Genomic DNA, 144,179 nt, shown 5'->3' with positions numbered 1-144,179 from the left:
ATTTAAGTCACACGTCACCACCCCTCTTAGCACAGCGCTACTATTTTTAGGCGATGCATTTCTCGTCCGACTACGTTAGACTCGAACTAGTTTTAAGACGTCATACTGTCGAAAAGGTGAAATTTACAGAGCGCATTTGTACAGAGACACCCTATATTCACCTTCGCCAGCTTTAAACGTTCGGGGCAATGCTACCCAGAATTTTTTTTTTTGACGGCCCGGAGGGGGGGAGGAGGGTGCAGCAGAATGACTAACTTCGGAAATTGGTAGTTGCTGTAATCTGCATGTAAATATTTTAGAATACCCTGAAAAGTTAAATTATGAAAACATTTCGTGACATAGGGGGTTCAGATTGCCTTCATTTCCCCTCTTATGGCTTCCAGGTTCTGCGTGCGTTTCACGCGGTATTTTTTTTAATCTCACAGCTTTCTGAGCACAGCTAACTTCCAATAAATCGGCTCACCTACTCTGATTATTGTAGACGCCTCACAAACGTCGAAAGAGTAAAGACAGAAGAAATTAGTATGAGACACGCCCTTTCTGAATTATTTTCAATCTCTCACAAGGGCTGATATGCAGCTCAAGTTCAGTAGATTGGCGTGTCATATTTCAAGGGATATGGCATCATGTGCTAGACATGAAGTATTGACAGGTACGAAGAAATCTGCATCAAGAAAGCGCGACGGAGGAGCCGAAGTACATAGCAGTGCCTGCACGCGGTGCGTGGCTCTTTTAGTACTATTTGAGTGCAGTGCCGCCGCTACAGACAACGCGGAAGGGATCAGGCGGCGAGACACGGTCACGCCATTCAACACTTCTAGTACACTCTACTTCGGCCTACGCAACCATGCCGCATCATGGATGGCAAGTTCATACGATTGGATAGAGTAATAACTCTTCGCATTTCGGCTCATCTCAAACTCTCTGAGAAAGACCCACTAGCGGAGTTCACGGGTCGCTATTTAAGCCATAGCAACCAGCTCGCAGTTGACGCGGCTGAATCGGAGGTGGGCATCGCCCTTCTCGCGATAGCGTCTCTGCCGATCTGAGGAAAGGAAGTACCCTTTCTAGCATACGAAGCGGTTAATCGCAATCAAATCAGAGGCGTCATTCTCAATGCCGGAGATCTGAATTCTGAGGAGCTAATGAACTCATTACGTTGCCGCAAGTGCAAAATTCTGCAGGCACGCCCACTTGGTGACAAAGACACTGCCGTAATGACATTTGAAGGTGACCGCTTACCCTATAAGGTCGGCTTGTAGTAATTTACGATCCATGCTTTTCCGTATCGTGCACCAGTAGCCGTATGTGAGGTATGCAACAAAATAGGGCATCACAAGGAGCAATACCCCAATATTTCGGCAGCTAGATGCTTGACATGCGGTCTGCGGCAACACGAAGAGGGTACGCAATGTCCCAACACAGAACAGAAGTGCCACAGCCGTGGTGGTCTTCACCTGGCTACATCCACGAACTGTCCGAAAAGACGAGAAGTAAACAAGAAAATTGAATAAAAACGCAAGCCTGGTCCAAAAGGCAACGCAAGAAAGGGACCACGCAGAAGCATAAGCGCTGCTTCACTGCGACACAAGGTTTTCCGAACACGCCAGGGTTTTTTACACCAGGCCGCCAACACCCCCAGCTGCACAGTCAGAAGGCGCCGGGGGCACCACCTTCGCGGATGTAGTTCGACGAGCGAACGTGCCGATAACTGCTTCTATAATAGTATATTACATCCATCAAGCTCAACACTGACGTCCTATGCACCACAGCCTGCCTCGAGTGGAGGGGCGCAGCATCCTCGAGGGGGCGTAGGTCAGTCAACGAGGCTTTCGCTTACCAGCGACCATTGACACCCTCCCACCCCAACAACACTCCAAGAATTTGAGCGGCGACTAGAACATAGTATGGCTAAAATAGAGAAGTCCATTTATGAAAGTGTTGAACAGCTTATTACTCTGGTCATTGAAAAATGCGTCCAAACCACCATGCAGCGCATCATGCTTTCCGGCATGCTCCCTCTTGGCACAACTTAGACGACAACTGCAGAAGCACCTGTGATGCGTACAGCCTTACCGTCAAACTCCACAACTCCTCATACAGCAAGGCCTCACCATGGCTAGTTTTTCAAAATCAACGCCATGTACAACTGTCTAGCAGTGGAATTGCCATTCGCTTCATCACAAGACGGCTGAAATGACCACTTGGCTTTTCAGCAAGACAGACGACATCAGTCCATTGGCCATTGCCCTTCAAGAAGTCAACGGCATTGTGCTGAAAATAATGGCTATGACGGCCACAACCCGACTGAAGAACAAGCTACTTCCACGAAGACAGCATTGTATGTGCGACGAAGAACTACGCATGTGAAGTTAGATACGTAACCGTGGTGCAGCTGTACTCTTAGTGTCGTTGGCTGGAAGTCTCACCGCAGTGTACAATTCTTGTCTTCTGCGTTTACGTGGTTCCTGAAAGCACCAGGAATAAAGCCAATAAGAGGCCGCTTGATCTCAACATAGTCCCTCAAAAAAGTATTGAGGGACTATGATCTCAGCTTCATATCGCACTTGTCGAAGATTTATCCACACAAGATGTCATATTGCTGTGCGGAGACTTTAACTCTCATCATGTCGCCTCCGGGGATACAACAAATGCAGCCCGCGTGGCAGGCGTATCGTGCAGGTCGCCTCGGAGTACGGGCTGACGCTTCTGAATACGCCCCAAACACTCACGAGGCTGGGACGACTGTTAACCAAGCAGACACATCACCAGATTTTAGCTGGAGCACCCACCCACAGCTGTTTCAGTGGGAAGTGCTGGATTATTGAATGGGAAGCGACCACTTCCCCGTACTCATGCGATTTTGCCCTGGGTGACGCCAATACCAAGATAAAATTGCGTGCCAGTACACGGTTGAGCCACATCACATACTGGGACAAATACCGCGATTTACTACAGCAACAGCCTCCAGCCAACAACATTGACCATCTGTTATCTCAGCTATGCGCATCTCAGCTATGTCGCGACCTTTTGGCCCCGACAATGTACGGATTCCATGCGGGCCAATCAACTCAAGATGTACTTTTCACCTAAAACAAGACGCCCTCGACTCTAACTCAGTGCACCCACGGGCTGTTGTAGCAGTGGACATACGCAAGGCATTCGATGGCGTACCACACAGTACCATCATGGCGGAAGCACGTGCCCTTGTGATTAAAGTAAAAATGAATAACTTCATACCAGGCTTCCTGGAAGGGCGAAGCTACTAAGTCAAAAGTGGCCAAGCCACCAGTACTGTATGAACCAACCACATAGGCGTTCCGCAGGACTCAATGATCTCACCCTCCCTCTTTAACATAGCCATGTACCAGCTACCAAGACGTCTTGTGGACGTACTGGGCCTGAAACACGTGGTATATGCTGAGGATGTAACCGAGTGGACGCATCAAGGCTCCGTCGGTGAGCAGGAAAGCCTTACAAAGAGCCCTCAACTTTATTCACGACTACGCAATGGAAGCAGGTTTACACACCACTCCGGACAAAACAGAGTTTGTCGTCATTCATGGTAGCCGAACCACACTCATCAAGCAGAAAGAAAAGCGCTGTTTTAAACTTCACTTAGGCAACCGAGCTATAACAAGGAAATTCACTATCTGAATACTAGGTATCCACCTAAACGATAAATGCACAGCGAGCAGTTGGTTTCAACGCGTTACGAAGACTAGCAAACAAATCCTTCATGCTTTACACAGAGGCACTCGCTGGATTTCGTGCCGACCAGTTGTGCTCTCGCGATCTCCGACGACAGCGCAGCTCTGGCCGACTGAGCTGACCCTACGCCTCCTCCTGACGCCGATCTCCGACGACAGCGTAGCTCTCGCCGACTCGGCTCGCCCTACGCCATCTCCTGACGCCGACAAGAGCTCTCGCCAGTGGTGCCCCGTCCTCGAACTCCTGCGACCGTCTCCATCTTTCCTACCTTCTCCTTACTTCTGTCATTCACCGTCCCTGCACCTCGCTCTCTCCTTCTTCCCTCTCTATCTCTTTACCTTTCAATCCTATCCTTTTAATCCCTCCTTAACCCCCACCCCTCGTAAGCTACTGTTGAGGTGTCCTCCCCCTGAGAGACAGTTGTATGGGGCTCACTTTTCTCTTCTTTTCATTTAAAATCACTCCACCCTCCTCCCTACACAGAATCTCTAACCGCACACGTGGAGTAAACGAACGTGAAATGCGGCAGTTTGTTCAAGCTTTTCTCGTCTCGCGTATCATGTATGAACTGCCGTATCATGCGGTCAACCGTACGCAGATAATCAAGCTCGACCTGCTACTTAACAAGGCCAAACGCATGGTTACCAGACTTCCAAGGTACGCACGTCTGGATGCGCTTAAGAGTTGCAGCAAGCTCAATAACCTGACCGAGCTCGTCGACATGTGTGTGTACAGCCACACACAGGAGACGAGGCTTCGCACAACGAATGCCGGGCGATACACGCTCATGCTTCTCAGGTATGATATTGTAACGAACAAATACAATGCCGGAAGCTAAAACAACTATTTATTTATGGCGAACTTGTGCCCGTCAACTAAATACACAAAGGTTGTCCTGAGCTCGCTAGTGAGAAACCTCATTAACGTCTTCTTAATGCGTTTCGCCGCGTGCCGCTCGTTCGAAAAACCGCCAGCCTTCTTTTTCCAGGGCGTGGTGTCGTGGCACGTGCAGCCAGCGTTGCATGGCGCGTTTAGCATGGCGCGTTTAGCTTGGCGCGTTTAGCTTGGCGCGTTTAGCTTGGCGCGTTGGCTTGTCAGTTGGTGTGGCAGAATTCATGAGAGCAGGAAGCGGCGCAAGATTTCGGTAGGTGCCTAACGACATGCGGCATTAGTCTTCCTCCCGAAACGCATCGTCCCGATGCGTACGCTGTCGTCGAGCAGTTTTATAATAGAGTATTGATCGTATGCTTGAGCACATTTAGCAGTTGTCTCGTTCAGTGCCTTTCGTAGTACGGTCTCATTTGTACTACACGTACGACTTCTGGGCGATTCCTGCGTCGAGTTGAGCACACTTGACCTTCAGGAATTACTTCGTAGTTTAGCGTGCCTAACCGGCGAAGTACTTTGTAAGGGCCGAAATAGCGCCGCATCAGTTTTTCAGATAGGCCAGGTGCGCGTACAGGCGTCCACACGCACACTTAGTCTCCGGGGTTGTACTCTACGTCTCTCCGCTTCAGATTATAGCGACTTGCGTCGGAGTCTTGTGGTAAAATGATACGATATGTCTTGCCGATTGCCGTGCCTCTTCTGCCTTTTCTATGTAGTCGCTGATGTCCGGGTCACTCTCATTTGAATCGTTCACAGGTAACATTGCGTCTAAGGTCGTTGTGACCGTCCGACCATAAAGAAGTTGAAACGGCGTGAAGTGGGTCGTTTCTTGTACTGCGGTATTGTACGCAAATGTTGCATAGGGCAAAATACTGTCCCATGTCTGGTGCTCAACGTCCACATACATCGAGAACATGTCAGGGAGGGTTCTGTTGAGTCTTTCGGTTAATCCGTTTGTTTGTGGATGGTATGCTGTAGTCCTTCTATGGTCGGTGTGCGTGAGCTTCATAACAGACTGCATCAAACGGGCATTAAATGCTGTTTCTTAGTCTGTTATGACAACCTGCGCTGCGGCATGTCGTAGTACAATCTGAGTGACGAAAAACTGGGCTACTTCATTCGCCGTTCCTTTTGCGAGAGGTGATGTCTCCGCATATCGAGTCATGTAGTCTGTTGCTACAACAATCCAGCGCTTTCCCGATGAAGAAAGAGGAAATGTACCAAGCAAATTCATTCCCACTTGCTGAAATAGTCCTTTTGGTGGCTCTATCGGTTGCAACAGACCCGCTGGTTTCGATGATGGCATTTTGCGTCTTTGGCAATCCCGGCATGACTTGACATAATGGTGCACCAAATCCCTTAATTTCGGCCAATAATACTTCCGGTGGATTGTGGCCAAAGTGCGACTACTACCCATGTGGCCAGCCGATGGGTTGTCATGAGACGCTTCTAAGATTTCTGCTCGCAGTGATGATGGTGTAAGAAGCAGAAACGTCTCACCGCTGTTTCCGGAGTTGCGCTTGCATAGGATGTCGTTCCGGATGACATAGGATGTCAATCCGTGGACGAAAACTCGTGGTACCTTAATTTGATGACCCTCCAAGTATTGGATAAACGGGCGTAGTTCCGGGTTCATTCGCTGAAGACGAGCCATCTCCGACACGGTCAGAACTCCAAAAAATGGGATGTCTAGTTCTTGGTCAGATGACGGAGACTCCACAGGTGCGTGAGACAGGCAATCCGCGTGATTGTGCTTGAGACCGGACTTGTAGACCACAGCGATGTCATGTTCCTGCAGACGCAGGCTCCATCTAGCAAGTCTTCCTGAAGGGTCCTTGATATTTGCCAGCCAACACAATGAATGATGATCCCTGATTGCTCGAAACGGTCTCCCGTAGAGGTATGGGCGAAACTTGCTGATGGCCCATATAACTGCGAGACACTCTTTCTCAGTCGCTGAGTAATTGGACTCAGCATTCCATAGAGTGCGGCTCGCGTAAGCGATGACCTTTTCTTCTCCATTCTGCCACTGAACGAGGATGGCACCGAGGCCATCGTTACTCGCGTTGGTATGTATGTCTGTATCGGCCTCTTCATCAAAATGGGCTAGTATTGGAAGAGACTGTAGACGGCGTCGCAACTCTGAGAAAGCTGCTTCTTGTTCTTCCCACCAAGAGAATGGTACTTTCTTTCGTTAGCCGTGTCAAAGGCTCCACGACCTTAGCAAAGTTTTCAACAAAGCGTCTGTAGTAGGCACATAGTCCCAGGAATCGTCTGACGGCCTTTTTGTCTTGCGGTTTCGGAAAATTTTCAACTGCTGCAATATTTTTTGGGTCGGGTCGGACGCCTTCCGCACTACCTATGTGCCCGAGGAACCGCGAAGCTGACGAAATCCAAAGTGACACTTTTCCGATTTGATGGTCAGTGCTGCCACGCGAATGACATCCAGTACCGTTTTCAGTCGGTGGATGTGCTGCTCGAAGGTAGAGGAAAAAACCACTACATCATCGAGGTAGACAAGACACGATTTCCACTTGAGTCCGGAGAGCACAGTGTCCATCATCTTCTGGAAGGTAGCGGGAGCAGAGCACAAACCAAGAGGAAGAACTTTGAACTCGTATAGTCCGTCTGGGGTCACAAACGCCGTCTTCTCGCGATCTCGTTCGTTCACCTCGATCTGCCAATATCCACTTTTTAAGTTCAATGACGTAAAGAAGTGAGCATTGCGCAACCTATCTAAGGCATCATCGATACGCGGAAGTGGGTAAACATCACGCTTTGTGACTTGGTTCAGCTTTCTGTAGTCAACGCAAATCGCAGAGTGTTGTCCTTTTTGGCTAGCACTACCGGTGATGTCCACGGACTGTTGGATAGCTGGATTACGTCATCGTTTAGAATTTCCTACAATTGGTTCTTGATGGCTTCTCTTTCTTTTGGTATGGGCGCTGATGCACAGGTCTCACGTGTTCTTCGACCACGATGCGGTGCTTTGCGACGGGAGCATGTCCGACTTTCGACGAGGTGGAGAAGCATTCGGCGAACTCTCTGATGAGGTCAGCAATCTGTTGTTTCTGAGATGACAAGAGCTCTCAGTCAATGTCTACTGATTGGAGTACATTATCTACTGTCTTTGAAGCTTTATCAAGAGTGCAAACAACTGAGACTTGCACGTACTCATGCAGCGATGCTACGGATGTTCCTTTCGCGATATGCTGCAGCTCATTTTCAAAATTAGTTGATAGGACATGCGCACACCCATCACGAAGGCTCACCAGGCCTCTTGCTACGCATAGTCCTTTTTCTAGTAGCAGTCCGATGTTTCCATACGCTAATCCGTCGCAGTCACGGAGAACTTCACTCCTCACAAGAACGGTCACACTGGAACGTGGCGGCACGGTTACATCTTTGTCCACAATGCGGAGAGGTAGAGCGATTGGTGTCTCCGCATAACAGATGGCGACGGCATTCTCCGTAGAAAACGATACCTGGGACTCTTGCAAGTCGATGACTGAATTGTTTGCTTGCAAGAAGTCCATGCCTATAATCAGTTCACGGGAGCATTCAGGAAGCACAATAAAGCTGCCGACATACCTGAATCCTCTTATTCCTTTCCTTGTGGTGCATAACCTCACGGGACTAAGTGCCCTCCAGCGATACGTATCTGAGGTCCGGTCCATTCAGTCATCACCTTATTCAGCTTCTTTGCGAGTGCATTACTGACAACGGTATAGTCTGCGACGTCATCGGTAGTGACTAATATCTCGGCGGTAACGTCGCTACTACAGCACTTGTCCGTCGTTGAGTAACTGCCGCCGTCCTGTCAAGCTAATAGTGGAGGGTCTTCAGTTGTCAGTATATCAGCGGCCTCACCTCCAGAGGACGCTGGCTCTAGTTTTCCCGCCGCGGGCTAGGTGAACGTGGTCTTCGTAGATTTGATGACGGACGAGGACTCAGCGACCGATAGCGCATCAGTGCTGTCGAACGTGACTCCCGTTGTTGCGTGTCTTGAGGTGAATAGCATGAAGACAAGTACTCTTCGATTTCGTAGGGCCGTTCACCGTTCCGCGGGCATGATGCATTGACTAGAAAACTACGCAGCCCCACTCGACGATACTGGTGCGCCCGGTAAAGGTGACCTGCTTCTCCGCAGTGGTAGCAGAACGGCCGCCGGTCTACAGTGCGCCATACATCGCTCTTACGTGGTCTTGCTTCCGGTATTGGTAGCGGCGTACTCGGAGAAAACGTCTGAGGCATCACAGCAGTCGTAGCTGTCCGATTGATGCGTCCGAGGTCCTGTCGTACTACTTGCGCGTACGACAACTGAGGCGAAGGCTCCGGTTGTGTGCGCTGTAGTACCTGCGGTTGTGGTTGAAGAACTGCTTGCCGCACTTCTTCGCGCCAAACGTCGGCAAGTGAGGACAAAGCTGGATGACCTTGAGTCATTTGTATTTTCTGAAGTTCTTCCCTTACGACAGCCCTCACCATTTCACGCAAGAGGTCAATGTTACTCGTGAGGGTGGTCGACGCCGCGCTAACAGATGAGACGCTTACGTCCCTGTTGTATTGGCACATGCGCTGCTGCAGGGTCTTCTCTATCATTGTCGCCTCTGATCTGAACTCAGCAAGAGAGCGAGGTCGATTACGCACCAGCCCTGCAAAAAGCTCCTCTTTCACTCCACGCATCAGGTGCCGCAACTTCTTTTCCTCAGCCATGTTCGGGTCGGGTCGGCGGAACAGTCGAGACATGTCTTCAATGTACATGGCGACGCTCTCGTTGTTTCGTTGGTTTCGCGTCTGAAGAGCGGCCTCCGCCTATCCTTTACGGTCCGTGTTTGGGTACGTAGCAAGAAACTCTCTTCGAAAGTCGTCCCATGACAATAAGGACGCTTCGTGGTTTTCGAACCACGTACGCGCATAATCTTGCAATGCCACGTAGACGTAGCGAAGTTTCCTGTCTTCGTTCCAACCGTTCAGTCTGGCGACGCATTCGAAACCGTCGAGCCAGTCCTCGGAATCCTCGAAAATATCACCGTGGAAGACCTCTGGTATTCGGGGTGGGTCCATGACGATGTGCGATGGAAATGAAGTCACTTGGGCGGCCATTGCAGGCGCTCCGGAACTTACGTCCTCCACTAGTCTCGAATAATCGAAGAGGGCACCAAACTCTGGCTGCTCACCTCGTAGGCGGCGACTCGTGCATTGGTGTACGGGAGTCAACTGCGCTGGCTCCAATCTTCGCGGTTCAGGGCTATGTTCCCTAACCTGAGATGGGCTTGGAACCATACCCCGCACCTCCACCAGTTTGTAAAGAACAAATACAACACCGGAAGCTAAAACAACTATTTATTTATGGCGAACTTGTGCCCGTCAACTAAATACACAAATGTTGTCCTGAGCTCGCTAGTGAAAAACCTCGTCAACGTCTTTTTTATGCGTCTCGCCGCGTGCCGCTCGTTCGAAAAACCGCCAGCCGTCTTTTTCAAGCGCGTGGTGTGGTAGCACGTGCAGCCAGCGTTGCTTGGCGCGTTTAGCTTGGCGCGTTTGGCTTGTCAGTTGGTGTGGCAGAATGCATAAGGGCAGGAAGCGGCGCAAGACTGCGGTAGGTGCCTAACAACATGCGGCATTATCAACACACTGTCCATGCTGCCCAACAAAACACTGCCTTGGGAAATTACGATACTCACCGATGTCAAGCCATTTCCGTTGAATATGGACCCTAACCAGAGAGCGCAGCGCCTTACGCCAAGAGGCATGCTAGGGCTACAAGTTCCTTCCCCATGACTGAACGTGTCGTATACACTGGCGCTCCACTTCCTGCAGACGGTACCAGTAACACCTGTTATTGCCACTGCGAGGTACGACCAGACAAATGGAAATCAGAGCCGACGATATCATGTTTCAGCAGAAGTGATGTACAGCACTCAAGCAGAGCTAGTGACCATCTTAAATTATTTGGAGCGAGCCTTCGAGATGTCACCTCAAACTGATCCTGTTCACCATCGAGTGTACACCGATTCCAAGGCCACCCATTGGGCATGCACTATTGTTCTTTACACAGATTCTCTACTTCAGAATATTTGACACCAGACGCACCTGCTCCACGAATGCGATCATGACGTTACGATATACACTGAGTCTCCGGGCATTGCGGTATCCCCGGAAACGAGAAAGCTCACAGATTAGCGCGCGCTCATCTCTACGCCGCGCTAATCAAAGCTTCTGATACTCTTTCCGCTGTTCTGACTATCGCACCCGAGCTAGCAGATCCGATCGCAGACAAGCACATTACCAAACAACGTCATGCCGCCCAACGTTTATAGATACTTTTTCAGTTCCGTAACTCCGCCGCCGCAGGCGGGCGCCGGTTTTACCCGGGCAGTGAGATGGCGCCACAGTCGCGAGTTGCGCTGTCGCGGGCGCACGTGTTGCCGGTGTTGCTCCTCCCCGCAGTTGCTTGGCCGCGTGCGCGGCTGTCATCGCGCTTTTTTTTTCTCGTTGTTGTGACCGTGCGCGCACGTGGTTATCCTCGAAGACTTCGATCATCTGTGAATTGTGACAACCTAGCACTACCGGCCACAGGACGTCTCGGAGCTGCCAAGCTTTACGATGCCAACTTGCTTCGTGCCCGGCTGCACCAGCGGGTACAAAAGCAATCCAGAAAAGCGGCACTTTTTTGCACCGCCGTCCGATCCGCAGCTGCTTGAAAGGTGGGTGAGAGCTATTCCCCGCGCCGATAAACTTCTGAGCAAGACATGCAAAGTGTGTGACGTGCATTTTATGCAACATGACATTGTGAAGACTTACAAGCATGTCATTGACGGCCAGGTTGTTGAAATAGACCGCGGCTGTTGGGCATTACAGCCTGAAGCCGTGCCGTGTCAATTTCCGAATGTTCCAAGCTATTTGTCAAAAACAATAAAGAGGCGGCGGTCGCCTAAGGATAGGGCCAGCTTACCCAACAAAGTCGTACTTGTTGCTACGCCATCAGATGAGTACCAGCAAGAAGTTCCTGATCCCGTGCACGACATTGATTTCGCACAGATTGTCGAAAACGGCTCATCTTTAAAGCTTCCGAAAAACTGGAGAATGGCGGACCTTGAGGAGGACACTGGTAAACCTCGGCAGGTTATCTTTTACAAGGCGGGAATGAAGGACGATGTTTACGCGATCCTGAAGAGCGTCGCGATTCACGAGGACCTCACGTACGTCATCCATGCAAATGGAAGACTGTTGCGCAGCTGGGATGCAGAGATTAACATATTTTCTGCGCAAGATGTGGAAGCGATTGTACAAATTGTGCACGCAAAACAATTTTGCCGTGGTTGCCCTCTTATCGATGTCACCAACTCCAGCAGAGTGACAAAAAAAGTTGGAGGTAGGCTTCATCACAACGATTGCGCCGTTCTGACTGACGCAGATAAAGAAGTGTGTGCTGCATGTGCCAACTTGACAAAAAGTTTAAAGCGAAAGGCAACGTCCACACGATCAAAGAGAAAGGTGCCCGTGGCAGCAAGTGCGCTGAGAAAGCGGCTAATTCGTGCCACTGCCGCACGAGAGCGAAAGAAAGCAGATGTAAAGCACCTGAGTGAGAAGCTCAAGAACGCATTGACGGCGACTCTGGATGATATAATTAAAGATTTGCCTGAAGTACAAAAGATGGCTGTTCGGGCAGCAGTGATGCAGCAGGCAGCGAAATCGCCTCGTGGCCACAGATACACAGCGGACTGGCTGATGGTCTGTTTGCTTTTGCGGTTAACAAGTCCGAAAGGCTACAATGCCCTTTCAAGTATGAGAGCTCTTCCCCTCCCAAGTACTAGCCGTCTCGTGCAGCTGCTGAAAGGACTTCCGTGCGAGTACGGTTTGAACAAGTTCGCTCTTGAAAGCATCCAGCTCCAAATGACAAGCAAGCCAGATAACCAAACATATGGGTGTATCATAATTGATGAGGTGAAGTTGCGAGAAACAACTGAATTTAACAGAACTACTTGCAAGTTTGATGGATTCATCGACTATGGCGATGTTGCCAGAGCAGATGGCGGACAACTAGCCGACCATGCTTTGGTCATAATGTTCAATCCAATGTTCGACTCATGGGTCCAGCCAATTGCAAGTTATGCCACAAAGGGAGCAGCACCAGGCTGGGTGCTGGCAAAAATGGTGCTAAATTCTGTGCTGCAGCTTCATGAACATGGCGCCCGAGTCCTGGCTGTGATTAGCGATGGAGCCGGTAATAATAAATCGATGTGGGCGCACCTTGGAATCAATGGAAAGCTTGGCAGCGCCCAGTGCAAGATGCAGCACCCGTGTCTTCCCAGCGGTGCATATCTCCATTTCATATGTGACGTGCCACATGTTATTAAGTGTGTCCGGAATCACCTGATGAAGCACAAGTACGGACAGGTATGTTACAACCAAGACTTGTCAACTGCACAGTATTTCTTTTGCCATATATGTGTTTCATGAATGTATACATGTATGTGTATTGTTGCAGATTGGGGATCATAAATTGAACTATAACCACTACGAGCAGCTTTATGATGCCGAGAAGAAGGTGGAGATAAAGGTGGTACCAAAACTGACCGAGTATCACATCAAGCCTCAGAAGCTTCAGGCCATGAATGTTCGCCTGGCAGCTCAAGTAAGACATTTAATATGACCTTGCTTGTCACCTGTTTCTTAGTTTATTGTAATGTGCTGAATGCTCCTGCTACATACACTTAATATTTCTTAATGTAAACATGGATTCATTGGCAAACAACATAAGTTCATCTGGCTTGCAACTCGATTAAGTGCACTCGCAATCGAACTAAAATATGAACCTCTTTTTCAGCTGTTCAGCCGCAGTGTGGCGATTGGTTTGAAAATCTACCGGCAGCTAAATGTACCCGGCTTTGATGACACTGCAGGAACTGAAAAAGTTACATCCCTGTTAAATGATCTTTTTGACATTCTGAATGCGAAGATCCCCCAGGCTGGCATAAGAAAAGGTTCCCCTAAAATTAAGGTAAGTGGTTTGTGTATTGACATTATGTGAGCAGCAAAAAAACCTTGTGATCAATTCTTATATTTCGATACACTATTCCCACTTTCTTTTGCACCATTTGTATCACTTTTGTTATAGTTTCGTAGACTATTTTTCATGCATTCACGCATAATGTTTCAGTTCCTGGAGGAATTTCTGGACATGCTGAATCAGACGGAAGCAAGAAAAAATGTCAAACTCATCGCATCAAATCAAACTGTCGAGTCCTTGCGCGTCACGTTGATGTCAGTGTTATCCATTATAGAATTCTTACACAACGAGGGTGTGAGCTACATCCTAACAGCCAAATTAAACCAGGATCCACTTGAGGTAAGAGTTCTGTTGCCGCGAGGCAACCTAAGGTGCTTACATCTATACTTTTTTTGCAGAGATTTTTTGGCCTTGTGAGGTCATTTGGAGGGGACGAAGACCATCCTACAGTGACCAAGTTTAGCCAGTTATTTAGGCTACTTTCCCTCTACACCCCTGTCAAAGTGGCTGTCAAAGGGAACTGTGAGAGCGGCAGTGATCGTGTTTTGCTTAGCGCTTTTGAAAGCCTCGGAGAAAAACGTCGTGAGGCCCTCGTTCGGAAAAGTGCAATGAAAGATAAAGTTTGGCAGCAGCTGATGTCCATACCATTCCATGCCCTCTCAAGTGATGCCGACGATCATGAATACAATGCACCATCACCAGAAGCGACCGCCTTGTATTACCTGGCAGGCTACGTGGCTTTCAAGTTGAAGAAAACTACACGCTGTGAGGTCTGCAAAGAAGATGCCCTTGGTAGGCGTGATTCACTGTCGAAGGAGGCCATACTGGTCATCGAGCGCGAATACGTCTGTGGCAGCCTTGCATACCCTTCAGAAAAACTGCTTGCGTGTGTGAGCACGGTAGAACGCACTATAAAGCATGCTAGCAAAGGCACATGTTTTGGTGACTTATTTTGGGATGTGCTGGATGCTCTAGTGAAGAGAGGCACAAATATTGTTGGCTGTTCCGAGCATGCTAATCAGCTTACTGCTCAAACAATTCACTTTTATTTAACAACTCGTATGCACTTCTTCGCACGAGCCAAATGCTTGGAGAACAGCAGTGCCGTTCGGGCACAGAGAGAGCGCAAGAAGGCAAAGCTAGTTTAACGAACTTCGCAGTAAACCTGCCGACAAATCTGTGCCGTGTACGTGTAATGAAATGTGTACGTCAGTTTTCGATCTATTCGTGAGGCGTTTTCCCACCGCAAAAAAAAAAAAAAGACGAATAGCAGTGTTTCATTCATCCAACAAAATTTACTAGTCGCCAAGTCCTCATGTTACGTAACCCCGAGTGCTATAAGTTTAAGATTTCTATTTCTTTTAGCGCGCTGAATTGTAAACTACTAATGTGGTCTTGATGCAATGGACACAGGAAGGCGCAGGGTGAAGCGATCACTTTGTCACTGCGCAAAACGGATGCCTGCGAAGTACGTACAGGCTTTTTTTCAAGTTCGTGAGTCATACAACGCGCACGAATTAAAGCGCGTGGCCTCTGTTAAATAGCGAGAGTAAAGACCAAGTACACTGTTCGCACAATTCTCACTCGGGCGCACGCAAAGGCTCACGCGACACCCTTCGCGCTAGCAGACGACTCTCGCTCTCCTAGCGCAAGGCGCGACTGCAGCGCTGCGGTGGCGGGTGCGGCGGCCGGCCGCCTTCTCCCTGGGCGCGGCGCGAGGAGTTGCGGAACTGAAAAAGTATCTATAAACGTTGATGCCGCCTACCTCACCACAGTGAGTAATCCACTCTCAATACCATCGCTTCCTTTGAAGGTATTCACAAGGCGAGAGTCTGTCCTGCTTCGGAAAATTTAGGCAGGAACACTCCTTACTCCTTTTTTGCTGAACCGTTTTCACAGGGGTAACACACCACCGTGACAGGTTTCTGCTCCACGTGCAACTGCCGGGCTGATCTCAACCACTTGTGTTGAGAGTGCCCTGTATACAATGCACCTAGGCTTTGTGCCCCGGCCACCATAAAACGGGCACCCTGGCCTTCTTCTCTCCGGACACGGGCTTGTCTGGAGTCTTCGCTCCCAGTTCACGCCATCGGGTTCTGGCGAGCACTCACCTTGTTCCTCCAGGACTCAGCCGCGCCACCGGTCGGCGACCGGCTCCGCGACAGCAACAAAATTCAAGCCGCTCAAGCGGCCTCCACTTAGCTGCCTCCATGAGGTCCGTTAATAACTTCTGCTGTGAGGCAACTTTCTAAACATATAATGCGAATTGATATCTCTGAGTACGTTTTTTAGGGGCGAAACTCCTTACGCCGTAGGTCGTGCGTCCCGATGTATGTAGTAGTAGTAGCCATAGTAGTAGGTAGCCACCTCTCGTTTAGTCCTTGGAATGTCCGCTGGAAGGTGGTACTTCTATATTATGAATATATGATGAAAAAGATGCGAGATAGTGGCACTTGGAGTGTTCACTAGATGAATGGATGGATGAACGGACGAACGAACGCAGGGATACACGCACAGACGGACGCACGAACGGACGCACGGCCGGTCAAACTGATGGACGGAAGCGCAGATGGACTGACGGACGCTTCGCCGCACTCATTATCCTTCAGTCTGTGGATATGCTGTTTTTTTTTCACAGCGAGAGCTGTTATGAGATCAGAACACGAGTCACGCGCGGCGCCGTAGTTGTCCGCCGCCACCCGTAACCAGTATCGAACGAAAAAAAAAACATCGGTAAATAAAAAGAAATATTAATGACACAATGGGATTCGAACCCGGGTCCGCTGCGTTCCAGTCCAGTATTATGCCACTGAGCAACACCATGTGCCTGGAACTCGTTTCTAAACTGGCCTTAGGCAGGCCTGATGTTGGCAAAATAATCGCGTTAATATGAGTAATAAAGCGTTTTGAACATCAAAGGAACAGCCAGGCATCACACAATGCGCATTTTACTGTGGCGTATGCCCACTTCACGCATATTTCTTCATTGTCGTCAGCCACTGCATGAACAATTGGCCCCGTATCTGCATGTAATCCCCCTATCTGCATGTAATCCCCGTATCTGCATGTAATCTGCAAATGTCGTCGAAAGAAGATATTCTTCCGTGTAGAGAGAGTGAACAAAACATTTATTTGATTTTCTGCGCAAGAAAATCGGTGAATGGTATTCCGGAGGCGCTGCGTTAGACTGCCTCGAGCGGGCAGCGAAGGCTCACGAGCGCATCAAGTCATGTCACAGGTTAGAGTTACTGTATATGCTACCTTTAGGTAGCAGAGTTGCGCCACTGTTTTCCGGGCGCCGCTCGCTCCGCCTACAGGCGTTCAGCGCCCCTATTCGCCGAGCGCCATCACGTGGTCATAGGGGGTTCCTTTGCTCTGCGGAGAAGCCAACGCTACGCAGATTCTGGGCAGATCAAGCATGGTTGGCAACGGCTGTTGTCATTCTCGCCGCGCTTCTTCGGTAATGTAGCCATGCTGCCTGTTGGTCACGAGAAATGTGGCAGCAAATGCATTCTGTGTTGAATTGTACTACGTAGAGCCCACGCAATCAGACGCTGGAGTGCTCAGTCGGAAGGAATGAACGCTTGGCCATTGTCGTCGGCAGGATTTTTAGTTGGAGGTGCAAATCATTGTTGCATTGCGGCTCAGAGAGAGCGAGAACACTGGTCTAGCTTGGATGAAGGCAAGTGCTGTTGTGGCTTGAGGGGGGCTTTCCACTTCTCTGCTGACGCCCATGCGCTCGGCTTTTTTTTTTTAAATCTGTCCAATGCGCAGCAAACCTTGCTCTATTTGTATTAACCACAGATGCAGTAGTGAATACGTTATACATGCAGAGTAGGGCAGCGTGTGTCAGCTGCATACGTCCAAATTAGTCTCGTGGTTAAAACGCTAAAAATAAAGGGAGAATTTAAACTAGAACTATTTGAATCGTCAAGGTGTGGCTGCCAGTGCGTGAATAGAATGCAGCTTTGAAACCTTAAGCGAAACGAAAGTTGGACATGACAGGGTTTTTGAACGACGATTCACATCAATTGTCGTGAGCCGCGATTGTAATGCGAGCGTAATACGATATGTCCGCTTAACGCGGGCGTCGTACGCCCACTTTCGATCGCTAGCCAGCTCTATTCAGTTGAAGACTACAAAGCTTTAGCTGGTTAACTCACACAGGTAACGAATGAGCCCAACGCGATGAAAATATTCCATCCCTGGCTCAATAGCGATTAAGACTGAAAAGTAATTTTATATATGTAAATAGGAAACACAGTGCAAAAGAAGCCGAAGCTAATGTGTGGCCTACTAAAAATATACTTATGTACCACTGGTTAAATGAGCTGACGCACGTTCTTTCATTATTACTTACCGAAATGGTAAACATAAAATCAAGGCTTCAAGGCGTGACCAGAGTAACTGAGTTTGTCTCGTACTTCATAAAATATAGAAAGAAACGAAAGCACAAAAATAAAGCAACGCTACAAGCGCGAGCGCTGCTCCTGCGCGGGTGGTGAGTGGCTTTCCCGCAAGACATTTGAACCTAAGATGGCGTACTTTGGCGCAACTCTGCTACCTAAAGGTAGCATATACAGTAACTCTATCATGGATGGATGGATAGATATGGCTGTACCCTTTAGATCGGGCGGTGGCTGGTGCCACCAAGCCGTAATACTTAATGAACCAAAAACTAGATTTATTTTTTTCCTTTAAATAGTGAGGTTGAGGATTCGTACTTTGCACTGAAGGGTTTAATTTTCACTCATGCCTTGACTTTAGCCACCAATCAGATAACCGCCTTCTAGTTAATTCTACCCGCTCAAAGTCTATTTGGCCTCCCTGTCCCTAAACCTCAGTGCTTTGAAGAACTCTGCGCAATCATCCTGAAATATAGGTTGAATCCCTTTACAGAACATTATCAAGTGTTCGGCAGTTTCTTCTTTCTTTCCACACGCACTGCATACCGTGTCTACCCCTTCGTATTTGGCCCGATATGACTTGGTTCGCAATACTCCCGTCCTGGCCTCAAACAGTAGAGAACTACCCCGAGTATTGTCATAGATCCTTTCCTTGGCAATTTCGTGCTTAAAAGTTCGATGGATCTCTAGTGCGGACTTCTCAATCATGTTAATTCTCCACATGTCGGTGTCGGCTTCCTTCACCTTCTTCTTAACCGATAATTCTTTTTGTTTTGGCCCCCTGCTGTTTTCTAAGTATTTACCAGTCAATTTTCTGGTTCGCTTCCTCCATTTTGTATCGACATTCTTCATGTACAAGTATCTAAAAACCTTCCTTGCCCAACGCTCCTCCCCCATTTCTCTCAATCGCTTCTCAAATTTTATCTTGCTGCTAGCTTCCCTGCCCTCAAATGATGTCCATCCCATATCACCTTGCACTCCCTGATTTGGTGTATTCCCGTGAGCTCCTAAGGCGAGCCTACCTATTCCACGTTGCTTAATGTCTAATCTTGCTTGAACTTCTGATCTCATGCACAAGACCGCATTGCCGAACGTCAGACCAGGAACCATGACCCCTTTCTATATTCCTCTCACAACATCATACCTATTGTAGTTCCATTGTGCCCTGTTTTTCATCATCACTGCATTTTTGTTACCTTTAGTCGTCACGTATATTTCAAGTTCTCTTAGGTACTCAGCCCCATTGCTTATCCATACACCCTGACATTTTTATTTATCTGCTATCTTTAGCGTGACCTCCTGTATTCTAAGCTCACTTCCTTCATTATCATTAAAAATCATGACTGCTGATTTTTTCTTACTGAATCTGAAATCTAACCTATCTCCCTCAATACCGCAGATGTCCACCAATCTCTGCAAATCTTCCTTGTTGTCGGCCATTAGCACTATATCATCTGAGTACATCAATGCTGGTAGTGCCTGTTTAATGAGTTTTCCTTGTTTGACAAAAGAGAGGTTGAAGCCCAGTCCACTTTTCCCTAATTTGGCCTCTAATCCTTGTAGGTACATCATGAATAATAAGGGTGACAGAGGACACCCCTGCCTAAGCCCCCGTTTTACCTCTACAGACTTGGATACCTGTTTTTCCCGCTTTATAACTACCTTGTTACCTTTATAGATATCCTTTAAAAGATTAGTGACTACATCTTCCACGCCTAGTGTGTCCAGTATTCCCCACAATTCCTCTTGAACCACGCTATCGTACGCTCCCTTGATATCCAAAAATGCTAGCCACAGGGGCCTGTGTTCCTCTTCTGCTATTTCGATGCACTGCGTCAGTGAGAACAGATTGTCTTCCAACCTCCTGTGCTTCCAAAACCCATTCTGCAGTTCCCCCAGCACCCCCTCATCCTCTATACATGCCTGCAGTCTTTCCTTTATAATCTGCATCGCCAGCCTGTAGACCACTAATGTCACTGTTATTGGACGGTAGTTGTTTATGTCAGCTTTGTCCCCCTTTCCTTTATAGATCATGCTCATCCTGCTAAGTTTCCATCCATCGGGAACTTCTCCATCGATTATTATTTTGTTCACTGCCTCTCTCAAAGCCTGCTTAGACTTCGGACCTGATGTCTTTATCAGCATAATTGGAATGCCATCTGGGCCTGTACTACTAGGAACCCTTTCCCACTCTCGTGAAAATGGAGCCATTGCGCCACTTGATTCATCTTTGTCTATTGTAGTGCATAAAGCGCTTCTTTGTTGAAACTTTTCTGTCACCCTTGTTCTTATATATTCAATAGCTTCGTCCCCTTCTAGCCTAGCACCTTGAGCTGTAGTTATAAACCTCTGCTCTAGGCTCGTCTCCTTTCTTAGGGAGTTTAGATGGTTCCACAATTTCGCAGCTGTCTTTCCATCTTTTTTTATGTACTTCTGCCAGCCACTGAGCTCCCTTTCTTCTAATCTTTTCATTGATCAGAAGGCATACATCCCTTCTACAGCTAAGAAAGATTTTCCATTTTCTTTCAACATCATCTGCCGGTTCACCCCACTGCTTAGCATGTCTGCGTTCCCTAGAGGCTTCCTGACGTTTTGCTATGGCTCTCTTAACTTCCTCATCCCACCAACTTTTGGGTTTGTGCCTTCTTTTCCGGGGTGACTTGTCACGGGCCTTAGCAAGCTCTAGCTCAAACAGTATAACTAGATTCGTGTATGTCCACAATGTTTTATTATCCTCAGTGATTACTTTCTCAATTTATTTAGTGGCTATTTCAATTTGTCTTTCTGAATAAAAATTTTCCTGTAGTTGCTCATCTTGTCTCCTTCCCACTTTCACTCTTTTCCAAAACTTAGCTTGATACGTCTGTGATCAATACCCAGACTTCTGGAGCGACCTTCATCTATGTGCGTTCCCCTGAGCTTATCATACATCCTATGTGACATCAGTGCGTAATCTATCGTCGACTGCAGCCTTCCTACCTCCCATGTTATTTGCCCTTCACACTTCTCTGTACTGTTGCAAATGATCAAATCAAGCCTTTCACACATATCCACGATCATTTTGCCTGTCGGGTCGGTATACCCATATATATCTTCTATGTGCGCATTCATATCTCCTAGTATAATTATCTCGCACTCTCCTCCTAACTCCTGAATGTCATTTGATATACACTCTACCATTGCCTGGTTTTCCTCTCTGGCCTTTGCTCCCGCCCACAAGTGCACGAAACCAAGGAGTGTCATTTGCCCTGCCACTTTCGCTTTCAGCCATAAATGTTCCTTGCACTTCTGCTTGACCCTTTGCCAGTCTGTACTTTTATGAATGAATGCCCCAATACCACCCCCCTTTCTGCTGCCTTCTGTTCTATTACAATATTCCCACGCGTAGTCTGCATTGTTAGGAGTTTGTTCCATGTCCCTGAGATGTGTTTCTACAAAACCGTATACCATCGGCCTCTCCTCCCTTAGCTGTTCTTCTATCTCTTCCCACTTCAGCCTGTTCCTACCACCCTGCATGTTAATATACCCTATGTCTGAATTGGCTCAGCGCTCGTGGCTACGTCTATTTCTGCCCCGGACTCTACCTATCTTAGATACTGGTGCCACTCTGGAATCGTATCTGTCCATACCACCTATCAAAGAGTCTCCCTGGTTGTTTTCCTCGTTACTAACTATCCTTCACCCCGAAGGGCCCGCTTGGCCCCCAAAAAAGCTATTGCGCCATCACACGTTGGCCATGAGCGCCATCTGGCAGTTTCTTTTGGAAAACAAAGCGCGTGGCCGTGCGCGCCCGTTTCAGAGGTGCTAAGGTGTAGAACGCGAGGCGACGGGTAGGTGCCACCACCATCTCGTCTTAGCAAAGCATTGGAAACACTTCCCGTTCCGTGCAAGCGTTGCATGGTAAGCGCTACGGTCCTTAAAATTACTTATGTATGCGTTTTCTAGTAAGAAACGCATATACAGAATATATGCATGTAGTTATGGTGCCCCAGACATGCGCAATAATTGCTTTTCAATTGACAATTGCACAAGCATCAACGATCAACCCTGAGCAACATTGGTGGTCGCTGCGGATGGGGTCAGCCGTTTCAAGTACCCAATGCCGGTAAAAGTGGACAAACAGACAAATGTACAGACAGAAAAACTAAAATTTTTGCGTTGAAGGTTCCCAGAAAGACTTGTTTTTCAAAAATGGCACAAAATTTTCAACCAGTGTGCAGCGGATACCACGCTTCTCCAAAGAATGGCGAAGGATAGCATAGTGAATACTGGCCTACTATACAAAATTTATGATTATTTATGGCGCTGTCGGTAGCCAGCAGTGTGCTTGTAGCATCCCAAAGAGTGTTTAGAAAACGCTCTGAAAGGCCTCTCTTCTAGCTGTCGCTGCGACTGTGCTGCGCGTTCCGCGCAGGCCTGGCGTTTTTTTAACACGCTTAAAACGCTAAGTGTCAAAGAAAATTAAAGCAGATGTGCATTAGAGTCCCTCCCACGTTCCCTTGCCTCCTTAGAATGATAAACAGGTGCTTTAGCAGCTATAGCAAAACGCGCGGCCGCAAGCAGCGCTACAAGGCAGTCGCCGCCTCCTTGTGCCCTGAGCAATATGGCCGCCGCGCCTTCACTTTGATACACGGAGGAAGGAAAGTGCTTGATACATGGGCGGGCACGCGTTTGAAAGTGCTCCGTGCTTTGATACATGGGCGAGTACGCAGGAATGCCTGTTGGGCCCGACTCGCGAGGCACGGTGTGGAGGGTATTGGTGTGGAGAGTAGCTGCATTCTGGCAAGCGTATATATACAGGGTCTTTCAGCTAAAAGGCACCAAGCAATAAAAAATTAAGAATGAGTGCTACGCATCTCCAGCTAGCGCAGTAATGATATTAGCTGTATGTAGCCCGCCAGAATATTTTCTATGATCCACCAAGCACGGTAATTAACAAATATTGCTTAATGAACTTTTTAAATACTGGCTCTAGAGAACAAAAATTAAAGTACAAGACAGTAAGATAACACTAGTAAATTTTTTTCAAGGGTTTGTTTAAAGTGCGCGAAATTAAAAAAAAAATACCACGTGATTGCAGCCTAACGCGTGGTGCTTTGAGTGCCCCCATATGCAAGTTGAACGAATTAGCGAAGGCTTCTCACGCACGAAGGTCGCTTGAACAGGCTATCGGTGACTACGATGGACATTAAGCGATGGTTGGATGGTACCATTAAAAAAAGAAGGGGGGGGGGGGGCAAAAGAAAGAAACGAAGACAATAAACTTCGACGAAAAAGCAGCTGCCACGTGAATTGCAATACGAGACCGAAGGCAGCATATGGCGCAGCACAGACGTCTTTTGTAATTTTCGAGCCAACGACGATTTTTTTTTCGGCCCCTTTACTTCACCTATCGTGCCCTAATCATGCCACATGAATGACCTTTCTGGCATTACGAAGAGCACCAAAAGAACTACAAACACCAAGAGAAATAACACGTTCGATTGTGGATCTTCAGAAGCTGTTTTAGGGCCTTTATATAGATAGATCATGCAAACCCGGACACAAGAGAGCAGTCAAGACACCGCGAACGCTGCTCTGAAAAATCCCAAATCTGCAAAAAAAAAAGGTGATGTATTTTATGCCAAATTTCTCGTTCAGGTTAAAATAAGACAAACGGCTGCGTGCCGCACATATTGCCCGGCGACGACGTGGTGCCTATTGGAGCTTTGGCGCCGGTGGCACGGCGGCGCACAGCTCTAGTTTGAACACAGCTGCATCGGTGGCGCCCAGTCTCGCCATGAAAAGCGCACCGGCTGGGCCGTCAGTGCGTTCGCTTCAGCGCAGGCAGGAGGCCGAGTCCAGTAGATATAGCTAAGACCGCAGGCTGAGAGGTCTCAAGCAAGGGGAAAGCTGCCTGGTTAAATAAACCCCGGAGCAAAGTGAGGGCAAGTTAGTGTGTTATTCAGAATTTTACGAAATGCATATGCACGCTAAGATCGAAACTGTTGCAGCTGCTGCCTGTGCGCATTATCTAGGCAAAACCTAGTCAAACATACTTTCACTCATGGTAACTAGTTTTAGAAAGGCTATCTCAGGCCCAATTTCATATCATAAGGGTGAATCACATTGAACATATCACTTTGAATAAAGAAACTTCAATTTTCTATCACGCACGCTAAAGAACACAGCCACATTAAAACTTTTTAAGCTCTATGGCCCCCACTTGCAACTAATTAGAACTTGATGTTTCTTATTCCCAGGTGACCTTCATTCACATTCAGCAACATTTCACAGGGGTGAGATGGCTGAGACTAAATTCGAAGCAGTTTTTAGAGCAGGAGAATTTTGCTTGGGAGCAGTAGTTGCATTTAATATGTCGTCCTGGGAGCTTGAAAATACAAATTTTCAGCAACGTGGGGGCATCAGTGCGATTTTGATTGGTTTATAACACATGTAACACTGAAACATATTTTGAAGGAAGTTTTTAAATAGATTATCGCCAGGTATGAACTGCACTACATTTTTACATACCACGTGACCTATCTGGCCTTTCTAACAAACATGCGAAATAATGTTTAATAAGTGGCTAAGGTACTCGGCTGCTGAACCGCAGGTCGCGGGTTTGAATCACGGCTGCGGCGGCTGCATTTACGATGGAGGTGGAAATGTTGTAGGCCCATGTGCTCAGATTTGGGTGCACGTTAAAGAACCCCAGGTGGTCGAAATTTCCGGAGCCCTGCACTACGGTGTCCCTCATAATTATATGGTGGTTTTGGGACGTTAAACCCCACATATCAATCATCAAGAAGCTTTTGTTGAAAACTAGGTTCCGCAGAAACATTAAAAAAAGAACGCATCACACTCAAAAAGAAATTCAAAAAATGTAATTGCACGAGAATCTTGGTTACGTAACAGTGGTCCTTCGCTTCAAGAAGACCCCGACATGATAGCGTCAAAAGATTTTAACAGACAACAAAAAAGCGCGCTGCACCGCCGTTCCTGGCCAACTCGTGCGGGATCACCTTCAAGATTGCAGCGCGGGAGCCAAGAAACACTGCACAGACCATCTCGTAAAGCGTGTGCATATCGCACTAAGGATAAGCAAATGATACTGATAATGCCTCTCCATGCGAGCAACCACAGGGTATTGAGAAGACAGGCTCAAATTTGCACAGCGCCACTCGCCACCCTAGCACAGAGAGGGCAAAGCTCTGGTCGCTCAGACGGGCCGCGCTTGCTTGGTTTTACCAATGTGCACTCGGAAAACGTGTTCCTTGGGGCTTTTATCTCGCGTTTCGCACGCTATGTACGCCGCTCCTTCGTCATCCAGAAAGGCAGGCACGTGCTCCTGCTGCATTGTGAGCTGCTACAAAAGTTTAAATAAGATAACGAGCTGAAAACTGCCCGTGAAGTTCTATGGTTTCCACTGCAAGCAGTGCAAGGAGTAAAGGCATCAAGAGTGGATTATGGCAGTTCGTCAATATTTCTGCGGTCTTGTCACTTTGAAGAATCTTTCGTCATGTGCACTATTGCCAGCTATTAGCGTGAAGAAACGTGATGGCCGGACTTATATGAAAAGGAGCTGCGTTTGTAAACTGAAGCTACAGCAAATAGAGAACTGCTGTACATTTTGAGATCGCACACCAGCTTTCGACACAACCATTTGTAATGCAAAATTGACTGAGCTTGCTAGCTTAATACACCACTGTTAAAGTACCGCCTCGAAAGCCCTGCAAGTCTACAGCTGATGGCTGTAGACTTCTCGTCGCCACTCAGTTCAACAGATTTATGCTGCATGTCCGTGCTGAGCGTTCATATGTACAAGTCTTTAAAGCAACACCCACTGATAAGTCAGCAGGCTGAGGTGTTTCGATGCTAGGATCAAATTAATGAGTTCGATTCCGGCATACGCCAGCTGCATTTCCATGGAAACACGACGTAGTAACGTTGTGGTTACATTTAGATGCGAGGATGGCATACAGGGCGGGTTGGTTTTGCATATTTGAAGCGTATGGCGGGATGATGCTCAATGTTAACAGAAGTGGCGTTTGGTGTGTGTGCACCCTCTCTCCGTTGTCGTCGCCCCTTACACTTCAAATGAGTTTACGTGCACGTTAAAAAAACCTCAGGTGAACGGAATTAATTTCGGGTGTCACAACAGGGGGTGCCTCTTAATGATATCAAGGTTTTTGCACATAAAATATTATATCATTGCATGCACCCAAGCTGCTGCAATGAAAACGAGTTAAAAAAAGAACCAATGCAGCAACAAAAATTTTTATGGTTTCACAAAATTAGACGCAAATATAGGGCAAATCTCGCTGTAACTGAAAACATGCTCCACCCTAGTGGGTGTTGTATAATATGATTCAAGACTAAGCGAGCTGTCAAAACAACCAAATGGGCATTCGAATCAGTTAACACACTGCGTGATCAGGCGTGGATATTGATCCGAAATGAAACATGCGCAGCAAGAAACATGCATGGTCGAAGTGTACATAAAATACTTTTTCTGTGCGTATCATTATGCTTTCAAGGGAGCTGTAAAAATCCAAGGTGGCATTGAACTCGCGATAAGACATTGTTAACATCGGATGAAAAACTCGGCAAAAGCGAGACTTTTATAAAACTGAACACTGCGTATTGCAATGGTGCCAGGGACTCACAAAGCAGACGTAACTTTAGTCTCTTAACACCGACCTCCTAATAAATTTAATGCTGCGCAACAAACTTGGCATTCGAACTATCGAAATATGAACGTATATACAAACGCACGCAAAAGCGTTGTAGTGGTTTGCCACAACTCCGAGAAGACATGACTTCCACAGCAAATGCACGTTTTACTGGTAACATACATATAAATTCGTGCCGTTATCTCACTTTTAATGCAATGGAAAGGCGGCTGTTCACAATCGACGTGTACATAGCACTCGCTCAAAGACATTGTGTTCGACTTGCTTGGTCCTGTAAAGGTTATCAATGAATCGCTCTCGATTCTCGCGAGATTCACACAGTGAAAGCGTTTTTACAATATTTTTAAACCTTCGTTGCAAGTCACAGACTGAGGTGACGCTGCACGTGCAGGGCGACTAGATAGCAGCACGTGAAAACTACGTGAACGTGCTGAGAGTGCGCAGGCAGAAGGCGGGAGCGGGGTACCGAGCGACCGGCTTTTGCTAAAAAAAGCAGCGCAATGCAGCGCCCCCTGGCGAAGGTTGGGAGGCCTACTAATAAAACACACGTTGACCAATTTTATTTTTTTCTTTATTGTAAGTCATTGTTGTCGATGTAGAACTCCCGATAATATATCGACTTGCGATTGCCGCGCCGCGACTCGCACAATGTGCTCGTGCAGCGCAGAAAAAAAAAATTACGGCATATTCACGGGGTGAATGATGATGAATGGGCGAAGCTCCGGAGGGATTCATCGGTAAACTGTGAATCTTCCGTGTAATTCGCCCAGTCGATCATCATGTAAAGACGTGAGAAACGCTGTGTGTGTATATACACAAATCAACTTTTATTTGTTCTTAGACGATGGATGTTTTGCGATGTCCCTTGCCTCGCGCGCTCGCACATCGGGATTCTGTCTGCGAGCGCGCGCTGCTGCCGCCTTGCGCTCTCTCCGCTGTGCAGCCTTATCCATCCGGCGACTCCGAGTGCGCGCCAACAGCGAACGGATTTTATTACAACGCTCCCCCTAGCGTACGTCGCCGCACTAAATCGAACGATTGCCTTCGACCAATGAAACGCGCCATATGTGACATCATTCCTATTTTATAAGATCTCGCGTCTTTCATCAACTACAAGTACCGCTTTCTAGTTTATAACATCTTGCATCTTTTCATCATCAGCTACAAGTACCACCATCTAGTAAACACTACCAGAACTAAACGAGAGGTGGCTACATACAGGAGACGGTACCGCCATCTAGTGAACACTGCAACAACTAAACTAGAGGTGGCTACATACAGGGGACGGTACCGCCATCTAGTGAACACTGCAAGAACTAAACTAGAGGTGGCTACATACAGGCTACAGGGGACGCACAGCCCACGCCCTAAGGAGCTTCGCCCCTAAAATCGTGTCCACGCAAACGAACCGCCGAACGTACAAAAGCTGGTTGTATTGCATAAGAAAAGAAAGAAAACGAAGTCCCACTGCCACCGACCAAAACACCAATCAAGCTAAGCCTAAAGGCATAGCCCAGAGCCGGCATGCATGCAGCGACGCCTCTTAAAGCACATGTTGAGAGTTTAGGTTTAGGAGCAGTGACAAATCACCATTCACAAAAACTGTGCCACGTGATCGCGGACGCGTCAAGAGTCATGAATAAAGCGCCGAAGTGCCCGTTCATATAGTTTGAAATTGTTCGAACGCGCATTCTGTCACCATGGCTTCGCAAATACCCAAGTGTTTCTCTCTACCTGCAGACGCCAATGTGCGGATTTTGCGTGCGATGGCTTTTTAAAATCCAAAATGCAATGAGAACTCGCTCGTTTAAATAAGATAGTAGCACCCGGAATGGGCTGCACGCGTTCTGTCGCTCAAAGATCCCATTTTGAGAACCAATGTGCACGCACTAGAGTATCCAGGAGACGCATCGCATGCACTGAAATGACTCCACGTTTACAGTTACTTGCTCACGGCAAATGCGCATGTGCAGATGACTGCACGCAGCAGCATCGACATGAAGACCGCAGGGACCGGAGAAACGCGCCAGCATAACAAAGAACCCGAGAGTCAACCCCACTACGCTCGTCACTTGACTTTGTGGTTTTCACAAGGCGACAGTGGCACCAGAGCACACAGCCTAGCTAGAAGCAGCACACTCGAAGCACGGCAACACATTTTTGCAGGGATACGTATATTTACAAGTTTTGAGGAAATTATGGCAGCACCAAGGGAGCCTTCATCACCAGAAAAGTGCAAAAAAAAAACACATAATTGGGCACATCTTATTAGTCAACTCGTCTTATTACTCAACTCGGCTTTTTTTTTCCCACTGAAGCTGAGGATGGCATCAAAATTCTAGCTTTTTAGGGTTTTGGAGCAGTTCGGCACAATATTTGCAATTTTTATACTTTCGAAGCAGCTTGACGCAAAATAATTTTTGCAATTTTTGTGCTTTTGGAGCAGCCTGGCGCAAGAAAACGGTACTGTATCAAAAATGCGCAATATGCACAGCTGTCTCACCTCTGCATCATAATAATAGGAGAAAAAAAGATAGCAGAGAGTGAAAGAAAATACAGGCACACTTATTTTGTGCGCTGAGGAATCTGTGCGCTGAGATTTATTGTGGGCATCTATGTACAAGAAATGTTCTGCCAAGAGTTGTTTCTTACAGGGACTCTTCGGGAGTTTCTTCATTGTTTGTCTGCTTGGCAACACCTAGGAAAGGAGACCAGAGTTACGCCAATTTCATATGCACAACTATGGAATAAGAGTGAGAATGATAACTGGCCGGTACACTTTATAAAACCCAATAAAATACAACACTTGAATTGTACTGTTCATACATTCCTCTAACGACCCTTGTAGGGTCAACAGTACTCATAAACAAACAATCAAACACTAATGGAAGAAAACAACTCAATTAAAGGTCGAGTAATGCATATTCTTTCATTTTCAGTGTCTTCAGATCAAGCAGTCAGTGTAATATTGGCCCATACATTTAAACCAGAGCTAGATTCGGCACAACATGTGCATATTGTGAGGAATTGTGCATAATAGTTACACTTAAGGTTTTGATGTTGAGTTTCATTCCGTGAGCACTCTACTACCAACAAATAAAAAAAACATTTAAATACAGAGGCATTGTTGGTTAAGGAATGTTTCATTGCAAACAGGGCATGCATATCCAGAGCAATAGTAACACCTGCTCGCACTTATAGTATAGCACACCTCCTCTTCTTAAGCCCCTTCAACCATATCCTCAACCTTGCTGATACTCGTTGAGATAGCAAGCACGCCAGCGATCGCGACCACCCTTAAAATCCAAGTTCATTATTGCTACTCGAGCGACCCCCCTCCCCACCCGCCTCTCTTCGCGTTGTATCATGCTCGTTCAAGATGGGTGGTTTACTTTCTGCTTGAGCATTCGACGGCAGTTCTAACACGTGGGAGATGATTGCACTTTCCAGGCTATCAAGATGGACCGACTCATTTGATCTCTACTGCAGCAGCGCTCGCCCGCTTTTACCCGCTGGTGAAAGTTACGATGCGCGGGGGCATGTTATCAATTTGGACTTGTTACGGAACAAGGCGGCGACGACGAAAACCCGCCGGAAGTGTCCGTATAATTGCTATCGCAATAATAACGCAGCTTTTTACTCAAAACAAAGTGTTTTGGGATAGCTCTGCCTTCAGTCTCCCTTTGATTTTCCCATTTATTCACCGAATTTTCGTACCAAACCTGCATAAAGCGAACTCTTCCTAACAAATTTTTCGGAGAATTTTGTCAGTTTCGTTATATCGAGGTTTAGCTGTACCATAATGTGCCGCACTGGTCCAAAGCTTTGCAATGATGCCTTTTCCAATGCTGTTGCTTCTCGTGGTTATTACAATGCTATCCATCTGTGTTGTTTTCTTGGGTACTGATGGTTTGAGTGAGCTTCCCCAGCACTTTTTATGAGATCAACCAGCCATAAACAATGGAAACAGTGCAGGATAACGAAGGCACAAAATCTATAAAAAAATATCACTATATTATTGATGCCTGAATGTTGTAAAAGCGTCATAGTTTGATACACTATGCTGAAGTGTACTGTGTATTACACTATGGAAAAGTATATCATACTCCATGAATGAGACCAGGGGTGGGAGGTATATAGTCACAGTGATTGTGCTCTCAACAAATGTACAGACACAGTAGTTGCGCAGTGGCTAATGTTCTTGTGGATTTATACCTTTGAACAAATCATGCAAGGGTAGCAAATTTATGTTTTGTGGAGCAACCAATACTGCATTGTAATATAACCTAATCAACATATCTTGACAAGTCCATCTTTGGTTGTGCACTGTAAACTATGTAGGGTTGACTATTACCAACAATACACTTCTTCCAAAATGTTTGCCTGCTTTATTACGATTGTGGTGGAAAAAAAAAAACAGCGCTCTCCTTTTTACTTTAGCTTTTTTTGGCAAGATTATCTATTACCTTTGCACTATGTGTGTGCAGCCACCACATACTACTTTCAATGACATATCTTGCATTCTGGCGTGAAACAGTATGGCATACTGGAACAGTAATAACTAAGCCTTCATGAGTAGAATATTGACCTTTGTGACTGCCAACATTTTCATCAGCTTCTTCAAAGAAAGTAACCGTATCGCATGGAGGTGTTTATTCCCGTTGCTGTGAATAAAGTACAGTAAAGGCTCGTTAACTCGGATCTCACGGGACAGGAGAAAATGTCCGAGTTAACCGAATTCCGAATTATCAAATGGACCATGAAAACAAATAGAAAACATACACGGTACATACAAACCTTTATTTTTTGAAAAAGTGCATTATTTTCGTCTGCTTCGCCAGTGTAATTTCTGACAGAACGATCTTATTCAATTCCATCAGTTGGTGGTGCGCAAGTTCACTGTCGCGACAACAAACGCAGAACTCCTAGAGGACAGCGAGGGCGTCAGCGACCTCTTGCACGGTGCGGCGACGTCGCGGTGGCAGCTCATCTTGACCGCCATCATCGGAACAGTTATATTGGTCCTCCTCGAGCACTCCTGATAATATATTGACACAATGTGACTTTAAATTACGCGCGCTAGCAAATACTTGTGCCTTCTAGATGATTTGCGATGCACGAGCCTGCGGGACCCAGCTGCGCGCGAACCGGGTTGAAAGAAAAGAAGAACGTAGAAGAAGAGGCAGAAGGCGATCCTCGAGACGATCTAGCTGTGCTATAATTCTCGGGCACAAGTTCGCCCAGCCTACGTTAGCTTATTAAAAGAGTTTATTGAAAAGTGCGTTACAAATCTGGTGGAAGTGCTGGGTGTGATGCCAAGCCCCTCTCGAGTGACGGAGCACAGTCCAGAACCACAGCGATTTCGACCCAACGAGCTGACGCCTATTCATCAGCGCTGCAGTCGACGCCTACGTGGTGAGGGTCCTGAATTTTCACCTTTATCGACTTCGCTTGGAACATCAACGGCTGTGAACGGGTACGCAACCGACATGACAGCTCAGGTCACTCCAGCCAATATTGTCGTAAACCAGCCAATGCTACCAAAGCCTTTCCACGGTGAAAGCTACGAGGACTCAGAGGACTGGCTTGAGCACTTTGAACGCGTCGCAAAGGCTAACGGATATGGGGAAGAGCGCAAACTTGGAAGTGTTTACTTCGCACTGGAAGATAGCGCACGAACGTGGTATGAAAACCACGAAGCCACCTTCCGGTCATGGAATGATTTTCGACGGGAGCTGCTCGCTGCTTTCCCGAACACAGACCGTAAAGAGAGAGCTGAAGCTGCGCTCCAGACAAGAAATCAGCGCAATAACGAAACTGTCGCCATGTATCTGGAAGACATGTCTCGCTTATTCCACCGAGCGGACCCAAATATGAGCGAAGACAGGAAGCTGCGCCATCTGATGCGAGGCGTGAAGCAAGAACTCTTTGCCGGACTAATTCGAAGCCCGCCGCGCACCGTCGCCGAGTTTCGTTCCGAGGCGACTACAATGGAAAGGACGCTACAACAGCGAGCAAGGTTATACAACCGGGATGCGATCGTCACTTCCTTGGACATGTTGCCACCAGCCTTCGGTAACGGCATGGAAGCACTACGCGAGCTGGTGCGGTCTGTTGTGCGAGAAGAGCTGCAGAGGCAGCGTCTTGACCAGAACGCTCCAATGCTTTCGTCTCTGGCCGATGTGATCCGTGAGGAGGTCAGGCAGGTGGTACGCGAACCTTCGAGCAACGCACAGCCAGGGCCGCCACTACAACAGAAGACGAGAATGACGTATGCTGATGTGCTACTACGAGGACCTCCAGGACGTGCGGACGTCGCGGCGGCTACACCTATGCAGTACCCGATGCCGCCGAGCACCCTGCAGCCAACGCCAGAGAGAAGACTAAGGAAGAGCGATGTCTGGCGCACTCCCGACAGGATACCGCTGTGTTACCACTGTGGGGAGCCTGGTCATCTCTACCGAACGTGCCACTACCGCCAGGCAGGACTCCGTGGTTTTCCTGTTAATGCACCTCGACCACGAAATGGTGAACGTCCCTTCGAAATTGAAGAATACCTGTCAGGTCGTCAAACCTCAAGTGGCTTCCAACGACACCAACCTCGGGCAACGACAACGGGGAGGTATAGATCGCCTAGCCCCCGACCTTCAGCAAGCTCCCCAAGGTCTCGTTCCCCAAGCCCGCGTCGGGAAAACTAGAGTCAGCGACCTGTGGAGGCAAGGCTGCTGTCGACGCTAATGCAGAAAAACCTCCATTGCTGACTCTGAACGATGACCGATTCAGAAACCGGTGCTTCGATAGTGACGTTGCTTCCGATTTACGTGTGTTCGTTGACGGCTACGAAGTCATCGGACTGGTAGATACCGGCGCAGATTATTCAGTGATGAGTAGCGGACTTTCTAAAATACTAAAGAAAGTGATGACTCCTTGGAAGGGACCACAAGTTCGCACAGCAGGAGGGCACCTCATCGACCCTACTGGAATATGCACAGCAAGAATCGGAATACGGGGTTTCACGTACGTCGCCAGTTTTATTGTGCTGCCGGAATGCTCAAGAGACTTGATTATCGGCATGGATTTTTTACGAGCTAATGGCGCTGTAATTAACTTGCGAGAATCTTCCGTCTCATTCTCGACTAGGCACGCGATTGGTACCTTTGAAACGGAAGAAAACGTATATGACCTTTGTATTGCAGATGATGGCGTCATGGTTCCGCCAAGGTCGAGCATATCTGTCGCAGTAAACAACAAAGCATTCAGTGAATTCGAAGGATTTGCTGACAACAACACTGCCTTACTACTCCAAAAAGGGATCTGCATGGCACGAGGCCTTGTTAAGTTACGTAACGGATGTGCAAATGTTCTACTCACAAACTTTGGAAATGAGGTGCAGCACGTTGCAAAAGGAACCGTCGTCGCCAGTCTCAATGATTTCGTCCAGGTTACGGAGCTGCGAACTTTTGAAACCAATGATTCTGATTTCGAAGACGTGGAGTCTGTCCTTGCAGCCATCGACATCGAGCCAGGCCTACTACCAAGCGAAAAAGAGCAAATAGAGGGTCTTTTAAGGGAATTCGCCGAATGTTTCTCGTTGTCATCTAAGGTTCGACGCACTCCTGTCGCTAAACATCGCATCATTGTCGACGAGTCAGTGAGGCCAATACACCAGCATCCCTACCGAGTGTCACCAAAAGAAAGAGAAGCTATTGGTAATCAGGTTAAAGAAATGCTCAAAGACGATGTTGTCCAGCCTTCATCAAGTCCATGGGCGTCACCTGTTGTTCTTGTGAAGAAAAAAGACCAAACCTTACGTTTCTGCGTTGATTATCGGAAGCTGAATGCCGTCACCAAACGGGATGTTTATCCTCTGCCAAGAATTGACGACACTCTGGATAGGCTGCGAAATGCCAGGTATTTTTCCTCATTGGATCTTAAAAGTGGGTATTGGCAGATAGAAGTGGACGAAAGAGATCGCGAAAAGACAGCGTTTGTGACACCGGACGGTTTATACGAGTTCAAGGTACTCCCTTTTGGCCTTTGTTCAGCACCCGCCACATTCCAACGGATGATGGACACAGTGCTTTGTGGTCTTAAATGGCAGTCATGTCTGGTTTATCTCGACGATGTTGTAGTTTTCTCTGCTACCTTTGAGCAACATTTGGAAAGGCTCCGGGCCGTGCTCACTGCGATCAAATCAGCTGACTTGACGATAAAACCGCAGAAATGTCATTTCGGCTTCCGTGAGCTCCTTTTTCTCGGCCATGTCATCAGTGCAGAAGGCGTCCGCCCAGACCCTGCAAAAACTGAGGCCGTAGCAAGATTTCCGAAGCCAACAGGCAAAAAGGCTGTTAGGCGATTTTTAGGTCTCTGCGCCTATTATCGACGGTTCGTTAAAAATTTTTCACGAATTGCTGAACCACTGACACGGCTGACAAAAGAGGAAATGCCTTTCGTATGGCTTGCCGAACAAGAGGATGCCTTCAATGAACTACGAAAGTGCCTTCAAAGCCATCCTGTTCTGGCGCATTTTGACGAGGAAGCGGAAACCGATATCCACACGGATGCAAGCAATTTAGGTCTTGGGGCCGTGCTCATCCAATGGCAAAACGGACAAGAACGAGTCATTGCGTATGCCAGTCGCACTCTTTCGAAAGCTGAGGTGAACTACTCAGCGACCGAGAAAGAATGCCTTGCCGTGGTATGGGCTATCAGCAAGTTTCGACCATATTTATATGGTAGGCCTTTTCGAGTTATAAGCGACCATCATTCGCTATGCTGGCTGGCTAATCTCAAGGACCCATGTGGACGGCTTGCACGATGGAGCTTGCGATTACAGGAGTATGATATCACGCTTGTGTACAAGTCAGGTCGCAAGCACAGTGATGCGGACTGCTTGTCACGTGCTCCGATTCAACCTGCTGCTTCTGCGTCCACCGAGGATGGTGAAGATTTTATTTTCTTGGGAGCTGTGACACCATCAGAGATGGCACATCAGCAGCGATCCGACCCTGAGATACTCCTCTTGATCAAGTACCTACAAGGACAGTCTGTCGATGTTCCACGACCTTTTGTCCGCGCCTTGTCAGCGTTTGTCCTACGAAACAACATCCTGTATAAAAGGAACTTTGACAACAATACAGCGACATTCCTGCTTGTCGTCCCTTCACCTCTGCGACCAGAGATTTTGGAGGCTTGCCATGACGATCCATCAGCTGGACACTTAGGAGTAAGCAGAACGTTAGCACGCATCCGCACTAAATACTACTGGCCGAAGTTGCTTAGCTCTGTACAACACTATGTCAGAACCTGCCGGGACTGCCAAAGACGTAAAACGCCACCGCTAAAACCAGCAGGTCTCCTTCAACCGATAGAACCACCAGAAGCCCCATTCACACAAGTAGGAATGGACTTACTGGGCCCATTTCCTACTTCGTCATCGGGAAAACGGTGGATAATAGTTGCGACCGACTATTTAACCAGATATGCCGAGACAGCGACTCTAGTTAAAGGATCAGCCGTTGAAGTAGCCGAATTCTTCGTCTCCAACATAGTACTGCGGCACGGAGCTCCAAAAGCGTTGATCACGGACCGAGGGACTGCATTTACGGCCGACCTGATGAAATGTATCATGAAATTGACGCACACCAGTCATAGAAAAACGACGGCATATCATCCTCAAGCAAATGGTCTAACGGAACGACTGAACAGAACGCTGGCTGATATGTTGTCAATGTACGTTGATATAGAACACCATACTTGGGATAAAATATTACCCTATGCAACATTCGCCTATAACACTGCGATGCAAGAGACAACACGGATGACGCCATTCCAACTTGTTTTTGGCCGGACGGTAACGACACCTTTAGATGCAATGTTACCTATTGACGAGACGCCCGAGAATTACTATGACGTTCACGACTACATACAAAGAGCAGAAGAAGCTAGACAGCTGGCACGATATCGCATTCTCCAACAGCAGAAAACCGACACGCATCGATACAATCTGCGAAGAAGAGACGTCCAGTACGCACCAGGAGACAGAGTATGGGTGTGGATTCCTGTACGAATACGTGGGCTGTCAGAAAAACTGCTTCGCCGCTATTTCGGTCCGTACAGAGTGCTCCGCCGCGTCGGCTCGCTCAACTACGAAGTTACGCCAGAGGGACAGGATATTTCATCCCGACGGCGGCATCGCACGGAAACTGTGCATGTCGTCAGGATGAAACCATATCACGACAGGCAATGAAACGCTGAAGATACAACGTTCTTTGACGTTAACGACATCCCCGACGAGGGTTTGTGAATGACTGCCATGCAACCAGTTTGACACAAGCATCGGGACGATGCACTCTGGAAAGGGGGGCAATGACACAATGTGACTTTAAATTACGCGCGCTAGCAAATACTTGTGCCTTCTAGATGATTTGCGATGCACGAGCCTGCGGGACCCAGCTGCGCGCGAACCGGGTTGAAAGAAAAGAAGAACGTAGAAGAAGAGGCAGAAGGCGATCCTCGAGACAATCTAGCTGTGCTATAATTCTCGGGCACAAGTTCGCCCAGCCTACGTTAGCTTATTAAAAGAGTTTATTGAAAAGTGCGTTACAATATAATCATCAGTCAGTGCACCAGCAACGGCAACATGATAGTCTATAGCGGCATAGTCTAAAATGTGGATGCCACTAGGAAGTAGAGAGTCAAAACGCATGTCATTCACCTCATCGTCCATATTTCCAGTGGGCTCGCGGGTGTCCTCTGGAGTGGCCTCTGGAGGAATATCCGAGTCGTCAGGGTGGACAAAGCCACTGTGCCGGAAAGAATTTGCAATGACCGCAGGCGGCGTTTCGCTCCAGACATGAGCCAAAATGTGAATTGCGGTCAGGAGTCACGTCGTATTTTCGCCCTGCTTTCTTGCACAGCAGGATCCATTCCAGCACATGCCTTCTCTACCTGCTTTTTACATGCTGAATTATCCCTTGATCCAGTGGTCGCAGAGCAGCCATCGTGTTTGCAGGTAGAAATACAAGTTCGTTGCACTCCAGCCCTATCACACTTGTATGAGCGCTGCTGTTGTTGACTAGAAGTAAAGCTTTGCGCTTGTTAGCAGAGAAGCGGCGGTCGGGCTGGTGCAGTCAAGCATGTGAAATATCCGAGGTCATCCAGGCCTTTCTATTGGCGCGATATTGCACAGGAAAGTGGTGAATGTTCTTAAAACACCTTGGGTTATGTGCCTTCCAGATGACTAGCACTTGGTGCCCGACATATTTGAGGCGAGAAACACAGTGACCCTCTTTCTTTGCTCCTCCTTCCTCCAATGCACGGGTCGCCCTTGAACGTGATCATTTTTTCTGACAAGGCTTTAAAGAAAGAGAGCTGTTTCATTGGCATTGAAGACGTGGGCAGGTTCATAACGAGCCAGGTACTGGGGAAGCTCAGTTGTCTTCCAGTCAGCGATACGCCGGTCATCCACTGCTACTTTTTCCCCGCACACATTTCGAAAGACTAACTCGTGCCTTTCTCTAAAACGAGCAAACTAGCCTTCAGACGCACTGAAAGATTCAATGTTCATTCTCAGTGTGTACCTTTCAGCTTGCTGACAAATCAATGGTCCACTCAAGGAAGCTGGCTGTTCCGCATGTCTGTTATTCACCGCAGCAGTGCGTCTTCCAGATTTGGGTGTGCTGCCATCCTTAGTCATTTTCATTTTCAGGTGAATTTGCCGCTGTCAAACGCCTAGAAAATTTTTGCTTGGTTCTTCACATAGTCACTTAAGGTGCTTCTCGTCACATGGTACTTCTTCATGATCTCTTGTCGAGAAACACCTGCAATCACGTCTTTCAATATCATGACCTTTTTTTCAAGATCATTTGCTCGCTGCTGTGGCCGCTTCACTCCTGAGACGATCGCCATTGGTATGAAGGACGACAGCGGCAGCAACGCTATAGTGTAGGAAGATGGGGTAGTGTGTTCAGGGAGGAGCCGTGGCTGACACATTTGGTGTCGACAGCCACGAGATGGCGCCACCTTAGCATGGGCTGTCACCTCACAAACCTCACGCTTTGCCTTTTATGCACTTCTGTGCTTTGATATTAGTAATAGCAGGGGTATTGATATTAGTAATAGCAATAATGTCCCAAAACCACCATATGATTATGAGAGACGCTGTAGAGGAGTGCTCCAGAAAATCGACCACCCTGGGTGCTTTAACGTGCACCTGAATCTAGGTACACGCCCCACAGTATTTGCGTCTCCGCCGAAAGTGCAGCCGCCGCGGCCGGGATCCCGTGATATGCGCTTGCATAAGTAATTGCTGACACGTCCCCGAAAAGCTTTCTAATGGGTTTGTTTGTACTGCATTCAAAACAAAACGAAATGTCAAAGCCGCACAGTTTAAATGCAGGTATTAAAAAAGGACGGCGAAGCAGCCATCCCTGGGTAAACTGCTTGCAGTTTTTAAAGCTCGGTTGGTGAACGAATAAAAAATTAGGAAGATTGAGGTATTGAAGGAGCATCTATAAACCCGAAAGTTTCTTGTTATATAACTGCTATATCGAGTCATAGTCTGCACACTGCGACAGCTTCAACTTCCTTCGTTACGCGCACGGCACCGTTCTTGTCAATAGTTGCATCATGAAATTTTAATTATGTTGCTAAGGTGACAAAACTGCCATTTAATTGAGAGGCATGCCGTAGCTGAAGACTTGAGAATAATTTTGACAATCTTGGGTCTTTTAACGATTACGCGCCCGGCGAAATACTGCTGCTGTGGCCAGGATATTGCACTGTACAGTCGGAAGAAAACATCACTTGGCACCACTGTCAGACTGTAAAAAGAAACCCTTTATTTACGAGCGCGCATACTGCAGTGAGCAGTAACATCGATCAAGTTCGACCCCGTTCCGTGGAATTATCAGTTCACGATCACTTCATCACGGTGCCACCTTTAGAACAAAGACTGATTTTCGCGTGCAGCTTTTTTTTTTCGTTTTGCCTCTTGAGACTGGTTGATACCCTTCACAAAAAAATGAAGTCGTGACAGCACGTATATTACCGCTCTCTTTGACACGAGATGCGGTGCGATCGAGCTCATATAAATTCAAGGTAAACAAAGCTTGAGTAAGCGTTCTAGCGAAGCTGCAGTCCCTTTAGTGTTCGCCACCTCGTGTTCGTAGTCAGCAGGAAGGTCCATCGATGAACCTGATTCAGTGGCCTCACTGTCATGACAGGGTGCTGCAGTTTTTTTGGAGATGGTAGATTCGACCGCCGAGTTCTTTCGCTTTCTCGGAGGTCTTGGATGCGGCGCTTTCTTCGATAAGTAGCTTGGAGCGTTAGGCAGTAACATCGGCACAGCGTCCGGCGTTAGCTCTGGTCTCCTATTTGGTACACGAACTTCTTCGCCGTTTATAACATGCAGATAGTCTCCAAGAACACATGAAGGCTCGAAGTGTAGCTCACATACAGAGCAGCTTTCGTTCAAGGTCCCATCCTTTCAATGTGAATTCCGTTCCCAAACCTTCTTCCGTGCATCGTCTTTGGGTGCAGCGAAAAGCGACGGCTGCACACTTTTTTTCCAATTGTATACCCTGTTTCGCACCTAGGTGCAAAGCAGTGTCGTTGCCGCCGATAACTCAACATTGCCCCACTGTCGTGTGGCCAGCAAGAACATTGCCAGAAAAACTTTCGTTAAGCGGGCGCGAACACAAGTAACAGGTCACTGACCTGTTACTTGTGTAACAGTTATACAGAGCTTGTATAGCTGTTACTTGTGTAAGGCAGAGCGGCGTGGAGCTGACAATCCTGCCAGCTCATGCTACGGCAGCGCCGCCTTGAGAACCGGTTTTTTGTCCACGTGCGACGCTTTACGAGATGCATGGAGAGAGAGGGTGCCTGAACACACTACCCCATATTCTAGTACACTATAGCAACGTGCACACACAGTCACAACACGCAAAGTCACAACACAAAGAACCTAGGCGACGCGAAAAACACCAGTAGGCATAGCGAGCAGGTGTTAGTAGACACTGGATGTGCTGGTGGCCCAAGCGCTTCCGCTGGGTGGCGACTAGAGCCACTTAGCCACTTCCCCCTCATTCACTATCATCATCATCATAGTCTGCTGCAGTATGGTTTTGGTTTCTCCAAAACTCCAGTTCCTCTGTCGGTTACGGCAAGCAGTGCTTGAGCCTCCGAGTCGCCGAGGTTGCGCGACTCTAGAGTCGCGCAGAGTTGTTCGATATAACCGATGCACGGCTAAATCCCTCCGAATTAATGAGCATTTGACCCAATGGAAATATACAGTTTTCCCGGAACTGCGCCGCGAGTCTCAGTTAACCGACTTTCCGAGTTAACGAGGTCTGGATAAACGAGCTTTTACTGTAGTACTGTGAGCCCGACTGCAAGGTCACACTGATTGTGTTGTGCTCCCTTTATTCTGCTTAGAGATCACTTGCATAGTGAAGTCCTCTCAAAGGAAACGCCACAACAATGTTCACATAATTGTAAGTTGCATTAAATTTCCTTCAACTGCCCGATATATTAATTTTGTTAACCCTATATATGATGTGTATAGTAAATTTTTTCGAGTACTCTCGTTTTGCATGTGGATAAGGTAGATGGTAGTTTTGGTTGAGCTTGAGTTCAAATGGAATTCACAAAAAGATTTATAACTATGCCCACTGGAGGGCAAAGGCCTCTCCCTTGATCTGCCAATCAACCCGGTCTTGTGTTTTCTGCTGCCACGTTATACCTGCAAACCTTTTAACCTTATCGGCCCACCTAACCCTTCTTGCGTATGCCTTCTCTAGGAATGAAGTCAGCAACTCTTGACGACCAGCGGTTATCTCGCGTACGTGCTACATGCCCGGCCCATATCCATCTTTTTTTGATTTCAACTATAATACTATTAAGCCCGACTTGTTCCCTGACCCACTCTGCTTTCTTCTTGTCTCTTAAGGTTACACCAATAATTTTCCATCGCTTGCTGTGTCGTCCTCAATTTAAGCTGAACCCTTTTCGTAAGCCTCCAGGTTTTTGCTCCGAAGGTAAGTACCGGCAAGATGCAGCTGTCACGTACCTTCCTCTTCAGGGTTAGTGGCAGATTTACTTTCGGGACTTACATTCATGTAGGGTTCACTGATGCCCTGCTTCCGTAGTGCCTGCATTACTGCTGATGTCTCAACCGAGTCAAAAGCTTTCTCGTAACCTACGAAAGCTATGCATAGGGGTTGGTTGTTTTCTGCGCATTTATCTATTATGTGATAGATAGTATGAATATGGTCTATTGGGGAATAGCCTGTACGAAATCTTGCTTGATGCTTGGTTGACTGAACTCTAATGTCGCCTTAATTCTGTTAGCTATTATTTTTGTAAATAGTTTGTAGAGAATGGACAGTAAGCTGATGGGACTGTACTTTTTTCAAGCCCTTGACGTTTCCTTTCTTATGAATTAAAATGATGTTGGCGTTCTTCAAAGATTCTGGTACCTTTCCCGTCATGAGACACTTCGTATATAAGGTGGCCAACTTTTCTAACACAATTTCTCTGCCATATTTCAGCAGGTACGTTGTTATCTTATCCTCACCAGCGGCTTTGCTTCTTTGCATTCCTTCTACCGTATTTACTCGCATAATCCTCGCACTTTTTTTGCCGGAAAACTGATGCAAAGTTGAGAGGTGCGAGAATTACGCGGGGAAAACTTTCCACGAAAATTTACAGAGCGAAAAAGAAAACGAAGTGGCCGCAAATCGGGCTTCTCACACCAGCAACTTACAGCAAGCTTTAAGAAGTACTAATTAGAACTTACCTCAACAATGAAAGCAGAGATACAACACAAGACAAGATTTATTAAAGACCCAAAAAGTGGAAGCAAATAGTCGAGAATCAGAATACCGTACGCAAAGCTTGCGGACGTTGCGGGCGTAGCGGTAGCGTCGCTCAACAGGAGCCCTCAAAAGGTAAGCGTGGGATGTCAGTATTGGGCTGATGGCTATTTAACAGAATTGTCCGCAGTTTCCTTCTGAAGAAATAAAGTTTACCATCAATCCCAGTTTTAGGCACACGGCAGGCCCAACGCGCCTTGGTGGCTTTAAGCTGCCGTCACCAGTAGCGAACACAAAACTCGTAGACTCCGAAGGGCCTACCGGCGGCCCTGTTGTCGTTGTTTAGTGCATGATCTATCACTTGCAACTTGAAAGCAGCTGTACAGCTTCAGTATCACCTCATAACGTGACAAGATTACCGACACAACATACAAAACATGCCGCAACGCACACTGGCCACTTGGCTTGGATTGGACTGGATTGAATCTCTGTGCAATAGTACGCTTGATGCTTAAGAGATGGCGCCAGATGGCGTGTGCTATCATCATCAGTGGCTGGAAAGAGCAGATGACATTATTGCAGCAGTTTGCGGGGTGCGATAATTACTCGAGGAAAAAAATAAATTGTATTTTTGTTGGGCGATGTGGGGGGTGCGAGGATTACGCGAGTAAATACGGTAGGTAGGCTTGTGCGAATAGTGCATTTTAGGTTCGATGCGAATTCAAAGCAAATAGTGATTTTGGTTGAATAATTTAGAATCGAATTAAAATGGTATGTATCAGATATTTAAAAATGGCAATATTTACCACGAGCTAATTAACCTCCACAATATATATTTTTTTAATTGAAAGAGGGGCTCTATCCAAATGTTCTTTTTTGTTTATCGTTCAAAGGAAGTCGAAACAGCCTTGAGTAGAAGTGGGTTCGAGTTTCGGTGAGATGCTGGTGATAACCTGTAAATATGTAACAGTTTAAATTTTATTATACTCGGAGCATGTGAGCTGTCAAACTTTTAAGCGTAATAAAATAATGGACTGATTTGACGGTAACATGTCCATTTAAAGAGGTCCTGCAACACTTTTTCAAGTGGCCATGGAGCCACTAAGAAAGCTTCTTGCCTCGCGAATGCACCACCGCAAAATTTTTAGAATGAGTCTTGTATGAGCGGAGTTCCAAACATGAGCAGAGTTCGTACACGGCAATTCTCTCTTCTCGTACTGATGAAAGAGCTGGAAGCTAAGCAGGGAGGGATGGCACAGGAAAAGAAAAAACGTCATGCATTCCGCGTGACCTTTTTCACCTTTTCTTTTTATTTTTTTTTCTTCGAATACGCGACCTTTCAGTGCGATCGCACGTACGCGTGGACAAGCAGTGGCCTCCCGCGTCGGTCCCAGTAATGACCGAGCGTGCCATGCTCAAGTCAGCCAATGGCTGTGACAAGTGATTTTTGAGCTTGTAACGTCATTTGCCGAGGAAAGTGGACAACTTTTAGCTGACTTTGAGAATTTATTTTGAATTGCAGGCCACGTGCTGCGCTATAATATTTGCCTCGCCTGTTCTCGGTAGCCTCGACTATCGATCGGTAACGTTTTCTGACCATGCTCAATGAGTGTTGCAGGGCCTCTTTAAACTTGAAGGGGGCTTCACAGCAGAACGGATTTTCCCTGGGTGTAGGTGTTTTCACGGCTTAGCATTCCTACACTGCAGTGAAACCTTTATGGACTAATATACTACACATATTGGTGAATTGCGAATACTTCGAAATTTTCAACAATTTAAATTTGAATCGAATCGAATACTCCACTATTCATTTGAATATTTGAAGCATTCGAATACTCGCACAAGCCTACTTGTAGTTACTTCCCCTGTTGGTACTGGTAGGATGTTGAATTGCTCTGGTCTATTATTCTTCTTACGATACCGTCCTGGTTGTTTGGGCTTCTGTACAGCTCTCTGTAGAATTCCTCTGCCACCTAAGCTATCCTATCCATATTGGATATGACACTGCCTTTTTTGTTCCTTAATGCATGCATCTGATTTTTGCCTATGCACTAGTTTGCTTTCGCAGCTTTCAGGCTTCTGCCACTTTTTACAGCCTGCTCAATTCTCTCTCCTTTATACCTTCTGATGTTGGCTACCTTACACCCATCGATTAACTTAAAAAGCTCCACTAGCTCAATTCGGTCAGTTGCATTTGAGGATGACGATAGTTATAGCGCAAGAACAAAACGACGACACAGAGACAAGAAGGACACGAAGGACACCTTCTTGTCTCTGTGTCGTCGTTTTGTTCTCGCGCTATAACTATCGTCATGCCATACCAACTAGCCCAAGCTGCCAGACTTCTAAGATGCATTTGAGGCTTTCATGGTTTGTAGTCTCTTAATAAGATTTTTCATCTCCTGAGATAGTTTGCCGGTGTCCTGTCTAGTGACTATCTTCGAGTTCCTTTGCACACTCTTTGATGATGGCAGTAAAATTATCGTTCATTGTGTTAATGCCAACGTTGGTTACCTCGTTCAGTGCCTCGAATCTATTCAGAAGTAAAACTCTGAATTCCTGTGCTTTCCCTCTCATCGCTAGCTCATTAATTGGCTTCTTGCGTATCAGTGTATGCTTTTGCTTTTTTTTAGATCTAGCTGTAAAGAGCTCTTACAAATCTATCGTCATTGCATCAGATCTTGCCAACTACATCTACATCCTGTACAATGCCTGGGTGTGCACATAGAATGAAGTCTATTTCAATTTTAGTATCACCATTAAGACTTCACCATGTCTACTTACGGCTTGCCCATTTTCTGAAAAAAAGGTATTCAAGATTCGTAAATTATTACATTCTGCAAACTCTACTAGAGTTTGCACAAAAATATTAGCTGTTCATACAAAAAAGATTAGCTGTGCTTTAACTCAATAACTCAAGTTCGTTAACACTGTTCCAATAAGTAGCCAGACAAAGTTTACACCACCGTTCACGGTCCACTGTGCCGTTGTGTTTTCAGAGACCCTCAAGTACAACGTACAGTGCAGCATTTGCCTTACCTGAAGAAGGAGCTGGTTGACTAGGAGGGTTTGCAGTGCGTGTGTGCAAGACAACCTGCGGTCCCCCTCCGTAGCTGCCCTGCAGGAACTGCCACATGGCCTCCGAGAGGGAGCCATAGTCACTCCCTGGGAATGTACACATAGTATGGTTGAAGTGAACTTAGCTACAAGCACATCATAATAAATAAATGAGGTTTTTGAGCACTCTGGCAGGTAAGGCTAAAGGCAATGCTGAGGAGAGTGTTTATAAAGAATCAACAAGAAACTACAAAATGGGCAGCCAGTTAAAATAAAATAAACATTGCAGCTTCTAATCTAATGTTAGCTACTTACTAATAATAAATACAGTGAAACCTGCATATAATGAACCTTCATATAACAAACTCCTCGATATAACTAAGTTTTTCTATTTCCCGCTGTTGCTCCATAGAAGCACATATATTTGCGACCTCTATGTGACAAAGTAACAGCGGGCGACGACCTTGATATAACGAATTTTCCCCATGGACAATCTAGGAATTTCGCTCCGCATTTTGTGACGAGCATGCATCTTCCGCGGCTGCCCCGCCATTGACAAAGCGCGGCGCGGCACGCACAGCGCACCAGGCAAGAGCAAGCGCTCGTTATTGCGCACGAATGAGTGCGAGCGGGCCTGCACCCTACGAGCTGGCGTTGCTGCCGTTCTCGCAGCCACGGGCACATGTGTGAGTGTGCCCCCCCCCCCCTCCAAACCAAAATAAAAAAGAAAGACAACTACTTTTGTGCGTTGGCAGTGCCACACTTTAATTAGCGTCACATATGTGGGGCCACGCTGAATATAGAGGGCGCTTTACAGAATACTTTTTCGCGGTGTCCGTGTTGTTCGCTCTTCGTTTTCGACGCCGTGTTCGCGTGCATAGTTTCACTGCGCGTGCATGGTGTGGCCCCTGACGACGTTGAGTGCTGCTTTTTTTTTTTTATTACCATAGCATTTATGTGGAGAGTCCCGGCTGGTTTATTGTCGTCGCCGCTGCAGCCGCCATTTACCGTATATATACGTATCCAAAAAAAAAAAAAACCGCCCGCGTTCGACACCCAGCTTGTCGCGATGCGGACGCGCGCTTATCTCCTACCTGTACTTTGCCCCGTGAATAGAGGGAAGGGAGTAGATGCGTGTGCGCGCGCGCTTATCATTCGGTGGGGAAAATAGCGTCTTTGACATTGACCGAACGATTGCATTTAGTTGCTGGGCACACGAAGATTACTTCGCTCGCTGGACAGGCACCGTTTGCTAAAAGAGTGTGCTTTTCAAAATGAGCGAAGTAACAACTGGGGCACTTGTTAGTTGCTACTCATACCTGTACCTGTGATTACGTTCCGTGCCTCGTTTTTGTTTAAATAGCACGTTAAGCGTCGAGCGGTAAACATTGTTAGGTTGTTCTCGTCCTGTGAATTGTTTTCGTGCGTCATTTGCCCGTGAGCAGTACATTGCACACTTCGATCCACTTGCCATTCTTAGCGTTACATTCAAAGTTGTTGCAATTGCAGTCAGTAATAGCTTTGCCCTTGTGGTGAAACTGTGACTTTTTTTTAATTTCGGACAACCGTGTCGTCGTCACCGAGGGGATGTCAGATGAGGCGTTGATGAAAACTTCCCGAGACCACGGTGACGACAGATCTTCGGAGGTCGGCTCATAGCGTGCTTCCGTCTTGTGCCACGCCGCGAGTTCGCAGGCTGGTAGCTTTCGCGATTAGCTGATTAGTTCTGGCAACACGATGGCGCGTTGAGTGCAATGCTCAAAGATTCTGAATCCGGGAGATTTCGGCAATGGGGGGAAGGGGAGGGGGGGTTCACGCCACACAAAAAAACTAACAAAACAAAACAAGGACATACAAACAAACAAACAAACAAAAAGACATCGCAAAAAACAAAAGGGGGTGGGAGGGGGTCTTAATCACAAGCGCCAAAATGAGCGTTGCGGTCTTGTAGTGACTAGGAGTGGCTGAACACATGAGGGTAGAGTTTTTGACTAAGGTGAGAGTCTCAAAAGATCAACACAACTAGCATAATCTATTTCAGTCAAACAATTCGAGTGTGTCTACCTGGGACACACGTGAACGGACGGGAAAGCGCAGCTGCCTGCCGCAAAAGCGCGGGTTAAAGCTTTGCTCACTACTAGATTATTTCGACAGGAACGCCAAAACGTGTCTGGCCCCTTTTTATTATAAGGACAGTCCAGGGTGTTTCTCTGCCGTCGCCACCGCTGCCGTCCTTCACAGTATATGTATACGTATCTATATATATGAACACTCAAAGAAAAAAAGCCGCCTGCGCTCAGCGCCGAGCTCGTCGCGATGCGCCGACACGTGCTTATCTCTCACATGTACTTTGCCCCATGGATGGATGGATACCTGTGCACGCGCTTATCCTTTGGTGGGGGAATCGTGTGCCTTCGGCTTTCACTGAAACAAGAGCGTTAGTTGCCGGGCCCACAAAGCTCATTTTGGTCTCTGTACAGGCCCCTTTTGCGAAAACAGAGCGCTTTTCATACACAGCGAGGTATAACAACTGAGACACTTGTTAGTTTGTACTCATCTGTACCTGTGATTACGTATCGTGCATGGTTTTTGTTTAAACAGTGCGTTACGTGTCGAGCAGCAAACATTGTTAGTTCACTCTCGTCCTGCGAGTATCGTTTTCGTGCGTCATTTGTGTGTGAGCAGCGCACTGCATGTTTCGATCTGCTTACCATTCCAAGTTGTTGCTGTCACATTTATTGCTTCACACTTGCGGTGAAACTAACTTTCTAAAATTTTTACGTATTTACTGCCTTTAACATACTGCTGTGTGCCCTTGGAGCTCGTAGAACGCTATCGCGTCGCCGCGACCGCGGTTGCGGCAAAATGTAGTTCATTTTACAATCCCTCTGCACTTGGCTGCGCAAGCGCCTTCAAAACTAAGTCATTTTATGCCATCTACGACAGCATCTGCCACAGTTTTGTCCTCCGCAGAGTTCGCAGAAAGCAGCATTGCTTTGACTGGTTAAGTGCACACTTTCGGGGTTTTGTCAGTTACATCGTCGCCATACATGATCGTGTCTAGAGCGACCGTGGTTTCGTCCACAGCGGTTGTGGCAACGACAATCACACACACTGTAGAAGACAGTGCGTGCGCTGGTCGCGCGTGTACTTCTGAAGCTCTGAGTACGCAGCTCTTGGCCTTGGTTCGACGGTTTCCGCACTAAATTTCGTATCACACGCCATGATTAGGAAATGTGTTCGGAATATTCGAATTGAGGCCCAATAAACATGGCAAAATTTGGCTGGAAAATTTCAAGAATTCATATTTGCCACGGTTTTGCATCACTGAGATTATACTGTATGTTTACATGAACGCCTCTTATACTCATTTATAATAAAATGGGGTAGGTCCGAAAAGGCTGGAGCAGATTGAGCTGCTTTTTTGTCAATGCGGCCAGATCACACACTAATGCGGCCAGATCACGCACAGAAATTTCCGATTTCCGGGAGATTTTCATGACATCCGTACAACCAGAAAGAACGGTCAAAATCTGGGAGCCTCCCGGCCGATTTGGGAGACATGGCAGCTATACTGGTGTGAGCACATACGGCCTCTCCAGGGAGAAATGCTTGCCAAGACAGTGAGTGTGCCAGCGATCGTGACCGCCCTTAAAATCTAAATGCATTAATGCTACTCGCTCGATCCCCCCTGCCCGCTCCATGATGTTTCACGCTCGTTCAAGACGGGTGGTTTACTCTCTGTGTGAGCATTCGAGAGCAGTTCTAACATGTGGGAGATGTTATCTTATGCACTTTCCAGGTGATAGAAATGGGCCGACTGATTTGATCTCTGCTTTAGCAGTGCTTGCGCACTTTTACCTGCTCGTGGAAGTTACGAAGCGTGGAGAAATCTTGTCAATTTGGACTTGTTACGGAACATGGTGGCGACGAAAAAACACGCTGAGTGTATCCATGTAATTGCTATTGCAATTACATGGATTTTACACATTTAATTACAATTTTTTCCTGTAAAATGTGCTTTGGATTAGACCTCCTTCAGTACCCCTCTTGTTTAATTTGTGCGATTATTTTCCAAATTTTTGAACCAAACCTACATATAACGAAATCCTCTTTATAAAAAATTTTTCTGAGACTTCATCAATTTCGTTATATCCAGGTTTAACTGTAATAGAAACAATGCCAATGATAAAACAATGAACAGTCAAGTAATCAGTAGGAGAATACAGTAATAACAGTTATTTATTCAATGTTAGCTAATAACACAGTTACTATACTGAAAGAATGCCAGCAAGGAGAGTGGCTTCATTCTTGTCATGTGAGAAAAAGAAAAGGCATTTAATGAGTCCTTGTATTATAAAATATACTTCCTGTCTTGGGATGATTACTTTGATTTGAAAGATATGATTTCAGTAAAAAAGTCATCTCACAGCACAAGGTTATGCATAGTGACATCATAATGGCACTGCAAGAATACTTTCGATGACACACGTGTAGTTCCATTGTATAATTGTATATGAAATTATATTAATACGAGTTATTTTGGAGTAGTTGAGATATGATTTAGATTATTAAAACATGAATCCCAGTCTGCTAAAGCATATTCTAGTTTTCAAAGCATTCTAGTTTTTAAGCGACAGACAGCTCCAGGCATAGGTCGGCAAACAAAAGCGGTACTCACTAAAGAAATATATCTTGCGCTTTGGACTCACTCGAACTCACACTCACGAAAATTTTCAACTGGATAAAGACTAAAACTCACCAAAATATCACATGCCCGGACTCACTCAGACTCACGGCTCGATAGGAGTCTGAGCGAGTCGACTCATGAGTGAGTTTGCCAACCTATGGCTCCAAGAAAGATGTGGTGGAATGAAAATTCCTACACCAGTAACTTAATCTCCTGTAACTAATAAGCATGTTAATTATTTAATATGAATAAATATATCAAGTGAGATTATTATGTAAATGCCAAGGTACCTCTAGTGGGATTCTGGCACCTCTAGTGCCAAATTCTGGAACCAGAGAGAATTTCACTACAAACAGGGCACATTAAACATCTTACCAGGTCGCAAACTCTGCTGGAGGGAGTTTGAACCCCTGGGAGCGGCACAGATACACCAATTGTCTATGGGACCAGGAGCCTCTGCAAAAACAGTGTCCACATTTTATTTGGCGTTTCTGAGTTTGCATTGTATTTAGTAAGGACATACCTTCCATTCCGATACTACATTTGGAAACAAACAAACAAACAAACAAAAAAGCCAGAGAAATCTAAAATAAATGAACAAAATACCTCTACTTTACCACATATGTAACTTTCACTGTAAGAGCAATAGGCAATAAAAATGGTATAAATGAATATGCAGGCTGTGACTTTCTCGTGTAAGACACTTTTCAGATTGCTGAGCATACCGTACAATTTCGAGCACTATTACCAAGATGGGGAATAGTCAAGGAAGGCAGTTCCTTAGATGAAGTAATTAAAGTTTACAGGGATAAGAAGGAATCAGATTGCCCAAAATAGTGTAAACTAGATATCATTGCAGCAGGGGTCTTTGTCTTGCTGTGGGCCTAAAGAGGCTGTAAATGATCGTAATATAATATTTGGCACAAATTTACTGGGACCATGTCCTTTTAACTCATAATGCTAAAACTGATTGTGACTGTTTGTATAACGAATATAAACAGTGGATGGCTACTAAGATGCATAAGAGAAATGTATAAGTTGCTCTTCAACCTGATTTATGTTCAGAAGAAATAAACATGAAAAATTGGACCCCACAGTTGTACAATTTTATATTATGAAGGTTACCAGACAGTCAACAGTTTAAGGATATTGTCACCAATACACTTGTTTACCAAGTGCAAGCACATGCAAAAGCCCTCGCTACGCATGAGCCATTTGGGTAACACTGCCAATAAAATGCTTTGGAAGATGTGGGAAAGAAGTGGGGGAGGTTTGCCACACCCTCCCCTTTTATGCCCTGTGAAATAGGGAGCTTAGCTCTTCTGCCTCCAACCTTAAGCACCCATCAGCTCTATTTTGCAGTCAATCATGTTTGTTTAACTTTATATCATAATTCAGTTCACTCATTTTCATGTGCCCAAAATTGTTGCCATTTCACCATTTTGTGACACTTCACTTCGTATTTTTTATGTTTCCTTATAATTGAACAGCACATGAGATTATTCAGTATAACAACATTCCATTTATAAGTTCAACTATTTTTTTACATTACTACCCATTAGTATTTGGATTTAGTTGCTGCATTTTCAATTGTATTAACCTGATTTATATTGTTTTGATTCTTGCAACATGTAATTCAATATATTTTGATGCCACATGTTAGTTCATTTGTTGTGAAGGGTTATTGCTTTTTGAAAATGTATCCTTTCTAATTAGTAAGCAGTTCTTGCTTTCTTTTTTAATCAGTACTGGAGGACACCTTGTAGCCTAGAGCTTTAGGACCTTCTACTGCATATTACATTGCTATGTAACATTTTTTTAATGAATAAAATTTTTCTTCCTTCAAATTCACATCACAAGCACTAGTAAGATACATTTTTGCTTTTCTACTCAACTGCTGTCTTAATCTTATGTCTCATTTCTTTATTTCCTTGCTGTTTCCAGGCATGGCACACTGCTGATTAAGTGAACTTGTGCACTGCAAGAAAAAGAACACTCCTCTTGTCTCCACAACCTTTTCGAGACCCTCCCACTTATAAACACTTCCGAAGCTGCTACTAAAAATAACACAGCAATGTGCAAGTCAAGCTGGCAGTCAGCACAATAAGAAAATACTGCCTGAGCCAGTGGAAGACTACCAGGTAGTAACCATATTAGCATGAGGTATAGAAACAACTGCAAAATTAACTTCAGTGCTCACCTGTATCCTTACGCCGCACAAAGGCTTCCCACTGCTTAAACCAGGCCATGCTGACTGCATAGACCACCCCAGGGCTGTCCTGGTTTTGCTGAAATTCTCGGTTCAGCTGGAAGACAAAGACACCATAAGTTAGTAATGTTAGATGAACATCACAATGCAAACAGTACAGCCAAATTTTCGCCCCAACTCGAACTTGAAGAGAAAAGTGCTATAAAACTGGATGGCGACAAAGAGAAACACAGCATAGCCCCACGGTCGTCTCCTCCTGCTGTTGTCTCAATTTCAGTGCTGTTTTCTTCATACAGCCCAACCTAATATATTAATGCAACATCAACTTTCTAGAACAAATAGCTCATCCCCATCACAGGAAGACTTGATAATGAGCCCGCTATCACAGTACTTACAAATGGACATCATTGTTTCCAAAGCTATTGGTATGTTTGCTAGTATACGTGCTTGCTCTCTCCCGCATGACTTGCAAGCTAGACGCCTCGGCATATATTACTACTTGGTGTTTAGTCTTACCGAAACCACTCAAAAGTGGGGTATCTGGATTTGGCTACTACATTGGGTTAAGGTAGTGCAGAAGAGAGCTGATGTGCAAGCTTCTCACAGAGTTTGACCAGACTTCAGTACGACGGTCCTTGTGGTAGATAGCACCCGGAGCCTACGACACTCAAAAGCACTTGAAGCCTGGGACTAATGCCCGTGACTCTGCTTGTATGTGATAAATACAAAAGATGTTCGCTGCAAGAGATTTGTGAGCCAACAGACTTCAATTATCCCTTGGAAAGGTGTTGCAGAGTCTCTTTAAAGCAGCAATTCCTGGTGGCACACATAGCTATGGTATTACTTGTAAAAGTCCACTGTGATACAATATTGCAGTCGCACTGCTTGCAGCACAATCTTCTGTGCATAGCCTCTTCCATTTTTTTCTCCTACAAAGCAGCACAGGCATGTACTCCTAGGCCATGGACTCACAGAATCTGTAATTTGGCTGCTCTGACTAATGAGCCCTTCTGCATTAGTCAGGCTGCAAGTTGTTTTGGGCTAGTGTATAGGGCCAAGTTGTATGAGCACCCTTCAAGTTTTTGAGAGTTCAAGGGCAGCAATATCTTTATGTTATGCGATCATGCCTGTCATGTGTCCTTGCTTATGTGTATCGACAGTTTTTTGCACTCCAAAATAATGTTAGAAGTGAGCACAATGTTTGAATAATATGGCAAAGCAAAAAAACAATCCAAACTGTCTCAATGGTGTAAGAAAATAATTGTGTTGAACCTGAAATACAATATGATGCCACACAAACAAAAATTGTTTACACAGCGCTGTATGCCACATGTAAAATAATAAAATAAAAAATAGACACAGTTTTGTCGAAAGGGTGAGCCAATGCATGTGATAGCAACAAACTGGAATGTTGTATAAGAAAGGCTAGCAGCTAGTTCTTTTAGCATATAATCTGAAGCAAATCAACAAACTGCTGATATACCGTATTTACCCAAATCTAACGCGCCCCCAATTCCTATGTGCACCCCAATTTGGCAACGATAAAAAAATAAAAAAAAGAGAGAGAGAGACTTGATTTAAACACGCACCCGAATCCAAAAAAAAGAAAAAAACTGTACCTAATAGGAACGAGCACGCGATTTCCACGAACGGGAGAAAAAGGGAGCAAAGTATTTTCAGCAAGGAAAAAAAATGTTTATTTACCTAATCACTATCACTCTCAGAGAGCTCTTTGTCACTCTCGGACCAGAGCATCTCGTCTTCAGTTTCGTCCATAGCATTAAAAATTCCACATTTATTGACGGCCTTCTCAACTATGCCAGATGGAATCCCATTCCGAGCTTCAGCCACCCACCTTGCCTTGTCTTCAATCGAGGCACGCTTCAGCCTGTCGCCTGATGTGAATGTGTGGCTCCTGTTGACTAGCCACTCACTATACAGTGCCCGCATGCAGTCTCTCAAGGGCTTGTTAATGTAAACGTCCAGCGACTGAAGCTGAGAGGTTAAGCCATCTGGAATCACCACCAAGTCTGTATGGCAAGCAGCCAGATTATCTTTCCCGCGCTGATCCCCAAGTTGGCGCCTGGTCTCTTGCGCCGTACACCGTCCATCCAATCAATAACCAGTTGAGTACACATCCAACCTTTTTCGTTGATGCGCACTATAACGCCTCGCGGGAAGTTTACGTTCTTTGGAAGATTTTACATTTAAATTCAAGGAAAAGGGGCAACTTGGCGCCATCTGCTGTGCCCGCCAGCGTTGCCGTAATGCGAGTCTTCTCGTTGCCCGTCATTAGCATGCAGACTTGTTTTGCCCCTCTTGACTCGACAGTCGTATTAGAAGGCATGTGCTGCAACGAAATTATGTATTTCTGAAAAGCAATCAGCTTTTGCTCAAAAGCCTCCGGGAGCTTCTGGCATATGCCAGTTTGCCTGCACAGGGAAAACCCCCACCGCTTCATGAACCGCGTTATCCAATTTCGGCTCACCTTAAAATCACTTCTCGAGAGGCCTCGACTCCTAGCTATTTCGTAGGCCTTTGCCTTAAGTACTTCAGTTGTGACAGGCATGCGGTCCACTCGAAGCTGCCTCACGAAGTAGGCAAGCTCATTTCAAGGCCGGGAAATTGCTGCCAGCGAAAATTTCTTTTCTCAGTTTTCGCCAATCACGAACACAGCTCTTCGACATGCCGAAATAACGAGCTGCCTCCCTGTTGCCCTTCTCTTCCATGCAAACAATAACTTTCTGTTTAAAACCATTATTGTGACGGACCAATATTATTGGATGAAGCATCCATTGGGCCTAGGGACAATGCTGCACAGGCCGAACTCAAAAAGGCAGCAATAACAAAGGAGGGAAGAAAAAAAAAGTACACACACTTCAGCAATAGTGCCGCCACAACTGCGATGCTGGTAACAAGGGGAAAAAAAAAATGTGCTACCATACTTGCCAGCAACAAATTGGTTGGTGCTGTTTAATGACGATGACGGTAGGCTGCGATGGGGGAGCCAGTTTTGGTTTGTACCCGATTCCAATGGGCATGCGAATTTTCGACCTATATTTCTTCAAAATAGGTGCACGTTAGAATTGTGTAAATACGATAATGAAATCTGGCAGCTGCAGCGATCGAAGCAACCTTCATATATGAAATTACAAATGTTTTTGAAACTGGAAACATAATTTTCTTGGCATTATTATTTTTGTGAAGTGAATCTGCCTTACAGATGTTTTGAGCAAGTTTCTGTGAAGATATCTAGGCAAACTTTATTCTTTTCTGCAGCACTTGAACTACAGGCTAAAGATTTTCTTTTTCTCTCAGCCTTGACAGAATTGCAATTATATGATAAATAACAGCTAATTACTGGAAGCTAATCTTTACCTTCCTAGTTTTAAATTATTTTTGATCAAAGAAATTGCCATTTTGACATCTAGGTTGTTTTTGCCTGTAGAATGAACCTTTTATAGGAAACAAGTAGTTTCGAAAACTAACTTTTTTATTGCGAGTTAGCATAACGACCCGCAAGAAAATACCTAATTATAATGTGAAAACCTGTCATGCTTTTTTTCTAAATGGGATAATTGAAATTTGTTTGCAGATTTGAAATATCTATTTAATGATACGCACGCATGATAATTTTACATGACAGTATGATAATACAGTACAATAATAAATAAAAAACTTTTTTAGGACTTTTTTTAAATTTAAAAACTTTTGTTTTTAATTTTCGAGGTGCTCTTGCTCTCTTGTTGCTTTTGTGTCTACTTCTTGCACGTTTCTCAATTTAACATTTTTCCGCTCGCCAACTTGTCATCGGTGTTCTGAGTCACCTCCAGTATGTGTGTATTTCTTAAGTACTTAGGCAAACACATGCCCGGAGAAACAGAGGTGAAACGCCCACGCGCGTCTTTGATGCATGCACGATCGAGTTGGTAAGTTGTGTCACAGCGATTACTTACAGTTATAAGTTACGTACAGTAAGTTGCGTCACAATGGAAACAGATATAATTCACCAACTGGTGTTGAGTTCGTTGCGTCGCAACGGAAACAGGTATAATTCACTAACTGCTGTTGAGTTAAAAAGTGGGTTGGCATTGTGGCGTGTGACACAGCCACGGCGGAGCAGACGACATAGCAGATGCCACAGTGGAAGCAGATGAACGTGAACAGCATCAGGCGCGCAGATTGCCCCAAGGTCACTTGGGCTGGCTTGGGACGTTTGGATCACGTGATAATGGCAGCATGTGACGTAGCTACTTATGAGCTGAGGTGTCTGTGGGCTACCAGCAACTGGTTCAAGACTTGGTAAATCAAGGTGCTCAGAGTTAGCAAAAAAACCAGGTTGGGTGTTGATGCATGGCATGTGCAGCGCAGACAATGACTATGCCCAACTGCGCTGCTCGGGATGGTTGAATAGTAAACGATACAATGTATCTGTATTCCTGCACGCCATGCATTAATTGTATGCCCTTCCACTCTGCTGCTTTGAAGGATAGTAAAGCATTTAGATGCACCATTTGTGCATACATCGCTGCTGCTCTACTCCAGCGGCCAGCCTCTCTCTAACATGTGCAAAAAGCGCTGACAAAACGCATGTTTAAGTCAACCATATGACTACTGGCACCATCCGAAGTTCCAGTTTATTGCCGTGGATTCCTCTGTAGTTGCCGTGAAACTAAGTGATACTTAAATTGCAGATGAACACACTTTGTTAGACTGAAGCAAAAATACACATGATGATGTATGAATATAAGCTTGTAAAAACTGAAATACTTCTGTTGTGTTGAGCATTATGTTTCACCAAAGTTTATTACATAACGATTTAAGAAGGATAACTGGTCTTTGGGATTAAAAAGTGACAAAAAATTCATTTTTTGAAATTGACATATTTGTTTTTTTGCAAGTATTCTTCTGTCTCTCTGCAGATTTTCATACACCATGAAGTGAAAATTTTTTTGTAATGTCATTCTAGCTGTCCAAATTCTTGGTGCTGTTAGCATGCAGAACCTGCAAATAAGGGGAACCGACTTCGAGGCTTTTTTATAATTCGCCAGCACCTGTGTTGGAAGCTCTGCTGCCAATTTATGAGCATATTTATGAGCATTGCAAAACATGTGCACCGTGATTGTTGCTTTTTAAAGAAACATCAGTTTTTTCCATTTTTCTCAAAGATGTAAATTTACGACTGTTAAATTTTGAGGCCTCAATATCTCTGCAGCTAGGGCAGGTACAACAATAATCCTTTTTGCAATGCAAACCTGTATGTGTGTAGAATGCAAGTATGGGAGCTAAATTCAGAGCACAAGCTTTTTTAATTAATTACTCATCAAAATTGTAACACAATTCCAACTGCTTTTGAAAATAAATAGTTCATTTTTCTGTAAAATAACTAAGGCAAAAAACACACAAAAAAAACTCTTGCATACTTTCAATCTCTTGTCATTAGTCTATGTTGCCATATCTCAAATATCACTTTCAATTAAACACATTTTTTTCTATGACAGCCTTAAACAATAGAGGGCGAACTCAAGTTATCTCAGGAACAAGATGAGTTACAGGAAAAGTAATTAAATATTTGAAATGAGCAGAAAAAAAAAACTGCATAATCCTGTGCAGTTTGATCAAGATCACTGAAGAAATAAACAAAAAAAAATGCCTAAGATTAGTCTGCCCCCTTTGAACTTATTACTTTTTCCTACATACCACGTACCATTATCCTCCCTGAAACTTAAAATCAATAATGTTATTAGGCATGCAGATGGATGAAACTCTTTACAAGAAGTTAAGCATGATGTTATTAAGCATGCAGATGGATGAAACTCTTTACAAGAAGTCAAGCATGCTGTCTGTCTTCTACTGTTCAAAAAATTTTCAAGTACTGAATTCATATATACAGTCCAACCCCTTTATAATAGACACTGATATCAGAAACAATCAAGTACAAGGGACACCAACATTGCTACATTGAAATAGGGGTTCATAAAACAATGCATATGTGATACCTTGCTTTTAGAGATGCCTCATATAACAGACAACTACTTGCCCAGGGCATGTCTCTTGTATAGGGGCTCAACTTACCACCATGAAAGCGTAGAAAGCAGAGCACTTTAAAATAGTGACATTTGTCCCTTTTTGTAACAGACTAGGCTACTATTTTCAGAGGAATTACATTAATATGTTCAAAAGAAGTTTTAAAGAATATATTTAAACACTAGTATTTATGTACATATACTAATATTTAAATCCACCACTAAAAGCAATTTGTTGCTCAGAAAATGAAAAATGTTCTTTTTCGGGCAAGAGATTTGCTTACTGTGATGAAGGTATCCAGCTCAGCTTTACGCCTCCTCTCCAAAGCTTCCTGCTCACTCGCACAGGTGGGACATGTGTAGAGATGGGTGCAGGCGGGTCCTCCTCCAAATCTGCATTAATGCAAAGACAAATCGCAACACTCACACTTGTGTTGCTGTGCAATAATAAAATAGCAGAAAATCTATAGGAGGCATCTCCTAGTCTTTGAAATGCATAATGAAGGTGCCATGATATTGACCAAAACTAGGAGTTTGACATTACGTACGCAAAGTCGTAGCATACAATTGGCAAAAATGATCAAACCACAATATTTTTTAGTCTATTTAAAATGGAGATTTCTCCTTGTTCCCATTATTGCAGAAAACATTATATTTATTAATTTATTTTTAATACTACTTCACAGGGCCCTTTTTAGGGGCCTGTGAGGCCCCTAAGGAGGTTTTACACGGTTTTACACATTTAGGAGTTTTGCATGAGGGGTGGGCAACAATTCAACATATAGATGTTTAAACATCTTTAAAAAGTATAGAGGTCTCCAATACATTTGAGCATTTTCAATACTTAAACACACGGTTGAATACAACACATGCTCGATTTTAGGAGCCGGAAAAGAGAAAAATACCATGTCGTAATCTCCACCCATGTTTTAGTCATAAAAAGGAAATGTGTGTCTCCTGTAATTTTAGCACATGCCCTTTTACTTGTGCCCGCGTAATGTGTTTCTGCACGAGAAGCACAGCTGCTGGCATTGGTCAGGTATTTATCATACCGGCCTGCAGGTTATTGTACTGGAAGCAGCTTTCAGAGTAGGCACAGAAAATTTTATTATGACAGTATTCTTAGCCTGAGATGTGCCGGAATCATGAAGTCAGGGTTGTCAACCTGGTTTTCATTCGCCAGCGGCTGTGGAGCATCTGGCCATGTGCCATGCGGGATATCGCGGTGCACACACTCATGACACTACACTTCAGAAGTTGCAGTTCAAGTGTTGCATTTGTCGTTTTTTGTCTCGTTGTATTAAACGTGCTTGCATTCAGCATTACTTTCATGACAAATGCCGATCAACTTGCCCAGCTTGCCATTCTGCTTCAACAAGTAATAATAGAAATAATCCAAAAACAACAAACATGACAGTGCAACTCAAAAGATGAGATAAAATTGGCTATTCTCTCATAGCAGATAAGTTACAAGAAAGCAACTGATATGCAAGAAAAAGAGGGAGCAGTAAAGAGTAGGGGCAGCATAAAGTCAAGGAGATGGCAACTTGCCATGGAAAAGAGTAAGATGTTTCCACTGAAAAATAAGCATTACAGTATTACCAGAAACTTCGATGATATGACAAGGCAGGAGAGAAATTCGATAGTAGATTATACAGCGATACTGCACAATATCTAGAGCAACTACTTGACTTTTTATATTAAAACCAGTAGCAATAAACAGGAAAAAAAATTTTTTTTTGTGAAAGATTTCTACTATTACACATGTCTTGATCATACACACGCCTGTAGCGCTCGTCTTGTTTTTCTACCTTAGCTATCCTACGACGGGTGCATGAGATCACTGATGTTCAAAATGTTTTTTTTTTCTTTACGGTGAGGGCTATATTCACAAAACACATGAAACATGCTCTAGAATGAAATTTAATCAAGCTTTCCCGTCGGTAGCTGCATAGCTAACCGAGAAATGGAGCCTCTTTTGTATTCATTTGAATATCTGGTTAATCTCAAAGATAAATGATATCCCTGCCATATCTGGGCACCAAATCTAAGGCTAGATGCTGTTGCAAGTATTCCTTCATAATTCTTACTTTTTTTGATCTCCCCGCACTAGTGCTGCCACTTTTTTTTTTCTTTACTATGGTCTATCACTGCAGACACTGCGGAATCAGGGCGTAGATGAAGTATATATAAACATTCTGGAAGAAATCTACAGGGGATCAACTGCTACCATAGTGCTTCATAAAGAAAGCAACAGAATACCAATCAAGAAGGGTGTAAGGCACGGGGACACAATCTCCCCAATGCTATTTACTGCGTGCTTACAGGAGGTTTTCAGAAGCCTAGAATGGGACCAGTTAGGGGTAAGAGTTAATGGAGAGTACCTTAGTAACCTGCGCTTCCCCGATGACATTGCATTGCTGAGTAACTCAGGGGACGAATTGCAACTCATGATGACGGAGTCAGACAAAGAGAGCAGAAAGGTGGGTCTTAAAATGAATCTGCAGAAAACAAAAGTAATGTACAACAACCTCGGAAAGGAGCAGCGTTTCGAGATAAGTAATAGTGCACTTGAAGTTGTAAAAGACTATGTCTACTTAGGGCAGGTAATAACCGCAGAGCCGAACCACGAGATTGAAGTAACTAGAAGAATAAGAATGGGGTGGAGCACATTCGGCAAGCACTCTCAAATTATGACAGGTAGATTGCCACTATCCCTCAAGAGGAAGGTATATAACAGCTGTATCTTGCCGGTACTTAGCTACGGAGCAGAAACCTGGAGACTTACAAAGAGGGTTCAGCTTAAATTGAGGACGACGCAGCGAGCAATGGAAAGAAAAATGGTAGGTGTAACCATAAGAGACAAGAAGAGAGCAGAGTGGATTAGGGAACAAACGGGGGTTAAGGATATCATAGCTGAAATAAAGAAGAGCAAATGGACATGGGCCGGGCATGTAGCACGTAGACAGGATAACCGCTGGTCATTAAGGGTAACTAACTGAATTCCCAGAGAAGGGAAGCGGGTTAGGGGGAGACAGAAGGTTAGGTGGGCAGATGAGATTAAGAAGTTTGCAGGTATAAATTGGCAGCAGCAAGCACAGGACCGGGTTAACTGGCGGAACATGGGAGAGGCCTTTGTCCTGCAGTGGACGTAGTCAGGCTGATGATGATGATGATGATCACTGCAACATTAATCGAATATCATATTCTGTCTCCACAATCAATTTAAGAAATCAATAGTAGATATTTAGTCACTTACGAGTCATGCAGATATTCCCAGACTGACTGAGACAGCTGGAGGCAGAGCTCTTCTGCAATATGTGCCTTGGCCGGCTGCACACCTGCCGAGCAAGAATGCCCGAATCTCTGTGAAATACTTCTGCAGGGCAGTTTGAGCATCAATTGTGTTTCCTTAGAGAACACAGATCCAAAGAGACAATGACTACAAAAGGTTCGTTAAAACAGAAAATGCTGCAGCACAGCCAAAACAAAGTGAGAGCTTCATTGAGCATACTGGCACTGTAGGATGTGGTTAATTTCAATACACTAAGGTGACAGTCCACAGACACACACTAAAGCCTCTTTATAAACTGTAGTAAACAGAATTGGAAGAAATGTTCATATAAATCAAATGATGAATTACTGAGCGTTTCAATAGAGTAACCAATTGCTCACTAGATCATTATAGCAGTATTTACTAAATAAATTCACAAATCTTGTTATTTTGCATAAAAGCAGGCCACAAAGTTACAGTTATCATCTTGTGACATTATTGACAATGCTGCAGCAACAAAAGACACGTCTGGATCCGAGAAGTGCCTTTCATGAGATGTGCTTTCTTTCAGTGCTTAGCACGCTACGAGGCTCACCTTATTTAACCAAGTGCAGTCAGATATATCAGTACTAATAACAGTGATTAAATGTGTAAGTGTACCAAGTAGCATATTCGAATAAATCAGGTTCAAACTAACGAGGCCTATTCCTATGCACCAAATTTACTTTGAACAATTCATGCACAGCTAAAAAATTGATAGAAGCACTTGAAGCAGTTCAAAAAAGCTGAAAGATGCAAGCGTTGAAATATAACTTAATATTCAAGAATGATAAAACATGCATACTAAAAAAGATACGATCACCCCTTCACAGATGTCATGAAGGTGAAAGGAAAAAAGATAGCAAGAGGCCTCAGATAGCAAGGTACAGTGGGCAAAAAGCGAAAAGAATAAGAAGAATCAGAACAAAAGAAGTCCCACCCACACTTTAAAGAGCTGCAGAAAAGTGCTAGAAGAATTGAAGTGATGGTATGTGATTAATTACATAATGTAATTATTAGTAAGCTAATAAACAAGACAGAGCGGTTCTGATTTTGGCCTAATAATATTCTAATTAGCTACTTTGGTTTTTTCACTTCCAAACTAGGTCATAGTATTTCATCAAAAGTATGAAAAAAAAAAGACAATATTAATCTGATTTCCACTTTATCAATAAGTTTGATAGCCCCAAAGTGGGGCAAAGCGATACTTCATAACTTGAACAAAAAAACATACACAAGTGTTTAACCACTGAGAGAAATTTTGTCATAATCAAGTTGTTTATGAAAAATTAAAGTAATAATCATCATTACTATTTAGATGAAGCTTAAAATACAAATTGATGGTTTCTGTATAATAGAGAAAGAAAACAAGGTTAAGAAAATGAAAGAGAACAAGGTTAAGGACTCCATTTTATACAGGCAGGTCGAACTAGTAGCTCACCTCCATGCATGCACAGGAAATCACCATTGTCAATCGGGCCAGGCTCCGCAAATGTATTGAACCGGTTTATCCACTGCTTTGATACGTAGAAGCTTAGAAGACCATGCTGAAATCCAAACAGGACAACCTAGTCAACCGAAACCTATTAGATGACTTAGCAAGAAATTTTCAACTTATGACAAGATAATAGCTGACAGATCAAATGCTTGTATTTTGATGCACTGGGCATCACAATGGCATTTTATACTATGTCACCTTGAAAAAATACCACTCACTGACATTAAACAAGCTTGACAAAAAAAATTCTTAGACTAGTTGGAACAACCTTTTCTGAAGAAATTCAGAGACATGAACCTTTTCTGATCATGCCTGACCTGCATGTTATTTTAGACGTATGCCCTACTGAATGAAGATGTGCGAACCGTCTTACTTGTTACAAATGTTTTTTTAGTGCCTACTAAGATCAAAATCAACTTGTATTTGAATAACCACCACAATTCTAACCGCTCTGCTCCTTGTGTAAACTACATAAACAAAAATACCATATTTACTCACGTAACAAACGCACTCGCATAATAAACGCACCCCCAACTTCAGTCATCAAAATTTGAATTTTTTTCCCGCGCAATTAACGCACCCTCTACATTCATCCGCTGCAGTCCCTCTAACCGACATCTAATGTCTCCTCACCCCGTTAGATCTTTTCCGTTTTTTATTATTTAGACGACCCCCCCCCCCCCTCAACCACCTCGGCTGGCTTCCCCCCTTCGCCGATTGTCCGGTATTGGTTTTCTTTATATCTGTAATAAACGCACCCTCTACATTAATCCACTGCAGTCCCGCTAACCGACACCTGGCACCTCCTCACCGGTTAGATCTCTTCTATTTTTTATTACTTTGTCAACCCCCCTCAACCACCTCAACTCGCTCCCTGCCCCCTTCGCCCCCCCCCCCCTCGAGATCACAGCAGATACCACAGTTGTAGTTAAAAACGATTGCGATCCATGAGTGCACCACACCACTGCACTTGAGTCCACATTGACATAGTCTGCAAAGCAGACGTCTTCCAAAACGTCCGCCATGGGGGCGGTGACGCCGTGTTCAAGCACTGGTGGCTCGTCAGCTTGCAGAGCTTCAGTGCTGAAGCCACAGTGGCGAAAGCAATTTGCTATCGTAAGCGCGCTCACTTGCTCCCATGCACGCACAAGCATGTGTAGTGCACTTAGGAGCGTCACTTGGTAGTTATTGCACAAAATAATTCGTTATAACATATGATGCCGATAAAATGATTTTAAATTTCCAATTATACTCTAGTCCATGGGCTGCAGTACCGCTGTCTTGTTAACTGGAAGGAAGGCCAGTTCAATGGCCTTCGTCTCAACGTTGACTTTATGAGCCAAACAGTTGTCCACGAGAAGCAGGACTTTGCGGCCACAGCGTTCGAACTACTTGTCAAGCTTCCCCAGCCACTGCGCGAACAATTCCCCCATCATCCAGGCCTTTTTGTTGGCCGCGTAGTCTGATGGGAGGGAGCGGATGTTCTTGAAGCAACGAGGACTTCTCGATTTGCCTATCACAGAGGCAACTTCTCGGTCCTGGTCATGTGCACAGCAACCATCACAGTTATCCGTTCTTTACTTTTCTTTCCTCCCGTGAACTTGTCGCTTTTATACGTGATAGTTTTGGCAGACAGCAATTTGAAAAACAAGGCAGTTTCATCTGCATTAAATATGTTCTACGGAGAATACTTCTCCATGTAGCCTTGAAGCACTTCGGAGCGCCAACATTCACATGTTACCATGTTGACGGCGTTCATTTCACCCGACACAGCACGGAAAATGAGGTCGTAGCGCTCGCGAAAACGGTGCAACCACCCAACTGAAGCAGCCAAGTCGTCGTAGTCTAGCTGCAGGGCGAAGTCCGCTGCCTTTGCCAGTATGACTGGGTCACTCAGGGGTATGTCCTGCGAATGCATTTCCTTTATCCAAATGAGAAGCGCTTTCTCGAGGTCAGGATACTTTGCGGGCCGCAACCTCCTCCTTTTGCTCGCAACTTCTGCCTCTAAGGCGTCTTCAATAGTCCTCCTATTCTTTATATAAGTAGATAGCGTCGTTTTCGCTATCCCATGCTTTTTTGCGATATCTTGGTTAGGCAAGAGTCCGGCGTCCACTTCCCACAGCATATCAGCTTTCTCCAGAAGTGTTTTGGCACGGCATTTGCCGCGAGCACACGCCATCAAGTTGGAGCAGCAGAATGGCGACAGACCGGAAGCTACTACCGGCGCTACCGCAGCAAACGTTAGCCGAGGTCTAACACCAACACAAAGAATCGCGACAGTCGGAGGCTACTCCCAGCACCAACAACCGGGGTGTACGACGCACCCGTGTGCTGGTTATGCCATCTGTCGTCTAACAGCGACAACTACCCAGGATTTTCAAAGACTTCGAAATTGGCGCTTAAAAAAAAAAAAAAACAAATCTCGGAGGTCACGTAAGACGGAGAGCAGGCAGCCCCCGAGAGAGAGAGATTGTGGGGGAGGGGGGGTTAAGAGTAAGTGGTGCTATTTTCTGCACTCTGGCCTCCATGCCAGTTTCCCCATTTTTCTCTCCGCTCCCTGTCCACGCCACCTCGTAACTCAGCAGCCCCCTTATCGAGTGACTAGCCAAGCCGCCGACGCGGTGGCGCGTAGTTCGAATTATCCGTGGCGGAACCTACTCGAGTTCGAATTAACGGGATTTTTTATTCATAGGCTTGTATGGAGCTTAGCCGGTCCACAACTTACAGTTCGAATTATCTATAAATTCGAATTAACGAGCTTTCACTGTACCACATTTTTTGCTCCTTTTGAAAAAATTTTCATAAAATTTACCCCACGTACCCCCAACTTTGCTCAGATTTTTCGAGAAAAAGTATGCTTGTACTGCTTATGCTTGTACTGTTTTTACTCGCGTAAAGAACATACTGGCATAATGAATGCACCCCCCAACTTCAGTCATCAAAATTTTGGACCCCCCCCCCCCCCGCGTAATAAATGCACCCCCTACATTCATCTGCTGCAGTCCCGCTAACCGACACCTGGCACCTCTTCACCCGTTCGCTCCCTTCAGTTTTTGCCGACCCCCGTCACTTTGCCGACCCCCCTCACTCCACCACTCCTGCTTGCTCCCTCCCCCCACCTTCGCCCATTGGTTGCGGCGTGCCTATTGCTTTTTTTTCTATCTATGCGCTGCATGTCCCTGTCTTATCTGTAAACCACAGGGAGGTTTACCAGCGCTGCGAGTGTAGAGACATCGCAGCTGATACTCACAAAACGAGCAAAGAACCTACGTCTGTCGCTAACCCCCCCCCCCCTTTATTTTTTAGCCAATTTTCTTTTTTCTTCACTAACTGTCCCTTCATGCCCCATGAGCAAGAAACCTGCGTCGGTCGCTAACCCCCCTCCCCCTTTACTTTTTAGCCAATTTTCTTTTTTCTTCACTAACTGTCCCTTCATGCCCTATTCCTCCATGAGTTCACACTCTTGGGTGCCCCTTGATATCACAAGCAGATACCACTGTTGCAGTCAAACGATTGCGAGAAAAGATAGTCGCAAAGCGTTAGTGCACAGGTGGCCCGGGGGACAGCTTGCAGAACATAGCTCCATCAAGCACCGAAAATGAGTAAAGTGCAACAAAGAAGCTGTTTCTAAACAGTGTACGCATATGTAAATTGCAAAAGGCTAAGCGACCTAACCCATTTGTTTGCATTACCGCAAATTTTCCTTCTCCCGAAAAAGTTTTCATAAAATTTACCCGACGTAATAAACGCACCCCCCAACTTTGCTCAGATTTTTCGAGAAAATAAGTGTGTTCATTACGCGAGTAAATACAGTAAATACGGTATGTAAGAATTTGATAGTCACCGTAACATAACAAGCACTTTTTACCAAATTCAAGGTGTTCAGTGCCAAATGAAGTATAACATTTGAGGAAGTACAGTAAACCAGTGTTAACTCGAAATATCGTATCTCGATGTATCGGTTAAAACAAGTATTTTTTTTTTGTGGCTTAGTATCAACTTGATGTGCAATTCACCCCTTATCTGGAAGTTTGTGCTGTACCTGTACTGCATGTATGTTTAAGGAATACGAAAGAGAAAACGATTCTTTTCATGTTACTCTTTTTACATTCAGTTACTTTTTTACAATGTGCCTTCTCACGTTATATGAGAATGCACCTGGTAAGCGAGAAAATGTGCAACAAGAAAATATTGGTGGCGGTAATGCCAGCTTGAAGTTCAAGCTGCCATGATGGCATAGATTTTAATGGCATCTAAAATGAAGTACACTGCCTTCTGTGAGAGGTGTAGACATATTACTCCATGTTTCCATAGTTCTCTGAGCAGAAAGCAAGGTATTAAAAGTAGAAAGAATACTAATAATAATGTCTAGTGTTTTATGTGCCAGAACCACAGTATGTTTATAAGGTGTGTGTACTGGAGGACTCTGGAAATTTCGACCATCTGGTGTTCTTTAATGTGCACAGGCATTGCACAGTACATGGGCCTCTAGCATTTCGCCTCCATTGAAATGCCACAACCGAGATCGAACCCACAACCTTCATGTCAGCAGTCAGATGTAAACAGTACAACTTACTTCATTGCGGCTACGTTCCATGAGCTCGTATGTTCGAGTTCGCCGATTTAGCATCTCCTCTGAAGACTTCCTGCGAATTAAAATATCGGGAGATGGAGTGATGGAAGTGAAAAAGACACATCACAATATTTTTTTGAACTATGACACAAGACCTGAAAGATTTAATGATAGATTTATGAGCTTCAATGACTTAAAGCAACATTGCATTTATGACAAGCATATACCACAAGACGTCTTGGTTAGATTGCATGACATACATGCATCAAGTGCTTATACGGTTTACTTTTAGACTTGCAAGCAAGGCTTCTGTGTGTGCGCTAAAATGCTAACTTGCGTAAAATGTCCGGCTTCTTCATTCACCATTTAACAAAGTCATTGCACAAAAAGAAATATAAAATAAAGCATCTGTATCTACAATATTTGAAGGGGTCCTGAACCACCTTTCCAAGTTAATCAATGCATGATCTCAGCATCACGAGTCTATGGCTCACACATTGATTGCTGCAAGTTTCTCGAACCCACACATCACGAGTAGAGTTACAGGGATTTGTCGTGCGCTATTCAAGTTCTTTCTCCTCTTGTCCTGATATATGTGCTGAAGGATATACAGGTAGGAATGGCAAGGGGGAGTGAAGCTATGTCAGCGAGTGTCATGACATTGAGTGCACGTAATCAAACACGGTCGCTCTTTCCCACCGTGATTGCCGTCAGTGCTAGTGTGGCTACTGTGTAATGTTAGTAGGCATTGCTCTTGCTTGTCCGACTATTGCCAAACATATGCACATAAAAAGCAGATGTTAAAAGTCGCCTAGGCTCCTTTCAAATTTAACCGGTTTGCACACAACTAAAAGAATGGCTCACTCTCGTTCCAAGCCTGTCCACAATTTATCAATAACTTCATTTCAGAAATGCTATAAGCATAGACTTCAGTTGCTGGATATCTCCCTCATGGCACACAGGTACTTGAAGAGTGACGACAGTGACAAATATCAAGGCAACAAGATAAACAACTCATGCTACTAAATGCACCACAAAATGCTAATCACTAGAGACCAGATCATAAGCAAATGCCTATTCTGTTCCTTGCGTTCCTATCACACCATTTCAATAAATGAGCACGAATTAGAGGTTAAGAAGGGCTTTTATATTGTTTTATAGTGCCTATACATGCCTATTTTTGATGTTTGTGCCTAATTTCCTGTAAATGCCTATGAATGCCTGTTTTCAAAATCCGTGTTTCTACGAACACTATTCAACCTCAAATCTTGCTTTTCAGTAAAGTTGGAGACTGGTATTCATACTACCGGCAAAATTGGACTTTCGGAACTCTATGGGCTGCAACCTATACTCCATCTCGGAAGTTCCTTTCAGCATTGTCAAGGCTACAAGACCCTTTCTTAGCTAATGGGAAGACCCATTAATTTTTACACATGCATTCATTCACATCTCATCGTCTTTTCGGCATCTCCTCTGTGTCTGCTCGCACGTGTGAGGAACAGGACGTGCTTCTGTAAAGCCGGAGGATGATGGAGAAGGATTGCTAAACTGGAGTGTCACCAATGGAGAGTATAAATTGTGAGAAAAAAAAAAAAAAGATGTTCCTGTGATTTTGTTTTATTTGTCATCTACTTCCTAAAGGGCACTTCGCAGGTCACATGACAAATTTTAGCTACAGACTTGAAGTTGTTGCGTGCCCAATGAATAGCTTTGTACCACAGGAATTTTTCATTGGCTCAGTATGAGCCACGAAAGCATGATGCGAGGACGTTAGCTTGAAAGCTTTGCCGCTCACCCAACATACACTTAGCAAGCCCAATTCCTTCACTGCCCTCTTCGGTATTGGAGTAACTCGGAGCTGCAAGATCACATGACGCAGACGCATCAACACGTCATATCGGCTGATTCAATCCTTTTTTGTTTTAGTGACAAAGAAGGTTCCTGTTGTTTTAAGCGATCACGAAATGCCCCTTTTGAACAATCTCCGGCAAGTATTCTAACTTGTACTCATTGTTATAAGTGGTACGCTATCACATAGTATATTTTAACTACTAAGCTTTTCTGCAAAATGACTGGTTGAGAGTGCAGCAGTGTCATTTTCGTTTCTTTTGTTCCTTGCCCCTGTGTATTGCTTCACAAGCAAATATTAACTATCACAAGCTCACCCAACTTTCAATGCTATTGAACTTCTATTGAAGCAAAAGATTGCGCAAATTACACATGCTACCTAGAATAATTGTCACAGTGTCAGATACTACTTTCACGTACCCAGGACCACAGCTGTACGTAAAAATTTTTGTTCAGGGGTTGGGGGGAGGCTACCTCTTGATCTAAAGTAGGGGCAGGGTAGGCAAAATGGTCATTTTCTGCTATGTATGCGCATAAAAAAATTATTTTTCCAAAGAAGGTGGGCACGGACCCGGAGTGCCACTCCCTGGCATTTCCACCATGTTGGGGTGCGCGCCCATGAGATAAATGGCAAGCGGCATTGAGTGTGACATCTCACCTATTTCCGGGCGCATGTCATTGCAAATCTTAGCAGACGAGATCATCAGCGTCCAGTGCGCACATCTCTTGCCAGCTTGAAATGCTCAAACCAAGTGAGAGGTCCTTTAAGGCGTTCACACAAAATTGACCCTGTGCGATTGGACCCAGTTAACACAAGGCTAAAAGAGCCGCTTGGCTACCTGCTCCACCTGTGATGTCCTACTCAACCATGTTGAAAAAACAAAGGAGACCAAGGACAGTGTTTATTCGTTGGTGGTCAATTAGGTCATTATGCAGAACAATAAACGGAGAGATCGTGTTCTGCACACCCTGCGGAAATGACTATGCTAAGCCATTGGTGCCTTTGTACCATCAAAAACTAAAGCATTTATTTTTGCTTTCCGGTCGTAGACATAAGTCCAGTGCATTTATTCTGAAATTAAAATTTTTGTAAAAATCTATTGTGCCTATAGTTACAATTTTGGGGGCCTAAAACTGCGCTTTGCCTGCCTATCTTAGGCACCTAAAGCCTAATTTTTTAGTGCCAACAAATCTGGCCCCTACTAATCACAACCACGAATTATAGTTGCAGAATCCTTTACGTCAAAGGTTTGCAACCTTTTTCAGGCAAAAGGCTGAGTTGCATGAAGCTGACAGGGCAGGGATGCATACAAATCAGAAGGGAAGGGGTGCTTTGCAGGTAAAAGAAAAAAAACTCACAAATGAACCACTCTACTGATGTCCAAAAGCTGGAATATAAACTACCTTTATTTTCAGCACACATGTTAGAAAGGTGCTATTATAAACACAGCTTACAATCAAGAAAGTCTTTAGGATGTGCCTTTTGGTGTGGAAAATTCTGAGCCAACTCTGAAATATTTACAACGAGGGTGCTCATCTATCAACACAAAGTCCTGTAGATGTTCATCAGTTAGTTGAGTGGGTGGAGGGGGTGTGTTGTGTGGACCGGAAGTTGCCAAGCCCTGCTATAGTAATAATTGATTCTTAAGGCCTTCCCTTTGAGCATAAGATTAATTGAATGATTGGTATGTGGGGTTTAACGTCTCAAAACCACCATATGATTGTGAGACACGCCGTAGTGGAGGGCTCTAGAAATTTTGACCACATGGGGTTCTTCAAATATGAGCACACGAGCCTACAGTTTCGCCTACATCAAAAACACAGCCACCGCAGCCGGAATTCGATCCCGCGACCTGCGGGTCAAAAGCCGAGTACAGTGGACTCCTCTCAAACAAAACTTGAAGGGGCAAGAAAATTTGTTCCATTTATGAGAAGTTTCATTTAAACAAAGCCCACAAAATCAATGAAATATGACTTTATTTCAAAAGCACCAGCTGTGGCTGACTGAACAAAAACATTTTGAAGTATACAGTACTACTATAATATTAGAAAGAAAAATGTTTCTAATATTGCTGACTCGAAAAAAAGGAGGTGATAACAATTTGCTTGACCTTGTTCAAGTACTTTCTCACACTGTAGGAGTGCATTGCTGAAAGGTTGGGCACACGAAAGAAGTAAAGATAGGAGAGGGCATGCCTAGCCGGTGCGCTACATGAAAAGTGTGGAGGAAATGACATCATGGCGGCCATATTCACTGGACACAATGGCGGCGTTGCTATGGTTACGTGTTGTGCAGTGTAGCTGGTCTAGCAGTGAGCAGCCGCGGCTGGCGGTGGCATGTGTGCCTCCGCGGGTCTCGTGCTAAGCCGCGGCGGACAATATCCGTGCTCTGCGCCGCGTTATTGGTTACACAGTGTTCTCCTGGAAGTTACTGTACACTTAGCAACGTTTACAAAACCTTTCGTCCACCACGGGGCCTGAACAATGCATAGAACGAGCGCATATCCATGTGTCGTGCAGCGGATGAGCCGGATGAAGCATTTGAAGTGTTCAGCAAAATTGCGTTAGGCACCATGACGAAGCGCAACGACGACGAACGCCTTGCAGGTCAGTGACGGTTGGGCAGTGCTTCTGCTTGTGGCAACGGACAAAACTGTTGTGCCCAGCAAGACACAATGAGGACCATGTGCACATACGTAGTTTTGTGTTCAGTATGCGTACAGTAACAACTTGCATGTGCGTAATAAAACAACTTTTCTGTTACGCTTGTTATACTCGCCCCCAGCGTTGTAATCTCAACGTTGGAGCAACTTCGTTCAAGTGTCACTTGCACCGTGCTCAAAGTCACCACAGTCGCAGAATTCTGAGGCCGGTGAGTTTCACACAGGCACAGTGGCGGGGCGCTGCGTTGGCCTCATGTTAGAATGCAACCGTAGAAGAAGGCGCACGACTGATCGTGTTGTCTGTACAGTTGCTGAATTAATGACGTGAAAACACTCGCCGTTGTCAGTGCATCTAGCACACGCTCTCTTGTACTTGCTTCGTTGTCGGCGAGCCGTTACTCACTGTTAATACTTGGACGAAATGATTTCGCTGAAGGTGTCACACTGGACCAGAGTGTTGAGCCCCGTTCCATTAGTTTCGGATTGTCACGATATGCGCACTGCGCCGCCCACGTGCTTTCCGAGCTGGAGAGAGAGTCGCGCCTTCTGCTTTACATTCGGATATAAACAAGAGAGGAGAATTTGCCCAGTCAATATGGCCGACTTCCGGCTTCACCACGGCTTCACGATCGGGCCCACAGTCGGGCCCACAAACAATGGCCTCACTTTAAAATCGTACTTTCGTTTAAAACGAACAATACCCGCTTGACCATGAAAATATACATTCTTTCAATGGCACAAAATCGCACTTACAACAGAGTCGGTGCTTCGGAGACTTCCCGGAAACCTAATTTTGACTGCTGTAGCAATGGCCAAAGTGGCCACAGATTTTTATCATTAAACACCCACCCTGCGTCAGCAGCCCCCTAGTTCACTCTCCCAGAGCGTTTTTGTTACATGCCCATCCATCATTTGTAACCCCCCTACTCTGAGCCTCCCACATCGCCAGACAAGGCCCTTATTTTCACACTGCCATCAATCTTTCGAAGACTGGCCGGCCTACCAGTCTCCCCTCAGATTTTGATCACTGGTTTTGTTACACTACCATTGGCATAGCCGGCCTGGAGTGACCAGACCATTTGCCAACATCGTCAGCCATCGACTGTATCCAATCGTCTGTGCATGTGTCTTGGCTGCATCGGTGCCGTATCGTTTCAGTGCACGCGCGCTTGCGCTACCCCACCAACTTTGATCATTCACAATTTGTTCAGTGTTTAGGACCTGTTCTCCCTCACTTTCACTAGGCTTAGCATGCCCTCTGCACACATTCGGAATCATAACAATGGCTTTCACACGGAGCTAATAGTGAATTATTGAAGTCATTGGGGCCGCAGAAGTCCACCCGTGCCACAATATGATTCTTTGACCTCTGTGCATGGAGACCACTCTTCGAAGTTTTCCTACATGCGAGTTTCGAGTTTCATGGACCCTGCAAGCAAGCTACCTGACCTGCCTTCTTCCCGCATGTTTTGATTTTCAAGGTCGCCTTCTCGCCATATGCTCCCCTCTCATCTATTGCAACTCACTTGCATGTCTCTAGCAAGTCTACTCTCCCCTATTTATTGCAACTCCACCCGTCTCCACTGCTTCGTGACGCAAGCCACCAGCTACGCCGGCTGGAATTTAGACGTTTCATTTTCTGACTGAAAACGGGTCCCGAGCAGTTTCACGCGTGCTGGCTTCTACGTCATGTGTGTGCGTCATGCTTGTTGTTGGTGTGCGTGTATGGCCAGGATGGTGGACGGGAGGCCTTCGTTTTTTTTCTGCTGCTCAACAAAACATCCAAAGTGTGACCGCTTGGCTTGGGTGCAAACCGAGCATTTTAAAACTTATTATAGGTGCCGCGATGTGGAGCGCTTGCTTGTATCTATTAACCGCCCGGCATCCAACTTGCCGCATTGTTTATCCCTGTATTCAGTTGTGAAGATAGTGAAGGCTTCGTGGGCGGCAGTGACTGCTACATGTGTGCGAAACTGTTTAAGCAAGGCTGAGTTCGCTGAAGTCAGACCCGATGCCAAACTCGAAGCTTCCAAACAAGACCACTATGGCAGCAATTTGTGACAGCGCATCGTCAGCTCTGACAAGGGAGAGCGTGCGGGACATCTGTTGCGATGATTTCATTACGGCCGATAATGATGCCGACACTGCGGAACAGTGTGCGAATGAGGGCATTGCGAATGAAGTGCATGGCAAGAGCGATTTGAAGGAGTCAGATGGCGAGGACGACAAAACTTTGGAGCCAGTGCCCACAAGCGTACTTGGCTACATTAATAGCCTCAGGCAGTTTGTATATGCCACGGGCCTCTGCGAAGAGCACACTACCGCTTTAAATAAACTCGAGACCATCCTCATCCCTTCTGTTAGTCTAAACACGTGCACACGGACTTTTTTTGGGAAAAAAAAAAATTTGCGTTTTCTTTTGCAATTTTTTTTTAAAGCTGTGTTTCATTTGCTATGAACTTCGGGATACAGCAAACGGATGCCGTGTCACGCTTAGGTTCGTTATAGGCGGGCTCAACTGTAGTAGACTCAACATTCTGAATTTTCACCCGTGTTTCAGTCAAATGTGAAACAATTAAAACAGCGAAATTAATTGAAACACTGCAAAAAGCTCACCCCTAAGAAAATGAGTGTCCCAAATTATTTACATAAGCTGTTCAACTTGTCTTCTCTGTCAAGAGGTGTTCCACTTACGTGCAAGGGTCAACGGCTGTTCAACTCATGTGCAAGATAATAAAAATGATATAAAAAATTTATGCCAGGACAAAGAAAGGAAAATTACAAACCTGTAAAAGAGGACGTAGGCTTCACAATTCTGCACGACCTGGGGCTCCACTGAGGTTACATATTGGTCGTCAAACTCGTACCATTGATCGTTGAGGTGGTTCAATGCATATGTTGTATAGTGACCAACTGGAATGGAGTATGCAAGAAATGTCTGAGACCCACGAAAAAAATTCCACATGACAAAAAAGTGAAGGCCCACACACAGCTGGAACACATATAGGGTAGACTTGCGTTATTTTGTACTCTGGTTATTTCAATCCCAACTGACGTTACAGGCCAGTGCACAACATATCCATCGACTGAAATTGTCCTTATGTGTTTAGATAACAAAACTGGTCCTTGTAGGATTCAGTGGAATGCAAAAAACAATGAATATAAAGAAGTAAATGCAATACCCCTTGAAATCCTCTTATGTTTCACATATTTAAAACTTTTTAGCAAAGAAAGATTATCTTACCAAAGAATACAATGAACAAGATTTGTCTCTGAAAAATAAAAGCCCAAAAATCCAACCCAATGTTAGAATCTAAATTGAGCAAAGCTTGTTTATTGAATAAGTGAGGTAGAAGCAATATAATTATTGCAGCGTCATCCCTTGTTGATGCTAGCAGTATGCATTATAATAACGAAATTGACTATGCTTGTTAACTTAGAATGTTGATTTGATTTTGATTGATATGTGGGGTTTAATGTCCCAAAACCACCATATGATTATGAGAGACGCCGTAGTGGAGGGCTCCGGAAATTTTGACCACCTGGGGTTCTTTAACGTGCACCCAAATCTGAGCACACGGGCCTACAACATTTCCACCTCCATCGGAAAGGCAGCCGCCACAGCCGGGATTCGATCCACCGTCCTGCGGGTCAGCAGCCAAGTACCTTAGCCACTAGACCACCGCGCCGGGGCAACATAGAATGTTCAGTAGTATACACACAGACAAGTGTGGCAGATATCAATACATTTTAAGCTTCATGCTCACTGTGCAACTGTCACACAGTAATGCTAAGGAATGGGCTGAAGATAAGCATGACCTGTACCGTATTTACTCGCATAATGAACGCACTGGCATAATAAACGCACTCCCGACTTCAGTCATAAGAATTTGAATTTTTTTCCCCGCATAGTAAATGCACCCCCTACATTCATTCGCTGCAGTGTCGCTAACCGACACCTGGCGCCTCCTCACCCCGGCCCTTCGCCAATTGCCGCGTGCTGTATTGCTTTCCTTTCTATCTGTGCGCGGCAAGTCGCCCGTCTTATCTGTGCACCACAGCGGGGTCCATGAACAGTGCGAGTGTAGAGGCATCGCACAGATGATACGCACACAGTCAGCGAAGGTCACGAAACTGCTCGCGCCAACTGATCGACCGTTACTTCCTGCAAATACGAAAAAACCCAACCACATGCACGCGATTTTTGAGCGAAGATGACAGGAATTGCTGACGTGAAAGGTTATTCGTTGTTATCGCGTCGCTGGTTTCTGGAAAACCAGAAAAAATCGCTTGTTACCCAGAAAGCATTGTGACGATTCCTGCAATATGGTAGCACCTCTGATTTTCGCTTCGCTTGTTATTTGCGCGTAGAGAAACTTCTCATGTCGAATATAGGCTGTATTTTGTCATTAATCTTGTTACCGACGGTTTGTTTTTATGGTTCGGGGTTAGCTTGCTACAATGTTAATGGCGTCGTCAAGGTCGTCGTGCGAGGTTGTAGAGTTGGCAAAGTGCGTCGTAGCATCGCAGCGCACACGCAAGATCATAGCAGATACCACTATTGCGGTTGAACGATTACGAGAAAAGATAGCCACAAAACACTTTTATGGCATGCGTGGGAGGGCCAGAGACAGCTTGCAGAAGATAGCACTATCTATCATCGAAGATGAGTAAAGTGCAACAAAGAAGCTGTTGCCAAACAGCGTTTACGTATGCCAATTGCGAAAGACTAAGAGACATAACTTTTTTTTTTTTTGCATTACCACATTTTCAGCTTTTCCTGAAAAAGCTTTATTAAAATTTACTCCACGTCATAAACGCACCCCGCAACTTTGCTCCAATTTTTAGAGAAAAAAAGTGCGTTCATTACGCAAGTAAATATGGTATTCAGTGAAGCAAGCTTTGCCAACATTGATGATCATTATATTCACATACAAAGTAAACTACAACGGGGACACGATGACTGACACCAAGGAAATGTGTACGAATAAACAGACTCCCCAGCCATGTTTAGTCCAAAGTTCTGAATATCCAAATTAAAACTGGCCCTACTTTTAGAGATCCATTCGGTCTCTTCTTCAGGTAATGACAGTTTGGCTGGCTTCGAAGCTGGCAACTTTTATATGGTTGTCCTCTCTCCCTCTCTTTCTTCCTTTTCTCCTTCGAATTTTACTCAGCCAGACAAATGTCTGTCTACTATGTTTACCTTTAACGAAAAGTGGCAATACATTGTTAAACAGTATCTTTAATGTGAACACCGAACAAGTGCCGTATTTATTTCCATAATGACCTTGCATATTTCTAAAAACCAATGTAGACTTCTGGGTGAAATCATTATGGGGAGTATTATTTCTGAGAGAATTTACAGAACTGAAAATGAGAAGTACAGTCGAATCTCGATAATTCGAACTTGAAGGGGCTAAAAAATTTGTCGGAATGAAAAGAAGTTCGAATTAATGACAGCTAAATAAACGGAGGGCTCGCCATGCAGTGGCGCAAGTGCATTGAGCTAACACACGGGGGGAAGTTTAGGAAAACTTACATTTATTCACAAATCACAAGACATCCGTTATTAATTGTAATGCGCATCTGCGCACGTTAGCCTTGCAGCGAGCCAATCGATTTCGCACGCAGCTTGCAAAACATTTCTACTTCGGCTTCAGCATTCTCTTGGCAAGAGAAGTTGCGCGCGAAAATGTCCAGCGCCGACACTTTCTAAAGACGACGACGACTGCTGCGTAGCAGAGCCTCCCGCTCTCCACTACGCAGCCGCAGCATCGCCAGCGCGTGATTAGAAAAAAAGGGGGGGGGGGGGGGTGATTATAAATGAAAAGAAGAGAAAAGTGAGCCCCATAACTGTCTCTGAGAGGGAGGGCACTTCAACAGTAGCTCACGAGGGATGGGGGTAAGGAGGGATTAAAAGGATAGGATTAAAAGGTAGAGAGATAGAGCGGAAGGAGAGAGCGAGGCGCAGGGACAGCGAACGAAGGAAGTGAGAAGACAGGAAAGGTGGACACGGTTGCAGGAGTCCGAGGACGGGGCACCACTGGCGAGGGCTCTTGTCGGCGACAGGGCGACAGGAGATGGCGTAGGGCTAATCCTTTTGGCCAGAGCTACACTGTCGTCGTCGTCGAGGACCGGCGTCAGGAGGTGGCGTAGGACCAACCCAGTCGGCCAGAGCTGCACTGTCGTCAGAGATCGCAAGGGCACAACCGGTCGGCACGGAATCCAGCGAGCGAGTCCGAGAAAGGAAGAGCGTCTCCACGCGGAGAGAAGCAGATCGGTATTTGAGAGAAAACCAACACTCCACGGCAGTTTTTTTTTTTTTTTTTTTTTGCTCTCTACGTGTGCGCGTCGTTGAAAGGAGAATGGTTACGTGACAGGGAAGCGAAAGAAGGAAGCGTGGCACCGGCACATGAGAGACACCCCCCCTCAAGGCGCAGAGCTGTGCTCCCACAAGGGGCGAGGGCTGCAGAAGATAGTGCCTTTTTCCTTTCCTTCAACCACACATTCATTCAACCCAGCGACGGCTTTCTTTTTTTCTTTCCTCTCTCTCTTCGCCCGCAACGTTGGAAGGAGGAGGGTCTTTACGTGGCAGGGACGAAAAAGGGAGAAGCGTGACACAGGCGTTCTGTGGTGACACAGGCGTTCTGTGGTGACACGGGCGCGTCGCAGATCGGCGCTTGAGAGAGAGAGCAGCAAACATTCCACCACAGCCTTTTCTTCCCTTTTAATTTACTTCGCGGGCAGCTTTGAGGTGTCGCAGGTGCCGCCGCGGAATTGGACGGGGTGCTGAGAGCATTCTTGGAGCGCGGTATCTTCGAATTAATTGTCAGAAGTGCTTGGGTGTTTGAATTACCGGGCGATTTCGCCCATTGGAATACACATAGCTTTGACGAGACCTGATAGTGAGTTCGAATTAACCAGAAGTTCGAGTTAAGCGTGTTCGAAATAATGAGATTCGACTGTATCAAGTTAAAGAAACCTACGTCGGCAATAAAAACACACACGCATTGCATGAACTGCTACAAGAAAAACCTGAAGTGTAAGCTAGAGGTATTGAAAAATATACGTGAAATAATCAGACGAACCAATGCTCAGACCTTGCCCGACCAAAAAAGTTGATCATGTCATACAACCTCATACTGAGTCAGCAGTTAAGCAACAGCTCCACAAAGCCTTCTGTCGTATTGCACACTACATATGTGAAGTTCGTAAACAACAGAAGCGCTAAGGAAATGAGCTGCAGCCTTGAAAAAAACAAGTCCTCTTGTCGGAATGTCGGCTCTAGCACCTATCCCCTCTTTACGAATTTCTCATTACAAGCTTCCATCTTCACCTTTGTGCCTTTCTTCTGGAGCACTACATATCACGGCATATTGTGTGGGAGTGTCTATGGTCTCGTTTATGTAGGAGACTGTAAATGATGTGCTGGCACTCCTTCCCATGCCTACCAATGTGCTGGTAAGTTCTAGCTTTCAATGCCATCATTCAACATATGAGGCACAAAATTTCACGGGACACAGAGGCCACATCACAAAATGGTCAAAATGTGGTGTTGTCACCGCGGTTACAGGGATTAGTTTAGGGCACAGTAACTGCGCAAAAAAAACTGCCAAGGGTGTAACCATTATGCAAGTGCAATCATTATGCAAGTAAATATGGTACAATATGCCATGAGTAAAAACTTGTGCAGCTGTGAAAATTTTAAAAGTGGATTTCTTTGAACCTGCACACAATTAAGCATCCATAAAACATAATTTTTCTGAGATGGGAGCCAAAGTATGATGCTCACAGCCTGCTGTTCCGTGATGGCAGATGACAGCCATAAGGTCATATGTTGTAGCAGACCGTGGACACTCTGAAATGCAAAAGAATATAGGTTTGATGAAACAAAAGCAAACATGGGCAGTACTAGTGATTTATATGAATTTTTCAAGCAAAGTTATGAAATCTGTAACAACACAATATTACTGTTTCCTTGCCATTTTCAATAGATACAGTGGACTCCCATTTAACGAAACTTTGCTAAACGGAAAAGCCGCATAAAAGAAACTATCCAGGCACATTTGGTTGGTCTCCTATATATTATTGACAAAAAGTTAAACTAAAATGGGCAAAATCCATGAACGACGAAAGTGCCCACGGCAGTCTAGCAACCATGAAACAAATGCCAATGTTTGGAATTTGTGGTGGGCGGAAAAGGAAGTTTTCGGTTAGCTACAGAACGGGTCTAAACCCGGTTGCTGCCTCGAGAACAACCTTTTCGTGCTTCTACAAGCGATAGAGATTGCACGCAAAGAGCATCGCCCGCTTATGCTAGCCTTCTTGGATATCAACCAGGCATATGACAGCATCAACCAGACCAAGCTGTGGCATATTCTACAGGACCTGAAGGTGCCAGCAGAATGGCTGAGGATGCTCCAGGGGCTATATGCAGTCACAACAGCAGTCATTCACTAGGGGAGCCTGACCACCCAACCGATTGAAGTTAATCGGGGGCAGCGGCAGGGCTGTCGAATGTCACCACTCTCCTTTTCATGATATACATAACTAGAATGGAAAGGCGGTTGCAAAAAGTGGCCTAGGCTTCAACCTCAGTTACATGGAACAGGCCATGTTGTGCAATAGAAGACTGCCTGGCCTCTTTTATGCGAATGATATAGTGCTGATGGCTGGGAGCGTGGCAGAACTTCAGTCCCTGCTGACATATGCACAGAGGAAGGCAACAGACTTGGGCTGAGATGCATTGGAAACAAGTCGGTGGCTTTGCAGTTCCCGTCTGGAGAGGTAGAGCAGATTCTTCCAGTGCAGCTGCAGGGCAATAGCATTGCTTGGAAAGAGACCTACACGTACCTGGGGATAGTGGTCTCGACAACGATCAATTACACTCAGACGTACGAAAAGGAGCTTCGAGCAAAGGCGGCAGCCCGGCATGCCTTTCTGCGTTCGAGGGCCCTACGGACCTTTAGTCGATACGAAGTGGTCCGGGAGCTGTGGAAGTGCGTGGCTGTCCCAGCGCTGACTTTTGGCAATGCGGTGGTCTGCATCGCGGCGTCGACAAGACTGGCACTGGAGACCCGACAGAGAGAGGTCGGCCGCACTGCTTTGGGAGTCCACTGCGGCACACCAAACGAGGCTCGCGAAACGACAACGAAGCTGGCATACAAGCTCCGCCTTAGTGGTCTGCCGGATGGCTGTTGGGCCCAGGAGGTGTACAAATATCTGCACCTTCAAAGCGTGAACACAAATTGGATCAGCCGGACCCAGCGGCGGCTGAGCGATATGGGATGCCAATCGTCAGTCTGACTGAGCCACCACAATGAGGCGGGAAGCAGAAGGTCAGAGAAATAGTGAAGAAAGCAGAGCTCAAAGGGTGGCGCGCGCGGGCTCTGGCGAAGTCGGCACTGACCACCTACTGTGCGAGCAAGGAGATCATCAGCAAGGAACCCCTGTATGACAACTCCAGGGGAAGTGCGTTGCTGTTCGAGACGCGTAGCGGGGTGCTGCGTACACGAGCCCTACGGGCGAAGTAAGTGGAAAAGTCAGACACCAAATGCCCGCTGTGTAGAAGAGACCAGAACTGCGCAGAAGAGACCATGCATCACGTTGTGCTTGATTGTCCGGGTCTATACCCCAGCGCGCTATACACCAGCAGACAGGTCGCAGAAAACCGAAGAAACTCAACAACTACGGGCAACGCCTTAAACAAAGCTGAATGCAGGCTCACGATAGCGCTGGGTTTTCAGAAACAGATGAGCACCCGCATTGGAAAGTGGTTGCTGCTATGAAAAAGCGTCTGGACGGATGGTGGCAGGCAAGCACCTTGAAGGTACAGTGGCAGCGAACACCGCAGAGGCAGACATTTTAGTCATCCCATCCAAACCAGAAGTGTTTTTTTTTTAATTTATTTATTATGTTTTTTTTCGGCAAGATCCGGAAGCACTGTTGATCGCCGGTTACAAAGAGAAGGGCCACAGAAATCATAATCATCAGCCTAGCCTCGCCAAGTCAATCCAGCAATTGCACATGTCCGCGCACGCCGAGCAGCAATGGACGTCTTGTCGTAAACTCGAGGATAGCCTTGAGGAGCGTAGAGCTGAAGGTCAAGGTGAGGACCTGTTCTCAAGTGGTGGTGAGATGATGTGCGATCCCGAGCTCATTTCAGTGGCTGACAGTGCAGCAAGAGATGCTGTCATCCTGTTCCAGCACTACTTTGAACACGATGGTGGCACAGAGTTCCTGCCCAGCCTTTCAGCAATGCACTCCTACTATGTGAGAAAGTGCTTGACCAAGGCTGAGCAAATTCTTATCACCTCCTTTTTTCCAAGTCAGAAATATTAGCAACATTTTTCTTTTTAATCAACTATACTAGTGTTGTATAATTAAAAATATTTTTGTTCAGTCAGCGACAGTTCGTGCTTTTGAAATGAAGTCATATTTCATTCATTTTGTTGTCTTTGCTCAAATGAAACTTCTCATAAGTGGAACAAATTTTCTTGCCCCTTCGAGTTCCGTTTAAGAGGAGTCCACTGTATGTATTTAAACTAGAAATTCTGACTAGAAAGCTAGAATGCTGCATTATTCTCTAACGAGTATACCCCTTGATATAATCGGTAGAAAAGTTGGCGGCTGATCTGCTTTGTTTCATAAAAAATGCAAATACCTGGCCCTACAACAGGCACGATGATAGCCTTCAAGCATTGGGCTGCACTATACTGTGTGTGACATGCTAGAGATTATATTTGCTTCTTATCACTCCTTTTGCCTTGGCAAAACTGTTACGAAGAACTCACAAAGATCGTGCTGGCATCATCTTTCTGGTGCTAAGAAAATGTCTACATTTGTGACTGAATGCTGACTTGCTCAACCGTGGGAAACAACCACTGCAGATTAGATACAACAAAGCAAGAATACTTTAGGTCAGCATTTTAACATATTTAGAACAAGAAAAAAACAAGAAATCTTGAGATTACCTTCTCATTGTAAACCTACTTCGTTCATTCTTTCCAGTAACAAATATTTAGATGCACATGGCATGATGTCACTAGGGGGTATTGTGATAAAACAAGTTTTCATGGCTCCGTTAAGTTCATCTCATCGGAAGTCTACTGAAACTGAAAGCACCATTGCTACATGCTTGCCCCCAGTGACAATGCCCTTTAACTCTGCAACAACTATTCACAGACTTTGTACAAAAAAAAATAACCTGAGCAATTAAGATTAACTGGCTAGTACTTGCCTGCTGGTGGTAAATTTGGCAAAACACCTGTCCCAGAAGAAAATAAAGATTGAGGAGGAATAAGCACACAAACGAAATGACACAAAAATAGTGGGGAAGAAAAGCAGTAGTATATTAGTACTTGATGCACCACATTCTTACTGACCGGAATGCAAGAATGGCGCCATGTCAAGACCCTCCAATGGAAAGGTGACATAACTGCTGATCTTGCTCGAGAACATCACCTCGTGCCGAAACCGCTTCAGATGAATACACAGCACCTGCGCAGACCACAAGGGTCTCTATCAGCTCAGACTGTTCGGTACCCCAGCATGCCTCAGGGCAAAAGACTTCACATGAGCACAATGAAGCAGATTGCAAACTCAACTGTCTCTGCAAATAAGTATACAGATCATTACCTCCCTCAAGTATTTGCAAGTTCTTTTAAAACGCCATACCACTGCTACGTAAAAACACCAACATAAAAAAGAAAAGAGGCAAGGTCAGTGAGTGCACAGAATGCAGAAAATAATGTAATGAAAGAGCGCACTTACCTCTGGAAGCTGAAGCACCCTTGAATACTTAATGCCATTGCGAAGCTTGCAGCACTTATCACAGCTGTACATGTTGTCACCCTTTAGCTCGTCCGCAGAAAAGAAGGCTGCTAAGCAATCTTGCAGGGCAACGCCAGGCCCCCATAACCACCTAGGTATAATACACAAGCTATATCTCAAGGAATGCAAGATCATACACATGATACGCATTCAGCAAAAGTGCTGAGAGGCAGCTACATGCACCAGCAATACACATTACTTAAAACATAAATATGTTCCAACGTCAAGAGTTCGCCAAAATACCCTAAGCCGTTGCTTTTTCCCATAGGAGACGCTATTCATGAGAAAAAGTGGGCAAGCAAGCTAATAACAAACTTCACGAGCGCTTCACAAAAATGATGATCTTGCGAAATTTGTGAGTTTTTCTCGTAAAGTATAGCAGCTTGTGAGGTCTAAAGATATTTTTTCCTCAATATATTCCTTTTTTGGAGTAAGTATTCATTACTCAAATATTCATACAAAGTGCAGTACTGCAATAGAAAAAATGCAAACATAGCATATTTTGGGGAGGTGTATGAGCCAGTAAAAATGCACCAATATTACTTGGCTTTGAACACCTTAGACAAGCATCTTTACTGAACATGTAGACCGAATTTGGTATAGAAAGAAGAAGCGGTACTTTTAAAATAAATTTTTCTACAAACAACATCCAAACGACATTCCAGGAAGTTCAGAAGGCAGCCACGTGACCAAAAAATTTTTCTCTTTGAAATACTCTAGCAGTTTGCTGTTTTCAATGCAGTAAATCAGCACAATTGTTTTAAATACATTTGAGATTGTCGCCAAAATGGCTGGGATGTTGGGCATCGAATGACCCTATAAAGAGAATACAAAAATAAACATACTAAATGATTAGCAGCACAACAACTGAACGTTATTTTCCTAAGCCCCACAGCATACCAAACAAAATGAAGCAGAAGTGGCGTGACGACCATAGAATATAAAAGTCGCACACTTGATGCATCACCACTGCACACACAGCGATTTATGAGATGCAGAGTAGTAATTGATTGATTTGTGGGGTTTAACGTCCCAAAACCACCATATGATTATGGGAGACGCCGTAGTGGAGGACTCCGGAAATTTTGACCACCTGGGGTTCTTTAACGTGCACCCAAATCTGAGCACACGGGCCTACGACATTTCCGCCTCCATCGGAAATGCAGCCGCTGCAGCCGGGATTTGAACCCGCGACCTTCGGGTCAGCAGCCGAGTACCTTAGCCACTAGACCACCGCGGCGGGGCGAGATGCAGAGTAGTAGTTGGCTTCGGAAGAAGCTTGCCCACATAGGAAAGCACACATGTTTGCTTTACATTCTGCTCTCAGTAAAACGCATCAGGCTGAAGTAATGCATCTGTCATTTACCTTCACTTTTCATTTCATGCAAATGTTGTTGAAGGAAGACTCCCAATTAACACTGTAAGGGAGACCCCTTATGAGATGAATATAGCTGGCAGAATTTCACAGTAACATATTTGGCAATGCATAGTAAAAGGAAAACGAAGCAAATTAGAACAAAGAAGAGCCACAACACTTGCCCAAAAACCCAAGAAAACATGCGCCCCAGAATCCAGGAGAGCCAGCCCTGTTGGGGTTCGAGTGCACCCCGTAAGTGGGCTCCTGGCACTCCTGTGGTGCCGCTGCCCTGAGCCGCATGCAGCACAGCCAGGTGGTCCCTGCTTGGGATCGGTAGTGACAGGTCCTGGAATGTCTCCCGTGTTGTTGAAACCTGCAGACAGTGTTGCAAGCAATACTTTCCTCATAACTGGCAATACCATTTCTTTGAACACTTCTTTCCTCTGATCAGCCTTGTTTAAATTCCAGAACATTTGGATCACCAGCTCAAAGTAAGTGACCAGGCATAGACAAGGCTTTAATAGATAATACAACTAGCACACATTAGGCATTTGTAATCTTTCCAAAAAAGACTATGGGTCAATAGGATTGATTACATTGTTACGGGAAAATAACACAACTGTTAAGTGAAAAGCAACAATATGAATACAGTCGAACACGGGTATATCAAACCCACATATATTGAATTTTCGGGTATATCGAACTCGGTAAGTTATCCCCTTGAAACTCCTTTGTAAAAGTATAAGAATTCGCACGTTTATATTGAACAGTATTTTTACCCGCCTACCGATATATAGAACGCCGCGCACGCTGGAGGGTGTGCTACTTCACTCGATGCGCCCCACAATTTCCGCAGCAGCGCGGCTCCACGCTCGAGTTCGAAGGTGCGTTCTGGCACTCGCTGCGCTCAGCGACCTCCGCGGGGCACCATGCTTCCACCAAAACCCGAAACGCTCGAAAAATGATAAGGGCGAGATGGCTCGGACAGCACAATCTTTAACTTGCGGAACGGCTTTTTTCTTTTTTTCTTTCTCTCTCTGGTGCTTTCTCCGCGTACCCATCGGCTCAGAGAGCTAAAACGAAGGAGTCGACGTCTTCCTCTTTTCGCCTTTTTAAAATCTTTTGTTGTTGTTTTGAGAGTTTTGATCAGCCAACCACAGCTCGCGCCTTTTGCTGTTGCCCTCGCAGGTGGCCATCACCTCGCGAGTGCTTGTTGCTTTCGTAGGTGCTGCCCCGTGCTCCCTACCATAGGCGCCTTCTTCTTCTTCTAACCTCTACCACCGTTGTCGCGTCGCCTACGTACCACCGCATGTGCAGCATTTCTCTTTTGCTTGCGTGGAGTGCAAAGCCGCTGAGGACTCCTTGAATTGTCGATTTTCTCGTGTAGCTATGGCCAGCGTCAAGAAGTGCAAGAAATGTTTGACAGTCACGGATGACTTTGGGATACCATGGAGCACTCCAAATACCTTGTTGAACAACAAAGCAAATATCAAGGCAAAGGTGGCAGAGCAGCAAATGTTGGGAGCCTGTCATGTGCACTGTTGTGACTCTCGTCCGTGGGCACCATGTTGGCCAGGAGAAGCATAGCCGAGCGGCGTTCCCACATTCTGGAACCCCGTGCCCTTTTCTCGGAACAAGGGTCAAGCGGCGGGAAGCAACAAAGGGAATAGAATGTGGCAACTTCGACTCTTCATGAGCCCTACGAGCATTTCCTCCTGATGGCTCGTTTGGGCAAGACGGCGAAGCAGACCAATTGCGCAAGTCGCGTCTAAGCGATTAAAGTCTCTACTCCTTTGCTGCCCTTCCAGGAAAAGACAGCAGCAGCAACCCAACCGCCAACTTGTTCCGGGAAGGAACCTACTTGCCCTCTCTTCAGTGAAACTGACCAGAGGAGCAATGACGAGCACTTAGATGCGTTTCACGAGTTGTCGTCCCTCTTCCAGAAAGCTGTTCCACTTTAAGTGTCTGCAGACGATTTCGTGGAAGCTGACTGCAATATCCAGGCTGTCGCGAGCCTATCTGACGAGGACATATCAGCTGTGGTCCCAGGGACCCAGGATGCCCAGGCCAACAGCTCATGTGACGAGGAAGATCGTCCGGACGAGGCGCTGGCTACATGCCCGTACTCTGTCGCTGAAGTGATGGCAGCGTTCGGTGTCATTCGCCGTTGTATCGGCCACATGGAGGGCTGTCACACCTGGACAGCCTTGATAAAATCGAGACTAGTCTCTTCAACCTCATTTCAACAATGAAGCAGGCCATGATAAGCGATTTTTTTCACGCAAATAAATCATTCTGTTGCGGCATGTGTGCGGAAGTAGTTGTCATTCTTCAATGCGCCTATAGTAGGTGATGGTCCACCACAGGTAAGCTCTCTGGGCCTGCATTTTTTATATCAAATTTTTTATATATCGAACTAGTTTGCAATCCCCTTCGAGTTCAATATATTCCTGTTTGACTGTATTCTTGGCCTTCCTAGAGGCATCAGTGTAAATAGACCAAGATGCAGCTTATTTTGGTTATACAAAATAGTGCTGAAGAAAGCCTGTGCTTTTCCTTTCATTAAGTAAAGGATAGTGACAAGTACTATCAGCATCAAATGAAACACTGGCAAGCCTTTGCGAAAGTGTAGTGCGTGACGTTCAGTCATCACGATTGACAGGCGTGTGCATCCTGTTCGGCAGCTTTCCGCATATATGCGTGCCTGTTCGTAAAGATAAGTGGACGACGCGCACTATAGCATCGCGAAGGTTTGCCGCTGTTCGGGTTTCATTTGACGCTGATAGTACATCCACTCGTTCTTTGAGTGTTTTATTAATTTACCATGGTAAGAGTAAAGAGGCAAGTTAGACAGCACTTGAATGAGTAACTAAATAATATTGTAATATCCTACAACAATGTGAGCACAAGGGACACAGAAACGGGCCTTGTCATAACATCAAAACTTGGTGTTTTAAGATGACATTATGCCCTTGTTATTGTAGCACCTCAGCAAAAACAAATGAAGTAGAACACAACCAAAATGTCTAGAACAGCTAGCTAGCATTTACTGAAGTCTCATAACAGGCTCATGCTTTCAACCTAATTGGGTAAGTGCTAAGTGAGGCAGGCTGCTTATATCTGCACCAATGGTGCCAATTACTTTATTCATTACCCTGCTATTGCAGATCAATTCCCAGAGATCTCAAATTTCAACTGGCAGTTATGATCTGTTAATTCTGTTTATCTGGCACTTAATGCTACCCTGTGGTCTGTTGAGGAAACTCCCTTTTAGAATCAATTTAGAGTTTATTGCTACATTGCAGTTGTGATCTATGACAAAAATGATTTCTTGAGCTCCTTTATTTCAGGTACATATATAATGGCAAAAGAAAAAATTTGGCTCACGCTTTGCTGCATTTGAAGAAAAAAAGCAAGCTGCTAGTAATTATACGACACCAAAATGAAATGTTTATAATCTGAAACCTCTCAGCAATTAATTGATCAAATGATGCAGGAGATGTGCTATAGATAAGATGGTGTGGAGCTGTGATTACACAAAGGGATGCCAGCTCTTCATAGTGAGCATTGCATTTGAGACCATGGTGCTTTTATTTCATTAAATGGCATAAGAAAGGAATCTATTCTTCGTCTCGTTTTTTTTTTTTTGCAACTAATATCAATTTATGGGGTTATACAAGCCAAAAAACACTATATGATTATGGGGCATGCTTCTGTGGCAGACCCTGCATCAATTTTTACCATCCAAGGTTCTTTGATGTGCACCTAAGTGTAAGTGCACAAGTGCTCTTGCATTTTGCTTTCATTTTAATATAGCCATCATGGTTGGGAATCAAATCTGTATTCTTGAGCTTTGTCTTTTTTGCATCTTAACAATAGTAGTGTACAAAACATTTATCTTTGAAATGTGATATACTGAATCTTTTGTATTGTTTCTTTTTCAACACACCACCTATTTTTTTTTTTTACGACTAGATACAAGAACGTCCACCATGGCGGTGTAGTGGCTACGATGCTTGGCTACTGATCTTAAGGTCGTGGGTTTGATGCAGCAGTTGCATTTCGAGTAAGACAACATGCTAGAAGTCATGTACCATACAATGGTCAGTGCACATTTCGAAACACCAGATGGTCAAACTTTCTGGAGCCCAACGTGCCTCACAATTGTCTCATCATTTTGGCATGTAAAACCCAAGCTATTGTGCTACGAAAACTGTGCTTTAATGAATTTTCATATGTTACGTATTAGGCTTCATGCTTTGCAGGTTGCATTTTTAGGAACATTTCAATGTCTACCAACAGTTGCATCGTATTGTGCACTCAGCTATTATTTATAGTGGCAGAAATACCTATAAAACAACAAAGAACTATAAAACAACAATTTTCTCATGGTAATGAAAAAGCTAAATTGATAATTTAATTAGCCAAGCACAGCCCACCAGCAGAATCAAAGCCTCCATTTTGTTTCTTGACTTACTGTGGAGCTGTGTATGTTAAAAGCACGAAATGCTTTTAGTTATTATTGTCTGAAACTTCTGAGCAATCTTGAGCCAAAACCTAGTCCCATTACACAGGCACTCAAAAGAGAACAAAACAAGACATTCAGGCAATCAGTGATGAGAGTTTCACAACGTAGGTTTTTGCGAAATGGCATCATGCAGCATGCAGTGCTAGAGTTACTGTGCTATATGGCTCCTCTATGTCGTGCACTGTTACCTAGGCAAAGCCCAATGTTTATCCCATACAGTGGCAGGCCACAATAATGTCCATATGGACCAGTGCACAATATGATGTGGTGCGGTTCGCTAAATACCTACTTTAAGATTGTGGCTAGAATCACCTCCAACCAACATGCTTTGCCAGCCGCTACTTAATGCTTACATCTACTCTCGATTATGAGAGAGTCAGGCTTTTTTTTTTTGTGACCAAAAATACAATAAAATATATGACATATAAAATATATGACAATAAAATATATATGAAATAAAATAATCAAAGTAGACACAACAAAAGAATGCTGTAGACAGAACAACAAGAATCGGTAGAAGCTAGTTAGAGGTGTAGATGTAATATAAACCATCGAAGATAAAATGTAGAACTCTATCAGCATGACTACCTTTTGGCAAGCATACTTCTTTAGAAATTTTATGAAAAGTGAAGCTTGTTAAAAAATTCTCAAAGTTCATAACTTTGATAACAATATAGGTTATTGACTTGCGTTTTGTATCACCAACTGAAAGCATCGAAAACTACTTTACCAGCTTTACTGATAGTTTTAGGTTTTACTGAAGTAAATAGTGCAAATTATTCATCTATGAGAGTACCCTGACAAATAATGAAGCTATGCAGTTTTAAAAATGAGCTTTTGAAATGAACGAAAGAAAGGCATTTTATTTCCTAAGGAGCTGGTCTATATATAACACACAACCAAATTAAGTCACAGATAATGAGGCCAGCAAAAACATAAAAGACATCAATTGTCTTTAACTATAGCCCAATGATTGTCACATAAATTGAAATGAGTTAGAGTAGATCAAAAATCACCCTTGCCATCAGATCCCACTGACAAAAAGGGTGATTTTTTGTCCACTTTCATCCATTTCAATTTACGTGACTATTAGTGCACACAATTAAAAACAATTATTATCCTCTCTGCTTTCACTGGCCTAGTTTTTGTACTGTAACACAAGTTAAAGTTATAAATTAGCACACACACACACAAAAAAACTGTGAAGGTTGGCTGAAATGTAATGCACTCTTAACAATAACTTGCAAATAAAAACAGATATTCATACAAATAAAAAAAGAAAAGCGTAGGCACAAATGTACACATGAAGTGGACAACAAAAGGCTACATTTATTTTTTTATCACAGTCACCATTTATCGCAAGATATTTTTCCTAATGGTTGAACAGGTTGTCTTAATTCATCGATGAAGAATGCTGATGCACTTTCTCGATAGCAGTCTCACTGTATACTTCGCTTTATCATCCATACAGAAGTGAATGCTTTTAGGTGCCTCTAGAAATTTGGGAAGAGGAAGATTTTGGGGCATTGGGCCTGATAAGTATCAAGAGTGTGGAACGAGTTGAAATGCCAACTTTTCAAGAGCCACAGTTCAATCAGCTAGTAGCGTTGAATACACAAGGCTAAGAATAATATATAGTATATATTGCTGTATGAATATTGGCATTACGGCTTTTCAAGCTCCGCCCATGTCAATTAAAGCATTACAATTATAACGCCCACTGTCAAAGCCAGAAACCAAGTACTTTGTCATACATTTCACACCCCTGAACACTGTAACCACAATTGCTCTTAACCAATTTTTTTACATTAGGGCAAGGCAAAAAATTTTGTAGCACATCAATTTAATATACTTCACAGTTTTATCTTCTTAATTGCGTGAAGGTGACATGAATGCCATCACAACTCATTACTCTTGTGGTGCTAAAAATTTCATTGCTGTGCACTGACAGGGTGAGAGGCTGTTGTATATTGCAAAAGCTACTGACCAAGAAAACAAAAAATTGCTTGCAAAGGGGAAATTCAAGTTTCTAGGTTGAATGTGGGCAACTTTTCCAGTCGCTTTGCTCTATGTTTTACATGACTGTACTGACTCTCCAGAAACATGTAAATTTGTTTCTTTGTTCGAATGCATCTGATCACAAAGTTTTCAAATGGTTTGTCTGGGAGAAACTAACATGAAAACATGATGCAGACGCTTGTACAAGAACTGCCATTACAGAAAATCACGAATCTAGAAGCTACAAGAGTACAACAAAAACCTTGAAGGTAATGCCCCCATCTGTTAATATTTAAAAACACATACTTTACAGTAAGAGATAATCAATTTCAACTTTGTAAATTTATGACACTACTAAATAGTTCAGACTTTTCAGACTTACTCTAAATAATGCAGGCACATGCAGTATTTTATGGCCTAGTACATTTAACCCTGACAAAAGATGAAGCATGGTGGGGATGTGGCATCACAACAAAGTGGGAGGTAAAAGTAGAGATACTATTCAACTGACATCCAGGAAAAAAATAATGTGTGTTGCTCTAACCACTGCTCATAAGAAAAGAGCTTGCTTTTCTATAGTTATTATTACATATAACATGGCAGTGTGCATTTCTCTCCAGTCAACCCACGGAAGATTTTTAATTATTATTCAAGCATCAGAGAAGTACGTATAAACCAGAATATAAGTCGAGATATCTTCAATAAAACAACGAGCTAAAGTCACCCCTCGTCTTATATAGCGGTGTCTAGCCGACAGTGCACCGCTGTATGGCAACATGTGGCTTCTATGTGCATGAGAAGCTGGACACGACCATATTCACATTCAAATCCAATAGCAGGCTGCTTTTTCTCTCTTGTCTGTTTTTTTTGTGTTCGTGATTTGCCTCCGATCTGTTCTAAATTCTCGCTCTGCATGACATTGTGTTTCATTTTTTGTGGTCTTTTTTTCATTCACTGAATATGAGTAGCAGTACGAGAAGGCAGTACTCAGCTGCCTTAAAACTAGAGGTTGTTAAGTTTGCAAAAGCGAATGAGAATATGGCTGCTCAGCGTCGCTTTGGTGTATCAGAAAGAAGCGTGCGCTATTGGAGGGTGCAGAAATGGAAGCTGCAGATGTGCAATCCTTGGAAAATGTCATTTCGTGGGCAAAGTGCGGTTCATTTTCAGCTGGAGGATATGCTAGGGAACTTTGTGTGGGAACTTCATGCGTGCTCGCTGCCAGTGACCGTGGATACCATTCGCAAGAAAGCTGTGGAACTCGCTCTAGAAGCTGGGCTCACGAGAAAAGAGTTTCGTGCACCTAACTCTTGGGTGCGTCGATTCATGAGACGCAAAAGATTTTCTTTTCGGTGGCGCACATCCATCTGTCAGAAGTTTCCATAAGAGTTCGAGGACAAGCTCATAAACTTTCAGGGCTTCGTGAACCGGCTTCAGAAGCAGAAGCAGAACTACATGATAGGGCAGATTGACAATGCCGACGAGACCCCCGTGTGGTTTGACATGCCTTCATCGACCATGATCATGCAGCGTGGTGCCAAGGATATGAAGCTGTTGTCTACTGGCAACAAGCACTCGCGCTTCACCATCATGCTGGCATGCACGGCAGATGGTAGAAAGCTTCCGCCCTTCATCCTTTTCAAATGTAAGACAATGCCGAAAGAAGTGTTCCCGCCCTGTGTTGTTGTTCGCGTCAACAAAAAGGGATACATGGACAAGGCCATGATGCTCGAATGGATACGAGTAGTCTGGAACTATCAGCCAGGTGCACTGCTGCGTCTTTGCAGCATACTGGTGTTAGATGCGTTTCGTGGTCACTTAACCACCGCTGTGAAGCGCGCACTGGGCGATAGAAAAATGGACCTCGCCGTGATACCAGGTGGTATGACGTCCACCCTTCAACCGACCGACATTGTGTTAAACAAGCCGTTCAAGGACCGAGTGCAGCTGGAGTAGCAAAAGTGGATGTCGGGCAACAAACCGAAGACACCGACGGGCCACATACAGAGGCCTCCGCTTGGAACTGTTTGTGGCTGGGTGCTTTGCGCCTGGCGTTCCTTGCCAGATTCCATGGTGTAAAATGCTTTTAAGACATGTTCTATCAGCAACTCGCTGTATGGCATGGAAGACAACGCACTGTGGGAGGCGGCCAGCGACAAGCTCTCATCTTCAGAAGACAGTGGTGCTTCGTCTGACGAAGAGGAACAGTTGCGATGGTGGTTGAGGGGAGCTCTGACGATCGGGGTGTGGTGCGCCCAATTCGCAAATATATGTCATTAAAAAATTTTGGGTTGTTTTCCTTTTTTTTTTTCTTTTTCAGTAACCTGAACTTTCAGTAACCTGACCTATATTCCCACTCGACCTATAGTCCGGTTTATACGATACAGTGCCATGGGTATGCCACTATGAGAAAATAAACAAATGCGCTATCACCCAACCACTGCGCTGAAAAAACAGTCGTCAAGAACTGGGCTGGTAAGGTTGCCTGTGTGTGCCTTTTTTCTTTACTTGTCATAGAAACAAATTGAAATGATGCTAATAAAGAGAACTAAAAGAATGAAAGTTGAAGCAGTAGTAACCACCTCCCGAAAATTTAACGTGTAAGCTTCCACTACAAAAGTGATTGCCACCATTTACTTGGACAAAGCAACAACAACTACATTGTATGTGCTTTTCAAAAAGGTAGCACTAGCGCCGAGGGCTATGACTTTATTGCAAATGTGGTGAAGTTTTTTTGTTTTTTTTTCCAAGTCTGAAAAAGCACTTGCATGGAGCTCATTTTCTGCCGCATGATGCAGTCACCAATGCAGGTCAGAGCAACACAGCTAAGAAGCAGCAGAATCGTTACACCGAAGAATGACATATTTTACAAAACCTTGGGAGGCTCTGGACCATGTACACTTACGAGACTGACATATGGTGAGCATGCTTGCACATGCTATCAAAAAATATTTAGTTGTGAGATCTTTCAATCAAATTTTTATTGAAACATTAAAAAGAAAATTACATTTCTAGTTCATACAAAGTTTATTGTAATTTTAGAAAACCTTGATCAAGGGTCATGGAAGAGCCCCTAAAGCCCCTCAGATCATTTTTTTTAACATTTCAAAAACGCACGCAACGAGATCAGAATGCTGTCACTATCAACAATGCCAAACACGACAGTTCTACAAGCCGCGGGTGCCCCATAAATTCCCAGAAGCAATCCCTTCTGCTTTTAGAACCTTTTGGCAATCCTCAGTCTCTCAGAATTCACCGTGTCGTCTACAATGTCTGCTCGTGTCATGCACAAAAAGAACCTGTTTGTATGCAGGCAGGTACACATGCTCGCCACTCTTCCCCCTCACAAGGTGACGAGGAGCACTTGTAAAGGAGGAGAGACAAATTGACGAATTAAGCATAGCAAACATAGTGAAACAAGTGCAGGCCTCTTTTGTATCATATAACATGTATAAATACGCTATTATGGCACTGTTTCGAAAAACTCTAATGGAAACGCGAGACTCCGGTAGACTGGCGTAGATTTGTTGTAGTCTTCTACACTCGTGCACAACTGCAACACCAAAGCTCCATTTCGACCTCTGGGTGGTTTAGGGGCCTTTAAGAGCATGCAAGCTTAAATTCACATCTTCCAACAATGTCAAAGGTGAGGATACCTAGAGCTTTATTAAACTTGTTGTAAAAACAATTTTAGTCTTAAATCTGCAAGCGAAAATACTTGGTAAGCATGAATGTGCTAGAAGTATATCTGTATGCCAGTCTGAAATCGCAGGTGGCGGCGTGCCAGTCTGTGTGTGACACGGAGCCTCCTATGTTGCCCAGACATTGCTGTGCACCATGTCCACGCAATGCAGGCCAGAAAAAGGGTTATGTGAAGCGATGACGGGCTAACGAGATGAGAAGACAAAGATAACGAATTAAGTGATTGTTCTCGCAGGCTGAGCCAGAAAGCTGCAAGGAGACAATTAATGCCATAAAATCACGAAACCAACCATCGCCACCTGTAGCACCATCCAGTACATTAAGTGCTACAGACTGATGAGCCTATTGCTCCATGCATAAGCACCACATGTAGCGTGTCAAAAGCTAGTGTCGCGAGTTAGGCACCTAGATGTTTTAATGCATTACCATTAGAGCGCATGCTCTAACGCTACCGCAATTAATGCTAGCAGCCTCTGCAAGACTGGAAGAAAATCATCATTTTTTACTCAGTTATTTCTGCAATAAACTCTGTTAAGTCAGATTCGGTAACCAAGCTAGTTCATTATTGCAGGTTAATGATAACATTGAGCCCTGTGGATATTTGCTGGAGAATAAACTTCTTCGTTAAATGGGCAACTTTGTAAAATCAGGTTTTTAGATCGACTTTTAACTGTAGCAATATTTACATATTCACTGAATCATGCCAACTAGAAAACTTGCAGGAAGCAAGCATTGGACTTACAGTGTCACACGTGAGGCACTGCACTGAGCTCAGGATGCGGCCGTCAAAGACGTCCGAGACAATGCTGCAGAGATGGTGGGCTGCGGCTATCTTGCGTGCCCGGTGACCTTTACTTCCTCCAGAGGACGCCGAATCCAGAGGTTGCCAGTCCCCAGCAGCCTTTTCCTCTCCTGTGGCCATCAATCGAATACCTTCTTGCTGTAAACAACAAATTGTATTGTCAAAGAATGGTGTGGTCACTTAGGCCTGAAGAATCATCTATTCAGTATGGTTAGCAAAAATGCAACTTCATGTGAAGCAGTTGATCAGATGCAGGTATTGGTCGGTCATAATCATGATTAAGTAATATGAAATGCCGGCTGCTTCTTTTTTTTGCTCGGTACCCCATTTATACTTGCCATCACATTCAATTTTTTTTTTCAGGTGATCAAGTATATGAAAGTCAAATAGCATGCACAAGGTACTTAAGTGAAAACAGTGAAAGTGTGCTGAGATTTAATTAAAGCTTTAGTACACCAGTCAATTGCAATTAAAAAGGAACAAAAACTCAGCAATACTTCTAAAATGTCACTCTACCAGCCTTGTGAATTGTGCGTAGTGCGCATAAATGACACAGAGAAAAATGTGCCAACAAGACTGTAGGAATGTGGCACCACACTAAGAAAATGCTAAGCACCTATAGACATTGCTTTCATCAGCATCATGCCACAGTTAACTATTATTGTATTGTACACTGAGGAGTTGCACATTTATCTATAGAATAATAATTATGACTGGTCAGGCAAATATCATTATCTCATACATTTTGTGCTCCCTGGTGGTACTCCTGTCTTGTTGAGACATTTGTATGTGAAAAGAACTAGTGGTCCTAATATACAAAAAATCAAGATCACTTACCAAGCCATTACAAGATAATTTTTCAAACAGTGCAACGTTCACGTTTAAAAAAAGTCACAGCTTTGCCACAAAGATGAAGCAATGAACACGATAGCAACAAACTGGAAGGTCACGCGCAGAATGGCAAGCAGATCGAAACGTGCCCCGCATTTCTCATGCACAAATGACGCATGAAAGTACTCGCAGGTACAGATGAATGCAAATGAGCATCTCAGTTGTTTCTTCGCTGTGTCTGAAAAACACACCCTTTTCGCAAACGGAGACTGTGCAACGATCGCAGTGACCTTTGTGCGCCCGGTAACTACAACAGCATCTTTCCGGTGAAAGCCCAAGGCCAGCCAAGGCATACGATTGCCACCACCGCGTGATAAGCGCACGCGTAAGATTGACCCCGTCCCTTCTCTGCAGGGCAAAGTACGTGTGAAAGATGAGAGCGCGTGCTGACGCATCGTGACGATGTGGCGACGTACGCTCATTACACCATCTTGCTGGTAATGCTGAAAACAGGATAGTTTCTCCCGAGATGCTTGTCACCAGTGGTAAGTGGTAGATATAAATAGCTTGTCATTTGAACGTTTAAGGAGGTGCTCTTTTGTGGCTCAGTGGCTAACGTCTCACACTCACTCACAGGTCCCACGTTCGATTCCGTGACCCGGAGTCTTTTTCTGGATTATTTTTTTTTTGCATTTACATATATATAGCAACATATACATATACGGTGAGTGACGCCGTCGCCGGTGGCAAAATCCAGCCGAGAGTGTCTACGTAATTGCTATTACAATAAAAGAAAAAAAAATGGACCCAGTGGGTCACTAATTTATATTTTTGGCTGCGGCAGCAGCAATGAAAATACGCCTGACTCTATATGCTACTTGTGCAGTTGCGGCATTAGAGCCCTACTGGAGCAGTTGTGTTCGGCTGATTCTACGCATACTCTTGCCAACATATTACACCAAAACCTGATGGCTCAACTGTCTCCCGCTGCTGGCTTCGAGATCGTCACTGATGCTGACTGCGAAAGCGCTGTCTGACGCATCGTAGCTTCATATAGGGGGGGGGAGGGGCGTATTCAAGGCGACGGCATTTTGGTAGCGGCAGCAGCACTGGAAGCACGTCTGATTCTCTGTACACTACTCTTGCAGGTTAGTAGCTATATGTCATAGTAGCTTTCCTTTTTGTATTATGCTGTAGCTGCAGCTACTGCTTCCATTGTTGCTATACAGTGATATAACAGGCGTAACTTATTTTCTTTGCATTGCGTTTTACCCCTTTGTTAGCTTTCTCTGCGCTATGTCTAACACTTGCTTATCGTGTCGGTTACAAAAGACATTCGAAAAAATTTTGCACTCTAGAATAGTGACCTTCGTTGAGAAACATAACTTGCTAACACTATACTAATTTGGTTTCCTTAAGAATAAATCAGATAAATTAGTACTAGCAGAGCAAAAAGATTATATATTGACAGGGTTTGAAAACAGAGCGATAGTCTTTGTTATTTTTGTAGACTTTTCGAAAACTGTTGATTTGGTTGATTATAACATTCTAGAGGTTGTTGTACATTACTTTCGTTTTCTGCAGATTAATTTTAAGACCCCCCTTTCTGCTCTCCTTGTCTAGCTCCGTAATCATGAGTTGCAATTCGTCCCCCGAGTTACTCAGCAATGCAATGTCATCGGCGAAGCGCAGGTTACTAAGGTATTCTCCATTGACTCTTATCCCTAACTGTTCCCATTCTAGGCTTCTGAAAACCTCCTGTAAGCACGCGGTAAATAGCATTGGGGAAATTGTGTCCCCCTGCCTTACACCCTTCTTGATTGGTATTCTGTTGCTTTCTTTATGAAGCACTATGGTAGCAGTTGATCCCCTGTAGATTTCTTCCAGAATGTTTATATATACTTCATCTACGCCCTGACTCCGCAGTGTTTGCATGACGGCTGATATTTCTACTGAATCAAACGCTTTCTCGTAATCTATGAAGGCTATGTATAGGGGTTGGTTATACTCTGAGCATTTCTCTATTACCTGATTGATAGTATGAATGTGGTCAATTGTTGAGTAGCCTGTTCGAAATCCTGCTTGTTCCTTTGGTTGATTGAATTCTAATGTTTTCTTTACTCGGTTAGCAATTACCTTTGTAAATAGCTTGTATACTACAGAGAGCAAGCTGATCGGCCTGTAATTCTTCAAGTCCTTGTCATCTCCTTTCTTATGTATTAAGATGATGTTAGCGTTCTTCCAAGACTCTGGTACTCTTCCCGTCAGGAGACACCTCGTAAACAGGGTGGCTAGTTTTTCTAACACAATCTGTCCTCCATCTTTCAGCAGATCTGATGTTACCTGATCCTCACCAGCAGCTTTGCCCCTTTGCATGCTCTCCAAAGCTTTCCTGACTTCTTCTATCATTACTGGTGGGGTGTAATCTGGGTTACTGCTAGTTCTTATAGTATTAAGGCCGTGGTTGTCACGGCTACTGTACAGATCTCTGTAAAACTCCTCTGCTATTTTAACTATCCTATCCATATTGGTAGTTATTTTGCCTTCTTTGTCTCTTAGTGCATACATCCGACTTTTGCCTATCCCAAGTTTCCTCTTCAATGCTTTGACACTTCCTCCGTTTTTCAGAGCATGTTCAATTCTCTCCATGTTATACCTTCTTACATCGCATACCTTACGTCTATTAATCAACTTCGAAAGCTCTGCCAGTTCTATTTTGTCTGTTGTACTTGACACTTTCATGATTTGACGCTTCTTAATTAGGTTCTTCGTTTCCTGGGAAAGCTTGCCAGTGTCTTGTCTAACTACCCTGCCTCCAACTTCCACTGCACACTCCGTCATGATACTCGTTAGATTATCATTCATTGTATCTACGCTAAGGTTCGTTTCCTCACTAAGAGCCGAGTACCTGTTCTGCAGCGACACTCTGAATTCCTGTACTTTCCCTCTCAGTGCTAGCTGATTAATTGGCTTCTTGCGTATCAGTTTCTGTCGTTCCTTCTTCAAGTCTAGGCGAATTCGAGACCGTACTATTCTATGGTCACTGCATCGTACCTTGCCAATCACTTCCACATCCTGCACGATTCCAGGTTGTGCACTCATTATAAAGTCTATTTCGTTCTTATTTTCGCCATTAGGGCTCCTCCATGTCCACTTGCGGTTTTCTCGTTTTCGGTAGAAGGTATTCAAAATCCGTAAATTATTGCGTTCTGCGAATTCTACTAGTAGCTCTCCTCTGGCGTTTCTAGTACCGATGCCATAATCTCCTACTGCCTGGTCTCCAGCCTGCTTCTTCCCTACCTTTGCATTAAAGTCGCCCATCACTATAGTATACTGTGTTTTTACCTTACTCATTGCCGATTCCACGTCTTCATAGAAGCTTTCAACTGAAGCGTCATCATGGCTGGATGTAGGCGCGTAAGCCTGTACTACCTTCATCTTGTATCTTTTATTCAGTTTAATTACGATACCTACCACCCTTTCATTAATGCTATAGTATTCCTCTATGTTGCCAGCTATGTTTCTGTGAATTAGGAACCCCACTCCCAGTTCTCTTCTGTCTGCCAAGCCCCTATAGCAAAGGACGTGCCCATTCTGTAGCACCGTATAGGCCTCATCTGTCCTCCTAACCTCACTGAGCCCTATTATATCCCATTTAACACCCTCTAGCTCCTCGAATAGTACAGCTAGACTTCCCTCACTAGATAAGGTTCTAGCATTAAACGTTGCCAAGTTCAGGTTCCAATGGCGGCCTGTCCGGATCCAGAGATTCTTAGCACCCTCTGCTGCGTTGCAGATCTGACCGCCGCCGTGGTCAGTTGCTTCGCAGCTGCTGGGGACTGAGGGCCGTGAGTTATTTGACGTAAGCATGTGGGAGGTAGTGGCCAGATACTGCACCAGGGTGGCCAATCCTTCTCTGGTGAGGGAGTGCGTTCTCGGCGGTGTTTGCCGGTGAGGCCGCACCCCAGGCCTCTTAATGCAGTTCCATCAACACGCGGATTTTTTTTTTCCTTTTTTTTTTAATCCGGTTGGGAACTGCGCTGTACCGGGATTTGAACCACGGACCTCTTGCATGCGAGGCGGATGCTCTAACCACTACGCCATCGCCGCTCTCCGCGCTTCGAGATAGGTAATAGTGCACTTGAAGTTGTAAAAGACTATGTCTACTTAGGGCAGGTAATAACCGCAGAGCCGAACCACGAGACTGAAGTAACTAGAAGAATAAGAATGGGGTGGAGCACATTTGGCAAGCACTCTCAAATTATGACAGGTAGTTTGCCACTATCCCTCAAGAGGAAGGTATATAACAGCTGTATCTTGCCGGTACTTAGCTACGGAGCAGAAACCTGGAGACTTACAAAGAGGGTTCAGCTTAAATTGAGGACGACGCAGCGAGCAATGGAAAGAAAAATGGTAGGTGTAACCTTAAGAGACAAGAAGAGAGCAGAGTGGATTAGGGAACAAACGGGGGTTAAGGATATCATAGCTGAAATCAAGAAGAAGAAATGGACATGGGCAGGGCATGTAGCGCGTAGACAGGATAACCGCTGGTCATTAAGGGTAACTGACTGGATTCCCAGAGAAGGGAAGCGGGTTAGGGGGAGACAGAAGGTTAGGTGGGCAGATGAGATTAAGAAGTTTGCGGGTATAAATTGGCAGCAGCAAGCACAGGACCGGATTAACTGGCGGAACATGGGAGAGGCCTTTGTCCTGCAGTGGACGTAGTCAGGCTGATGATGATGATGATGATGATGAACATTCTAGAGGAAAAACTAAGCTATTATAGAATCCAAGGTCACACACCATCTCTCATCAAATCCTACTCATCCAACAGAACCCAAATTGAGAAAATCGACACTTTTACTTCTAAGGCCAGATCTGTCAATAATGGAGTACCACAGGGAAGCATTTTGGGGCCTCTACTTTCTAATACTTATCTGTACGATATCATTAATATTAACCCTGAGGCAAAGCTTATTGCTTACACGGATGACACAAGTATATTTTTCAGTGGTAATGATATTCATGATCTAATAGAACAATGAAACAATATGATGAAAGATCTAGAGGAGTGGTCTACACTAAATTTAATGAAAATAAATGAAGGGGAAGATAAAAGCAGTCTTATTCAGGCCAAAGAACAAGCACATACCTCTACATCAAGACATTATGTTACATTGCCGAAGTATTAAAATTACCGAGAATTTCAAATGTTTGGTTGTTCTCTTTTCCGCCAACATGTCATGAGACAATCCTAAATAAAGCAAGTGAAATCGTTGGTGTAGCAGGCCCTTTATTTACTCTACATTCTTACCACATGTATTAAACTTGTACTATATAATTCCCTTTTTTTTATCACATTTAAACTATTGTCACATAGTATACAGTAACACAGCACATACCAATTCAGAATATATTCTCCTGTTACAAAAAAAGTATCTCCGCCACGCATACGCTATTTATACTGCATCGACAATAACTTTCAACAATTCGGGCGTGATCCCAGCACATAATCTGTACCAATATTGTTTGGGTCACATGAACAAACAAAATCATTATCAAAACAAACAACTTATGTAATACTACCCAACCTCAAAGAAAAGCTCCAAGCTGTGGTACCAGACACTTAGAGGAGTGACTAGTGCCAACACTGCATTAAAACTACAGAAAACAAATGCTTCACAACACAATACCTACAATATTACGCATCTATAAATGGATACAGTTTGATCTTTTTACGGCCTTCTTCAATGAAGTTAAAAGGGTGTATGTGATTTCTGCATAGATTCATGTTGCAATGTTTACAAATCTTTGATTTTGTTGCCTTTTAAGATGGAAGTGTGTGTGTTTAAGTATGTTAAAGCACTAGTATGCCCCTGTATGAATATAATTAGTTCATATACAGTCGAGTCCGCTTATAACGAACCTGAGTGTGACGTGGCATCCGTTCGCTGTATCCCGAAGTTCGTAGTAAATTGATTGATTGATTGATTGATATGTGAGGTTTAACGTCCCAAAACCACCATATAATTATGAGAGACCCCGTAGTGGAGGGCTCCGGAAATTTCGACCACCTGGGGTTCTTTAACGTGCACCCAAATCTGAGCACACGGGCCTACAACATTTGTTCGCAGTAAATGAAACACAGCTTTAAAAAAAAAACGTGACTGAAAACACAAACTATTTTTTGCCCCAAAAAGTCCGTAATGCACGTGTTTCGAAGAGCAGAACCGATAAGGGTGGTCTCGAGTTCATTTAAAACGGCAGTGTGCTCATTCACCGAGGTACGTGGCATAAGCTGCAGGAGGCACTGGCTCCAAAGTTTCGCCGTTCTCGCAATCCGATTCCTCCGAATCGCTCTCACCACGTACTTCATACACGATGCCCCAATCCGTGCACGGTTCCGCAGTGTCGGCATCATCATTGGCCGTAATTAAACCATCGCAACAGATGTCCCACCCGCTCTCCCAGGTCAGAGTCGACGACGCGATGCCACAAATCGCCGCCGGAGTTCGGAAGCTTCAGGCTCGGCATCAGGCTCGACGTCGACGAAGTCTGCTTCGCAAAAACAGTTTCGCATGCATGTAGTTGTCACCCCCGCCCATGAAATATTCACCATCTCCACAGCTGAATACTGGGACGCCCGAAGCGGCAAGTTGGCTGCTAGGTGGTCAATAGCCATGAGCAAGCACTCTGCAACGCAGCACGTAACACGCGAATTACGCTCAATCAAGCCAAGCGGTCACACTTTCGACGTTTTGTTGAGGCGGCAGGAAAAAGCGTGCTAGTCCTCCCGTCGGCCATCATGACTACACACGTACACCAAGAGCGAGCAAGACGCGCACACTTGACACACATGCCTGAACGCGTGGAACAGTTCTGGGCCCGTTTCCAGTAAGAAAACAAAACTAGTTCGAGCCAGCGTGGCAGGCGTTGCGGAGCGGTGGAGACGAGTGAAGGGGTTGTGATCAAGAGAGGAGAGGAGAGCAGACTTGCGAGAGAAGGGCAAGAAGTTACGTTAAAGAGAGGGGAGGATGCGGCGGGAGGGCGACCTTGAAAACCAAAAGACACGAGAAGGAGGCAGGTTGAGTAGCTTGCTTGAAAGGTCCGCAAAACTCGCACATACTAAATAAACCACAGAACACCGTGGATAAACTTGGAAAGAGTGCCTGCGCTTCTGCCGCGTTTATTTCTTGCACGCGTGCACGATACGAGTGATCGAATGCTTTTCACACCCTTCCCTTACCCCTTTCTTCCTTCTCTTTAAGTCCCATTACCCCAATCCCTGCGCTGAACTGTGGAGGTGCCCTCATCGAGAGAGGCAATAACGGAACCGCGCTTTTTTCTTCTTTTTTCCCCTTTTAAAGTCACTTCAGAGTGCCTGCCCGGGCAGAAGTCATAGCATGGCCGCCCTGATAGATGCGCGCGGCGGTGTTCGAAGAATCGGCGGTCGTGGTGAAAAAATCGTTTTGTTGCGCTGGAGGGTTTGCGTAGCCTTACGAACTTCGATAATTCACGATTCGTTCCGCGCAAATTATCCGCTTTCGCGCTTCCGCACGCGCGCGGAAGGCATGCTGAGTTGAGTGCAAAGTGAGTGAGAACAAGTTCTAAACACGAAACAAATCGCAAATTATCAGAGTCCGTGGGGTAGCGTACGCGCGTGCACTAGACGCAGACTATCGGATAGAGTCGGTGGGCGACTATGTTGGCAAATGGTCTGGTCACTCCAGGTCGGCGAGGCCAACGACAGTACCCGCGATCAAAAACAGGGTAGACAGCCGAACGGTCTTCGAAAGATCGGTGGCAGTGTGAAAACACGGGCCTCGTCTGGTGATGCGGGGTCCCCAGAGCAACGGGGGGACAAACGACGGAGAGGTGCGCAGCAAAAAGCAGTCGGGGCATAGAGGAAGGAAACAACTTTCCTTCCTCCATGGGTTGGGGAGAGCGGCAACTAGAGGGTTGCGGAGGCAGGGTCGGCGTTTAACAATAAAAATGTATGGGCACCTCGCCGATGCCTGATCGGCGGTCGAAATTGGTTTCCTGGGAAGTCAACAGACCGCTGACTCTGTTCACTGTAACCGATCAGCGGTGCTCGGAGAAGTTCGTTGTAAGTGTGATTTTGTGTATTAAACCAATGTATATTTTCAGGGCCACACGGAAAGTTTGTTTTAAGTGGGGCCGTTATATGTGGGCTCGACTGTATATAGATATATTTAAGTGTATTATTGCCTCGCTGCCAAATACAAAGGGTTCTAGACTAGTCAAGCTGTCCGAGGACAGCTTTTTTTTTCTACAATCCCCCATCGGGATCTCACAAAGATGGCAAATAAACTTTATATGAACAAGGACCAATGCAAGGAGAAAAAGCACCCCGACATTTGGTGCCATCTATCTATTTGCTAGGTAGAGTGTCGCTCACATTCTAAAGGATTCAAGAGACGTTGAATTGTGACATTCTCTTGCAACACAGCTACCTCGGTCATCCCAGTCGTTGTTATGCCCGCATTTCAGCTAAGTGTTATTTATTTTGTAATTGCAGTCATCTTACTGCATGCCCCTTGAACTGTCAAACTCCTGATGTGTGGCCCTGAATACCGACATGCCAAATCACTTCAGATAACTTCAGCCTTGACTACAGGAATAAAGAAAAAGCATGAGAGTAATAGAGTGCATGTAAATATAGGATCTTTGATCTATGAAGAGCAGTTGGCAACAAGGAAATAACTGGTTATCACTGAGACCTTGAAGCTATTTCCATAGACCACATATAGGCCCCACACAGACTTAGAAGGCCAATGCGAACAGTAAGTACTTTAATTCCAATGAGAACAGCAAGTACATTACCTGCCCACCATGGGTACGTAGCAGGAGATCTTGATCATCGCCACAAGAGCTTTTCTCACTACTCAGGCCAGAGTCGCACGTCTCAAAGTCCTCCTCATCTTCTGAAAGGCTCGATTCTGAAGATTCTGCCGTTGGTGACCGTGGCCGCCCAAGAGGCAGCCGTGCAAATGCCCCTACAGGTGCCTTCAACTCTTCATGAAGTTGGTCCAAAAAGCACCGCAGAAATTCCTGAGCATCCTATAAAAGCAAGGTTTTGTTGTAAATGACCGAAAACCCCGATCAGCAACATCTAGCGAATTTTATACTTTGCAGCTTCTATTTCAGTTGTGCAATACAGAACAGTAATGGAATGCAGAATTTAACTTGGACATAAAATGGACCACAAAAATATGCAGTAGGACAATGCCTTTTAACTTTGTAATCTTGCACCTGTGTGATGTTTGAGGATGATTTTCATTCAAAAAGATGAGAGAAAATGAATAAGCCATTCTGCTTGTAACAGTTTCAGAAAATGGCTCTGGGTCCATTTTCTTAAACGACAAAAAAAAAAAATGCAGATTAGCTAGTATATGTCAAATGTGCCAACTATTTTTAAATAGAAGTTATCAGAACGTCTTTGTTTATGATTGATTCACTGTGAATAGCTTTTGTAATATGAGTATGTATTTTGTTATTAAATATGCCTGCATTTCTTAGTCTGTTAGTCTGGCTATGTCAGGCATTCAGCGTTGTTCGCGGCGTCCGTGCACCGACAGGTGTTCTCTTTGCTATCACTCCCTTTCCCATAGCAACAGCTCCGAGCGCGCACTTATCCTCGCCCCTAGCAAACGCAGCATGTGGTGCAAGAGAATGTAGGAGAGGGTAGGTGCAGTGCTTTGCCATTCCTTCTGTCGTCATTCGCTCTCTCTCGGCCTTGCGCACCACTCTCCCGTCCGCTCGCTCTTCACTCTCGACCATTTGCTGTCTGGGCGCCTCTCAAGGCGATAGCAGAAGTCGGTGAAGGCGAATGTCTGACAGCAACGATACCCTCTCTCAGCACAGGAAATGCGAATCCATTTCCTCACCATTCCCTTCGGGGAGGTGGGCATTTTTGTTTCCGTTTTCTTGCACATCATATGAACTTAAACTAGTGAACTCAGTTTTAACTACTGAACGTTCGTAAGGAATGTTTTAACCTCGACATGTTCTTATGTCATATCTGCACGTCAGCTTTCATGTGAGAGCTATATAGCGACAAAAAAGTGTTTAGGTCATTATTTTTCCGAATTTCATCATTAGCGTGTCTCACATAGGAATTTCTGATAACTCGGCAGGCGTTTTTTTTTTTTGCCCGCCCCCCCTCCCCCCAAAAAAACATGTTCATGAGCTGCAGATATATATGACTACAGAAACATTTTACATAAGGCTTCAGATTAAAACAAGGTTTGAAGCACCAGAAAATGATGCGTGGGATACAACCAATCCCTATACATAGGTTTCATAGATTACAAAAAGGCATCGAGACATCAGCAGTAATGAAGGCACTGCAGAATCAGGGCGTTGACGAATCCTACATAAACATCCTGGAGAAAATCTACAGTGGATCCACAGCCACCATTGTTCACCATAAGAAAAATGACAGAATCCCAACAAAGAAGGGTTTAAGGCAGGAAGACACGATCTCTCTGATGCTATTCACCGCGTGTTTACAGGTTTTCAGAACCTTAGACTGAGAAGAGTTAGGTATGAAAATTCATGGAAAGTATCTTAGTAACCTGCGATTCGCTGACGACATTACCTTGATGTGTAACTCGGGACAAATAACATCTCCTGATTACTGAATTGGACATCGAAAGCAGAACAGTAGATCTGAAAATTAATATGCATAAAACTAAAGCAATGTGCAACAGTCTCAGCAGAAAACAGCTCTTTGTGATAGGCGCAGAGACGTAGGAAGTTGTAAAGGAATATGTCTACTTAGGGCAGGTAGTAACCGCGGAGTGGAACCATGAGAGTGAAATAACTAGAAAAATAAGGAGGATGTGGATCGCATTTGACAAGCATTCTGAAATCGTGAATGTAAATCTGCCACTAACCCTCAAAAGGAAGTTACAATTGAACACGGATACATTGAACCCACATATATTGAATTTTCGGGTATATTCAACTTGCAAGTTATTCCCTTGAAGTTCCTTTGTAAGAGTATAGAAAATTGCACGTTTATATCGAACGGTATTTTTACCCACCTTCGATATATTGAACACATGCAAGCTGGAAAGGGCACTTCGCACTTTGCTCCTGCTCGAAGAGAAGGAGCAAAGGAGCCGACAACCTCCTTCTTTCGCCTTTTTTTGTTTTGATAGTTCTGATCAGCCAACCAAAGCTCCCGCCTTTTGCTGTTGCTCTTGCCGGTAACCATCACCTCCAGAGCCCTTAGTTGGCAGAGTCCCCTTCTGTTGTCGTGCCATCTGCATACCACCACATGTGCAGCATTCTTTTTTTGCATATGTGATGTGCAAAGCCGCTGCCGACTGCTTGAATTGTCGACTTCTCGTGTAGCTATGGTCAGCATCAAGAAACGCCCATGACCAGTTCTTTTTGATTTTGACTATGATGTCCTTAACAACAGTTTGTCCTCCAATACACTCTGCTCTCTTGTTGTCCCATAGTGTTACAGCTATCATTTTCTTTTTCATTGTTCGCTGTATCATCCTAAACTTAAGTTGAACACTCTTTGTAATCTTTCAGGTTCCTGCTCTGTAGGTAAGTACCGGTAATATGCAGCTTTTACATACCTTCCTCTTAAGGGGGGAAGGGGGTTTGGTATCGCGAAAAATGGCGAAGAAATCGATCTTTTCGAAAATCAAGTTTTCAGTGTCTGGAACTATTTTTCTTTCTGATTCCAAAATATGTACACTGAAAAATTTGTTTTACCCTCCCAGGTAGCGAAACTTTTTCTAGAACTTGTGAGAAAGCAGTGATTTTCAAAAAGTTATAGCTTGGTGATGGCGTGGCTGGGAGCCGGCTTCTTGGGCTCATTGGAAAGAGCATTTCTCTGTGTTTAAATTTCCCGCCTCAGCTGACTCCTCTCTTAAAGAACAAGTGCACACAAAGCAAATGTTTGATGGTCATTTAGAGGCCCATGATTGGCTGTGGCCGCCATCTTGCCTCAGCTAGCCTCGCCATTGACCCGACGCTCGCTCCAGGAGATTTGTCTTCTGCTGCTTGTGTGTCGCAAGGACATGGCTCTGAAAACCGTTACTTCCCGACGTGTTCATGGCTTGATAATCACTTAGGATATAATTACGCTTTAGTTAAGAGCTGTAAACGAATGCACGATCAGATTGCTACGAGTGGGCACGTAGTCTAGGACCGAGGCGTGTCATCCGAGTCATTTTTAGACCAAGCTCCGGTGATGGCGACACTGCAGGCAAAAATGATGCGCTAGTGCACTTGTGGCGATGTGCTTCTGCAAACAACGAAGCTGTAAGGGGATTCACGATCATATTACTACGAGCAGGCGCGCAATGTACGAGCACAGCGCATGATTAGAGTCTTCTTCAAGCAACTCCGCTGACGAGAAGACTGCGGGCAAGAACGACACGCTAGCGCACTCGTGGCGATGCGCTTCTTTGCAAGCAAGGAAGCACATCACTTGCTAGCTCCTCGGAACTGCGGACAGGCGTTTTACGCATCGGCAGGGGACCCCACAGTAAAGCCCGTAACCCCCCTGCCCCCCCCCACTGCCAAAAATTTGCTCAGAACAGCGGCTAGCAGTTTTGCGCGTCATCCCTCACCAAGCGCAGTGCGTACTGACTTTTCCCGTCATAGCTACACATTCCACACATCATCACCGAACGCCGCCGCTAAGTGCATCACGCGCCGGCTGCATTGTCCACGCAGCCGCGCACTGCACGGTTATATAGAGTGCTGTCAATAAGCATTTGTGATGCGATTTAGACGTGCTTGGAGCCGTGCTTGGTATCGCCACGAGTGTATATGAATGTTCTGAGACAATGAAAACCTCGTAGCTTAGTGTTTGTGCAAACGGCCGTATGATGATGCATTTCATGGCTAGAGTGGCAAAGAGCATGTATGAAGCAGGGACACGAATTTTTATATGCCCGTCTCGTGTCATTAAATAAACTGATAAAAAATTCCTATGCCATCAGTATCCTGCCCGTAACTTTGTTGTTTGGAAAGAAGGCATGGGCTGTCATGGTGTGAGCCATTTTTTTTATGCAATAAACCTCTCTATGTATAAGGAAATGTTCAGTGATTATTTGTAATTTAGTACTTAATTACACTAATGACAGCTTTAACACAAGAAAAATGTGTAATCATTTCAGTGTATGTTATTATTCAATTACAATTTTTTCTGTCATGCTTATCACACCGATCCTTCCTACAAAGAGCTTGGTTTGACATCCGTACTTCTTTGTAAATTAAGAAAAGGAGGTTATGAAAAAAAAAAGGGGGGGCAACAAAGGCACACTGGGCAGAGACCACATGCCTGAGAAGTCAAATATCAGAAGACAAACCTGAGATCACAATTTTTAGGTGTTCTAGAGATGTAAATTGAAGTTGAAACTTAAAACGCAGTTTTCTCAATACTGTTTTTGGGCATTATGCTCAGCCCCTCCACGAGGTTCAATGAAGAAAAATTATAATTTTTCTCTTATTAGGTATTTGCAGTCTCGCCTCGAAATTTTTATGGAAGCACTGTGAGGCCATTCTTAGTGTCTGTGCCAATTTTTATCAATACCCAATCAGAACCAAGAAACTTCATCGAAAAAAGCTTGTAGGAAACTTTGAAAGGCTTTTTCTCACAAGTGTGTTTTAGACACTGTGCATTGCTCGTGGAAAATGTAGCACAGGAAGGACTGATTTTGATCCAGTTTTCTTTTTCCTGAATCGCAAAACATTTCTTTAGAGTCTGACAATCTTTGAATTCTTGTTTATGGCCCAGTTTTTTTTTTTTTTTAGAAGATGACTTGTACATGACACTGTTTCTGACAATGGGCGTAGGCCAGCCATGATGATTTATATATATATGTGTATATATATATATATATATATATATATATATATATATATATATATATATATAAAGAGAAGAATTAAAAAAAGTTTGAGATTGTCATACCTAATAGTCTTGTCTTCTTTCAAGTAAACATCAACACTATTTGCAGCTTACTGGCATGTTTTCTTACAGAGCTAGGTTTTCCACCGGCAGACCATATGAATCGAACCACGTAGCATGATGTAGCTTAAGAACGACTCAAGGTATCATGATGAAACTGCATATTTCCTATTCAAGACACTTTATGAGTATGCATGCCAAATTTCAATGCACTAGGCCAACAAACAAATAAGTTTTTTTTTCAACGCCATCTCCCTTGTTAAGAGATAGTGGCAATTTGCCATTCATAATTTGAGAAGTCTTGCCGAATGTGCTCAGCCCCATTTTTATTCTTCTAGTTACTTGAATTTTGTGGTTTGGCTTTACAATTACTACCTGTCCTAACTAGATAACATTAGAATTCAATCAACCAAATGATCAAGCAGGATTTAGGCTACTCAACAATCGACCACATTCATACTATCAATCAAGTGACAGAAAAATGCTCAGAATACACCCAACCACCATACATAGCCTTTATAGATAAGAAGACATTTGATTCAGTAGAAATATTAATAGTCATTCAGACAATACCGAATCAGAGCATTGACGAAGCATATATAAACATGCTGTAAGAAATCTACAGCTGATAAAGAAAGCGCCAGAATACTAATAAACAGCGGTGCAAGACAACAGAGGTATGATCTCCCCAATGCTATTTACCCCATGCTTACAGGAAGTTTTCAGAGGCCTAGAATGACAAAAGTCAGGAATAAGAGTTAATGGAGAGTATCTTAGTAATCTGTGCTTTGCCAATGACAATGCATTGCTTAGTAACTCAGGGGACGAACTGCAATTCATGATTACTGAATTAGACAAGGAGAGGAGAAAGGTAGGTCTTAAAATTGAACTGCAGAAAAAAAAAATAATGTACGACAACCTCATAAGAGATCAGCACTTCGAGTTAGGTAGCAGTGCACTTGAGATTGTAAAAGAGTGGCCCCACACAAGTGATGCTAATGAAAAGTGTGGCACTGCCAATGGAAAAATAGTTTTCTTTCTTTTTTGAAAAGGGGGGAGAGGAGCACATCTGTGCATGCACCCACTGCAGCAAGAACAGCAGCATCGCTGTCTCGTGGGGCGCAGGCCCGCCTGCCCGCCTCGCGCACACCCGTGTGCAATAACGAGCACTCTCTTTTACCTGGGAGTCGCCGGGGCTACGAGCGCGATGTGCGTGCCACTGTTGCTTCGCGCTTTGTCGGCTGCAGCCCATGGGTCCCCTCGGAAGCTGCATACTAGTGCCAAAATAGCAAAATCCGGGGCAAAATTCCTAAATTCTCAATGGAAAAAATTCTTTATATCAAGGATGTCTCTCTCTGTTACCTTTTTACTTAGAGGTCGCAAATACTTGTGCTTTTATGGAGAAATGGCAGTGAAAAGAAAAACTTGGTTATATCGAGGAATTCGTTATAAGCAGGTTTAACTGTATAAGGTTTGGCTCACGTGTTCTCAGAAGTTTCGACTGCATCAGCAGCATTCCGATGCCCAAAATGTGTTGGAGGGCCCCTTTAGGCTGAGACCTAAAGCTGACAGTCAAGCAAGGTTTTAAAGCACAATTTACCTGTTGGCTGTAGCCACGAAACACAGGGTAGACCATCTTTATTCCATATGCGATCCCAGACGGAACCACGTAGCTAGGCCTAGGTAAGGAAAAGAAAACAGTATCAAGATGCTTCTTTAGCATGTGATCACTTGAAGATTAAAAAAAAAAAACTAAATATGTCTCATTGAACCAAGGTTTAACTTAATGGCAAAACGAAGTGACACTAGAAAGATTCTACATGACATTTGGATTGAAACAAATAAAGGCAAGTACACTACAGCAATCAAAATTTACTTTTTATAGTCATAAATAACAAGCATAAGCCATATCTTACAGGTCAAACTTACACATACATAGCTTAGCGATAAATATGTCTCTTATATAACTAATTTGTTAAGTGAAAGCAAGATGGTAAAGGAGTCCTCACCTACGCTTGTGCCACATTTCTCTTACAAGGCGCATGTAGCTTTTTGAAAGGCCTGGTTTCTTGTCACATTGCACTAGTGAGCCACAGTCCAAGAAAAAGTTGGTGAGCTGGGGGCTATCACCAAGCAAAAAACAAAGAAAAATGTATTTCAGGATGGTCACAGGTTCAGTCAGACATTTTGTAAAAAGTATCGAATATGTAGAGCATATTGTTCAGTTGAATATTGATAGAACAAAGTTAGCAAAAGTGGTAACTTACTTCAATACATTAAAACATGTCAAATTAAAATTCAATCCTGAAGCATTTATATTTTACAGAAAAAATTCCACAAAAATGCTCAAATAATAGGGCAGAACAAAAACAAAATTAAATAATGCTCTGGTGACCCCGACTTGATGCCATATCAATGAAGTTCTCTTGACAGTGGCAGTACATCAGATGTTAAGTCAAAAGAAGCAGGTTCATCGCATTGCGGTAATAAGTACTAAGCAAATATACTGCACACATCCTGCCACTACTACTTGTGATCAAAACTTCAGGTGTTGTCCAAATAAAGGAGTCTGATGCCAATGTGATGTTCACTGAACAGAACCATTTGTTCTTCAATCAGACCAATGAATTCGCAATACTGAAAACAGTCACACGAACAAAAAAATAAAAGAGCTTGGGTTTGGAATCACATTGATGTAAGTATAAAACCTGAATCCCAGCAACTTAGTTCACGTTGCCCACATTTTCTGTTTAATGATATTGCGCATGCATACGTCTCAAGAACCTAGAAAGACATAGTATGGTGTCGTGAATTTCAGCCCCCTCTAAGTGCAGGTTCAACAGAAGCTTTGTAAGTCGGCTTTAACACAGAACAACAAAACACCAACAAAACATTACAAAGTTGGTAGTTGTGTGAAGGGCTACGCGAACACCTAGAAAAAAAAAAGAGAGAGAGAGAAGGGTTCAAGAGTGAGATTACTTAAACTAGTTTAAAGCAATGCACTCCTTAAAAACACTTTCATGAGTGGCAAAAGCAATCATTACTTCATACTTCTTTTGATGAGAATGCGTCCTATTCATCAGAAAGTTTGGGAGAGCCTCTTTCAAGTTCAGAATCATGGAGTGCAAGCTCTGCAATATATAGAAGCAGCAGTGTTATTCATTTTCCTCATTGATCAAGATTACTCGCCATAAACTAGTCTCATCGACAAAATCCTCTTTCTTGATAATCACGATTGCTTGCATAATAAGCGACAGCTTGCTGTGTTTTGTACTACTGCTTGTAAGGCAACTCATACTTGCCATTTGAGACACACACGGAGAGCTAAAGCACCAAAGTGGACACTGATGCGTGGCATGGGTGGTGCGAGATACAGAATTTTGCCAGTGGTGCAGTTTGCAATAAGATGTACCAGAGTGCTTGCATGCATGCCCTTCATCTCACCCAACCCCCGTTTCAAAACGAGCATTCAAATTTCTTCTTGCTTCCCCAGCTGTGGCCATCAAAGGTGCTTCTCCTCGATTTAAAAAAAATGTGCTTACAAAAATTACATGCAACTTGAGCATCTCACCAATGGCACCAGCAGAAGTTTCAGTTTACTGTACTGGTCTTCTCTTGCTTCACTACATGCTTCCTTATATTGAGGTTAAAAACACGTGATGCTGAGAATGAGGTTCCAAAATCAAAATATATTTACAGTCAAACATGACGAACCTTGATTTAATGAAATTCAGGTCGTAACGAACTATTTCGATTTTAAACTTCAATAAAAAAACTATCGATTCCTTTTTGCGATTTAGCGAAGTAATGTTGAACGGCAGTTTCAATAGAGTGAAAATATTATTCCACATTGCATACACACATCTGGTCACCTAAGTCAGAACTGTGCCGTGAACACTTCTAAAGAATGCTCCTTGATAGGATTCTTATTCCTAACTGATTAGCAATTGTTGCTCTAGAGGGCTGACAAGCAATAAATCTGACGATATAACGATTTTGCATTTAGACAAATGTTCAAATTGAAATAATTGCTGTTTGACTAGCTCACAGCAGAGAAGCCCATGCGTATGCCCATATCTTCATCAGTGTGCAAGTGAATGAATGCATCAAAACTATGGCAAACTGTTGCAAAACCCAAACAAATGAAAAATTACTTCCAGTTAACCTTCATGTTACCGCCACATAAGGTTGCCAATTTCTGCCATTCTCATGACTAAAGACTGAATTTTAGGAAAATGCCTATTTTTTCCTAGCGTTCCTATTGTCGCACTTTGATATATGAGCATGAATTAGAGCCTAAAGATAGCTTTTATAGAGTTTGTATAGTGCCTATAAATGCCAATTTCGATGCTTGTGCCTGAATTTCTATAAGCACCCATAAATGCCTATTTTCAAAATCGGTGCCTATATTAATGCTCTTTAACACCAAATTTTGCTTTTGAGCACACCTTGACAACCTCGTTCCTCTTAATGGGCAAAAATTGATCTTTCAGAACTCCATGCAGTATAACCTAGTTGTCTAGTTCAACAAACTTCCGTAAACAGCCACCGGTAGCTGTGTAATGGGTTGGACCGGCCATCTTACACCATCAAACTGATATCGCGCGAGCGGTTGCAAAAGTGGGAGGAAGAGGAGAGGAAAAGATGCTATTCTGCTACCCTAAATGGGAGCACGTCCCAGCATAAACAGAGGAATGGGGAGAAGAAAATAAAGGTGCAAAAAGGAAAGGGGAAGAACAGGAGCGTGGCGTCCATATCCGAGGACGTGGTGAGTTGCTTTTAAAGCCAGTTTTCCAGGCCAGTATTCCAAAGGAATTGAAGGGCCTGACTGAAGATCGGAGCGCGGTGGTGGAACAGGAGGTGCCTCTGTGGAGTCGCAGGAAGATGAGGAACGAATGCGAAACCATCAAGTGCCATCAGGGGAACATAGAAAAGTAGAGTGCAAGTGAAAAAAAAAAGAGATTTAATGTGCCTGTGACTTTGTTTTGTTTCTAATTTACTTCTTGAAGGGTGCTTCACCAGGTCACATGAGAAATTTTAGTTGTGGGAAGTTATTGCACACTCAATGAAGAGCTCTGTACCACAGCTATTTTTAATTGATTCATTATAAGCCACAAAAGCATGATGCGAGGAGGTGAGCTTGAAACATTTGCCACTTGCCCTGTGTAGACTTCACAAGCCAAATTCTTTCCCTGCCCTCCTTGTTATTGGAGCAACTAGGAGCCGGACAATCACACTACGCAAACGTATCAACATTTCATGCACACGCAAGCGCACATGCGCATGACATCCCCAAGTCAGGTCGTCGAATTACCTATCATTACCATGATACATAGCGTTGCACTACTGAAACTGTTGCAAGGAACAATGCGCCAAGAATACCACAAGTCTTGTCAAGACTGATGCCTGCATGACACGAAAGCAGTGAGAACACGAATGCAAACGAAATAGAGGCCTCTTAGTCGCACATCTTGCTCGATTTCAAGTAAAAAATATTTAAAAAGTGTGTAGATTCTGTTTGGATGTACAAATTCTATCAACTTTCATTCATCTATTCAAGTTACAGATTGCACAAATTACACATACGGTCTTGAATAATGCTTGCAGTGTCACATACTACTGGAACGTATGCACTACTATTCCTTGTAGTGCGTTACCTCAAGCACATAGCCAGAATTTTTTTTTTTTTTTTTTTTGAAAGAGGGGCACCCGTTGAAAGCCTTGAAAAACACCATTTTTTTATTTTAATGACCATGGTAAAACACACGCCTCCACTTAATTTTCCAGAGGGCGAGAAGGGGGCAGAGCCCTAGCCTTCCCCCCAGCTATTGACCTGCGTTACCTCCTCCATGTTATAGCACGTGCCCATCAGATGAAGGGCAAGTGGCGTTCCGCCAGACTTTTCACCTCTTTCCAAGGCACATAATATTTAAAATTTTGGCAAACATTATTATGAGCACCCAGTGCATGCCTTACACTTGCCAGCTCCAAATTCTCAAACCTGAAGAGGGGCTCTATTAAGGTGTTGACCGAAAGCGAAGAAATTGATCCTACGCGATTTGACCTGGCCATAATGAAGCTAACAGATCCTTATGGCTTTCTAGCGGTCCGGCTGTTCCCCCCTGTGCTGCCCTTCTCAGCAATGCCGAAAAGAAAGAGACCCAGCAGTGTGTTATTCGACGGTGGACACTCAGCTCATCATGCTTGCCAATAAAAAGAGAGACTGTGTTATCCAAATCGTGCGGGAAAAAGGACAATTTTGCATGGCTAAGTTAAATCATTGGCGCCTTTGTGTCATCGTAAGCTATACCATTTTTTTTTTCCTGTCATAGACAAAGGTCGTGCACGTCTCTACGAAAATTTGAACTTTCAAAAAGGTTTATTGTGCCTATATTTACAATTTCGGGGACCTCCAACTATGTTTTGCCTGCCTATTTTTGGCACCTAGAACGCGATTTTTAGTGCCTGAAAGTCCGGCTTCTACTCATGACAGTAAATGTAAAAGCATGGTAGCACTGGTCATACAAGGCACCACTGTTTGTATATACCAGCGCCCAACTATAAACAACACAAATGCCTTCAGGTAGTATACAACGAATTGTTGATCAGTTGCCAGCTCCTAATGAGATCACATGCTATGTGACACCAACAGGCAAAAAAGTGTCCAACACTCCCCGTAGTGGCAACTGCTGGCACTGACTGGCACTCCCCCGTTAATTTCACATACCTTATGTTGTAGAGCTGCCGAATCTGCATTTACGCTTCAACACGGCTATAACTCGTATTATTGGATACCTGATACGTGTTAATGGAAACAGCGGAGATTTTCGTTTTTTATCTAGTTTGTACATTTACGACTCGATCCTTATGAAGTGACAATGCGCATTAGAAGTTTGTATCAAGCCTAAAGGAGCAATATAAATACAAAACATGTTATAGGTGTCAAATGCAGCAAGGTAACTGTGCCAGATAATAGTATATATTATTAAGTTGTCGGGTTTTACATTACGTGAATTTTTACTGGGTTATTGAGAAACGCAGCGGCAGAATTTCACTTGAATTTTCCGGAGGATATGTTAACCTCAGCCTAATGCACGGCAAGAAGTTTTTTTTTCATTCATCTTCGACTAGAGTTTTGCTTAATGAGTGAGAATTTCATCCGTGACGTCGCGCACAGCAGATCAAAACCATGCTGTACCTCATTCAAAAGCCAACGCTGTACCTCATTTAAAACTGCATTGCACATGCCACGATGGAAATTGAATAAGTTTACATCTATGCCCCGCCAATATTTCTCAAAGTGCCAGTCACCGTGTACATTCAAAACGTTTGCTTTCGAAAAAGATCAAATTTATTTATGCCATCTACGTGGGTGAAGGCCACTGCGTGCTAGTAGCGTCTCTCAGTACTCTAAATAAAGTTCTCCATCCATACAACGTGGCAACCACGAGGAGAAAATTTCCACACTTTAAGCATTGACGCTTCCGCGACCCCCTTCTTTCAAAAGTTGTGACTTTAGAACATAGCAATGTAGAAATTTCTATCGAAGGAATACAGACACGCAGCTCTGCTATGCAGAAAGATGTCACCGGCGGAACTTTTTTGCCAACCAGCACCTGCTCCGAGAGTGGATATGGTGGCCCGCAGTGACGTCATAGTGTTTACAAAAAAGGACCCCCCTGCTCTTAGTGGCGAAGACTCTAATGCCACCAATGAACTGGCCCTTGCCTTCAACAATTCCACAATATGCAACTAAAGTAGTGTCAGTGCTGAAGTTAGCTGCATGCCACTTTGCTTCCCAGCTAAATACGGATGCTCAGTTGGAACTTGTTAGCAAGATTCAACTCATGTTCATTTATTCTTTGTGGCAAAAATGTGCATGAATGTGAGTAAATACATTTCTGTAGTAACAATCGGGCACATAATTTGAAGGTCACAAGTTCAGTCCCTGCCAGCGACAAGTTGTCTTTTCATCCACTTTACCTTCTTTACATCTATATCACAATTATTAAAATACACCTAAAACAGTACAGTTATTGTTCCCTATACTTTCCTCGGCTTCATTATTTGCTGGTTTTCATTAAGGCTGTGTCAAACAAAGAAGCGAGTCCCACGAAATTCCCTTTCTTCATAAATTTCTGTATATGGGGTAGTTTGAAATGCAATTACACACAAATAAATGTTTATGTAATTTCCACTCGTGTGTTTGCTTGTTGCATATGTGCCATCATAGGCAAGTCTTCACTTCAATGAGCTTTCATTAATTCAAATACCTTTTAATGGGAACAAATTTTCAGAGCCCCTTTGAGTTTTTAATTACTGAGATTTGAATGTAATAATAGCATCTGGGCTTTTATGGGCCAAGACCAAGACCTTACAACGAGGCACGCTGTAGCGGAGCGCTTGGGGAATTTCGACCACCTGGTGTTCTTTAAAGGGGCCCTGCAACACTCTTTGAACATGGTCAGAAAACGCTGTTGATCGGGAGTAGAGGCTCCCGAGAACACGCGAGCCAAATGTTATAGCGCAGCATGAGGCCTGGAATTCACAATAAATTATCAAAGTCAGCTGAAAATTGCTTTCTCTCCCCTCGACAAATGATGGAAGACGCTCAAAAATCACTCGTAGAATGTCTATCTATCAACCATTGGCTGATTTGAACATAGCGCGCTCGGTCGTTATAGAGATCACCGCGGGAGGCCATCACTTGTCCACGCCGTGCATGCGCGATCGCACTGAAAAAGCTGCGTATTCGAATAATAAAAAAAAAGAAATGCTCATGGTCACGAGGTGCGCGTGACGTATTTTGTTTGCCCCTCTCATCAGTCCCTGCTTAGCTTCCAGCGCTGTCACAACGAGATGAGAGGTGAGAGAATGTGATTGCAGCGTGTGAAAAATCTCTGTAACTCCGCTCATACAGGACGGATTCTTAAAATTTTTGCGGCGCTGAATTTGTGAGGCAATAAGCTCTTCCATTGAATTAATTTCATGGTTACTCAGAAAAGTGTTTCAGGGACCCTGTAACATGTACTACTGACATTGCACAGTACATAGGCCTCTTACCATTTTGCCTCAATCGAAATGCAACTGCCAATACAAGGATCCAACCTATGACTTTCGACTTGGCAGTTCAGCATCATAACCACTAGAAGATGTACATCATAACCAATGTGGAAGATGTATAAATAAATGTAAATATTGTGTACATATAGGCTGCATTAAGCATATCCAACTTGTGAGAATGTGTGGAGAAAAACTTTGCAAACTGTCGCATGAAGCTCAAAGGAACAGAACTAGAAACGCAGATTGCGGCGGCATAATAAATTTGCTTAAAAATATAATTTTGTCTGTGCTAAATTACGCACTAATTTCCCATACCTATATTCCTTTCGAATTTTCCTATTCTCAAATGCACCATTCAAATTTTGTGTCGTGTGGCAGAGAGCAGCCACCAAAAAGGAGCAGCATCTCTATCAGCATTGAGAAAGTTAGCTGGCGATGGTTTCAGAGAAGTGTCACTAAATGTCGGAGGCCATAATTGGGCAAGTGCAGTGTCACCCAGACACGCACGCACACATGCAGGTACGCACGCGCACACACACACACACACACACACACACACACACACACACACACACACACACACACACACACACACACACACACATTGGTGAATTGTATTTCGCACTCTAAAGAGCATATTTTCAATCTGAAAGCAGAATCAAAGCTACAGTGCTGGCCATGACTATTGCCATTGGGTATATATGACATCGTAAGAAAGAATGCGATTGAAAGCAGCTATGCTGATAAATTTCTCTCGAAACACAAGCCCGCAGCCATGGCTGCCGAAAAGCACGCAGAGTTAAAAAGTGAAAGGCTGAAAATATTCCTTCCCAGTGAGCAAAAAGTCAGGCCATTAATTAAACATTGATGTTTCTTGAGGTAGCACTGCTGACGATCGCCGCTTATGTAACAGAAACGTCACAAAGAGGCTCTTGGCCGTGTGCTCGCGTATTCAGGTAACTTTTATGGTTCACTTGCCATAAAGAATGCATAAAAACTAAGCACAAGTAAAGCATAACATGCCCTGTGTTTTGCACAAGTTTTTCTCATTGAAGTGGAGAAGGTCAAAAGGGTTTTCTAAACTGTCTGTCAAATTAGTACAGTATCACTTCTACAATAAACTCTAGCTATGGTTCAGTTCAGTTCCAATATTTTTTAAAAAACTCGTCCATTCAGTTTTACTTCAGCGATTCAGCTACACTTTGATACATTTTCCGTTCAGTTTTACAGTCTATTAACCACATCCCTTGAGCATACCTGTACTTCATCCATGAGATGAAAACCTTGTTTACCACAGGGGCTAATTACATACATGCTAGTTAGCTAGATGGAGTTTGCATTAGCATAAGCCTATAGAGATTCTATTTCAACTGCAGATGAACGGACAAACTCTTGTGTTCCTTTTTAAAACTCACCAGTTGGAAAGAGCTTGCAGCGCTGCATTCATATAACAGGTATTGCCCAGGTTCTGCAGTCCAGTAAGTCCTACAGGAGAGAATACTTCTTGGTGTCTTAATACATACAAGAACACACAAAGCAGGTCAACTTCACCCTTAAGAAAATAGCTAAATTACTGCAAAAAATACCAATTGAATGGACTAAAACATGCAAAAAGAAAAGCAGTGATAGTTCAACTCTTTACTATGAGACATAGAAGTTACGAATAATTATGTATAATACACACTATTCAAATAAACAGTAGGCCACCTTATCCATACCTGCCAAGTTCAAGGATTCTGAATCCGGGAGATTGCCGTAACGGGAAAGGGGGGGGAGGGGGGGTGCACGGCGGAAAAAACAAGGATATACAAACAAACAAACAAAAACATCGCGAAAAACAAAAGGGGTGGGAGGGGGTCTCAATCACAAGCGCCAACATCAGCGTTGCGGTCTCATAGTGGCTAGGAGTAGCCGAACACACGAGGGTAGAGTTTTTCACTAAGGTGAGAGTCTCAAAGGATAAACACAACTAGCTGAATCAATTTCAGTTAAAACAACTCGCGTATGTCTTCCTGGGACACACATGATAGGACGGGACGGCGCAGCTGGTTGCCGCAAAAGCGCAGGTCAGAGCTTTGCTCACTACTAGATTCTTTTGACAGGAACGCCAAAACGCGTCTAGCCTCTATTGCAGTAGCAATTATATGGACACTCCAGGCTGTTTCTTTTTTTTGTCCTCGCCATTACCACCGTCTTTCACCGTATATGTATACGTATATATGTATACATATATAGATACTATATGAACACTCAAAGAAAAAAAGCTGCCCACGCTCGCCACTGAGCTCGTCGCGATGCCCCGACGTGCGCTTATCGCTGACGTGTACTTTGCCCCATGGATGGATGCCTGTGCGCGAGTGCTTATCTTTGGTGGGGGAATCGTGTGCTATTGGCTTTCACTGAAACGAAAGTATTAGTTGCCGGCCCACAAAGTCACATTGGTCTCTGCACAGGCCCCTATTGCGAAAACAGCGCGCTTTTCATACACAGCGAGGACACTTGTTAGTTTGTACGCATCTGTACCCTGTGATTACGTAGCGTGCATCGTTTTTGTTTAAACAGTGAGTTACGTTTCGAGCGGTAAACGTTGTTAGTTCGCTCTCGTCCTTTGAGTATCGTTTTTGTGCGTCATTTGTGGGTGAGCAGCACGATGCACGTTTCGATCTGCTTGCTGTTTTCAGCGTTACATTCCAAGTTGTTGCTGTCGCATTTATTGCTTCGCCCTCGCAATGAAACGAACTTTTTTTCATTTTTAACGTATTTACTGCCTTTAACCTACCACTGCGTACTCTCAGAGCTCGTAAATCGTTATCGCGCCGCCGCGACCGCTGTTTTGTGCACGGCGGTTGCGGCAAACGGTAGTTCATTTTACAATCCCCATGCGCTTGTATGCGCACGCGCCTTCAAAAGTAAGTCGTTTTATGCCATCTAAGATAGCATCTGCCGCAGTTTGGTCCGCAGAGTTTGTGTAAAGCAGCATTGCTTTGACTGGTTAAGCGCACACTTTCGGGGTTCTGTCAGTTACGTCGCCGCCATACATGATCGTGTCCAGAGCGACCGCGGTTTCGTCCACAGCGGTTGTGGCAAGGACAAGCACCACAGTGCGTGCACCGGTCGCACATGTACTTCTGAAGCTTCGAGTACGCTGCTCGCGGCCTTCGTTCGACGGTTTCCGTACTAAACTTCGTATCACCCGCCCGATTAGGAAATGTGTTTGGAACATTCGAATTGAGGCCCAATGAACATTATGGAATTTGGCTGGGGAATTTCGAATATTCGTAACCTGCCGTGGTTTCGCATCACTGAGATTATACTGCATGTTTACATGAACACCTCTCAAACTCATTTATAATAAAATGGGGTAGGTTCGAAAAGCCTTAAGCGGATTGAGCTGCTTTTTTGTCAATGCGGCCAGATCAGGCACAGAAATTTCGATTTCCGGGAGATTTTCGTGACAACCGTACAACCGGAAAAAACGATCGAAATGCGGGAGTCCCCCGGCCAATCAGGGAGACTTGGCAGGTATGCTTATCTCTAACACTGATTGTGCCTCTTTCATAAGAAGCGCCGCCTTTAGAAGAAAATTGGTTTCAAATGACAAGCAACTGTAGAATATCAATCAACTATCTCACTTTCAAAATACATTTGTACTATAACTGTAAGCAGGCGTGGTAGGGATAATAGGGAAAAATTCATTATCATTGGTGCTTAGTTATGCTAGCACTGAAACTTGATTGCAGAAGAGAACTATTAAAGTGCTGCCAGTAGACTTTGAGATGACCTATTAGTAGAATATGCTTAAGTATGAGACTCGTGGTCACTAAGGCTGACCTCTCGGTTTGAGGCTGTTCTCCCTGTCTGCTTCATCGTCAGAGTCGGCAGTGGCACAGGCAGTTGCAGGTGCTGCTCGGCGTGTGTGGCCGACTGGTTGATTGCTAATGCGAGGTGATGCTCCCAGCAGCGGAGGTCGGTTGTTCTCCAAGAAGACCTCACTTTCACATAGATAGCACCAAACTCGCAAGGTACTCAAGTTCAGGGTCACCGAATGCTCACAGCAGCCCTGTTAAGTAAAGTTGAAGATCTCAGGGGTGGAACAGGATACATGGGTTTGGGGGAAGTCCTGGGAGCAGGCAAAAGTGCTTTTCGTAGCAGGCTTGGAGCAGCCAGAAAGGCCTTTTCAAGCAAGTTTAAAGGAAAAAGAACAATCGGAGCAGATGTAGCCACGTTAAAAGCAATTGTAAAGCAACATTTATTCAATGCTGCAATTTTTCAAACACTCATCTAAATTTGCAATTTCCTTATTATTGCGAAAGAAATATGGACACTACCCACAGGTTGTTGCCATTGCTGTAATGTACCGTATAAATTCGAAATTGATAACAAACCCCCGCACATCGTATGTTCTATACGCGGGCAAAAGCATGTGAGCGGGGGCGATGAACACGTTTGAAGCAGGGATCAAAAGATCCGACCCATCTCGACCGCTTGGAGGGCACGTGCGATAACATCCGATACCCCCACTTTGAAGCTTAAAGAGTTAGCTGCCAGCCTCACTTTGTATAACCTTACAATTTGCTCATATCCCATTCACTCTTTACCCTTGCGGTGCAACTGTGACCTTCATTTAGCTATGTAGAGCCACCCATGTTTTTTTTTTTTTTTTCCCTGAACGTGCGTCAACCACCGAGTCGATAAGCGCAAAACACAACGGCCAAATCAACGAGAATACGCGCATACACTCGATAAGCAGTCATGTGTACCTGTCTTTGCTATGGTGTTCCAGGAACCAGACCCCCCCCCAACTCCCTTCTTCTGAGCACCGTTACTGCCATCCTTTTTCTCTTTTCTGAAGGCTGTCATCATGATATAAAAAAGAGCCTCACCGGATGGCGAAGAAATGAATGCAATAGCAACAAATTGTAAGGCTGGCAGCCAACTCTTTTAGATCCGATATCGCGTAACTCTACAAAATGCTGGTATAGGAGACCACAGCCTTGCCAAAGAGAGATACTCTTCTCGCAGTCCCTTCGCATTGAGAGCGCAGCACGTAGAAGGGTTCACAAGCTATTCACCCAGATGCCTGCCACGATAGCCTGTACATAGCAATCGCGACCGCGCCATTACGATCAAAGTTCCAGCCTTCACGCAACTGGAACTACAACCATTTCAGTGAATAGTTTCGGTGAAACCAACAAAGCAATGTTTTAGCCATGCTTCTGAGCACGGCACTTGATGGCTTTCACGCTTTGCGGCTTAATTCTGGTGCTGCGGTGCAGTACGGCACAGTATGGCATTGATAGGCGAGCCTGCCAAGCAGCAGGGGTGGTTCGGCGCAGGATGGCGCAGGTAAGCAAGTTGTGCACACAATGGCGCTAATGGTGCAGCTGTTCCACCCCTGAGATTTTTACTTTCTGACGTACTTCCCCTGGTCATGCAAAAGCAGTTGTTATTTTGGAGAGAAATGCAACAACAAACTTACAAATACACATGCAACAAATTAATTGCCATTCCTACAACTAGTGCTGGTAAGCAGATGGGCAAGCCTACATGCTTTGACTTGTGCGCACTCAATATTTCATTGTTAACAAATGGTCAGAATCCATCCAAACGTTTTATCTTCACTGATGGTAGAACACTGCACACGAAGGAGAGTGGTCAGAAAAAATCATGCAGATATGCAGAATACCACTTTCTTTGCACTAAGATATGGTGTAGGTGAGTCCTACACAGATCAAAACTGTGTACGCAGAGGATGAAGTCAAAAAACACAAGAAACCAACAGAAAAGACGCAGTTTTGTTGCAAGGGAAAGAAACAGAATGTAGGGCTAGCAGTTTACTCCTTCAGGAAACAGCCACTGCAACGAGCAAAGTGACTTGGTGTCTATGCCTTGCTGTCCATGCTGTCTATAGCTTCAATGCAAAATTCGCGATAAGATCACGGCAAGTCCAAAGGTATGAGCGGTCTGTTGATACACTCTAATGATATGGTGCACGATACTGCAGGCAACCACAACTCGGTGAAAGTATGCATTTCCTGCTGGTGCCATGCAGCCCCTCACCCTCATCCTGCTTTCATCTCTATGCCCCTTTTTGCGATGAAAGATGCCCAGCACATTTCCTCTCTGCTTGACCAATGGTGTGACCAGCGAAAAGAATGTACAATGTGTGTTATTGTTATGCCGATAACGAGGCAGTTATACGGTGAACTATTTACAAGATATATTTACAACCAACAACAGTTTCAATGTTGATTGGCTCAGATTACAGCCTGAGAAACAACTCTTCATGCTTTTCCCCGGGTCCCAGCACACATGGTGGTGATGGTAGTGGTGAAAAGAGGAAAAAGGCACCTAATTTCTGCAGCCCGGTAGGAAGCACGGTGCAGTATTCCAACAAACACAGCATGCACATAGCATCATCCATGAAAGCAGAAGCACTGACTCGGTACATCTATATGTTGACATCACTGAAAAAGTGATAAGGCTTCAAGCCTTTGAAATGCATGATATTGTTGACCGGTGAGAGAGATGAAACAGACAAAGCTATAGGAGTAATTCCATGTGATACAAGAGTCTAGGTCTGAAAAGAAAGCACTTTACCAAGCAGGCCAACACGACAGGTTAGGACAACAGGGAAAACATAGAATTGGGTGAAAAGTGCAGAATGAGAAATTCTATAGGTACCACTAATTGCGTAATAACTTCAGGATGAGAGTGAACAAACTTAATTTTGTAGCAAAATTGTTCATGCTCCAAGGTGGGCAGCCAGCTCCTTCCAGACAGGTGCCAGCTTGTGCTGATAGCCTAGCAATCAGTAGTCAGTATATAGCCAGAAATTTTGTTTGTGGAACTGGGGGGGGGGAGGGGATCAACCATACTTTATGTATGTTTAGCGTACACTTATATGTGTACATGTATACATACACAAGCAAAATAAAAAATATATCAAGGGAAAGGGGGGAACATTGAACACCTCCCCCAATTGCGCCACTGCTAGTCCAGTTCACCAACTGTAGCTTATATAAATTTTTCGGGCAGGACATTTGCAAGACAATCCAGTCCACTAGTGAGGTCATTCTATTACTTGGAAAGATGTCTTGGGGCTTCTTTAAAGGTGGTGCCAATAAAAAATGTTGGACCAATCAGCAGATGCGTAGACTTCACCATATATTCTAAACAGTTTTACGAATTCAAAAGCCTACCTGGAAATGTTGAGTGCTGTGGTCCTTAAATGCCTCACCACAGCCCACATATAAACAGTCACGGTAGAGGCAGGCCCACAGACTGGGCCCACTGGCTCCACATGATTCACAGCGCCATTGCTGCACAAAAAACAAAACAGTGTTAGTTATGAACTTCTAAAAGTAATACATTTATTTCCATGCCCTGTACAGGCCCGTAGAAAATGAGAAACAGTGTGAACTACAGGACAACAGGACAGAGGAAGACCAAGCGTTTCCAAGGTAATGTCTCCAATAAGCACTTAAGTAGTGTGCAGGTAAACAAATAAATAACAAATCTCAGTTTACTACTATGGTGACTCAATAGCTTGTTTTAATAACTATGACTGGGGGAGGCGATTACTAGCATGCAGCAACAGACATGTTAACTGCGGCTAGCAAGCATGACTCACCTCCTGCTTGCGAGCAATATCTTCCTTGGTAAAGTCCCCAACAGTGGTGACATGTGGACACGCACTGAGCGGGGCTGCCATGATGTTTCTCCAGGAGACTCACGGTTTGCACTTGTCCAGATGCATAACAGCAAACTGGAAACAGAAAGACTATGATTTTTTCTAGCCTTTGAAGTACAAGTAAGAACTGCAAGAACTTACTGGAACTTCGGAATATTCTAGTGTTAAACATTTGTGGATGCAATTTTGGCCTACTACACGAATGCAATACACAAGCACCCCTAGACATTTTTACACATACAGACTTGTCTGCCATATGAAACGATGAAGCCCTATTTGAAGGGTCACTGCAACACTTGTTCAAGTAATCATGAAATGGCTTTATTTGAGAAGCTTATTGCTTCATAAATCAGCTGCTCCATATATTTTGAGAATCCATCAAGTACAAGTAAGGTTACAGAAATTTGTTGCATGCTTAAAGTGCTTTCTCTTTTTGCACCAGTGAGAGTGCTGAAAGCTACACAATAAAGGGGATGACAAGGAGGCAAAATAAATCCCTATATCAGCATGCGTAGCAACCTTGAAAACTTTGTTCATTTTTCTTTTTTGAACATGCGACATCCTTTCAGTGTGATTGCGACTGCATGTAGGCCCGTAGCAGCATCTTGTGATGGACACAGTAACTAGGGAGGTCAAGATGTTCAAATCAAAGATGCTCAAATTAGAAAAGTTTTAGACAATGCAAACAAGGTGTCCCAATAAAGGGACACTAAAGTCGAATAAAAATTTATGTCACATTGAAAGCTCAATGTATGACAACATCAAAACCGACAATATTATCAACAACAGTGCCCTACTTACCGAGAAATTAAGGTAAATGCACAAGAACACATGTGCCGCACTAGGAAATTCTCAAAATGATCCTGATTATATCAGACAGACCACTTAAAATGATTCACTAATAATCGATCTAGCTGCACTGTATAAAAAACCTTCCATGCATCAAGAGACGCAATAAAATGCTGCCTGTTCATTCGTTTGATTTATGAAAAAAAAATAACCGCCAGACGTTACTCTTGTGAAAGGCGCGAGTGGTTCAAAAATTCAATTTTCGTGTAGTTATACTGGATAGGTGGTGCCATCTAGTGCGGTGCAGTTGAACAAAAAAAAACGTCTGCAATCTCGGAGCCAATGGTGGGATTGATCCATAACCATTGTTGCTGCTGTGGCTCTCACTGCTTACGGTGTGCTGCTACTAGCGCAGTAAAGCCGGGCAATGCTGTGCACCGCAACAGTGACGTGAGCCGGTCCGGTCGGTCTCATTCTTGAGGTGGGTACTTTGAAGTTCGCTAACCCGATGAGGACCACTAGAACCTGATTTTACTTCAAAATAGGCCCTTCTTTGGCACAAAAGTAACGCTACGAGGTTTCTGGACCGCTATTTCAACAATCAATGTTGACTTAATAGTTGCATAAGTGTCCCTTTAAGCTCGTTTCTTGGCCCTGCATTATTCTGCACCTACATTAATGATTTCATTTACTGTGAAATCATTACTTTTCAATATATGCTGACAACACTAATTCACGTGAGAGTGAGTGCATAAATACAGTAATACACCAATAAATGTTTACCTATACAACTTATACAAGTGGTGCAAGTAACAAACATAGCAATAGCCCTTTGTAAACTTAGTTTATGCCTTTTACACACATAAACATGTCATCTTGCTTGCACCACCTCTTACTTTTTGAACAAATGTTCGTTCACTTGAATGTGAAGTAGTGTTGCTGGGCATGAATCAAACTGGAACCCACCTTAAGTTTGACTGCATGCTGACATGGCCTAAAATATCCCCTTAGGAATATGACTACTTATTTTAATGTGGTTGCATATCCCAATATACATGAGAACTTCCTTGCATTAGGCCTTTAAACACTGAAAGGCAGCTATGGTGGTTCAGTGGTTATGGCACTTGGCTGCTAACTCGAAAGACACAGGTTTCATTCCACCCACAGCGATCGCATATACTAAAGACGGTGCACTGTACGATGTCAGTGCATGTTAAAAGGGTCATGAAGTACTATCCCAAGTAATCATCAAATCACCTCAGTGTCGAAGTTCATCACATGAATTGATAGCTGCAAAAATTTCTCGCATCTGCCAAAAACAAGAACTGCAGTGGTTTGCCATGTCTTTAATGAATTTTCTCTTCTCGTTATGACAAATGTGCTGGAAACTTTAGAGGAAGGGGTGGCACAAGAGAAAGAAGTTATATTCAGTACACATTGTAACCCGGAGCAGGTGTTATGAAATGCTATCACCCTCTTCTGTAGCAATTTCCGAGTGCGAATGTGCCTCACTGAGTAATGTCAGTATGATGTCAGTTGACTATGGAGCGCAGTGCTGCCGCATGGTAGCACCTAGTTGCAAAAAGCACCATATGATCCAAACACTGCTCTGCAACGATATACTCAGCAACTACATACTACGATGTCTTTCATAGCCCAAGCAAGTTTGGGATGTCAAAAGCGCACTGGCACAAAATGTCACATTTGGATTATGTTTGGAGAACACACGTCTACCAAATCTCTACAACGAACCTAACAAGGAAAGTAATTTGTATGAATATTGCAATTCGCATGCACAATTGCGACTATATGTGGCACCTCATAGAAATGACATTGCCTAAGGTTACCACCAAGTTCTGCTTTGTCATAGCTACAGCTGAGCTCTCTGCTGGCACAGCTAGTAATGATGATGTCATAATCGCCATTGCCCTTTTGTCGCATTTTGTGCCAGCAGAACTCAACTCAGCAACTGCTTGCAAGTTTGTGCCTGCAGCGACAACAAAAAGTTGTTAACAGAAATGGTTAATTATCCCTTTTATTATTGACTTTAGGGCAGCTGTTTATTACAGAAACTTCCAGTCATTGATAACTAATGGCTACCCGTTTGTGACAGATGACAAAAGTTGCACATGATTTTAGATATCTATCATCCAATTTTAATGGCCATTATAAAACTGATAATGCACAGTGCAGAGAAAATATGGTCGTTCTGTTGTATCAGAAAAAAATTCTCTAGAGAAGAAAATGATGAAATAGAATTTAAGGGGAGATCCGGGTCGAAAAACTCGAGTTTTTTTCAAGATTACCGATTTTCTTTATTTTCGCCTGTTTTGATAAGATTAGTACCTCTACTGTTATGAAAAAAATAATACAGGTTGAGACTTAACTGGAAATGCTTTAAAATTTCATCTAAAGAGCACAAAGTGTCTGTTAAAAGGCCGAAAGTGTGCAGTCTTCGAGCACTTTGCCACCAATAATGCGCCGCTGCTAACCATTGTTGATCTTGTTGTTGATAATGACATTGTTGCTAACCGTTGTTGATAATGCGCCGCTGCTAACCATTGTCACAGAGTCGAGCTTCACTCTTCAAATAACAACAGTTTCTCTCGCTGATGCAGTGCAAGAAATAATAAAAAGAATCACTCTTCTGCGCGTTTTTCGAGCGCCACGACTGGCTTATCACATGGTACGAATCGGGGACCGCGATTGGCCGCTGCGCGCCTGTATATACTGTGAAACCTATTTGCGGGGTCCATGTCTTGACGAGTAGCGCAGCTGAACAATGCTTTTCTCGTGTAATTATCTTCGTCATGAATGAAAAAAGGCATTGCTCGCAAATGAAAGCCGTTGTGTGGCGCGCTCTGTAGGAATAGGCTACGAGCAGCTGGTCCAATTTGCGGCAGTTGTTGGCTTGCAAAAGCCAATGCATCAAAGTCGTTCACACCCGTCAGCCGGATAGTTCGTTATGTGGATATGGATGACGTCAGCACCAATCTTGAGAGGTCGAAAGAGCTCGCAGTGAGAGAACTTAGCAGGGACGACATTGCCATTATGTACGACGGTATGTGGCAAACATGGCTGCAAAATGGCATGACACTGGACTTGGTTTGGATTTTGCAGTCCTGTCGAACTTCTTCCTAGCTTGCAGTTGGCACAAGGCTCTGCCAGATGGAGCGGAAGTTTGGCAACCGTTTCATGGCCCTGTCTGTGAACAAAATGTCTGTGAGGAGTTGGCTCGAAAACGCTCAGAGAGGCGAGAGACAAACTCATGGTGCTGGCGTATTTTAGTCGCAGTGGCCACTAGAAGAAGGATTGTTCTTTTTGGTGTGCAAATTTCATCTGATTTAATAATATCTTTCATAAATAAAAACTCAATTTTAATGTTAAAACTCGTTTTTAAACTTTCCATTTTTTCCAATGTGCCCCTCCTTTTCGGGCACTTCTAGTGCTCGGGTCTGCATGAAATGTTGCCCAAAGTTTTTCCAGAGTATGAAAAATGCAATTATCTAGTTTAAATTTCAATACTTTTTGTATAATAAAAATTGTATGTATACCTTTACTAGGGTAGGTGAAATATGAACTTTTTGCATCTATTATTTTTTACGCGTATTACATATTTTGTATGGGCTTCCTAATTAGTTATTTGCACTCTACACTTTATTTGAAGCATTAACTATAAATGGTAAAAAATTACAGAATTTTAGGGATGAAAAGAGAGGGGCAAAAAGGTTAAAGTTTTTATTTTGTCATGTTGCAGAGCTAAAAGTGAGTAACTTGCAAGAAAACTAGTTATATATTTGAAATCAGCATTAAAAGGAGTTCCATAAACAGCTCAAGTTTCATTGCTCTAGAGTGAATATTAAAGAAAAAGTGTCTTCGTGTAGCATCTCCCCTTAAGCTAATTTTGACACCACCAGCACTCCTAGTCCTGAATTTTAGTGCAAAATAGTATTCTGTGTATGTGGCTTATTGTTCCGACCCCTTTTTTCTTTAATGTTACGTGCTTTACCGTCAGTGAATCTAAAACAATTAAACGGATGCTAACAATTTGTTACCAATAAAGCCTTGAGAACCATTAAGATGCACAACTGGCTACGAGCAGTAATCGCAGGGCTGACAATAATAAATTTGCTGAACACATATCTGCACATCTGCTGTCATTTTCAGATTTCTTCCTTGCAATGTACGCTGGCAAGAAGTAACTATCTGAATAGGAAAATAACATGGTGTCCACTTTTGCAGTGCAACTTTCAGTGCTGCTTGAACTATGCACAGTGGAGCATGCTGTATAATGAAAAATTTCACAAGACATTACAAATAAAAAACTTCCCTCCAACTGCACAACACAATGCAAAACACTGATGTTTTAGACATGTAATGAATAATTCATACAGTTATGCCACTTGCATTTAGAAGCTCCTTGAAAACCACCATATTCGAACTACCCGTGTAATGTGCCGTAATCATAAGTGAATATCCTCTGAATGTATTTCACAAGAGCATGATAATGTCTAAATGTTAAAAGCACATGACCAGCATGAAACCTCTTAAAGGGGCAGTGAAGGTTACTTTCGTATGCGTTGTTTCATCAATTTTGAAAAGTTTAATCCAGGTTTTGTAATTTACGAATTAGTTTAGGAGCATTTTTGCTCAACTCTTTCACTACGTGAAAATGGTTGTTCTTCATAACTCTCGGGAAGATTGTTTTTGCCAGTTGGAAAAGTACTCCAGCACACATTGCAGCATTCCAAACTTTGCCCAACAAAATGCTCTATGCAAAAAATGCATGTTGTGAAGCAACAAAAATATTTTAGAATGAATAAAAATGAAAAAGTGTAGAATTTTCAGTCATAAGCTGGTAAACAGTGCGATAAAAAAATACTATATATGTAAAAATATTCAAAACAAAAAAATTTCAGAATATACATTTTGTAGATATATGACCCAAGAAGAGTATAAAAAATAATGAATGTTGTACAAAAATGTTTCTCTTGACACAGACAAAGAAAATCAGAACCGAGGTGCTGCTTCGTTGCTTGTGCCATGCGGTGAAGCATTGCGTGGTTTTTCGTGATACACAAATGTACTTGTCCACTTTTTCTCAGTAAATTTTTGTTGTGTTGCAATAAGAGTCTCTTGGTGTTCCAATAGAGATAGATGGATACCCGTGATGTGAATAATACCTTCATAAATGAAATGTCCAATGAAATTCGTTATTGCATCTAGCGTCACCTTTTTCCATGAGCCACCTTACATCGCATTGGTTCGCGTTCCAACATATGCATCCCGGCATATGTCTTTGCGTTTTCGCGCATATCGTATTAAAAAAAGGACAATATCGCACTCGGTTCTAAAACATTTCGCACTGCTCTGTAGTCAGGGCCAAGATGTGCTCCGAGGGCCTTCTTGTTGTTAGGAGAGGCTCTGCAGCCAGAGCCAGCACACTGCGCCCCAGCGAAGTGCGGACCAGGCACGTAACCAGAGCAGCTATAAGATAGTGTGCAAAGGTCAGAAGCTCTACACACTTGTGGCGGAGAAAACAACTTGAGGATGTACCAGGCTGATGCAAAACATCGTCGCCATAAGACTTGAAGCTCAGCTGCTGAATTTATCACCCGCAACAAGTTGAGCGGCCGCGTACACGCACCGTCACTTTTTCGTCCTCATTCTTTTTTCGTGCAGCTACGGACTGGAACAACCTTTCTAACGAAATCACCGCCATAACCTGTCCTACCACCTTTTTGAACACCGTAACAAATTACCTTGCATTGTAAAAAAAAAAAAAAAAGGCTTTCACGTTTTCATATATGTACCCACCTCTTATGTAATACCCCTTCAATGGGGTCTTTAAGGTAATAAAATGAAATGAAATCTAGGAACGCTAAGCTTGTCGTCACTCAATTCAGGTGGGGTTGCAAGATCGAGCAGCGCATCTGTTTTTCAGCGCAGATGCGCACCCATGCCCGGGTGAAGACGACATCATAGGAGCGACTAGTGACACTAGATGCGACCCTGTGTCTGATATAACGATGCAAGCAAAACTAAAGCTGCTGGAAACTCTCATAAAAGGTCACCTTAACACTTTAAACACGTGGCGGACCTATGCAAATATTCTTGTAGAACAAAATTTTCCTGACTCCTATGAACAGCGTTCTATTGAATATATAGCATAAAATTCTGGATATCATTAGTGCTCAACATAGTCCAATTGCGAAGCTGACACAATAATTTGGCATTTGGCTTGCAAAGGTTTTTTTCATGCAGAACTTCGATGTTAATGTACCATAACCACGAGGGGCAGCACTTCTGTCAAGTTCGCCAGCCTAGTGCACTTTTCCAACAATACACGCACATTGGTTCACGCAAAGATTCGTCAAATATCACTATGTTGCTGAATTGGGCGAATTAAAATTTATTCTGTATGTTGGGTAGCTGGACTAACTACTAGAAAGCACTGGGCGCACGAGAAACAAATTTAACATGCCAAAATCAATGATCGAAAAGCGTCGATCACCGGTGATTGATTTAGATAGGCGTGGTAATAAAAGAGTTAAAGGAGCCCTGCAACACTTTATCATTCCCAGGAACCACTGCTGAGGCTACTGAGGACACGCGGGCCAAACAGTATAGCATAGCACACAACGTGAAATTTACAATTATTTCTCAAAGTCAGCTCAACATCATTCCCTCTTTTCTTGACAAATGATGCCACAAACCGAAAAGCCATGGCCACAGGCTGATTCGAACATTGTGAGCTGCATAGTTACTGCAGCGCCATGGGATACCATAACATGCTCGTTCTGCACTCTATAGTGATATAATTACACACAGTATAGAATTACACCATGTCCTCATGATCCCTTTGAATTTAAGACCAAAGTTCACAGAAAAAGAAGGAAAGAGGTGAAGGCCATGATGCACACTGACGAACGGATGTAGCAATTTTGCCTCCTTATCATCCTCCCCTATGAATAGCTTTCAGCACGTTTGCTAGCACAAAAGGAAAGTGCTTAAAGGGACAATAAAGGCAACTATTAAGTTGACTTCCATTGTTGAAACAGCGGCCCAAAAACCTCGTAGTGTTACTTTTGAGCCAAGGAATGGCTTATTTTGAAATAAAATCACATCTGGGGGGTCTGCATCGAGTTAGCACACTTCAAATTACCCGCCTCAAGAAGCAAAATGTCTCACGTCACTGCTGCCGCACGCAACGTTGCCCGGCTTTACTGCGCAGCCGCCAAGACTAGTAGCGCCAGAATGAAAGCAACGGGACCCACAGCAGCAACAACAGCCATTGATAAATTTCTTGCCATTGGCTCAGAGATTAAACACATGTTTTGGTTCAACTGGGCCCCCACTAGATGGCACGACCTGTCCAGTTCAACCACGCGAAAACTGAATTTTTGAACTACTTGCGCCGGTCCCCATAGTAACGTCCGGCGATTCTTTTTTCCATGAATCAAACAGAAATGAACAAGCAGCACTTTATTGCGTCTCTTGATGCTTGGAAGGATCATTATTTAATGCAGCTAGATCGATTACTAGTGATTAATTGTAGTTGGTTCGTCTGACATCATCGGGATCATTTTGAAAATGCCCTGCTGCGGCACATGTATACTTCTGAATTTATTTTAATTACTCGGTAAGTAGGGCACTGCTGTTGATAATATTGTCGTTTTAGATGTTGTCATACATTGAGCTTTCACTTTGACATAAATTGTTAACTTTAGTGTCCCTTTAAAGGAAGTGTGAGACTTCCTTGTGTAAAAAAATCCAATTCGAGGATTTTTTATTCGCCTGATGGAGAGTTTTTTCATCTTTCATAAAACCTACTACACTTGGGCACTGGAGTTTCAAAAATAAATCTTGTTCTTGTTTCTTTGACATACTGACGGGAAATGAGCACATACCCCATGGATTTACAACTCCTCTCTACAAGGGTATATACTACATGGTAATAATTTTATAGAAGGCAGACCTTTGTATGACTCTGTTCCAGTGTGAACATGAGGTACAATTCAGGGATTCTTCCGAGGATACTAAGGGTCAATGTGTTTGCAAACATAGTACTGAAAGTAGTTTACTTTTGCTGGTTTTCTGAATAAAGCAGATAAAGTTAACTTTACAGGCACACATACTTTACAGGTGGAGAAAAGATGGCTGCATTAAACATCATTGTGATGAACAAAGCTATGACAAAATAAACTTATCGTAAGCCTGACAAGAGTGCCACATCCCCAAGTGAGACCTACGAGTTTTGTTGGACAAATAAAAAACAGTGCCAGATATCGCAAAAAAAAAAAAAAGCAACCGATCAAGCACAAAGGAGCAGTCACCTTTACCACAGGAGCTTCTAGCTTGCATTTCTCCATAATAATTATAAACAAGAATTAAGAACTAAATATACCTGAATACTTAATGTACCCATAAAACACTGGTTTTGGGATGATAAAAATCACATATACATCAATCAACCCTTAAAACAGTAAAATGAATCACTGATACATGACAGGTGCAAATGCAGCTATCATGTTGCAGGTACTATACCAGACTACAACAAAAGGAGGACCACAGAGGTTTTCAAAATATTGTTTTCAAGCAAAACAGCAACAACAGAACTTCAGTATATGATGCCCTTCCTAGATCACATGCAAGAATGCTATCATCACTGCAAAAATCAACAAGTGACTGGTTGACAATACACAGAACACATCTGTAACACTTTATAGGGAAGAAAAGTTTTGACCACTTAACCACAGATAACAAGGGCCTACTAAAGGGTAAAACAAAATGATGGTGACCTACAATAGTCGCTAGATCCAAGAGGATTGGTCTGCAATTGTAGGTGCTTCCGCATCTTTCTCTTTCCAGAACATTCTATGCTGAAACTTTTGGTTTTAGTATATAAGTTGTGCACTAAAGTTATTAGGCCTACAGTGAACTGTCTGCATTTTAATTACACTCATTTATTGAGGCCTCCCTTCAAGGCTACTCTGGACCTTCTGCTGTCTAAATCTTTCATAAGATTTTTGACAACTTCGAGACACACACACGATATCTTCTTCCTCCAGAACTTTCAGCAATGGCTGGAAATTAAGTAGTTTTTCTCAAACTTCTTCAAAAAGTTTATTGTCATGTAGGTGAAGGAGGGGAGGGGGGGGGCTTTAGGTGCAAACTGTAGGGAGCTCCAATCAACTGCAGATTTTTGTTCTGGACATGCTATGACTTCTGGGTTTAGCCATGTGTAAATGAACTTTCAACTTTTGATCACAACAATAACTTATTTATTTGTGTGCCTCGCACCGATCACAATTCAGCTTCAACATGAGCTGCTCACAGCGCACACTCAAGTTGGCCACTTCCATCATCCAACACAACTCAGATTTCAAGGTTCACTGGCTGACTGTAGTCTTGCTCATTACATTAAATAAGTGATACACCAGAACTGTTCAAATTTTCACACCTGAAAAATTATTACGTTCAATGACCTAAATTGTACAAGTTACAGCGGTCCCTGGAAGGTTGGCATAGCACAATTTCAAGGACACGACTCTGAACCCTTTATCCCAATCCCAACATAAAATTCTAAAAAAAATGACAAAACCACTTTCATAACACAAGATAAAGTATATGATTATCAAAAAAGAAAGTTCCAGTGTCAGCAAATCATACCAAAACAGCTATCAATCACCTGCCTGTGCCTTCCTTTTCGCATAACAGTTTTGGTCTCAAATAAATAGAGCTATCCGTCAAAAGAATGCTTGAGCCTCCAACAAGAGAACCAAGCCTGCCAGTGCTAAAAAAAAAAGTACATCGTGCATTAGTAAGCTTTAAGTTCAGAGGAGCATACTACTTCAATGTTAAGCTTTACATTTGAATGACATGTCAAAGAACGAAGTTTTCATTCAACCAAAAATATAAGCATCAAGCATACCATAAGTATGCATAAGCATACAATAAGATTTATTCAGGAAATGTTCAATAACCACTTCTATATATTCATATGTGAAAATGGACTTGCATGTCTCACACGTAAACATAGCAAATTATTTTATGCATTTGCTGGCACTGCAAGAAAAACAAAACAAAAAAAGAATGATGGAGTTCCTATAATGAGAATAAAAGTCTGAAAATTGCTTTATTCGGTACTTCGTCTCTGCATTTCTAGTTGAAAAATGTCGCACAAATGTAACATTTAAGAAAGTGTGCGCTTCAAGAACAGCAGAATAATTGCTACAACAAAGTACCAACAAATAATTAATGACAAAAGATACCAATGCGTCAGTGGCAAGCGCACTTCATTTTTCTTTTTCTTCCTGAAGTGAATTCACGATCGAGGCGCCGATGAAGGTGCTTAGTACATTGAAGGCCTCCTTTCGTTCGAACACCATTACACCCAAGGTCGCTTATTACCGAGGAAGAGCATGTCCAATTATAACATTCTGATGCAAACAAAGCAGAATGAACTTCATACACACCTTTTTGTTTTTCAATGCAGTTCCAGTAGGTTTTACGGAATGATGATGAACCAGGTAGACGCGCTGCAAAACAAGGAAATTCGACCATTGCACGTTATTTCTCTGACGCAGCAAATATTTACACCGTACGTCCCGACATGAGTGAATCAAATATTACGGTTACTTCTCTCTCTAGCAATTGATAGGGTCAAGCTAAATTCGAAGACTGAGAGGCGCACACAGGATCCTGTTATTTGAGAGAGATCCGCATTATCGCTTAAAGAAAAAGAAATGCCGGCGATTCTAGAGTTACACACGTGCGCTACTGCTGAAATACTTGAACGACTTAGGGATGGTTCTGCACTACTTTTTGAGGACGAATTCACGGTGTGGCTACGACAATCCTCGACACCGTTTTTAGGGCCTGAATGGTTGCTGTTCAATTCCAGTCAGCGAAGCAATGGGCGCCGCCGTTGCTTCGCTCGATAATAGCGCTGGGAGACTATAAGTGCTCTTACCTCAACTTAGATGAAGGTAGTCACGCGATAAAAGCCATTGGCAGTGAACAAAAAGAACGCAATGTGTCCTACAACACGAAGGAAAACTTTGCCCTCCCAAGGCAGCCAGTGTCTAGTGCTGAGTAACCTAGTGTACCATCCTTGTATTCGTCGGTGAAACTAAAAGGCAAAGCCGTACCACAGGCCGTACTTCCTGAAGCTATCCGAAGCAAGCCAACATACGAAGCTCCTAGTCTTAGTGTCGTTACAGTGGCTTGTGTTGTGTCGTGAACGAGGCGGCGAGGCCAAAAAAGTTTACAATACAGCCTCCAGAGGACGCAGCCGCTCGCTGGTGCGCTGGCAGTGACGTTACCACGTGAACGGGATAGGCGGAAGTTTTGAAGTTCGGTGCGCACGGTTAGTTGTAAGACCGGAACACGAAGTGTATGGTGTAGGCGGCAGCTTCAAACAGTTGCTGAGGTAGGAGAGTTACCGGAAGCAGCTGGATAGCAGGATCAGGGTTGAACTTAGGGCTGTGGAGCGCTTGGTCCGATGGCCGGGCGGGCGATGGCTAAGGAGGCTAGAAAAACCACATGCGAGAGTGAGCAGGTACAGTGCGAACAAGGCAAGCGCTGGTGTTACTTGGACGACACAACCTTCACGAGTTTGGCTGACGCGGAACAGGCGAGCTTCGTGTGCAGGCTGTGCGAGGCACTCAAGACGGCAGTTTGGCGCATGGAGGCTAGCAGTGAGGGGCTGCAGGGGGAGGGGAGCTGAGCGTGGAACGGGAGCAGAGGATGGAACTCCAGAAGCAGCTCAAAGCGTCGCGTGAGCGGGAGGAGGCTACCGCAAGCCTATTAGAGCAAATAAAGGGCGATCTTAGAAAAGAACGTATAGGGCGGACCGAGCTAGAGCAGCGGGTAAAGGAGCTGATGGCGCTTTGCCTTGGCTCCGAGCGGTGTGAGATGGGAGGCGTGGGTAGGGGAGAAAGCGACAGGCGGGAAGGAACAGGCGTGAAGGGAGGTCAGTGGGCCGCAGTGTCTGGTCACAGCATGGAGGCTCCGCGAAAACACAGCTCTGTGGCGCGACAGTCTTCGAGCAGGGCAGGAACACAGGACTCACGGCAGAGAGAGAAACAGGTGAAGCAAACAGGAAGCCAACGATTAGAGCGCAGAAGGATCCTAGTGGTGGGCGACTCTAACACGGCCAGGGTTACGAATGGCGTCTTCACGACAGTGAAGGAAGATGGGAGAGTGAGAGACAGTTATAGGGTGGCATGCGTAAACTCCGAGACGCCTCTGGGAGTGTGCATGTGACCATACGCACAATCCCAGAGGTCTGGGGGCAGTCTCGTGGGATTGAAAGGAAAGGAGGGTAGTGGAGGCCAACTGTGTGATCAGGGGTATGAGCCGGCAGCTTAGATACAGTGTAATGGAGGTGAACCAAGACGAGCACAAGCCCGGCGCTCGCCCCTTTGCACAAGATGACATTCATTACACTGGTGTGACGGGCAGGAGGGTTGGCAACAAGATGGGTCGTCAAGCCACAGCTGTTTAGGGGGACCCAGAGCCCTGAGGCCAACAGTGTAGCCAAAGACATAGGCGTATCAGCTAGGGGGGGGGGCAACTGTGGTGCTAGCCCCTCCACTGAGCCCCCCCCCCCCCTTTCAACAGTGCACCATGGTCACTCTTGGCTGCACGCTGGGGAAACTAACAAGTAAGTCGAAGTTTTCTGTCACAAAAGTAGTCACTCAATTTTGTTCTTACAGGATAATGGAAGTGTCAGGAGACAGTGTTATAACAGAGCGAAATTTCACCATCATTTCCACTGTGATGATTCTCCTTGCAGGCTCTTTGTGGTCCGGGTCACCTGTGCGACATTTTCGCGTCTCGTCGTGTAGTATTGCAGAACAGGCAAGCGCTGAACAGGGGCTCTATATTATTACATGACTTATTCGTGCTTTTATTCTGCTGTCACTGGTTGATACTGTTACCGATGGAAACGGGGAAACTGTTTATGGACAGGTTAAAGCATTTGCTGCTTCCCCAAAATAATTTTCTTCGAGAAGGCAATGCCATCACCGCTGCTCTGTCGAAGCTGTTGCGAGCCGATGAGTGTGATGAATCGTTTTCAATGAAGTTTTCTGTATTGAAAAGCTAAACATTTTTTTCCGCTTTAGTCTACGATGAACCTGATCAGACTTGCTTATGGTCACTTTAAGCCACAGCGGCAGCTTGCAAAGTGGCCACGAATAAAGCAGTGACCTCGAGCTCAGTGAGAAGCTCAGCTTTTTAGCTCGCCCCACAACTTGACCCGCCGGACCAAGGAGAAGATTAAATACCGTGGTTTTACAGTAAAAGGTGTTATGAGATCAAAACTCGGGTCACGCGCGGCGTCGTACGCCACCGCCGCCGCCGCCCCCGCCGGTGTCCGTAACCACATCACATGAAATTAGTAAAAAAAAATGTACCAGTGATACAGTGGCGCTCGAACTCGAGTCGGCTGGGTGCCAGCCAATATGTTGCCACTGAACCACGCCCGGGGCTTGGGACGTTTTGGCAATCCTGCCTTGGGGAGTCTTGAAGTCGGGAAAGAAATCGCGTTAATGCGACTTCTAATATGTATTAAAACAGCGAAACAACAACCAGTAGTCGCACAATGCGAATAGCGTAACGAGTGGGTCGTAAAATGATGCAACCCATTACAAAAGCTTGTTCTTGTTCACCTAATAATTGGGCCGCGTATACCCATTTCCGGCATAAATAGCATAACAAATGCTAGCCTACTACCCAAAAATAATTTTTAGTGCCGTAGTGGGTATATCAAGCAAATGTGCTTGCAGCAGTTATCCAATCAGTGTTTTCAAAAGGCTCTGAAAGGCCGCTCTTCTAGCTTTCGCTGTAAGTGTGCTGCGCCTTCCGCGCAGGCCTGGCGTTTTTTAGCATTATGAAGGGTCAGTTAGGAATCGGGCTAATTGATTTTCACTACACTTGATTTGTCTTTACTGCTCAAAATACATCTCGGACAGCAAACAAGCACACACGTGCAGCGTTGCTTATATCTCTCTTTCTCTCAGCAAGTATGACCTCACTGAGTTGTGTACGCGCAAAAAACTACTGCATGTGAAAAAAACTATGCTCCATGTGGAAATATTTTATTAAACTTATAATCAATTTCGCCAGCTGCTATATGTAGCCACTGCTTATGTGATTGGCAGATAGGCTACTGCCTTACGTTTTGAAGGAGATGCTCTCCGGCTTCGTGACGTCATACAACAAGCAGGCGATTTTGTGGCACACAGAAAACCCTAAAAGCAGAAAAATCGATGGAAAACAGTATGCCGTATCGAAAATAGTTTATTCTCTTATATTTTACGTGGTCGTGCATAAGTGGTCATTACGCGATGGGTCATTTATGCGTCACTTGTTGCCTCGCGTAACAAGTTAGCGCAGTGTGCATGATATAGACTATTTGCACCAATATTCCCCCAAGGTTCCCCTCAAGCTGCTCAGTGCATCTTTTTCACCTTCCCGCGCAACCTTGTTGTGCAATAAACTCAATTGAATTCAATATACAGCTAACGATCATTTTGAAAGGAAGCAATGAGGGATAGTTTAACGTTATCATTGCCCACACTTAGTTATTTTAAAAGAAAATTTTGTTCACACCGTTTGTGTTGGTGTATTTATGCAGGCGCCTGTGGGCCCGTTAAGAAATTTTGATAGAAATACAATGAATGAATGTAAACAGTGTACTACACCCCTAACACCACAAGTTATACATTTTTTAAAGAAAAGGTCTGAGACGTTGCTAATAAGTTATTAACAGTTATATAACAATAGCAATATTATTAATAATTGCACGCTACAGAAACAGTAATCAGACTATTAGCAAATAAAGCAAATTAGAATACGCGCATGCCTGATCATATGCAAGAAAGTGTAATACTTATGAAAAAATATAACAGCAATCATTCCTTGAAGAATTATTGTTGGTCCCTCGGTTATGGGAATTGGCATATAACATGAAAGTAAAACGCCCCTTTACAGGGGTAATTAAATGTTCAGTAAGTATTGATAAAGAATCGAGGGTTTGCCGAATGTATGTTTTGGTGTTTGACAGCTATAGCCCCGTTCAACGTGGATGTATCCTCGTTGGTAATATTGCAATAGAACAGAAGGAAGAAAAAATGGAGGTAGAATTGGTGCATTTATACATAAAAGTATGTGTTGGCAAAGAATCAAGCAGGTATGCACGGAACATTTATGATTAAACG

General features: G+C 44.3%; 1 protein-coding gene across 5 annotated transcripts; it reads right to left on the bottom strand.

Moving 5' to 3' along the window:
• Positions 1–29,258: 29,258 nt before the first annotated feature.
• LOC119177341 (Ubiquitin specific protease 20/33) lies at positions 29,259–140,165 on the bottom strand. Of its 5 annotated transcripts, none has more exons than XM_037428816.2 (25): positions 139,925–140,065; positions 139,428–139,490; positions 138,641–138,745; positions 128,101–128,235; positions 127,670–127,789; positions 124,299–124,527; positions 121,883–121,952; positions 113,414–113,527; positions 113,005–113,083; positions 106,283–106,519; positions 96,548–96,745; positions 85,763–85,953; positions 84,164–84,314; positions 83,776–83,890; positions 83,631–83,657; positions 80,184–80,249; positions 75,175–75,301; positions 67,881–67,950; positions 63,248–63,353; positions 61,753–61,834; positions 58,778–58,886; positions 52,459–52,564; positions 50,634–50,714; positions 45,551–45,676; positions 29,259–29,391 (listed from the first exon to the last, which is right to left on the bottom strand). In XM_037428816.2, exons 4-25 carry the CDS (start codon positions 128,179–128,181, stop codon positions 29,342–29,344), a joined length of 2,535 nt encoding a protein of 844 aa, XP_037284713.2. In that variant the 5' UTR covers positions 128,182–128,235; positions 138,641–138,745; positions 139,428–139,490; positions 139,925–140,065; the 3' UTR covers positions 29,259–29,341. The 5 variants fall into 5 exon arrangements, with proteins under 5 accessions (XP_037284713.2, XP_075734524.1, XP_075734525.1 ...); XM_075878409.1 differs by having other exon boundaries at positions 138,645–138,745; XM_075878410.1 differs by lacking the exons at positions 138,641–138,745; positions 139,925–140,065 and adding an exon at positions 140,103–140,165.
• Positions 140,166–144,179: the final 4,014 nt, after the last annotated feature.

Source organism: Rhipicephalus microplus, chromosome X (assembly GCF_043290135.1).
Source record: "Rhipicephalus microplus isolate Deutch F79 chromosome X, USDA_Rmic, whole genome shotgun sequence".
In the NCBI taxonomy this organism is placed as follows: domain Eukaryota; kingdom Metazoa; phylum Arthropoda; class Arachnida; order Ixodida; family Ixodidae; genus Rhipicephalus; species Rhipicephalus microplus.
The sequence above is the reverse complement of the archived record's forward strand: the minus strand, read 5'-3'. Positions and strand labels throughout refer to the sequence as shown.

Excerpts from the sequence above, each read along its gene's own strand:
- LOC119177341 (XM_075878410.1), bottom strand. The coding sequence starts at position 128,181 with ATGGCAGCCCCGCTCAGTGCGTGTCCACATGTCACCACTGTTGGGGAC. Across the intron at positions 85,954-96,547 it reads AGTGCCTCACGTGTGACACT|GTTTCAACAACACGGGAGAC; the intron begins GTAAGTCCAATG and ends CACTGTCTGCAG. Across the intron at positions 83,891-84,163 it reads GGGTGCTTCAGCTTCCAGAG|GTGCTGTGTATTCATCTGAA; the intron begins GTAAGTGCGCTC and ends TGGTCTGCGCAG.